General features: G+C 43.2%; 1 protein-coding gene, 1 long non-coding RNA gene and 2 other non-coding genes across 6 annotated transcripts; 2 read left to right on the forward strand and 2 right to left on the reverse strand.

Moving 5' to 3' along the window:
• Positions 1 to 19,090: 19,090 nt before the first annotated feature.
• LOC149457457 (uncharacterized) lies at positions 19,091 to 24,533 on the reverse strand. The gene is made up of 2 exons (XR_016313625.1): positions 24,359 to 24,533; positions 19,091 to 20,615 (listed from the first exon to the last, which is right to left on the reverse strand). It is a non-coding gene; the product is annotated as an uncharacterized LOC149457457 (long non-coding RNA).
• A 2,354-nt stretch (positions 24,534 to 26,887) lies between these two features.
• Positions 26,888 to 104,303, reverse strand: PATL1 (PAT1 homolog 1, processing body mRNA decay factor). 3 transcript variants are annotated; one of them, XM_089683673.1, is made up of 19 exons: positions 104,147 to 104,302; positions 84,990 to 85,080; positions 83,683 to 83,876; positions 78,102 to 78,173; positions 77,563 to 77,760; positions 73,187 to 73,246; positions 68,295 to 68,378; positions 56,457 to 56,650; positions 56,261 to 56,368; positions 52,421 to 52,601; positions 49,820 to 49,943; positions 48,465 to 48,562; positions 48,323 to 48,382; positions 46,868 to 47,016; positions 44,742 to 44,901; positions 44,519 to 44,659; positions 37,192 to 37,280; positions 31,629 to 31,778; positions 26,888 to 27,277 (listed from the first exon to the last, which is right to left on the reverse strand). In XM_089683673.1, exons 1-19 carry the CDS (start codon positions 104,159 to 104,161, stop codon positions 27,259 to 27,261), a joined length of 2,187 nt encoding a protein of 728 aa, XP_089539799.1. In that variant the 5' UTR covers positions 104,162 to 104,302; the 3' UTR covers positions 26,888 to 27,258. The 3 variants fall into 3 exon arrangements, with proteins under 3 accessions (XP_089539799.1, XP_089539800.1, XP_089539802.1); XM_089683674.1 differs by lacking the exon at positions 104,147 to 104,302 and adding an exon at positions 97,881 to 97,904; XM_089683676.1 differs by lacking the exon at positions 37,192 to 37,280 and having other exon boundaries at positions 104,147 to 104,303.
• Positions 104,304 to 109,442: 5,139 nt separating this feature from the next.
• On the forward strand, positions 109,443 to 109,515 carry TRNAT-UGU (transfer RNA threonine (anticodon UGU)). Its single transcript has one exon. It is a non-coding gene; the product is annotated as a tRNA-Thr (tRNA).
• Positions 109,516 to 109,809: 294 nt separating this feature from the next.
• TRNAG-CCC (transfer RNA glycine (anticodon CCC)) lies at positions 109,810 to 109,880 on the forward strand. Its single transcript has one exon. It is a non-coding gene; the product is annotated as a tRNA-Gly (tRNA).
• The last annotated feature ends 13,667 nt before the right edge of the window (positions 109,881 to 123,547 follow it).

Raw genomic sequence — 123,547 nt, forward strand, 5'->3', positions numbered from 1 at the left:
CATACCTACCAAAATGAAGGGGAGAAACTCTCCAGTTACATGGGACGTCTAGACAAGATAATATACCAAATTCTGCTAAAAAGGGGAATAGGCCCTGAAAGAGTAGATGAGGTTCGGGCGCAACAAGTCCTACGGGGAGCCAGGCCCCTAGACCCCATTGCCATTCTATTACGAACTCGGCGAGATGGTGGCCTCCTGAACTATCCAGACTTGATCCGGACTGTGAGAGAGGAGGAAGCCATGTTGGATGACAAAGAGAGACAGTCAGACTCTGTTGTAGGGGTCCGGGTAGTCAATGTGGGAGGTGACACCCCTGAAGTTGAACTCCTTAAGACTCAGGTGTCCCAACTAATGGAGATGGTGACCTTACTAATGGCGGGACCGTCGGGTTTAGCGAGAGAGACGAGAGCAGTTTCTGAAAACCTGTCAGGAGTTGCCCCAACGCAAGCAACTAGTCCCACCATTCAAATGACCTGCTTTAATTGTGGAGGGACCGGACATGTCAGGAGAGTCTGTCCAAGCCCCAGGAAGCCTGAAGCTAAGTGCCAAAAAACTGGTGGAAAACTTCAGAGGGCCCTGGTGAAGGAGCAACCTAGGGACCCCACCACTGCAGCTAGCTCTACTCAAACAAGTAAAAGGGGAGTGAGGAGAAAATCTGGCCCTATCCAGAAGGACCCCACCATCCCTTACAAACAGCTTAGGGAAAATGCCACTTCACCTCAGGGAGTCAGTGCACACCTCAAACCTGGGAGTCAACCACGGCTTAGGCCGAGCCAAAACTCCCCCAGGAGGAGAGTAAGGATAAGAACTGCAGAACAGAAGAAGACGACTACCTGTTCACCACTCCCTGAGAATTTAGTGGGACTGTCCCCTGTCGTCCCGATTCAGGTAGAAGGGATTTATACCAGGGCTCTTCTGGACACCGGAGCCCAAGTAACCCTTCTGTACCGAGACTTCTATGACAAGCATCTGAAGCATTTGCCCTTGCAGAAGCTGGAAGATCTGGAAATATGGGGCATAGGAACCCAGAAGTTTCCCTATGATGGTTACCTATCGGTCAGACTAACTTTTGATCCTTCCATGACAGGGAAGGCTGAGACTTTCGAAGCCTTAGCCGTCATCTGTCCCCGGCCGCCTGGGGCCAATAGGAGTCCCCTAATCATAGGGACCAACACCAATCTTGTCAGAAGGCTGTTGGAGCCATTGGTCGAAGAGCCCAATGATCAACCCACTTCTGTACATCCCATGCTGAGGCAAGCATATCAGCACCTGGTACAAGAGAGGAGAGCCGCAGGGGAAAGAATAGGGAAGATATGGCGCCTGGATCAACATGAGAAGGTGCTACAACCCGGAGAGGTGGCGTGTTTACAGGCATCAGTCAAATTGACCTGGAAGCAGCCAGGCCCCTTCATTATCCTTGAGGCTGGTGGCTGTGAAGAGAACACAGGAGTGGAGATCCTCCCGGAGGTAGTGTCAACAAAAGCGCTACAGAGGAGCCACGGAAAGGTTTCGGTCAGTGTTCATAATCCAACTGCTGCCCCAGTGAAAATCCCAGCTCGGTTGCTGTTAGGACATGTGGATCCTGCAACCCCAATCTTGCCCACTGAGCTAGGGGATGGAAGAGAGAAAGAAATCCCTGTCGATGCGTTTTACCCAAGGAACACCCCCCTTTCCCCGGAATGGAGAGAGAGAGCGAAGAATCAACTCCTAAGGTGGCGGGCTGCATTCTCCAGAAGTGAGTTCGATGTGGGGTGTGCAGAGAGTGCCCATCATCGGATCCAGCTTCGAGAAGATGCCCCGTTCAGGGAAAGGGTTCGACGAGTTCCATTGGGAGATTTGGAAGACCTGCGTGAGCAATTGGCAGAGTTGAAGAGGACAGGCATCATCAGAGAGTCCCGAAGCCCATACGCCTCTCCGATAGTGGTGGTCCGGAAGAAGAATGGATCTTTAAGATTGTGCATCGACTACCGGACGCTAAACCGAAGAACTGTTCCTGATCAGTATACCACCCCCAGGATAGAGGATGCTTTGCAAAGCCTATCAGGGGCAAAGTGGTTCAGTGTGCTGGACCTGAAGAATGGGTATTACCAGATCCCCATGCACCCGGAAGACCGAGAAAAGACCGCGTTCATAACCCCAATAGGGTTCTTTGAATTTGACCGGATGCCTCAAGGTTTGTGCAACTCTCCAGCCACCTTTCAAAGGCTGATGGAGAAGACGGTGGGTGACATGAATTTAATTGAAGTACTGGTATACTTGGACGACATCATTGTGTTTGGGAAGACCCTGGAGGAACATGAGGAGAGATTGGAGAAGGTGCTCAAGAGACTTCATGATGAGGGACTGAAGTTGTCTTTGGAGAAGTGCCAGTTTTACCAACCCTCGGTCAATTACCTGGGTCATATCGTATCTGCCAATGGAGTGGCCACTGACCCCAAGAAGCTGGAAGCTGTCACCTCATGGCCGAGGCCCACAAATGTCACAGAGCTCAGATCTTTCCTGGGGTTTTGCTCCTATTATCGCAGATTCGTCCAGGGCTTCGCTCGGATAGCCCGCCCACTCAATGAACTGCTCAGAAACGAAGAAGACAATGATGATGCAGATCTTTCTAGACCTGCGAAGCCAGCAGTGGGACCCAGGAGGCCTAGGGAATCTATTCAAGGACAATGGACAACCCAGTGTGAAGAGGCCTTTGAACGGCTGAAAAAGAGTCTAACCACCGCCCCAATCCTGGCCTATGCAGACCCAGCCAAGCCGTATGAATTGCATGTGGATGTAAGTAGAGATGGGTTAGGGGGAGTCCTCTATCAAGAACAGAATGGATGCTTGCGACCTGTCGCCTATGTGAGCCGGGGTTTGGCGTCCGCTGAGAAGAACTACCCCACCCACAAGCTTGAATTCTTGGCCTTGAAGTGGGCAGTAGTGGACAAACTTCGAGATTACCTATTTGGAGCAGAATTCGTAATAAAAACAGATAATAACCCCCTCACATACATTCTCACTACAGCTAAGCTGGATGCTACTGGCCACAGGTGGTTAGCTGCCTTATCGGAGTTCACTTTCAGCCTCAGTTATCGGCCAGGGATTGGGAATAGGGATGCAGATGCCTTATCCCGAAGACCTCACTGTTCCAAGGATTCCCCAGAAGAGTGGACTCAGGTGCCCTCTGAAGGGGTACGAGCCTTATGCCAAGGAGTGGAACACCGGACAAGAGGTGGGTCCAGGGCAGAAGACATTGGGATTTCGGCATCTGGCGTTCCCAGGTGTTATTGCAATGTCACCCAGGTTGGGGGTGAAGGCCTGCCCAAGCTTTCCAGGAAGGATCTGCGAAGAGATCAGTTGGAAGACCCGCTCTGTGGCCTAGTATTGAAGGCTTTAGAAAGCAAAAGCCCTGATTTGCTTCTTACATCGTCAAGGGAGGCCCGGCGGCTACATCCTGAATGGGATCGGCTACAGTTACGCCACGGAGTGGTCTACCGAAGGGGCCCCTCTGATGATCCTGAAGAGAAACGGCAGCTATTTTTGCCCGCAAAACACAGAGAAACGGTGCTGGCCGCTCTCCATGATGACCATGGCCATCTGGGACCAGAAAGAACCTTTTGTTTGGTAAGAGACCGCTTCTACTGGCCCTGTATGCGGACAGAAGTTGAAAGTTACTGTCACTCCTGCATCCGATGTATTCAGAGGAAGACTCTGCCTCAACGAGCTGCCCCAATGGGCCACCTTCAAAGTTAGGGACCCATGGAGTTGGTGTGCATTGACTTCCTGTGCCTGGAGTCGGATCAGAGTGGACAGGGAAATATCCTGGTAGTGACTGACCATTTTACCAGGTATGTCCAGGCTTTTCCTGCTAGAGATCAGTTAGCATCAACTGTGGCAAAGATTTTAGTAGAAAGGTTCTTTGTGCATTATGGACTACCACAACGTATCCACTCAGACCAAGGGAGAGATTTCGAGAGCAATCTCATCAAGAGACTCTTGAGTCTACTAGGCATCCAAAAGTCGAGGACTACTCCATACCATCCTCAGGGAGATCCTCAGCCAGAGAGATTCAATCGTACCCTCCTGAATATGCTCGGGACTTTGACTTCAGTGCAAAAGCAACACTGGAGTAAGCATGTAGCAGCCATCGTACATGCCTACAATAGCACTGCCACCGACGCTACAAGATACTCTCCTTACCGGCTGATGTTCGGCCGGGAAGCCCGACTGCCAGTAGACTTGGCTTTTGGAACCTCTGTAGACCATACCTCTGCAGCTTCCCATAGAGGATATGTGGACCGCCTAAGGAAAAGCCTGAAGATTGCTTATGAGAAGGCTCAAGCCACCTCAGACGCCAGGGGACAGAGAAACAAAGAGAACTTTGATCTCAGAGTGCGAGTACAGGACTTACAATCTGGAGACAGAGTCTTACTGAGAAATCTGGGTATCCCTGGAAAACACAAGTTGGCGGATAGGTGGCGATCAGAGCCCTATGTCATCTGCAAACAATTGCCTGGATTGCCAGTTTACCAGATTCGACCGGAAAAGCCGGCCCACTCAAAACCTGGCACCGCAACCACCTTTTGCCTTTGTCAGATGCAGTCCGTCTACCATCACAATCTGATCCACAGTCTACCCCCTCAACTTCTCAGAGGACTAGGACCAGGTCTCAACCCACACCACCTCCTGCAGATGAAGAGGACAGTGAGAGTGAGGAGGTAGGGACAGATTTGCTGTGGCCATCTGACAATTCCGAACCCACCATTCCTTCTTCCACTGGAGTGACTGACGTAGTTCCTCTTAGGCCAGAGGCTCCTGAATTTGTGCCTCAGGCCCAACCTGCAGAAGACTTGCAAGAACCTGAAGACTGGTGGTCCATTGTTGATGTGGAGGAAGCTGAACTGGGAGAGACAGAGAGCGTTGAGCAAGAAGCGAGGGTTGATGAGTCAGTAGTGTCAGAACCAACATCGGAAGCAACGCCAGAACCATTGCTAGAGCCCAGAGAATAGAGAGAGCGTACAGTTATTCAAAGAGACTGACATATGATGTGTTGGGTGAAAACTCTGAGGAAGTAGTACATGCTTCTCAAAGGAATCTCGTGACGCCTGGTTCTCCTACAGCAGTTTCGGTAGAGAACAGCCCCAACTCACCCCCTGGCACATCTGGTTGGGCCATTCCCATTAGTGTGGCCTATGGGCAGGACAACCCTCACTCTGCTACATGGTGGGAGGTTCCTCTGCCAGATTCTTATGCAAGTGTGAATAATTTAATTTCCTGTGTGCACTAACTTTGCTTTTTCTCCGCGTGTATATAAAAAGCATGTAACAGGTTGCTTTTACTGCTGTCTTTGGAGGACCAAAGCGTCTCTGGTGGGGGGAGTGTGTAGCAGGCTCTTTGTACAAGAGGATTCAGAAGGAATCACATGTTCAGCAGTCAGTCCTTCCTCTCTCTCTCCTATTTGTAAAACCTGGGCATTCTGCCAAGTTCATGACTCATCCACTACACAGAAAAGAACGCTGGGAAGGGGAGGAAGCAGGAAGTGAAGGGGAGAACAGAGAGACACTAGGCTGGAGAAAAGACAGGGACATGTGGAGCCCGTCCAAGCAGAGGAGGAGGCACTACAGCACTCAGCGCGGATAGAGGGACCCTGCTGTGTGTTCAGAGTCTGGTGAGCTGTCCCCCTGGAGAGAGTAATCACACCATTTACACCTTGCATATAGACTGGGACATCCGCACCCCACTGCTGGGATCTCACCCATCCGGGGCCCTGTGCAAGCCACAGATCCCTCTGCCTGCTTTGCCCCTCACCACCAGTGTAATTGAGACTATCTGCCCCGGGGACTGACACATACTGGGAGATTGCATCCTGCAACTGCCCCTGGTCTTGGGGTGCTTTGTGTTGCGTTTAGACACAGGTTGGACCTTCTCAGCCCAGAAACCTAGTGAAATCGGATGTAACCCACACCAGCTGAAACTCCAAAGAAGCCTTCAGCTGCTATTTACTTCATTGTAAGGACTAAACGTGCACCAACTAGAGCTCCACCGTTACAAGAACTGAAGTGGGGGAATCTGGCTTAGTAGCTTTATTAGAGGTACCTCTTTATTGCATTCTGTTCTGACTCTGAGGTGATTTTTGGCTAACGCCCCTCAGAAGCAGAATCATACACCGGTGTGGGTGATACATTTCATTGATAGAGTATAAGTAAGTTTATTTGTTTGATATCAGTTGTATTCTGCTTAAAGTGCAACTCTGCCATCCGGAGACTCTTGGCTGTGAAGCCCTCTAGTAGCAGACCAAATTTACTGCATTGCATAAAAGAAGAAAAGTAGTTTTGAAGTTGAAAGGGGAACCCCACCCCTACACACTGCATTTCATTCTCCATAAAATTGTTCTTGTTTCATTTAACCCTGTGTCAGCAAATTTCTTGGCGGGGTATTTGCTATTCATTACCAGTTGTGCCAGAGGGATTGGGTTTGCTTAAGGTTGGATCTATTGAACGCAGGACCCATAATATATTCCAGCTTGTCCCAAGGGGCAGTGCTACAATCATAAAACTAAATTCATACAATTCAACGTTCTGAAAAGTGGCATTTGTTTTGTCTTCATAGATTTCTTAAGGGCGATAGTTGACACGTTATTACGGGCGGCACAGTGGCTTAGTGGTTAGCATGTCTGCCTTGCAGTAAATGGGTCATGGGTTCGATTCCTGACCATGGCGCTTCCTGCATGGAGTTTGCATGTTCTCCCTGTGCTTGCATGGGTTTCCTCCGGGTGCTCCGGTTTCCTCCCACACTCCAAAGACATGCTGGTAGGTTAATTGGATCCTGTCTAAATTGTCCCTAATATGTGTATGTATGAATATGAGCTAGGGACCTTAGATTTTATACCCCTTGAGGGTTAGGGACTGATGCGAATGTTCAATATATATGTGTAAAGCACTGCGTAAATTGACAGCGCTATATAAGTACCTGAAATAAATAAGTATTTGTGTTCTAAATAGAGCAGCTTCTACATCCCAGTCCACAAGAGGGCCACCATATTTCATCTGACCATTAACCTGTACAAGATTAATATTACATCTTTCCATTGACTCCAGAAGGGAAGAGTTATTGTCTTTATGCAGAGAATTAATCCAAGCCTCGCTCTCACATTGTTCATCATTTGAGAATGATCTGATCTCTCAGTGGGTAGAAGGCTAGCCCCTACTCCCCTCCAAAAGCCCCTGTCCCTGCTGGGTCTGGCACAGGGGTGTGGGGATTTTGAGGAGGAGAGGGAGGTGTTGTAGGGTCTGAGGAGGAGAGGGAGGGTGTGTCTGAGGAGAGGGAGGAGTGGAAGGGTCTGAGGAGAGGGGGTGGGGGCCTGAGGAGGAGAGGGGGATGGGGGTCTAGGGAGGAGTGGGAGGGTCTGAGGAGAAGAGGGGCTGGGTCTGAGGAGGAGAGGGGGGGTCTGAGGAGAAGAGGGGCGGGGTCTGAGGAGAAGAGGGGCGGGGTCTGAGGAGGAGAGGGGGGGGTCTGAGGAGGAGGGGGGGGTCTGAGGAGGAGAGGGGGGATCTACAAAGGAGAGGGGGTGGGGGTCTGAGGAGATCAGGTGTGGGGAGGTCTGAGGAGGAGATCGGGTGTGGGGGGGGTCTGAGGAGGAGAGGGGGGTGCGGGAGGGTCTAAGGAGAGCGGGTGGGGGGTCTGAAGAGGAGAGGGAGATGTGGGAGGGTTGGAAGAGGAGAGCGGGTGGGGGGGTATGAAGAGGAGAGGGGGGGTATGAAGAGGAGAGGGGGGGTCTGAGATGCAGAGGGGGGTTTGGGAGGGTCTGAGGAGAAGGGAGATGGGGAGGTCTGAGGAGGAGATTGGGTGTGGGGGAGTCTGAGGAGGAGAGGGGGCGTGGGAGGGTCTAAGGAGAGCGGGTGGGGGGTCTGAAGAGGAGAGGGAGATGTGGGAGGGTCGGAAGAGGAGAGCGGGTGGGGGAGTATGAGGAAGAGAGGGGGGTGGGGGGGTCTGAGAAAGAGAGGGGGGTTTGGGAGGGTCTGAGGAGAAGGGAGATGGGGGGGTCTGAGGAGGAGATGGAGTGGGGAGGTCTAAGAAGCAGAGTGAACGTGTGTCTGAGGAAGAGAGGGAGGGGTGGGGGTCTGGGGAGGAGTGGGAGGGTCTGAGAGGGGCGGGGTGTGAAGAGGAGAGGGGTGATTTAAAAAGGAGAGGGGGGTGGGGGTCTGAGGAGGAAAGGAGGGGGTGGGGGTATGAGGAGAGGGGGGGTATGGAAGGGTCTGAGGAGGAGAAGGGAGATGGGGGGTCTGAGGGGAGAGTGGGGTGGGGGGGTCTGAGGAGGAGAGCAGGGTGTGGCACAGTATGAGGAGGAGAGGGGGGTGTGGCACAGTCTGAGGAGGAGAGGGGAGTGTGGGATGGTCTGAGGAGGAGAGGGGGTGGGGGATCAGAGGAGGAAGGGGGGGGGGGGTTGGTCTGAGGACTCAGTGGGTGTGGGAGGGTTAGTTAGTTTGGCTGAAAAAAGACAAAGTTAGAAAAATTGGATGGGAGCTGGAGAGACATTCGATCTTACCTGTCCTTGTGTAGTGGTTTTATAGCTGCCACACCCCCATTTAATCAGAAAAAGGCTAAGACCCTAACAGAGGAAAAACTAATGGGGCTTTACAAGGCATCTTGGTCACTGCTGACATCACGCCTATGCCAACGTTGCGGTTCAGCGCGCGTTCCAACCGCCATCTTTTAGGAGTACGTGCATGCCGGCCGGTTCCACATCTGTCTCCCTCCTGAACCACACTCCCTACCACTGAGATGCGGATGATTCAGGCACCAGTGACAGCCGTTCCACATGATGTTTCTACACCACAATACCCTATGTGCTTTTACTAATCTACTACCATGTGAGTGTTCCTTCATATTATATATATATATATATATATATATATATATTAAAGTGGTCTGCTGCACTTAGAGGCTATTCTGCTTCTCTCCTTACTACACAGAGTCTGCTACAGTACTGCATGGAGCTTGCCCTAAGTGCCACACGGACCCCCCTTATCCATGTCACCCAGACTATTTCTAAATGCTACTAGACTTTACGGACTTTGTTCCAGTATTTGTGCTGATTATCATTACTTCTATTGCAAACTTTTGTTCATGTAGCATATCAGCAGCATTCATGCTCCTATTTCCTGGAAACTTTCTCATTTATCTAATTTGTTCTTTATATTGGGGGAGTGGGGCGGGGGTGGGGAGGCCTGGGGGGTGCATTTTGAGGTCAGCTGAGATAGGTTTTTTTTTTGGTAGGGAGGAGTGGGGTGCAGGTGGTGAGGCCGGGGGTGCGGATGTTGAGGTCGGCTGAGATAGGTTTTTTTGGGGGGTGGGGGTGGTGAGGCCGGGGGTGTGGGTTTCGAGGTCGGCTGAATTAGGTTTTTTTGGGGGGTGGGGGGCGGTGAGGCCGGGGGTGCGGGTTTCGAGGGCAGCTGAGATAGGTGTTTTTTTTCGGGGGGTGGGGAGGCCAGGGGTGCGGGTTTCGAGGTCGGCTGAGATAGGTGTTTTTTTTAGGGGGTGGGGCGGGGGTGGTGAGGTTGAGGGGGTGGGTTTCGAGGTTTGCTGAGAGGTTTTTTTTTTGGGAGGGGGTTTCGAGGTTAGCTGAATTTTTTTTAGGTGTTTGGGGGGTGGGGGTCTGAGGAGGAGAGGTATGGAAGGGTCTGAGAGTGAGAGGGAGGTGTGGGAGGGTCTGAAGAGCAGAGTGGGGGGGGGGGTATGAAGAGGAGTGGGGAGGCTGTGGGAGGTCTGAGGAGGAGAGGAAGGAAGATGGGGGTTCTGAGTAGGAGAGGGGGTGTGAGGGGTGGGGGAGGTCTGAGGATGAGAGAGCGGGGTCTGAACATGAGAGGGGGTGGTCTGAGGAGGAGAGGGTGTGGGGGGGGGGGGTCTGAGAATGAGAGGGGGTGGGGGAGGAGCTGGGGAGGCTGTGGCAGGTCTGAGGAGGAGATGAAGGAAGATGGGGGTTCTGAGAAGGAGAGGGGGTGTGAGGGGAGGGGGTGTGAGGGGTGGGGGAGGTCTGAGGATGAGAGAGCGGGGTCTGAGCATGAGAAGGGGTGGTCTGAGGAGGAGAGGGTGTGTGGGGGAGGTCTGAGAATGAGAGGGGGTGGGGAGGAGCTAAGGAGGAGAGGGGTGGTGTGGGAGGGGCTGAGGAGAGGGTGTGGGAGGGGCTAAGAAAGAAGATGGGGGTCTGAGGAACAGAGGAGGTGAGGGTGTCTGTGGAGTGGAAGGTAGATGGGGGGGGGGTCTGAGGAGGAGAGAGGGGGTGGGAGGGTAAGAGGAGGAGAGAGGTTTCGGGGGGGGGGGGGGTCTGAGGAGAAGGGAGATTGGTGGTTTGAGGAGTAGAGGGAGGGTGGGGAGGTCTGCAGAGGAGAGGGGGGTGTGGGAGGGTCAGAGGAGGAGAGGGGGGTGTGGGAGGGTCTGAGGAGGAGAGGGGAGTGTGGGAGGGTCTGAGGAGGAGAAGGGAGTGTGGGAGGGTCTAAGGAAGGGAGGTGGGGTCTGAGGAGAGGGTATGAGGGGGGGGTCTGAGGAGGAGAGGGGGTGTGGGAGCATCTGAGAAGATGAGTGGTCTGAGAAAGAGAGGGGGGGGGGGGAGGTCAGCCTGAGGAGGAGAGGGAGGGGGGGTAGGCCTGAGATGGAGAGGGAGTGGGGGGTTGAGGAGAGGGGGGGTTGGCCTGAGGAGGAGAGGGAGTGGGGGGGATCTGAGGAGAAGGTAGATGTGGGGTCTGAGGAGGAGAGGGGGGTGGAGGGGGTCTGAGGGGGGTGGTCTAAGGAGAGGGGGGTGTGGGTGGGGGGGTCTGAGGAGGAGAAGCGAGGTGGGTGGTTTGAGGAGGAGAGGGGGTGTGGAAGGGTCTGAGGAGGAGAGGATCTGAAGAGAAGGTAGCTGGCGATCAGAGAAGGAAACAGGGTGGAGGGAGTCTGAGGAGAAGGGAGATGGGGGGGGTCTGAGAAGGAGAGGGGGTGGGGGAGGATCTGAGGGGGTGTGGATGAGTCTAAAGAGAAGGGAGATGGGGGACTGAGCAGGAGGAGGGAGATGGGGGGGTCTGAGGAAAAGGGAGATGGGAGGGTCTGAGGAGTAGAGTGCCGTTGGGGGGGGTCTTAGGAGGAAGGGGGGTCTGATGAGGAGAGAGGTGTGTGTGGGGGGGGTCTGAGGAGGAGAGAGGTGTGTGGGGGGGGTGGGGCTGAGGAGGAGAGGGGGTGGTCTGAGGAGGAGAAGGGAGATGGGGGGGTGCCTGAAGAGGAGAAGGGAGATGGGGGGGGCGCCTGAAGAGGAGAAGGGAGATGGGGGGGCGCCTGAAGAGGAGAAGGGAGATGGGGGGGCGCCTGAAGAGAAGGGATATGGGGGGGGGCGCCTGAAGAGGAGAAGGGAGATGGGGGGGCGCCTGAAGAGAAGGGAGATGGGGGGGGCGCCTGAAGAGGAGAAGGGAGATGGGGGGGGTCTGAGGAAGGGAGGGGGTGTGGAAGGGTATGAGGAGAGCGGGTGGGGGAGGTCTGTGGAGAGGAAGGGAGATAGGGGGGTCTGAGGAAGAGAACGTGGGATGGGAAAGTCTGAGGAGGAAGTAGGGGGGGCTGAGGAGGAATTGGGGGGGCTGAGGAGGATGCGGTGTCTGAGGTGGAGAGGGATGCGGTCTGAGGAGGAGGTGAAGTGGAGGGATCTGAGGAGAAAGGAGATGGGGGTTCTGAGGAGGAGAGGGGGTGGGGGGGCTGAGGGGAAGATAGATGGGGGTCGGAGGAGAAGAGGTGGAGGGAGTCTGAGGAGAAGGGAGATAGGGGGAGGTCTGAGGAGGAAGGGGGGTGTGGAGGCCTGAGGAGGAGAGGTGGGTGTGGGAGGATCTGAGGGGGTGTGGATGGGTCTGAGGAGAAGTGAGATAGGTGGTTTGAGGAGGAGAGGGGGTGTGGGAGGGTCTGAGGAGGAGAGGGGGTGGGGGATCTGAAGAGAAGGTAGATGGGGGGTCTGAGAAGGAGACAGGGTGGAGGGATTCTGAGAAGGAAGATGGGGGGGGTCTGAAGAGGATAGGGGGTGGGGGCTCTTAGGAGGAAGGGGGGGTTTGAGGAGAGAGGTGTGTGTGGGGGGGGTCTGAGGATCAGAGAGGGGTGTGGGGGGGTCTGAAGAGAAGGGAGATGGTGGGTCTGAGGAGAAGGGGGTGGGGGGCCTGAACAGGAAAAGGGAGATGGGGGGGTCCGAGGAAGGGTCTGAGAAGGAGAGCGGGTGGGGGAGGTCTGTGGACAGGAAGGGCGATGGGGGTCTGAGGAGGAAAAAGTGGGGTGGGAAAGTCTGAGGAGGAAGTAGGGGGGCTGAGAAGGAATTGGGGAGGTTGAGGAAAGGATGGTGAGGGGGGGAAGGGGGGGTCTGAGGTGGAGAGGGAGGGGTCTGATAGGGAGAGGGCAGCGTCTGTTGAGAGGGGGGTGGTCTGAGGAGGAGAGGGAGGTGTGGGAGGGTCTGAGGAGATGGGGTGGGGGGATCTGAGGAGAAAGGAGATAGGGGTTCTGAGGAGGAGAGGGGGTGGGGAGGTCTTAGGAGGAAGGGGGTTGTGGGGGCCTAAGGTGGAGAGGGGGATGTGGGAGGATCTGAGGGGGTGTGCATGAGGCTGAAGAGAAGAGGGGGTGGGGGTCTGAGGTGGGGGGGGCTGAGGAGAAGCAAGGTGGGTGGTTTGAGGAGAGGGGGTGTGGGAGGGTCTGAGGAGAAGGGGTGGGGGATCTGAAGAGAAGATAGATGGGGGTCTGAGGAGACGGGGTGGAGGGAGTCTGAGGAGGAAGGGGGGTGTGGGGGCCTGAGGAGGAGAGGTGGGTGTGGGAGGATCTGAGGGGGTGTGGATGGGTCTGAGGAGGAGAAGGGAGATGGGGGGGGGGGTCTGAGGAGGAGAGAGATGTGTTTGGGGGGGGTCTGAGGAGGTGGTGGGGCCTGAGGAGGAGAAGGGAGATGGAAGGGGTCTGAATTTCAAAATCAATGGTGGCACCATCAGGTTACAAAACACACATAATTTCTGATTTTCTAAAGAATATTCGTATGAAATTTAACTCATGTATGGCCTACATAAACTTGTTCAATGAAGCTTTGTAAATGAAACCTGGAAGCTGATTGGTTTCTATGCAGAAGTGTGCCTGATTTTACACACTTCAGCTTTACAATATATGAAAGTTATTCACTAGGAGATGGACCTCTGGTGGAATCGAGGATGAAAAAGGATTTGGGGATCGTAATAGATCACAGACTCAGCAATAGCATGCAATGCCAAGCTACACTCTTTTTTTCCCGTTAAGCGCTATAAAACATTTAGCCGCTGTGAGTATACAGTATATGCACTCACACTCCTATAGTTTATGGCAGGGGTAGGCAACCTTAAAGGATAAGTTCACCTTTAGACAAAAAATATTGAATGCATTTTTTGCAGGTAAAAAAAGTGCATTTATTATTTAGGTCTATAGGAGCCTGGAAAGCATTGCCCCAGTGATCAGTAGATTGTTGATGCCATGCAGGTCTCCTGCAGACCTGTCAGAATATCTGCTTGCCGTATGGGATGTACGAGGGAGCAGATACTACTGACAGGAATCTTCAATGAACTCCCACGGCGCTCCACAGCACTATGGTAATTCATTGAAAACTACAAGCTGAGAGCCGCTAAGGCTGCTGGAACTCTCAGTTCATTCACAGAATTCCATAAATGAATGACACGGCTACGCAGTTTTCAAATCTGACAGATAATACAGGGAGACGTTTCCCCATACTATCTGTCAAAGGGAGGGGGTGGCAGCTATGGGAACATGTCATATGTCCCCCCCCCTAAAAATGTGTGGAACAGGTAACATGTTCCTAAAGGTCACAACAGGAATTAAACCCTCTGTTGCTTTTGGTGGGTGCTACTGCCTGCCAATCGTGACCCACTCAAGTAAATGTGGCCAATCTGCAAGCGTCCCACAACTGCATGCGTCTGCGGGGTCCAAGGTGTTAAATCAGGTGATGAGAAAGCAACACACCGCTGCCTACTTTAACCCCTTGTTTGAATGTGTTCATCCATTACTGAAGCATAGTAAACTTTGTTTACTATGCTTCATTTTGTGAATGAACGGGAAGCCTCAGAGCACTTCCTAACTATTCATGTCAAGTGCAGCTGAAACAGCAGAGAAAAGGCCTGAATTATATATGTCCTCAGTCCCTTTTTGTCTCAAAAGTGTGACATCAGGGGACTGTTTACACACCCACCCAACAAGGCAGTTAAAAAAAAATGTATAATAAAAAAAAGTAACAACAAAAACAAAAATGAAGGATCACTCTTCAGAGAGCATTTGACGAGCAGCAAGGAGGCGCATCACATTGCATGCAGTTGCAAGGAACTTGCAGAGCTGTGCTATTTACTTGAATAGGTTGCATTTGACAGGGTATTTAATTCCTGCACTGGCTGAAAAGCAAAGTATCGTGGCCTCTGCATGTGTAACTCCCCGCCACTGCCTCTAACAAAAAGAGTAGCTGTTGGGGGGTGGTCAACCATGGGATTTTACTTCCCAGCCCCCCCACCGATCCCACATGTGAACAAGCACTAAGGGCTCATTCACTCAGGTTCGCTGGCCCATATAATGTGAAAGAGTGGTTTGTTAACCACTTGCCTACCAGGCACTTATACCCCCTTATTTACCAGGCCAGTTTTCAGCTTTCAGCGCTGCCGCACTTTGACAATTGCGTGGTCATGCAACATTGTACCCATTTGAAATTTTGATCATTTTTTTCTCACAAATAGAGCTTTCTTTTGGTGGTATTTAATCGCCACTGGGCGCTTTACTTTTTGCGCTATAAATAAAAAAAGTGCAAAAAATTTGAAAAAAAAAAGTTTCTTTGTTTCTATTATAAAATTTTTCAAACAGGTAATTTTTCTCCTTCACTGATGTGCGTTGATGAGGCAGCACTGATGGGCACTGATAGGCAGTACTAATGAGGTGGCACGGATAGGCGGCACTGATAGACAGCACTAATGAGGTGTCACGGATAGGCGGCACTAATATGCGGCACTGATAGGTGACACTGATGATGGGTACTGATAGACGGCACTGACTGGCATCACTGCTGGGCACTGACTGGCACAACCGCTGGGCACTGACTGGTGGCACTGACTGGCTGCACCGGTGGGCACAGGTAGGTGGCACTTCTGGGCACAGGTGGGTGCAACTTGCGGGTGGCACTGCTGGGCACTGATCATCAGGGCACTGATCATCAGTGCCGATCCCCGCTCTGACAACTGCCGGTTCTCGGCAGTACTTTCCTCACGATCTGACAGCGTGAGGAAAGTGCAGCCGAGAACCGGCACTTGCATTTCCCTCTGATCAGCGTGTCATTGGACACCGCTGATCACGTGGTAAAAGGCCGCTGTGATTGGCCTTTTACCACATCACGTGATCAGCTGTGTCCGTAGGACACAGCAATTACGGAGATCGCCGGGTGCGCGCCCCCTGGGGCGCGCAGGAGAGCGCGTTCTGGGAGGACGTCATATGACGTCCACTCAGAACTGGCCGGCCGCAGTGCAGCCGCCATTCGACTATCTACGGTCGGCAACTAGTTAATACTGCTGCTGTGTCCCCATAGTGTAACATAGGCTGCCTACACACAGCTACAAGTGGCTCCATCCACATAAACTGCTGATATACACGGTACAGGACACAGCGCTTATGTGAATAAGCCGCAAAACCTCATTCACACACAGAACTTTATTAATTCAAGACAGTTCTATTGTTTTAGATTTAGTTGTATGTATTTTTGCCCACTAACAAGCATCCCTGATACCATGACAGCTGGGTCCTTCCCAGTCCCATCTAACAAACTGTCCATCCAGTCAGCAATGTGACAAACCAGTAACAATATACTGTTTGCCAATCACGGTCTTTGTTATAGAGTCCCCTAGCACCAGCCCCTATCCTTACTGTAGTCATCCAGCTAGCAGATAGAGGAGGTAGGCTGTTCCAGCAATGCCACTCCTGAGTTTAAATCCCCTGCATCATGCAACTCGGCATATTTATTGGTCATACATACAGCGTCACATGGTTTACAATGCACTTCAGTGCTATCCGTGTCCCCTTGGTACTCCCAGTGCTTCTCAGTATTCAGAGTGACCCCCTTAGTAATTCTTGGCATTCCCAGTGCTCTCCAGTAATCTCAGTACTCATAGTGACCCCTTAATGCTCCTCGTTACTCTCAGTGCTCTTTAGTACTTTCAGCACTGACAGTGACCTCAACATCTGCAGCATCCTCAGTACTAACAACTTCCTTAGAACTAACTGAGCCTACAGTACGTAGTACTCAAGTGTCCTCAGCACTCACAGTTCCACTCAATGTCTAGCAGTTACAGTGGCTCCTCAAAGCTCCAGGCTGTTCCAGTATCTGCTCTGACAGTCTCCTGTGCCATTCCAGCAACACAGCCCCCAAGCGTCCTCACACCATCTGGCACTCATGATCCCAGCAGCTCTGTGGTTCACAGACACCACTCCAGCCACTTGGTGAGATGGCTGATTCACAATGTGACAGTGATTTCCTTGTGGTGGCTGTCTCCCATTCCCACTTTGCTTCATAGCAGATTCGGCTGCCTCCAGTCTGTGTGACAGCACCACAGGATGCTCAGTCTCAAAAGCATGGGTTATAGAGTTCCTAAAAAGAGAGTGTCCAGATGTGGGCAATTATGCCAGACCTGAGCTAGATCATCATCAAAAGGGAACCAAAATTTCAGGTTGTTGGGAGAAAAAAAAGGCCTCTTCTTCAGATCAGCCGATTCTTTGAGAACGGAATTGGACAACACTTTGGGGGAGATTTACTAAAACTGGTGCAGCTCTGCACAGTATCTAATCAGCTCCTAACTTCAGCTTGTTCAATTAAGCTTTGGCAATAAAACCTAAAGGCCAAGTGGTTACAAAGCATTGCTGCAACGGATTCTGTGTGCACCAGTTTTAGTAAATCTCCCCTTTAGGTGTACTGAAAACTGTTATTTTGTTTTTTTTTTTTTCCTCTTGTAGGCCCTGGTACATTTGGTCGTGCCTATACTACTAAACCCTCTCCTCGTGAATCTGTAATGTTGGGCAGGTCACTGACATCCCCCAGATATACAGGTGAAACTCGAAAAATTAGAATATCGTGCAAAAGTTCATTTATTTCAGTAATGCAACTTAAAAGGTGAAACTAATATATGAGATAGACTGATTTGTCATAATTGTGATGATTATGGCTTACAGCTCATGAAAACCCCAAATCCACAATCTCAGAAAATTAGAATATTACATGCAATCAATAAAACAAGGATTGTACATAGAACAATATCGGACCTCTGAAAAGTATAAGCATGCATATGTACTCAATACTTGGTTTGGGCCCCTTTTGCAGCAATTACTGCCTCAATGCGGCGTGGCATGGAAGCTATTATGGAAGACCAGGATGCTTCAATAGCGGCATTCAGCTCTTCTGCATTGTGTGGTCTCATGTCTCTCATCTTTCTCTTGGCAATGCCCCATAGATTCTCTATGGGGTTCTGGTCAGACGAGTTTGCTGGCCAATCAAGCACAGTAATCCCACGGTCATTAAACCAGTTTTTGGTGCTTTTGGCAGTGTGGGCAGGTGAAAAGTCCTGCTGGAAAAAGAAGTCAGCATCCCCATAAAGCTAGTCTGAGGAAGAAAGCACGAAGTGCTCCAAAATCTCCTGGTAGATGGCTGCGTTGACCCGGGACTTAATGAAGCACAGTGGACCAACACCAGCAGATGACATGGCTCCCCAAATCAACACAGACTGTGGAAACTTCACACTGGACTTCAAGCATCTTGCAGTGTGTGCCTCTCCATTCTTCCTCCATACTCTGGGTCCTTGGTTTCCAAATGAGATGCAAAAGTTGCTCTCATCAGAAAAGAGGACTTTGGACCACTGAGCAACAGACCAGGTCAGTTTTTCTTTAGCCCAGGTAAGACGCTTCTGACGTTGTTTGTTGTTCAGGAGCGGCTTCACAAGAGGAATACGACATTTGAAGCCCATGTCCGTCTGTGTGTGGCGGTTCTGAATGCACAGACTCCAGCCTCAGTCCACTCCTTGTGAAAGTCCCCAATGCTTTTGAATGGCCTTTTCCCGACAATCCTCTCCAGGCTGCGGTCATCCCTGCTGCTTGTGCATCTTTTTCTTCCACACTTTTCCCTTCCACATAACTTTCTATTAATGTGCTTTGATACAGCACTTTGGGAACATCCAACTCACCTTTTGAGGCTTTCCCTCCTTATGGAGGGCGTCAATGATGGTTTTCTGCACAACTGTCAGGTAGCAGTCTTTCCCATGATTGTGATTCCTACTGAACCAGACTGAGAGACCATTTAAAGGCTCAGGAACTCTTACTCTTTGCAGGTCTTATGGCTTAATTAGCTGATTAGAGTGGGACACTTCGAAAATTATAATATTGTGAAAAGGTGCAATATTTTAGGCTCAGAGATTGTGGATTTGGGGTTTTCATGAGCTGTAAGCCATAATCATCACAATGACAAATCACGGCTTGAACTTTCTTGCTTTGCATGTAATGAGTCTCTCTCATATATTAGTTTCACCTTCTAAGTTGCATTACTAAAATAAATGAACTTTTGCACAATGTTCTAATTTTTTGAGTTTCACCTGTAGCTTAAACCCAGAACCTCCAGAACTGCCATTTTCATGCCCGTCCTTATCACTCGAAGGAGGAGTGGGGTTATTAACATCCTCCATATCATTTACATTACACAAAACTAGGGGTCTTACATACAAAGGATGGTAGAGCAGGGTCTCTCATATGCACCAGAGGGACCTGAAAGACTGAAATGTGGATACTAACTACTCTTTTAACAGATGAGAGGAGTTTACTGCAGATTGCTAATACAGGATTGGCACCCAGTTTAGCCCAGGTGCTTCCCAATTTTGTCCCCAACTCCCCACCAGATACACCAAGAAGGCAAACCCAAGAGTGTCCTGCCACCATAAGCCCAACATGTACAGGCCCCAGGTGACAGATCAGGCTAGTTGCAAAAATAATCTAGGAAAATGTAAAATATCGTATTGTCTCGATATTTTATTAACTTGTATTGATGAGAAATGTTCAAAATAGAAAGTCCTTCCACTTCTTGTAAAAACTCAAAAAGATGATTTAATAATAACGTTGCATAAAATTAGAAATAAAATATTGGCATACAGAATGTTTAAATAATGTCCAAAAAATATAGTTAAGTTCTTGATAATAAGATTGTATATATGTGTGTGTATGTGTGTGTGTATGTCTGTCGCATCAAGGCTGCTATATAGTGAGTGCAACTCAAACCTTTGTTCTACTCTTAAAAGAGCAATCCAGCCCCCAATCTCCTAAAAGTGGGTTGGTATTCTCTTGTAGTTCTACTAAGATAATTGCTTCTCTCAAAGTCTGAGTGTAACTTTATCTCTTACATAGATGGGGGAGGATGGAGGAAGGTATAGCTAATTACTCTCATATGTGGCTTGAATGTAAAGGAAAAACCCAAGATATATGTTCACAGACTCTGAAGTCTAATTCCTTACTTTTCCCAATCTAGAACAAATATAAATATAATAACTCAATTATTCTATTAAGATCCAACTCATTCATACTTATGTTAGTACTGTTAATAAGAAGGTATTAGGTTAAGGAAAGCTTCTAACATTTCCCTCTCAAAATGATCGATTTTATCGAATCTTAATCATTTTCCTTATCTTAATCCATTTATACACATTCTCGTCACTTTCGTATCCATTCATGCGTTTTTGGATCTTAAGATAATTGATCTGAACATCTTTAATTTGATTCTATAATGGGAAAACAAATTCTTTGATAAACCTTTTGTTATGTATCACATTAAAATATTTTTACCCTTATTATTTTCCTTTCACCAAATAATTCATTTCCTTAATAAATGTATAACTGTAACATTATAGTACAATACTTTAAAATATGTCACTTAAAAAATAGATGTTTCATATTTTCCCTCCAAAATGTGTGTAGCACACAGTTCTATAATCCATAAATTTTTCAAATTACCTTATCAACATTTAAACATAACATATGTTCTCTAACTTCAATCCATACATGTATATCGAATGATTTTTTTAAAAAAAAAAACATACATATAACAATGTAAAGCTTGCCTAAGTTTTTCTATATGTACCTTAGAAAAACTTATCCCTAGCTTAATTAACAACAGATGTTCTAAGAGTGACTCTGTTGTAACAAAAGTTTAACCCTTTCACTTCTGAAAATACATAGTGTGTGATTGCAAATGTTCATGTGAGAACTGATCTCATCTTGATATGGTAAACATATTATGTCAAAATAAAATGTACACACAAAAAAAACCAATATATCTGATGAATGAATTATTTCATCAGTAGTCAAAAGTCAATTGTTTTATAAGTTCTTCCTCTATGAGATGCCTTGAAATGTCTTGTCTTCTTCTAGCACTCTGTAAAGTTAAAATAACTTTATTGAACATAAAAAGAACAACAAAAACAATGATGAATGAAATTCTTGTTGCAAAGCTTCTTCCAGAATAAATTTCCTTCTTGGAAAATGTATTATCATCTGAAAGGTTTAGAAATATTTGAGTTTTCTTCCTTTAACAGTTACTCTTAGGTCATTTCCTGTAACAGAAATGCAGTATCATTATTTTGGCATTGATAATTTTACATGGATTAATCCTCTTACATTTATCTGTTAACATTACACATCACAATCACAAACAGTTCTAGTCATGACATGGAAGACATATTTTGATTATAACACTTCTTATTGACTTGTAGTGTTCTATTTTAGAATGCAGGCACTTCCGCCTAACAGTACTAGGGTTGCTGATGCAAATCCCAACCATGGCATCGCCTGCCTGGAGTTTGTATGTTTTCCCTGTGCTTGCGTGGGTTTCCTCCGGGTACTCCGGTTTCCTTCCACCCTCCAAAGTCATGTTGGTAGGAGAATTGCTCCTATCTAAATTGGCCCTAGTATGTGTATGTATGACTGTGAGTTAGGGACCTTAAATTGTACACCTCTTGAGGGTTAGGGACTTATGTGAATGTACTATATATGTAAAAAGCACTACATAAATTGACAACGCTATAGAAGTACCTGAAATAAACAAAAATAAATATAACAGGACGCTACATCTCCATTATTGGTCATGATTCAAAACCTTGGTTTCAAAACCAAAGAAAGGTTTTGTATCAACCCAGAGATGACAAAGGATCATGCCTTTGATCTTATCTCTATAAAATCGGAAATATGCGTAGCTGTTTTTTGTGTTGGCTCACTTCTTGTAGTGTAAGACTGATCTGCAGTAATACATACTGGTTTCAAACTTTTCTCAGTTCCTATGTTGAAAACATGAGGTACAAACTTCTCACCTACAGCTGTACAAACATGTGTTGGTATGTTTTCCTGAAAAGGTCTTTTTGTTACTTCTATTTGTATGTGTTTGGAAGACAGTGTTTTGTACCATATAGGATAATTTTCACGACAATTGTCTGTTGAACCATCTTCCTCTAGGAGTTTCAGTGATGAATCAGGTGTCTGTAATATGATCTTACTTGATCTCACAATGTATTCAGTTATTTTGACTGCAAAGAAAGCACTTAACAATTTGTTCATATGTGCATCAAAGTTTTTCTCCATATTTGTCAAAGTTCTTGAGAAGAAACCTATTATTTTCTGATTACCTTCTTTTAATTGTGACAAAGTTGCTGAGATTGCATTATTGGAAACATTGGTTTCTAAAACAAAAGGAATTTTACTACAAAACTCAACAGTATTTAATGTAGTAGCATTCTGCAAATCCCATTTCAATAGTTCAAAAGCTTCTTTCTCAGTTTGATCCCATTGTTCCAATACACCATCTTTTTGTCTCAAACGATCAAATAATGATCTAGACTTCTCTGCAAAATTGGGTATAAAATCTTTACAATGATTTACTTCGCTCAAAAACTGACGCAAAGCCTTGCGATTTGTTGGAATTGGATAAGCAGAAATAGTTCTAACTTTTTCTTCCAACAACTGTCTCTGTCCATGACTAATTTGCATATGAAGGAATTCCACCTGTCTTTTCATCAACTGAACTTTCTCTGTATTCAATTTCAATCCTGCTGTTTGTAACAACGTAAATATTTCAGACAAAAGAGTGATATGTTCAGTTATATTTTGTGTAGACAAGAGAAGCTTGTCTACATGCTGGACAATACATTCTGGCCTAGAGAATTTAGATAATATTTTTCCCAAATACTCATGAACAATGCCATCACTTAAATCTAAGCCTGGGGCTAATCTTGTGAATGTATATGTTTCTTTGTTGAAGCTTAAAGCAAGTTTATATTGACAACTCTTAGCTAAGGGTACTGACAAATGGCTATTGGCAATTTCAAGTACAGTGAATATTTTGGCCTTGGCATCCAGATGTGACATTATGTTACAATCAGGAACAATAGATTTGTTATTTGTGATGCATTTGTTCAATGTCCTGAAATCAACTGATAAAGAATATGAATTATCAGCTTTGATAGGCCAAATACAATTATTCACCACTGATTGTACTTTCTTTAAAATTCCTTGCTGTAAAAACTCATCTATAATGGAAGAAATTGGATTAATTGATTCTAATGGCAATTTGTATTGAGGTTGAGGCTTAGGGTCTCTACCTTCAATGTCAACTTCAAAATTTGTAAACAAACCTACATCATTTTTGCTTTGACTCCAAAGATCTGTATGTGATGTAACCAATTGTTCCAATTCAAGATTGGTTCCTGTATGTGGCCATTTATGATCTGAAGACATGTCAGCAGTTGCTGTACAAATACTTCCAACATTACAGTACATGGAAGAATCAATTAATGTTGATTTGGGCCTTCCACTTTCATCCAATAAATGTGGAGCAACATATTCCAACGGTAAAGAAGAAGAATCTCGATTTGATCCTGATTTAAATTTCGGCAAAGGCAGTAAACCATTCCTATTAATGACAACAGCACTGTTTACCATATTGTTTAAGCTGTTGTTGACTCTCAATGAACTGATCTTTTTAACTTCTGAGGCATAAGGCAACTCAGACAGACTATTGTTGGAACATGGAGGAGCAGATTGTTCAGAAATTATATTTTGATCTTCTAATTCCAAAGCTTTTCTTTGTAAATCTAATTTATAATGAATACAATCTCTTTTCAAATGACCAAATCGTTTACAATAGAAACAAATAGTATTTCCTGTCTGCTCTGAGACTCTCGTCCTGCCTGTGACGTATTCATCATCATAACTGGGTGTGGCTAAGCACATGGTCTCTCTCTCTTCTCCATTTTGAACAATTAAACTTTCCTTCTTCTGATTGTTTAATTTAAGCCTTCTAAATGTATCTATAACTTTGGCTGCGTGATCTAAATCATTTTTTCCAGTAGCAATAATAACAGATGCTGGATCAAGATACTTGAATTTTTTAACAAAAGCATTTACCATAGAAGGAGTCTCATTGTCTAAATTAAATATCATTTTGTATACTTTAGAAAATCTATTTTTAAATTCAAAAGGATCATCATTAATCGTAGCTCTTAAGGAGTCTAAGATTTCCAAAGAAGGAATTTCCTGTCCAGTAGTAAATTTCAATAATTGACGTAGTCGGTCTGATGCATTGCTATGCATTTCCTCATCATCCTCAATATATGGCGTTTTGATTAATCTACGTGCCATAACGCTGGGGAGCCATAAACAGAATAGAAAATTTCTTTGCTCCTGATTTAAACAAAAATTATTACAAAAATTTTCATAAACCTCCATGTTATAGAAAGCATCGGCGTCCATATCATAGGCTGGCATATCCTTCAAAATTTTTATGAGCTGATCAAGGATTTTAAGATTAAGTTTTGCAGCTTTATCCCTTAATTGTCTCTTACACATTTCTTCCTGATTGGTAGGATCTCCTTCTATAGACTGGATCTCTGGTACAAAAGATTTTTGTTTCTCTGCCTTAGTATTCACACAAATTCTTTTTACATCATTCTGCAGGTCAGATAACTGAATGTCTTTTGTTTGAATTGCACTTTGCAGATCATCTATTTGCTCAGTCAAAGTCTGGCAATTAGCACATACACTGTTCTGATCTTGCTTCATTACACAAGCAGCAGTCTTAGGAACATCAAAAATCATGGCGTTAAAAACATGAACTAACTTCATTACATTTCTAACTTGTTTGCTCAGTTTCTTAAAGGAAAACTTAGATTTTTCTATCTTACTATTAGCCTGTAAGCATTCATTATACATGTACCGCCAAAGTTCATTATCTTTAACAAATGTAGACAGATTCTTGAATTCTAACTTACTCTCTCTAGATAATTCATCAATAAAATCCATTACTTACCAATTAAGAAGGTCTTTCTTTACATAACGCGTCTTTTCTCTCTTGGCGGGAAATGACATCACCAAGGAACAGCGTTTCTTGCAATTGCGCAAAATTCTCACCAATTCTGCATTTAGGTTCTCGATTATGCCGACGATTCATCTGTTGCAGACTTTACTTCTCCTGAAAGCTTGATTTCATATTTTGCTGAATTTGCAAACAACTTCCCTCTCATCAAGATGAAAGAGAAAAAAGTCAAAAATAAGCGATCGTCGGAAACTAATCGAACTGGAGGCTCGCCACTGTAAAATATCGTATTGTCTCGATATTTTATTAACTTGTATTGATGAGAAATGTTCAAAATAGAAAGTCCTTCCACTTCTTGTAAAAACTCAAAAAGATGATTTAATAATAACGTTGCATAAAATTAGAAATAAAATATTGGCATACAGAATGTTGAAATAATGTCCAAAAAATATAGTTAAGTTCTTGATAATAAGATTGTATATATGTATATGTGTGTGTATGTGTGTGTGTATATGTCTGTCGCATCAAGGCTGCTATATAGTGAGTGCAACTCAAACCTTTGTTCTACTCTTAAAAGAGCAATCCAGCCCCCAATCTCCTAAAAGTGGGTTGGTATTCTCTTGTAGTTCTACTAAGATAATTGCTTCTCTCAAAGTCTGAGTGTAACTTTATCTCTTACATAGATGGGGGAGGATGGAGGAAGGTATAGCTAATTACTCTCATATGTGGCTTGAATGTAAAGGAAAAACCCAAGATATATGTTCACAGACTCTGAAGTCTAATTCCTTACTTTTCTCAATCTAGAACAAATATAAATATAATAACTCAATTATTCTATTAAGATCCAACTCATTCATACTTATGTTAGTACTGTTAATAAGAAGATATTAGGTATTAGGTTAAGGAAAGCTTCTAACAGAAAACATTGGTACAGCAAGCAGGTGCAAAACCTCTGGCTTACCTGCATAGTTTTGGTGATAGGAGTGCCTGAATCTGCCGAAGCTTGCATTGGCCTACCTCTACACAGTCAACCCCCTTCAGTCTATTATTAATACTACTCATTATCTTTACCAATCGTTCAATGTCTACCGACCTTCTCTGAAAATCCCAATGAATACAAATCTAAATACTAACATATAAAGCAATCCACAGTTTTGCCTTGAGCTACATAGCCAACCTAGTTTCAAAATGCTCCAAACTGCTCCAAGGATTTTCTGCTTTTCAGCTTCAACAACTCTTCATATACCTGCCTCAATGACTTCGATAGAGCCTCCCCCACCCTCTTGCTTTTCCTATCACAATCTCTTTGGCTATCTCCTACCCTCCCTGTCCACCTTTAGGTGATTACTGAAAAATCATCTCTTTAGGCAATTCTATGCTGCCTCTAATTAAAACTTATCTTTTACTTTCTCCATCAACTCATCCACTCACAGCTATTACCTTTTGTGTCACTTGCCCCTCAGATTTTAAGATTCTCAATCAGGGAACTACTAATCTTGAACTGTTGGGTAACTCTACTGTCTCCTTTTATTTTGTAAAGCAATGCATAAAAAACGGTTGGCACTATATACTGTACATATTGTGAAATAAAAGTGAGCTGCATCATCAAATGTTTATTCCTGAGTTCAGATAAACCAAGAGCTGACAACAAAAAATTACTTAAAGGATAAGTTCATCTTTAGGAACATGTTACATGCTCCACCTATTTTAGGGGTGGAACAAGTAACATGTTCCCACCACTGCAGCTGCTGCCCAATCCCCCCTCTCCCTGTGACAGCAGTACGGGGAAAAGTTCCCTGCACTAGCGGTCACTTTTGAAAACAGCTTCGCCCACACGGCCACGTCATTTATTCAGTGTTCTGTGAATTAATGAACTACAAGTACTGACATCTTCTGTGGATGTCGACTTGTAGTTCTCAAAGAACATTGAGTCTTCCAGTCAGTGTTAAACTGCCTGCTCGTATGAGGTAAGAGCACACAGATTGAAAACTGACAGACTGCAGGAGACCTGCATGGCAACAGCGATTTATCGCTGGTGCAATGCTTTACAGGCTCAAAAAAAATAATTTAAAAAAAAAAAAAAAAAAAAAAAAAAAAAAAAAAGCACATTTTTTTACCTGCAAAAAAAATGTATTTATTATTTTTTTTTTTAAAGTGAACTTAACCTTTAACTGACTCATAGCAAGTCATAACAGTGGATAATGTGTTTAACAGCTAATAACCAAGTATGCACCTGTTGAGACCAATGATATATACACCTTATTGCTGTGACAAATACTTTATCAATACATGTAATGTGTGCTTTTTTTGTTGTATTTTGACAAACCTAAAAATATTGAAGGAAAAAACTTAACAGAATTTTTAACCCTTTCCTAATTCTTTTGCAAAACTAAACAAAAAAAGTTTAAACTGGAGTTGGGCTGTAAATGGCTTGCTGGAGCTTCCCTTTGAAACAAGATGTCCCATGTGTTTTACAGCAAGTTAGCGTAACACCACAGGTACAAATCCACAGTCATTGAAGAGTCTGATTTAATAATACTTTATATTTATTTACACGGAGCTATATATAAAAAGAGAAAAAAAATAAACACAATCCATCTGTGATCCTCATTGGTTGATGTATGCAGTGAGAAATCCCACAGAGTAATTGATTTAAAATTTCTACACAAGAAAATGACACGGGGTGTTCTGATTCACACAGAGCAGCTCTTGCAGCGGATGTGATGCCCCGCAGGTGGCAATGCAGAGTAAGCTGACCCCTCTTGGGCTTTGGACTCCCCATTAAGACTTCGATGCTTCAAACTCTGCAGATACTTCATAAAATTTCACATAAAATCTTTGAAGCAAAGAGGGGAAGGAAAGCTGATTGTGGCAGAGTCCAGCACTTCCGTGCATCAGGGACTGGGAGCAGACCTAAATATAAAGAGAAATATATGTTACATACTAAACAAGTGGAGGAATTAAAGTGCAATTCCGCTTTTGCAGCCAAATTGGGATAACACCTATGTTATATTTGTTACATTTGCCTAGAACAATTAAAAAAAAAAACAACTCTGCTTACATTTAATTAGTTTTCTGAAAACTCCAAAAGCTTTCCTCTAGTTTTCAGAGGGGGCTGGGGATTCATGTTTAATGTAATTAACCCTGTTTGTACTGTGCTGGCAGATTAATTATCACCCAATTTGAACACAATCTGTCCTAACAAAGAGTTAAAGATCTAGAAGATGGGCTGTATGGTAATGAGAGAAAACTCCATACGTCCCACTTTTGTCAGTGGGGACAGATTTGGATAGAATTTTGTTCAAAAGTTTGTACAGAAATCCAAAAAATAGTCACTGGTCAGAGCCTTAGAAAGTACCATTATGGACTCGACAAATTTCATATGTCAACCAGAAAATGTTTTTGTACAATTGCCATGCTAAGGTTCTATATTCGATTTCGGGATGCACATGTGGAATACAATAAAGCCACATTCAGTTAGAATTCATTTCCACCTTAATTCGATTTTCCTTGTCACGGAAAATGATTGCAAATTTGACCTCATTACCTACTGCAAAAATGAACGCACATGCTGAAATCATAATATGGACAGCTTAAGCTTCCTCATTTCAATTTGTTCAGTGAACCAATGTGCCTGACCAGGGCCTGCTCCAAAGAAACATCCAAAAGGTAGAAATATTTCATGAAAACCTCCAACAGAGGGGTAGGTGCTGCGTCTGTCAAATAACTCAGAGACAAGAATATTATAGTAAGTAACAGAAAAATTCAATTTCTCTTACATTCATTGACGGACACAGCTCTTCTGAATCTGGACCATAGGGATGTCCCAAAGCAGGGCCTCAACGAGGGGTGCACAAACCAGAAAAAAGAAAACTGGAGTAAAAAGGCAAACAGCCAAGAACCCAAAAAAAAACCCAAAAGGCGCAAACGAGAAACTCTAAACAGCAGCCGGCAAACTCGCGACCACAACAAACATCGGAAGACGCAAATACATCAAGTATGTAAAAATGTATACGTGTGCAGATGACCAGCAGCTCACAAACTGAGACACAGATGCCAGACAGCACAAGAGGAACTTAATGGGACATGCTGCAATGGGGAAGGCAGGAGTCCACACCATATAACAGTGTACACCCGGACACATACCTTGCTGGAAACAATGGGAAATCATTGTAGGAAAGGCCACCAAGCCTTTCCTGAGGCCATCAATGAGGCAGCAAAGGAGTACACAACCTCTGCAGGAGGCCAGAGTGGACTGGCACCATGAACCACCTAGTCCCCATCCAGGAAGTGCAACGCAACTACCTTAAGATGCAACGCCCACAGACAAAAGGAAGGCAGGACAACATCCTCATTCAGGCGAAAATCCAAGATCAAATTCATAGAAGGAAGGGGCACAGATGAAAAAATACCAAAGTCTTGTGTAGAACCTAATACAAGGTAAGACCGCCAGCTCAGATACTCATCTTAGGTGCATCGGTGACCAAAAAGGCAACCTTTTGAGAAAGACAATGCAAGGAAATATCACTTAATACTCGCCAAAGGGAGTCTTCTGGAGAAACGAAGAATCAATGCTAGTCCCACAGTAGCAATAGGAGCACTTGGAGGCCCATTGACAAACCTCTTAAGTAAAAAGGAGCCAGCAGGAAGTGCACAGCCAAGGGACACTGAAAAACCATGAAGGCAGAAACTCATTCCAAAAAAAAAAAAAAAAAAAAAAAAAAAAAAAAAAAAAAAAAAAAAAAGCACTCTATACAAGAAATTGTGCAAATCCATATGGAAAAAATAGGCCAACACCTGAGCCACCGAGAAAGGAGAAAGAGGCACTGCCAGGGAGCATCCGGGGTCAGCTGCCCACGATGCTTACCACAGACCAGTTGAACTACCAGAATGACAGGAAAGCCTTTGGCCTCTATCCTGCAATCCAGCTTAGCAGGTGAGGGAGCAGCTTGAGAGTAGTAAAGGTGTAAATGAGATGATACTGGTCCTGTGAGGTGACCAGCACAGCTGTTGCTTCCGCAAAGGAGTCCCGCACTCGTGCCACAACCTGGGTAATTTGCAGGTGAAGTAGAGAAACAGAAAATCCATGACGGGTTCCCCAGCATATCCGAGGACACACATCTGGATGAAGGGACCATTCCCCCTGATCCAGGCCTGTATGACTGAGGTAATCCGCCTACCAACAAGAATAGTGCATAACTAGTGAGCACTTCTCGTACCATCCTGGTGGCTGATAAAGGCCACTACAGCAGCGTAGTCTGAACAGATCCTGACTGGTAACCCCTGAAAAAGGTTCGTCCAGTGCTGCAGAGACCTCCCAAACGCTCGCAGTTCCAGAACATTGCAGGGCAAGCGAGACTCCTCTGAAGTCCAACAGCCCTTTGCCGATCTCAATCTTGAGACTTTAGCTGGAAAGGCTGGCGTTCATCATGATGACCATCCAGCAGAGAAGAAAGGTCTTCCTGGATTATAGGACAGGAGCCAGAACCACCATAAGGAGGCCCTCGTCAACTGTTTAAGACGAATCTGTCCGTCTAGGGAGGCCGTAAATTTGGCGCGTTTGAACAGGATTTTCTTCTGCAGAACTCCGAGTGGAACTACACAAATGGGACCACCTCGAAGATGGACACCATAGGAACCAGAGCCTACATGCAAGATGGTTCACAGATAACAGCAGTTGGACCACAGTCCAAACCTTCCAGTATGTGACCACCAGGATAACACTCTGCCCTGCTCAGTGTACAGAATTAGGCCCAAGTACTCCAGTCTTCTGGTCCGGACAGACTTCTTGAAGTTCAAGACCCATCCAAAGTCCTGCTGGGAGTGCACTATAATCTCCACGTTGACAGCTAGTGTGACCTGGAAGGCCGACTGCCAGAGCAGGTTGTCCTAATAACCCAGTACGGCAATCCCCCGTCATCTCAGTAACACTAAGACAGGAGCCAGAACCTTGGAGACCACCTGGGAAGGCAAGTCCATCCCGAAGCGGAGCCCCACAAAATTATAGTGTTCATCCCCCAACTGCAAGGCGTAGGAACCACCGATGTCCATGGCACAATGGAAAATGTGCAAATATACATCCTAGATATCCATGGATGCTAACAATTACCCCCAAGAAAGCGAGGCCACCACCAAATGGATGGATTACAGCTTGAACCTATGAACTGGCATACAGTGATTCAAGGGCTTCAGGTCCAGGATAAGAGAACTTCCTCCATTTTGGGACCAAGAACAGAGTGAAGTAAAACTCAGAGCTGTTCTGGCTTGGTAAAGGGACAAATACGCCCTGGTGAAGCAGGGCCTGCACCACACTGCATTGAGCCCAAAGGTGCAATGGCAGGTAAAGAAGAATGGAGGGAAAAAATTTCCCAGGTGGAGAAGAGAATAAAGAAATTCTATTTCGTGGCCAGGCACAATCAGTTTGCAGACCTACTTGACAGGCCCAGAATGCATGAAGGTAAAAAACCTTAAGACTTTAGAACCACTAAGTTCTGCATTTACTAGTAGTAAATATGCAAAGGCCTTGTGCTATTTTTCCTGCATTGTTGAAGGATAAGTTCACCTTTTGGACAAAAATAATAAACGCACTTTTTTTTGCAGGTAAAAAAACGTGCATTTATTATTTTTGTCAAAAGGAGCCTGGAAAGCATTGCACCAGTGATCAGTAGATCGCTGATGCCATGCAGGTCTCCTGCAGACCTGTCAGTATACCTGCTTGCCGTACGGAATGTACGATCAAGTAGATATTCTAACAAGACTCTTCAATGAACTACCACAACGCTCCGCAGCTACAAAAGAAAGGGCGAAGGCTGCCGGGACTTGTAGGCATTCATTCACAGAACTCTGTGAAAGAGTGACGTGGCTGTGTAGACAGCCCTGCACAGCCACGCTGATTTCAAATCTGATAAATGGTATAGGCAGAAGTTTCCCTGTACACAGAGAGGGAGCGGCAGCTATGGGAACAAGTTACATGTTCCACCCTAAAAACGGGTGGAACATGTAACATGTTCCAAAAGTGAACTTATCCTTTAAAGCTGGACCCCCCGCAAATCATAAAACATGCGACTGACATTTTTTCAGAGCGTTGAGGGTTGGAGAAACACCAATGTGTCTTCTGCTGCATTAGCCAAATCATTCACTTACAGAGATACAGTCCATCAAACACCGCTATTCAAGTTAAACGTAGATCGAATCCTGTCTAGGTTTCTAATTATCTAAGTGACTTCAGCTGTCAGATCTCCATGCTGGTTTATCTGCCTCTCACCTAAGCTTAGACTGTAGTTGTCCGAAAGTCTGATCGTCGAGGTACCGTGAGAAGTGAAGCAGAGCAGTGACTGGAGAGCAGAGAGGCTGGGCCAGGGAGGTGGCTTGGATCTGCAGCAGGAAGTGAGCGACTTGTGCAACCAAAGGTGTCCTGAAAGATAAAGAACAGCAGGTATGAAAACTGTGCAAAGAGAACAATGCTTAGGCTGGAAATTCGTTAACAGGATTAGAGAATGTGAAAGCCTAAAATCAATTTACAAATACCCAGTGAAGTGAATGGCCTCAAGTGATACCCAGAGATGAAACAAAACCTCCCACGTACGTTGTATCTGTCTATCTGCAGTCTTCGCCTCTCTACATCCGTTCATAGTGCTGAATTTATAAAGCTTGTCTGAGAGTTAAAAAAAAATTACACTCCGCAGAGCTCAGTGAGAAGAGCTCTGAGAGCTGATTGGAAGGAAGAAATACACCCCTTTCACACAAGAACAGAGCTGAGGCTGTCAATCTGCTGGAGCTCCCTCCCCTGTCACCAGTTTTCTCGGTGTCAAAAAAACATGTCAGAAGTGAATCATGCTGATAGCAGAGTAACAGGTCAGCAGACAGAAATCACACTTAGTGCTTTTAATTGACACAAGTACACTACAGAGGGATATATTTTGTCCATATTTTGTGTCTGAGGTTTACAACCATTTTAAAAGCATGTACTGCTTATTGATGAAATGCTGTAAGGTTAGAACACAAATACTACCGTATTTTTCGCTCCATAAGACGCACTTTTTCCCCCCAAAAAAAGTGGGGAAAATGTCAGTGCGTCTTATGGAGCGAATATGGAGCGGCCGGTCCGGTATTTCCACCGCCGCCGTGTCAGAATACCGGGCTGGCCGCTCAGCTCTGCAGCGGGACCTTATGGAGATGACTGCTGACCTTTGGGAGGTGGGGAGCGGGTACCTGAATTTGACAGGTACCCGCTCTTACTTCCGCGGAGTTGTTCATTGACCTTACCTGTTCCTCTATCCAGCGGCGCGCTGTCTTCCCGGCTTCTGTAGTGTCTAGGTGCTGGGCTTGACAGCCGGGTGCCAAGTGTGCATGCGCAAGAAGCGGTGCTTTTTGTGAATGGTAAGGCGGTACCTGGGACACATGACAGATCCCAGAAGCCGCCGGATCACAAAGTGCAAGCGCTTCTCGCTCATGCGCACTGGGCACCCGGCTGTCATGCCGAGCGCCGACACTACAGAAGCCGGGAAGACAGCGCGCGGCTTGATAGAGGAACAGGTAAGATCAAAGAACAACTCCGCGGAAGTAAGAGCGGGTACCTGTCAAATTCAGGTACCCGCTCCCCCCCCTCCCCAAAGGTCAGCAGTCATCTCCTGTGCTGTCCACAGTCTCTGGTCATCCCTGTGCTGTCCACAGTCTCTGGTCATCCCTGTGCTGTCCACAGTCTCTGGTCATCCCTGTGCTGTCCACAGTCTCTGGTCATCCCTGTGCTGTCCACAGTCTCTGGTCATCCCTGTGCTGTCCACAGTCTCTGGTCATCCCTGTGCTGTCCACAGTCTCTGGTCATCCCTGTGCTGTCCACAGTCTCTGGTCATCCCTGTGCTGTCCACAGTCTCTGGTCATCCCTGTGCTGTCCACAGTCTCTGGTCATCCCTGTGCTGTCCACAGTCTCTGGTCATCCCTGTGCTGTCCACAGTCTCTGGTCATCCCTGTGCTGTCCACAGTCTCTGGTCATCCCTGTGCTGTCCACAGTCTCTGGTCATCCCTGTGCTGTCCACAGTCTCTGGTCATCCCTGTGCTGTCCACAGTCTCTGGTCATCCCTGTGCTGTCCACAGTCTCTGGTCATCCCTGTGCTGTCCACAGTCTCTGGTCATCCCTGTGCTGTCCACAGTCTCTGGTCATCTCCTGCACTATGTCTGCAGTCCATTAGTTCAGAATTCTTTTTTCCTGTTTTCTGCCTCTAAAACCTAGGTGCGTCTTATGGTCAGGTGCGTCTTATGGAGCCAAAAATACGGTATATCTTTAAAGGATAAGTTCACCTTTTAGAAAAAAATAATAAATGCACATTTTTTGCAGTTAAAAAAAATGTGCATTTATTATTTTTGACTACAGGAGCCTGGAAAGAATTGCACCAGCGATCAGTACCATGTAGGTCTCCTGCAGACCTGTCAGTACATCTGCTTGCCCGTACGAAATGTATGAGCAAGGAGATATACTGACAGGAAGAATGAATGAACTACCATGGCGCTCCACAGCTCCATGGTAGTTCGTTAAGGACTACAAGCCGCTAAGGCTGTCGGGACTTTGTAGTCTCTCATTCACCAAAAACTGAATGAGTGATGTGGCCGTGTGGGTCCCACACGGCCACTTTTTTAAAAATTTGACAGCTAGAGAGGGGGGAGAAGATCCCCCGCTAGCTGTCAAAGCGGGGATTGGGGGCCAGTCTGATCGTAACATGTTACAACATGAATATGGGTGTAATATGTACCATGTTATGAAAGGTGAACTTATCTTTTAATCCAATGTGGCATAGAACAGCGTTTTTCAACCACTGTGCCGCGGCACACTAGTGTGCCGTGAGATATTGTCTGGTGTGCCGTGGGAAAAATTCCAATTTCATCTGTAACATGTGGCTTCGGCTCACAAATAGACCAATCATTAGAATCTAATGATTCAGTGGTCGGCAAGCCGCGGCTCGCGAGCCACATGCGGCTCTTTACCCAGTCTAATGCGGCTCTTCTGTGTGCCGGGCGCCTGCTCCCCTCCCTCCTCTCGGTCGGCCGCTCCCCTGCCTCCTCTCGGTTGGCAGCCCCAAAAGTCCGCGCGGACCTTTTAATCCGGCTTGCGGATGTGGCTGTCAGGATGTGTGTAGGCGGGGCAGCGTGCCGAACGTGAGGGGAGGGGAGCTAGGCTCCTCTCACAGTCCGCCCTGAAGACCCGAACGGCGCGGGAAGACAGCGAGAGGAACGCAAAAGGTAAGTGAATTGACACGGGGGACTTGGCTTACTAGAAGGGGGGGGGGGGGAATAGTACTGTGGGGGATGAAATACTATATGAGGGATGAATTACTTTATGAGGGATGAAATACTATATGGGGGGATGAAATACTATATGGGGGATGAATTACTATATCAGGGATGAATTACTATATGAGGGATGAAATACTATATGGGGGGATGAAATACTATATGGGGGGATGAAATACTATATGGGGGGATGAATTACTATATGAGGGATGAAATACTATATGGGGGGATGAAATACTATATGAGGGATGAAATACTATATGGGGGATGAATTACTATATGAGGGATGAATTACTGTATGAGGGATGAAATACTATATGGGGGGATGAAATACTATATGAGGGATGAAATACTATATGAGGGGATGAAATACTATATGGGGGGATGAAATACTATATGAGGGATGAAATACTATATGAGGGATGAAATACTATATGAGGGATGAATTACTATATGAGGGATGAAATACTATATGGGGGGATGAAATACTATATGGGGGGATGAAATACTATATGGGGGGATGAAATACTATATGAGGGATGAATTACTATGGGGGATGAATTACTATATGGAGGATGAATTACTATATGGGGGATTAATTACTATGCTTACTATGGGGGAATATTACTATACTTACTATGGATGACACATACACATCATTCATCTACTCTTGGTCCGGCCCCCGGGTCCAATTATAAAATACTTTATTATTTCATAATAAAGTAATTATAAAATAATTTCTTTGTGTTTGATTCCTATTCAAGAGAATTACTTTATATATAGTCAATATAGGCACAGAGGTAAATTTTTTTAACATTTTCTAATGGTGGTGTGCCTCGTGATTTTTTTCATGAAAAAAGTGTGCCTTTGCACAAAAAAGGTTGAAAAACACTGGCATAGAACACCAGGTGGGACACTGTCAAGTCTTCCACAATCTTCATGTGGTTGCTTGACACCGTGCACACTTCAGTAAAGCAGAGGAATGGCTGCACATCACTGTAACATTGCTTAAATGGTTTATTCCATCAAATATCATGAAAGACAGCACACCAAGGTAAAGGATACACAGTAGCTGTTCTGTCTTGAAATTTGATGGAATAAAATGATTAACTAGTTTCTTGGTGGTGTGCAGACATTCCTCTACTTTGCTACTATGTCTTTAATCAGAGTTTTATTTGGTCTATTCGAGTCAGTTTCGTAAGGCTTTCCACAAGGCCTCTGGACAGAATCAAAGCTTTTAAACAATCTAATGCAGTGCAATCTTCATCAGATACAATGGGGGGGTGCGGGGGTACTAGGCGGTGTGCCCCCTGCCCCGCTTCACACCACCCTCACACACACGGTGTAGTGATCTCTACTCTGCCCCATAACAGTGTCCTCTGCTTCCCCATCCCCCAAAGCAGTGTCCTCTTCCCATCAGAATCTCCCCCCCCCCCCCTCCACTGTAATTTCCTGTGTACCCCCCTGTGTGTGTCACGCAGAGTGTCTCCTCTGCGTGACACAGACACACACTAGCTGCCAGCATGTGTAGAGCAGAGAACAGATCAGAAGGCAGCACTGTGCAGGATGGAAGGCTGGAGCGGGAGCTGTCGGAGTTCATAATATCAGGCTGGCGATTGGTTGCTAGAACCGCCTAGCAACCAATCAATGAGCAGCTCCCGCCCCCACCCTCCATCCTGCACTATGCTGCCTCCTGCTCTCCGCTGCATGTAACATGAGAACGGCCGAGGCTGGGGGGAGGCTGAGACGCAGTCACAATCGATAGCTTGCCAACCCCCGCTCTAGGGGATAGAGGAAGAAGCTGTATTACTTAACTTACCCCCCACTCTTACAAGCTCTGGTACTTTCCTCCATTCCATACATGGGGTGGTCCCCTGGCTTCATCATGTACAACGCAAGACTATTAGTCCTGTATTGTGTCTGAAGGGGGTAAGCATGCAACACAGAGCAACTTAAAGATGAAGCTGCAAGGAATGGGTCGGAGAGATTGAGGGAGCAAGGAATAGGATATTACAGCTTAATCATCTACCCCTAGCAAAGACAAGCATTTACCCCTTGCAGTGTAGGGGGCCATTGCAAAGGTATTTCTTTTCTTGTGCCCAGAGTTGTGCTTTAAAATTACAGTGACATCTACTGACACAGGGGCGGACTGACCATTTGGAAACTCGGGCACTGCCTGAGGGCCGGCGGTCAGCAGGGGGCCCCATGCTCCTGGTACCGTTTTCATAGGCTTTTTTGAGCAAGGACACAGGGGGCAAGGACACAGGGGGCCCATGATCCCCTATTGCCTGGGGGCCCCATGAGTTGTCAGTCCACCCCTGATGGACACCATCATAAAATGTATTAGCTCCAAGCAAAAAAGGTGGCCTTTTTTTCCTTTTAGTAGCAGACTTCAGGCTGCCAAGCAATTTAACAGCAGGATGGGAATCTCACCTTTTTACCTAGAGGCTATTGAAGGTGGGGAACCCCCTTTTTTACACAAAGAAAAGTCTCAGATAGTCCCACCCCAAATCCAGTGCTCACACCACTGCTTTAAAACATACCAGAGTGACTGATTCAGTGTTGTGGAATTTTCAGAACTCAACAGCTCTTCAGCTCTCCCCAGAATCTGGCACACTAATGTCAGTCCAAACTACAGCATGAGGAAAGGAAGCAATCGGTTATATGTAAAATTAAGAATTCTATCAATTTTCACTTGGATATTCAAATAAGCTGCACAAAGTCATTACACTTTTACATTTTTTTAACAAAAGACATTTTGTTTAACAAAGCAGCTAGACTGATACAGTCCACTAAAAAGATAATTAATATGTTGTATCCCAAAAGGGTACCTCCACAAAAGCAATGACGTTTGTTTTTTTTTTGTATTTATGTAGTGTTGTCACAACAGAGTACACAGAGACTTTCACCCTAATCTCAGCTTCAGACAAGTCTGCAAACTGATGTCCCTTCCTCAATCATATAGATGTGCACAGGTCATTTTAGTCAGAGGAATGGACAATAGCAAAGCTCTGAGGACATGTTCCCTGGGCGTCCCAGCTTTCACTCTACCCAACTCTTGGAAGTCCACAGTTTTGTAGCAAGCAATGCAAAATAAAAAAAAACAGAAGGGAGGAGAAGGAAGATAACATTTACAGATAAGTCAAAATTCCTTTTATCTTAATCATACAGTATAGGACATAGGCTTAATATTCATAGACCCTGGGATGCCCCCAGACAGATCACACCAAGCAGGGTGATCTGTCCTAATATTGTGTAGACATGTATAGGTGGGGTGGGGGTTGTGGATGGTTTGGTGTTGTGGGGCTGCATCCCATTGTTCTGTTGTTTGTCAGGCTTGGGAGCAAACTATTATGGGATGTATGTGTTTATGTGTATTGGCTTGGTGGGTGGGTGTCTCCAGTAGTCTACTGCTGTATCTCTTGTTACTAAATGTAGATTGCCCCACCCTGTATCATTATGCAGGGAGGGGGGATTGTCCCCTGAGTGTATATATCTTGTATCTGTGTTCAAATAAACTAGTCTACCTTCTGGCTTACTTCAAATCTGGTGTTGTCTAGATCTTGGGGTAGCAATAGCCAGATTCACTGGTCTCGTGTTCCAGAGCCTGAGAAGCAGCTTCTTGACAGAGATAGCCAGTCGTGGGTTTCTGGGGTTTGTTACATTTATATTGAGGTAGAAAGCTGACACCACCTTAGGAAGACAGGAGGATCATGGGCACATGACTTTGTGGGAAGACTGAGAAATGACTCTTTACGAGAGAGCTATTAACTCAGAGACATGTCTGACAGACGTCATGGCCACCAAGGCAGCTACCTTGCAGGAGAGATCATTTAAGGGGAGTTCCCTGATGGTTTCTGCAGGGCATAGAGAACCAAATGAGGGTCCCAGAGAAGCACAGGATGCTGCAAGTGCTGTCTGCTCTGAGAAACACTTTGAATAAAAGGTCTTTACAAGAGAAAGCAAAGCTAGAGTTTTTTGGAAAATAATGGCAAGGCCAAAACCTGTCCCTTAAGTGTACCTATGGCCAAGTTCCAGCAAAGTCTTGATTGTAGGAATGCCAGAAAGTTAGGCACAGAATAATCTCTGGGATTAAAGTTCTTTGCACCAGGCAAAGAAGGATTTCCAAGTACGATAGTAAATCTTTCTGGAAGTGGATTTCCTTGGTTATAGCAATGTGGGGATGACGTAGGCTTCAACAGCCATGCCATTAAAGCCAGTGACTATAAAAGAATGGAGCAGCGATAGGAGGACTGACTAGTTTGAAAGCAGCCAGTGGTTATCTCTTAGAAGGCAGCATAAGTTGTGTACCAGGTTCTTCTGGAACAGCTTGGCGTACTAAGAATCACCGGTTTCTTCTCTTGCTATATTTTGCAGAGCAGTCGAGGCAGAACTTCCATTGCAGTATAGGCATAGATTAGTCTGAAGGAATAAAAAAAAAAAAAAAAACACTAGCCTAGTGCAACACCTTCTAACACTATTAGATTAGTTCTGAGGAATATTCCGCACCTACAGTTGTGGCCAAAATTATTCAACCCCCACTGAAATTGAGTGTTTTGGCCAGTTTGACATTGCTTTTGATCATTCAGTCATCTTGCTTACATTTACATTAAAGAGGCACTTGTAGGTCAGACAAATATAACATAACAGTTATAATGAAATAACCACAAATGTCTTTTCTGTGCTCACAGCATTATCAGTTTTATTCAACCCCCAAGTGACATTCAATCTTAGTACTTAGTACAGCATCCTTTTACAGTTATAACAGCTTTTAAACGTGAAGCATAGCTTGACACAAGTGTCTTGCAGCGATCTACGGGTATCTTCGCCCATTCTTCATGGGCAAAGGCCTCCAGTTCAGTCACATTCTTAGGCTTGCGCACTGCAACTGCTTTCTTTAAGTCCCACCAGAGGTTCTCAATCGGATTTAAGTCTGGTGACTGCGATGGCCACTCCAAAATGTTCCAGCCTTTCCTCTGCAACCATGCTCTAGTGGACTTGGAGGTATGCTTGGGATCATTGTCCTGTTGAAAGGTCCAACGTCTCCCAAGCCTCAGGTGTGTGACGGACTGCATCACGTTTCCATCCAATATCTCCTGGTACTGAAGAGAATTCATGGTACCTTGCACACGCTGAAGCTTCCCTGTACCTGCAGAAGCAAAACAGCCCCAAAGCATGATTGACCCTCCACCATGCTTCACAGTAGGCAAGGTGTTCTTTTCATCATAGGCCTTGTTCTTCCTCCTCCAAACATAGCGTTGATCCATGGGCCCAAACAGTTCTAATTTTGTTTCATCAGTCCACAGAACACTATCCCACAACTTTTGTGGTTTGTCCACATGGCTTTTGGCATACTGCAGTCGACTCTTCTTATTCTTTGGAGACAGCAAGGGGGTACGCCTGGGAGTTCTGGCACGGAGGCCTTCATTACGCAGTGTGCGTCTTATTGTCTGGGCTGAAACTTCTGTACCCACATCTGACAAATCTTTTCTCAGTTCCTCAGCAGTCACACGGGGACTTCTCTCCACTCTACGCTTCAGGTAGCGCACAGCAGTCGAAGTCAGCATCTTCTTTCTGCCACGACCAGGTAGCGTTTCAACAGTGCCCTTTGCCTTGAATTTGCGAATGATGCTTCCTAAGGTGTCTCTTGGTATGTTTAACATCTTTGCAATCTTCTTATAGCCATTGCCCTTCCTGTGAAGAGAAATCACCTCTTCTCTTGTCTTCCTGGACCATTCTCTTGCCTTCACCATGTTTGTAACCACACCAGTAAATGTCTAGAAGGAGCTGAGTATCACAGTCATTTTAAAGCTGCCTAATTGGTGCTTATTATGCTTGATTGCTGCTCGGTGACATCCACAGGTGTTTTCAATACCTGATGGAAAGCACCTGTATGAACCTCTGTTCTTCAGAGTGGTAGTCTTTAAGGGGTTGAATAATTGTGGCAATGAAGAAACCACATAAGAACCATTTACTACTGTATTACATAAACAATTGATGTCATTTTAGTTGCATTTGGGTAGTTACAACGTCCTTGTAGGATTTGATTCTGAATACAATTCCAAATGTACACTATAGTCCCTAAACCCCTTTACAGCATTGGGGGTTGAATAATTTTGGCCACAACTGTACATCTGCTGTATGTGTTGAAGAGGTAATTTTAATGTGCATTCAGTCTTTGTGGTTGTGAAAAGACTCTATACCTAAGATTTGAGAATATACCTGTGATTGTAAATATTTGGTGAGCATTTTAAACACACTTTTTATTCTTAATGTATGGTGCTAGAAGGTGTTGCACCTTCTGCTGTATGTGTTGAAGAGGTCATTTTAATGTGCACTCAGTCTTTGTGGTTGTGAAAAGACTCTATACCTAAGATTTGAGAATATACCTGTGATTGTAACTATTTGGTGAGCATTTTAAACACACTTTTTATTCTTAATGTATGGTGCTAGAAGGTGTTGCACTGGGCCAGTGCACTCTTTTTGCTCTTTCTTCCTTCAGCATTGAAGACAACCTTCAGTACTGAAGACAACCCCGGTAAGAAGAGAGCTGCAAGGCCTTGCATGATTACTATACACCATAAATATTGGACAGTATTAAAAAGGAGGAAAAGCTCTTCACTCTGGTGTCTCATATCGGTTTTCCCAAATACTTGAGCACTGACATTGTCTATATTTCATAGACTAGCCTAAACTGGGTGCAGGCAATAATCAGTGCTGGAAGATTCCTGGTCACAAACGGATAACTTGTTGAACATGAAAGCCAGGATATCCACTTCCGGGGCCCCCCCATCTCCTGCAAATTAGGCTGAAGATGTCAGGGTGAATGGCCCTTGCCCTTCATCCAGGCAGTGATGAAGACAATCCATCTCCCAACTGTTCACTCCTGTACGTGGACATCAGAAATCGCAGGACAGTGCTTCTCTATGAGATGATCAGGCTCCAGTGGTGCAGAGCCATTTCTATTGCTGTGAGCTCCAAGATGTTGATGGGGACCTTCCTCAGATGACAATGTTGCGGTCATAGGAATATCAGCAGTCACAGTTTTTCTTCCCCAGAAGAAGCCCCAAATGGGAAAACATGTTGGGAATATACATCTTTACACTGCTGTGATATTAAGAACACATGAGATCATGCTATGAGTGTATATGATTTTAACATTGAATACTTTTTAACTATGATTGCATAAACTGTGAACTTTACCATTTGCAATTCTATAAAATGTATAAATGTGCATACTGAGCACTTTAAAGTCCCAACAAACTGTTCTCAAGCCTTCATTTCAAGAGATGTGGTGCTATAAGGGTACAGTCACTCACCCACATTATTGATCAACTTTTACATGACAACAAAATGTTGAATTGGGGAGGCCCTGGACATAAGTGAGCAAATGGAACAGCCCCAAAAAGAATCTGACGGGGATGTTTCAATGATCTTAAAGCGGTTGTAAAGACCGAAGGTTAATTACCTTCATTCATTCTTCATGCAAGAGGTAAGTAAGGCAAGTATAGACATGTTTATCATTTAAAAAAAAAAGTGAAGCTTTAGATTCGCTTTACGGTCTGAGCGTAATAACTTGAGAGAGACTAGTTTGTTTTCTGGAAGAAAGATTTTTTGCTTGGGCTGCGGCCAAAGGGAAGATTGGAGAATGGATTTTAGGAAGTTGATGACTCAATCCAAAGCCTGAAGTATCCGAATCGTCCCGAGGATGTGTGCAGATAGCTGAAAGGGAGAGGAATCCTTCAGAAAGAGGTCATCTAGATACTCTTCATGCCCTGAGTTTCTAGGAGGACAAATAGGGGTGCAAGTTTACTGAGTGTAAATACTCTTGAGAGCAGAAGATAGGCTAAAGGGCAGTGCGAAAAACTGGAAATGTTTGTCTCCTACTGCGAAGTTCAGAATGTGCTGATAAGGTGGCTAAATGAGAATATGCAGATAGGCAACTAGGATTTCTACGAACGGTATGTATTCCCTTTGTCTGAGAGGGGCAATAACTGATTTAGCAAATTCCATGTGAAATGTGTGAAAGCAAAGATACTTCTATAGGGATTTTAGGTCCAGTATAACCCTATTGGGCTTTGGTACAGTGCACAAGTTTGAATGGAATCCTTTTGTACCTGTCCTCCAGAGGCACTGGGACAAAAGATGGTTAAGGGCATTCTGCAGACCTGACTGTCCTTGAGCAGATCTTAGCTGGTTTAAGAGAAGAATATGGTGAGCAGGCAGAGTTTGGAACTCAATGTAATAATTTGAAACCACTGAATGAACCCACAGGTCTGTAATGTCTGACACAGAGAACAGCAAATTATAACAGATGACCACCTGTTCTTAGAAGTGAATACATCCCTTTGAGGGCTTTGGGGAAGATTGGTGAATTTTGTGTTCCAAGTCTTGCCCCAAAATGAGGGGCTAAATTTTGGTTTAGAAGTTGAAGCTTGGGTACAGCATTGAGGTGCTTTGTGTTTTAAGGAAGTAAAAGCTCCTGAGAAAGGAGATTTTGCAACATCCTGAGACAACTTTGATAAATTTGTCAAGTATCTCAACAAAGAGATGTCCTCCTTCAAAGGACAAACGTGTGAAGTGTCCATTACAGGCAGCTCCAGCTGACCAGGCTTTGAGTCACAAGATTTTGCGCATGTGAACAGAAATCAGAGCCATTCTTGAAATGTGTGTTATTACTTGTTCTACGGCATCCATACAAAATAGCAAATTAGAGGTTAATTGCTGTAATTGCTCAGTCAATGTAAAGTCCTGGAATACAGGATTGTGTTTGCAGATAATTGAACTAATTCAATGAACAGCAGTTTAACAAATATAAATTGCAGCAATAACTGGTTACAGAGGTGAGCCTGCAAGTGTAAAGAGGGCCTTTAAAAGCATCTCAAATTTTGTCAGACAAATTTTTGAAAAAGGAAACCTCTTTCTTGAACAGATCACATAGGTTCAGGGAAAAAAAAAAAAAAGCAAACCTAGTTCAACAAATAGAAAAAATAAATAGAAAACCAATAGAAATAAAAAATAGGTGCATTAGGATATAAAAAAAAAAAAAAGTGTACCAGCCACACTCCAAACTTAGTTTAGAAATCATGAACAGGTTCCTGTAATCGTTCTGGCACAGGAAACAATGATACCTTAATCTAGAAGACTACCTAGGGCTGCCTTGAGATCTGTGCTGTGACAGAGGGTTGGACGTGATGAACCAAGGACGGGGCGGGAAACAAAACTTTAGTATGTATCCTCTGAAAACCAACTCCTGCAAAGGCTACCAGGAAAATGGGGGCACCCCTTCATGCTAAAGATGATTTATGTAAGGAATTAGCGGACTTGGAGTTCAAGGCCTTATGAGTGGGCTAGGAGCCAGTCTTGGATATTGACTTAGCAGATGCAATAAAAAAGTGAAATGACTCCTCTTCACCTCCAGTGAGGGATGAGCTTTTCCAGTGCCACAACCTGTCAGTTTCCTCTCCTCCTCTCCCCTTGCCCATTTACAGAACACCTTGTATTCTGTGAACTGAAGAGAAGGCATTTGTGAATAAAAAAGGGGAGAAGGGTGGGAAAATATCAACTTCGATTCATTGTTGCAGCTGGAAGTTTGGTGCTGACAGTAATATTGGGCAAACTAATGAATGTATTATACAGTAAAAGGAGGACCTGTAAACTTTTTTTATACCATTACAAGAGGTACCTTTTTTTGTTTTAAGAATTTAGATAAATCTGTGGCTGAAGTTCTGGCTTTGAGACTTCCAGTGTCTCTCCAATAGATGAGAAAGAAAACAAAATTAGTGAACAGCTGGGAAGGGAGTGGGTGGCAGGGAAGTTTGTGTTTTGCTGAGATAGACCTCCACTGTCATCACAAACTCAGCCACTCACCTTGTTCTGTAAAACAGATAACAACTGCTGCTGGGGGGAAGCAATTCCAGAGCCACACACACTCTGTAAAAGGGAAGTGAGAGCAAGAGCAGACAGTTGGCTAATCACATGGGCACAGGAGCTGACCAGACAGGGAAGTATCTGCAGGGACAAAACAAAGTTTAACGAGTATACCCTACAGTGAGAGAAAATAGACAGCTGCAGGTTTTTCTATACTCATTACCTGATCTTGATAATCCTTCTTGATAAGGAAAGGCAAGCTGTGCGCAGTGGTGGACAGTAAAGCTACACTTAGCTGAAGAGGCAACAAGCGGATGATCCGAGACACCAGTCGCTTCCCCTTTCTAATACACATGATCTGGACAAACTGCTCCTCGGCTGCTCTGTGGGCAAAAAGAAACCAGCTGTCATTCGGCGTGAAGGGCTCAACAGTTTTTGAACCCCCCACAACAACTGCTCAAACATTACTTTTCACAGGGAAACTTTCTGGCCAAGAAAATAAATCCCCTTCAAAGCAACTATATACATTGGAAAGATTTGGCAAAATGTTTTTGCCCATCATTAGCTGCTTCTGCAATGTATCTTTCAATATGCTATTTGTTTTGGATAGAGTAGAGAGGAATTCGAACATCTGCCAGGTTTTTATTGCTATCTGCACCCAGATCAGAGAGATTCACCATTCCGATTTGTAATTTTTACAGTTTTCACTGAAAATGAAAAAAAAAAAAAAATCCCAAATTTTGGGTTGTCCACAGAACAGTAATAAGGGAAAAATCTCCCAATGGAGACACTAGTTCTGTTGCCCTAAGAGACAACCATGGATTTCCTCTCACTCCAGGTTTAAGATAAGGGACAAGAATTAAGGGAAATCTCCTTAATGGAACACATGGCAAAAAAAAAATAAAATAATTGGCCATGGGTATAACCATCCTTTGCTCTATCCAAAACGAAAAAAAAAAAAAAACTTTGCCTTTAGTTCCACCCTTAAGAGGTTAGAATAAAATTTTTGTAATGGTTCTCCAACAGGAACCAATAACACAGTGATCCAAAAGAATAGCTAGGGCTGCCTTGAGATCTGCTAATCTGTGTTGACACAGTAGAGTTGGACGAGATGGAGGGGATGTATTCCCTGGAAACCAACTCCTGGACCCAAGCATCAGGGACAAAAGCTGTGAAAGTGTCTGCAAAGGCTACCGGGAAAGTGGTGGCGCACCTTTATGCTGAAGAAAATTTATCTAAGGAATTAGTGGACTTTGAGCTCTCAGCCTTGGCTTTGGACTTGGCAGATGCAAGAAAGGAGTAAGTGATCTAGAGGGAAGGCGTTTTAGGGGATAAGAAAGGGTGGGTAAGCAATAGCTTTGCTTCAATATTGCAGGAGAAAGTTTGGCACTGACAGTAATATGTGACAAACTAATGAATAGCTTATAGAGTAAACAGAGGGACTTGTAAACCTTTTCTATCCCATTACAAGAGGTAACTCTCCACTTTAGGTGAAAAGTGGCAAAAAAGGTTTAAAAAAAAAATGTAAAAAGCACCTCAAGCACACACATACAATGCAAATGCATGTGTATGCAAACAATTGCCCAACACATACTAGACATTGCTGCACACGCCAGAGTAGGAGAAACAATCCTAGGTCCCTTATTTACAGTTTAGGGTTGACATGTATGGTATCTACTCGACATGACTTCATCTTAAATTTTGTACAAAGAAATGGTGATTACATCATGTTTGTGTGCACTAAAATGCATTTTAGTGCATTTTTCTAATGAAAATATAGATCTGAAGAGCAAATATAATGCAAACAAAAAATTACAGCTACCATTTTTTTTTCTACATGACCTATGTGTTCACAAAATATACCATGTTCAAGGGTTTTAAGCAGTTTTATCGCACAAAACGCAGATTCTAATAAGTAGGCAAATAATAAAGTTGCTCAAAAGGGGGGGGGGAGGGAAGTACTTAAGCTATAACGTGGGCAGCTGGAAGCTTACACAAACCAGATGAATGGAGGCGCAAGGAAAAAGGTGCAGAAGTGGTGTTGGGGGGAATTAAAGTGATTCTGTTGCTTTTTCTCTCTATGTGCAAAGCAAAGGTTTACATTAAACTGAAGGGAAGATATGGACTTTTGTCATCCTAGCAAACTCAACCTCTATTACTAGGAACCTTGTTTTAATTGAACAGGGTGGTTGTTTTCTACTTGTTTTACAATAGCACTGAGGTTAGCCTGTAATGGAGGAAACAGAACTGAAAAAAAGGGAGAAAAGTCCCAAGCACAAAAATTGCCATTGCAGATTTACCCAAGATATATGATTGTTTTGTTACTAATAAATTTCTGGCTGGTCTCACCGCTCAATTCCTTCCTTCCCCTGTAAGATGTCACAGAGCTGCTGCAGCTTGTGCCTGCGTTCCTCAGTCAGCACCTCTCTCTCCTCTTCTTCACAGCACAATGAAAAACGTCGCTCAAAGTCTTCCAACTCCAACAAGACAGAGAAAGCCTGCAACATACACAAAAGTCATCTAAACCATCACATCATGGATAGTCAAGACATTTGCAGCTCCATTGGCTGATGTATTCTAATCCTGTAGCTTCACTAAAAAAACCTAAGATTCTCTATAACCAGTTTATTTATGGGAAGGGACACCAGTCTGCCAAAGTAAAACCAGTATGTCTTCTGGTTTACAAAGGGACATGGCTTCAGTTTTGTTACTACAGAGTCAATACAAAGCATTTTCCAAGAAAATGCCTAAGTGCCGGTTCACATTTATGCAGACTGGATGACGTTTGAACAGTATCCAATCAGCATGACATGTGAAATAACATTGCTGACTAATTATATAGCTTACACTTTTTAGCCAAAAAAAAATTAGATCTTTAGACTTCAATATATTGGCGTGGCAATCCAATTGCTCATTTCCTTCTCAAGGTATGGATTGGCAAGTCAGTATGCATTCAAACTGCTGCTGGTCTCTTGGGAAATCAGTAACATAGGTATGGTCACACTCAAGCATAGACGTCTAACTACTAAATGTAGACCCACTTCCAAGAGAACAACTTAACTCTTTCTGCATGGATCTGAATATTCAGCTTTAGGTTGATCTAACTGTGCAGGCTTACTTATGAAAAATATGCTCCCTTACTTAACTTTATTTAAATGCATCTGATACTTTGGCTTGTGTCAGAGGTCACTCAGATTACTGATAGCAACTGCCTGACTGCACACGATAATACAGGTTTCGAATGTACAGTGTGTGGTCATACAGCTGGATACATTAAAATTTAAGGCAAATAGGTCAATATTAATAATAAACTGAAAAATTGCAGCGCTAATAAAAAAAATTATAGAGTCTCTTACTCAGTCTGAGTCCCCGTTATATGGTGCTTACTGACCGGTGTTATTGGGGATTTTTCTTAACGGAACCATTATCCTCATCTGGGATACTGTATCCATTGGGAATTATTCGCCACAACTATTCCTCATTACATTGCGCATACCGACCACTGTATACTGCCAAAGTGTCCGGTAAGGGGCCATTTTTTTCCAGGTGTATGGTGATGTATTAGATCAAGACCATTCTCCTTTATCTTGTCTTATTGCTTGAGGACTTATAAAGACTTTAATTTGGACTTTATAATTTTTTGATTAGCACTGCAATTTTTCAGTTTATTATTTGTGTTATTGCCTTCATTTGTCAGCTGCTTTTTGTTTATATTTATTTTTTGTTTTGTTGCTTTTCAATTCAAGCGCAGTTATTTCTTTTTTCTATTCTGATCAGTATGAACGATGAATTTATAAAATGTACCTTCTCAATTACTACTAAGGTCTGCCGTCTCTTGTCTCTCACTTGTTTCTCCCGGGTTTCCTGTCAAGTGAGCAGAATAGGCATCAGAAGCCAAGATGTAGACATATAAGCAACACCGTCTTAGCCAGGTTAGTGTGATTACCTCTTCATCAGAACGATGTGTAGCTACGGCATCAATCATCTTCCGAGGGTTGTTCACGCTAGAGACGGTCAGCTTCCCAAGAGAGCCTTCAAACTGTACTGTGAGTGAAAAGGCAAGTTAAAAGTGGGCATTCACAAACAGAAGCCTGTGGCAACTAATGGTATCCATGGATGGCTAGAAAGAAACAACTGTATCCTCCTCAAATCTAGAGTGTCATAGCTTACAGGAGCAGTAACTTTAAAGCCCAAATCCAAGTTTTAAAAAGTATAAAAAAAATAATTAGCTCAGAATGTTAAAAAAAAAAAAAAAAAAAAAAAAAAAAAAAAAAATACAACTTTACTGCAATACTCACCTTCTTGCTGCTATCACTCTCAGGCACTCCACTATGTTATGCAGCTCTAGACTACTTTATGGATGTACGATGCCCAGAATCATTAATCTCTTGCTACCGGCAGTACGCAAATATGCAGCCTCCCGGCAGGTGGGCCTTGCGCAGGGAGGAAACATTTGTGTACCAGATGTAAACAAGAACATGCCAAGAGCGTGTGCCCTGCACGCTCCCAGCACCTATCAGAAAGCTCCCGATCACTACTTGCGATTGGAAGCTTTACAGTCATGTGACTGATGTGACAGCCAATCACGGCAGGCACAAAATCATAAATCCCAACCCCACTTGCCTCCCGCAAAACCTCTTAAAGGGTCGGGAGGCCTGCGAGTCCAGGCCATCATGTACCTACTCCCTTGGGGGTGCCTCATCACAGTGGCCTGAGCTCTTACATCAATAAATCAGAAAAAGAACCACACACTTCCGACAAGAGGAAAGACCTGGGAAATCACCCGGCAGACAATTGGAATTAAGGTAGCCATACTTTTTTTTTTTTTTTGTATGTATGGAGTGTATGGCTTTCCACTAGAAAGCTGCCAGTCAGCTTGACACATGTAAGCAGATTCCCAGCTGCTACAGTGCAGACGTGTTTCGGGTTCACAAAATTTCCTACTAAAAATTTCTGAATCGAAAGCAATGAAGTACAAAGTACCTCATTATACTCTACAATCCAAAAATTGGTCTAAACTGGAGGTTTCCTTTCATTATCATAAGGAAGCAGATAAAAGTAAAAACCTGGTTTGTGTGACTTTTCAGATGCTGACATTACTGTTCAGCTAAAATAACAGCCCTCGGACAGAAAAAAAGGAACAGCCTAATGCAGAGATTAGAAAATAAATGCAGTATAGCATTTCTATAAATGTAATAAAATAACGCCATGTGTAGTGAAGACCCAAGCTGCAAGCTCCAGGACTTTAAAACACTGGGAGTATATTAGTTGCCATGGAAGGGGCAGAATTAGCTTTCTTACCTGGCTTGTAGGTGTGCTCCAGTTTGGCCACTTGTGGTGTGATCAGCTTCGTCCTCTCTTTTTTAGGGCCCTCACTCAGACTGTCTTGGCTGGCAGACAGCTTATCTAACTTCTCAAAGTAATTCTGGAGTTTGTGACAAAATTAACAACTGGTTAATATTATGGCAAAACACCAGGAAACCCCTCCTATGTCATATGTTACAGCTTAATCCAAATGGGTACATTTCCTTACACCACTTTTATATAAAGGACGGCTAATCACCAATATTGCCTGTAAACTCCTTGCAGGTGATCTTTTCACCATTACCGACTTACTATCCATTGCTCTACATGGTGAAAAGGCAGCCATCCTGGTAGAATTAGGGGTATGCTAACTCATATCACAACAGTCCCCCCCCGGCGATCTGGTGGGATAGTGATCAAGAAGCAGTAGACTAGGTGTGAGATTTACAGATCCCCCCTGCATGGATAAAGAAGAAGCTGGGAGATCCTTAAACTGCAGCTGCTCAGTCACAACTTCCTCTCCAGCAAACAGAACACTGGGTAGCACAGTGCTGACATCCCCAAACTTCACTCCAAGTCTAATGAGATTAGGAGTCCAAGCATGGTATCTTAGATGTCATCAAAATCCCAATATACAGCTAGGAAAGTCTCAAGGCACAGAATGCGTACTGCTGTTTTCCAGGAAGACCACAAAAAAGGTAAATGTTCAGGGTACCGCTTAAAGTTGAACTTTAGGCTAAGTAATTAAAATGGACAGGAAGAAGGGTCAGCCGCACACCGGAGGATAGATGAATATAGTGTGTATTTATTGATCCATAGGACACTGGTTATGATTAAGCACGAGATCGTGTGAAACGCGTTAACAGGTCCTGTATTCATGTCCTGGTGTTTTGTGTGTCCTATGGATCAATAAATACACACTATATTCATCTATCCTCCAGTGTGCGGCTGACCCTACTTCCTATCGCATGGTGTGTGGTGGCAAGCCAGAGCCTGAACCTGTTGTGGATTGATCTGGATTGTTTGCCTGAGTGGTAAACCTTTGTTCATTGAATTAAAATGGACAGGCAGGCTTTTTAATGCAGAAAAGACATGCTTTGTCTCTTCTGCATTTAAACTACTTACCTGTCTGTCTGCCCTTATACAGTGAGCCATGCATGCACAGCTCACTGAACAAATTCGGCAATGCCGAATCTGACTGAACTAACGTGTATGTGCAGCCAGCGATCGAGTCCCAGAAGCTGGCCACCCGAAGATATCTGAAGTGACCAGGCTGGGAGCTCGAAGACGCTGCATCGCTGGGGCTGAGGCAAGTATTGTTCTGCTTTAAGTAAAATTATCATTTTAGACGTTCCCTAAAAAGAGTGTACATTTTAACTTTTTGAGTTCAGGTCTACTTTAATACTTTGCAAGAAGGTTATACCAAACACCTCAATCCTAGCCTGTGTAGTCAACCTAAAATTGTGGCCACTGTCTCAGCTTTGGTTATTCTCTACCCCACACCAGACCCTGCCATCTTGCCTTAGGTTCCAGTTTGTGACTGGATAAACTGTAGCTAACAGTATTTGAGATCTGAGCAAAAAAAAAAAAATCTATGCAGTACAATGCAATAAAAATGCAAATTATCAATATTTTATACCCTAAAAATGCTTCACATAAGAAATGAATCTCTTCCACTGTGCTCAAAAACTATCTACACACACACACACACACACACACACACACACACACACACACCATTCATAAAGTATTCAGACCCTTTCTCATTAAAGTAGAACTATAGGCAAACCTTTTTTTCCATTTTGGATAGAGAAAGGGAGTTTAAAGCCCCCATCAATTTTTTTTTCCTGCCATCTGTGTCCCATTGCGGAGGATTTCCCTTCACTTACTGTTCCATTGCCCAACAGGAAGCGAGAAGAAATCTCTGCAAATTAAAGGGAATTCCTTGGGGACCCCCAGGTCACCTGAACTAGTGTCCCATTGGAAGATTTCCCCTCTATTACTGTTCTGGAGACAACCCAAATTTTGGGATTTTCTTTTACTTTCAATGATAATCGTAAACGGGACAAATAGAGAGGGTGAATCTCCTGAATGGGGGCAAAGACAACAATTAAACCTGACAAGTATTCTAATACCCTTTGACTTTTGCTCTGATACAGTATGCATTATCAGATGTCCATTTATAAAGAGGTGTGTGCTTTTCCAAATCATGTCCAATCAATTTAATTAATCACAGGTGGACTCCAATCAAGGTGTAAAAAAATCTCAGCAATGGTCAAGAGAAATCAAGGATGGCGTCTGAGCTAAACTTCAAGTGTTGTGTCTGAATACTTATGCCAATTTGATATTTCAGTTATTACTTTCACATATTTGCAACCATTTCTAAAATTCTGATTTCACTTTGTCATTATGGCGTACGAAGTGTAAATTAATGAGAAAAAAATATGACTAGAAACAACTGTAGTATCAAGCTGCAACATACAAAATTGAAAAAAGAAGGAGGTCTGAATAGTTTATAAATGAATATAATATTGCGCAAAGTAAACCCTTAAAAAAAAGGTCAAAATAATCTTTGACCACCCCCTTGCCCTCTGACACCTGGTAGTAGAAGTCATCATGATAGGGGTCTGTACTCTGCAGTTGGAGAAGCTGGATACGACACACCCACTCCTTTTCTCGCTGAAGCATCAGACCAGCATAGGGGTCCCGCCGATGAGGTTCTGTAAGTTGGGGGCGGGAAGAACGGTCCCCTCCAGTGCCATTCATTCCTCGATGCTGACTGAAAAAAAAAAAAAAATTAGCAATATGAATCACACTACTAAAATATTAGTTGAACTTTTTGGAAGGTGTGCGTCCATCTGGCGTAAAACACAGCATTTCATAAAATGAACATCATACTAACAGTCGAACATGGTGGTGGTAGTGTGTTGGTTTGCGGTTGCTTTGCAGCTTCAGGACCTGGACGTCTTTCCATAATTGATGGAACCATGAATGTTTCGCTCTACCAGAAAATCCTAAAGGAGAATATCTGGCCATCAGTTCGTGACCTCAAGCTCAAGCGCACTTGGGTTATGCAGCAGGGGGTTTAGGGGGCAATTACTTTTTCACATAGGGCCAGGTCAAGTTTGGACAGCTTATTTCCCTTAATAAATGAAATCCTCATTTAAAAACTGCATTTTGTATTTACTCGGGTTACATTTGTGTAATATTAAAATTTGTTTGATGATCTGAATCATCTGAGTGTGACAAATATGGAAAAAAAAAAATCAGGAAAGGGGCACTGTATAATAGCATACAGCATAACGGCACACCACTCAAGCTTGTGTGCGTAATGCTATCACAACCAAGACACACCCCAATGTATTTCGTCACACAGGATGTCTTGAGGGGACTTTGGATACACCTTGCAGGAAGTAGACTTCCTAGCCTTAAAGAAATCACCAATTCAGGGATGCCCCTGTCTGGAAAAATTTGGGCTTCAACATCCTAGCCAATAAAGCCAACAGCCATTAAGCAGGATTGTAAATGAGTCATTGACACAAAGGATCCTCAATGGAAGGGTCAAGAGGCTGACATCTGGCATCCTTCCCCTATGACTGGTTCTGAAACACCTCTGGGTGTAGGTACCACTCCTTCAGGTCCAGACATTTCCAGTTAAGGAAGTCTGCCTGCCAATTGTCCAGTCCTGGAATGTACATGGCAGACAAAGCAGGAATGTAAAGCTTTAACCAACATGAGATTTAATCTACTTGCATTGATATAGTGAGGGCTTCCAGTTCTTTCCTTTTGATCAATGTATGCCACCGTCATTGCGTTATCCTACTGAACCGGGATTTGATGACCTTCTAGCATAATGGTCCAGTGCTAATGAAATAGCCAGATCACCTGACGTTCCAGAATACTGACCGGAAATTACACCCTTCCTACAATCACGTCTCCTACACAATGAATTTGCCCAAGACTCTTTGCCAGCTCAACAGCTTGGCATCTGTCATGAGGAAGGACTTCCCTGACTTAAAAGGCAGATTCCTGAGACACAAAACCAGGGACAACCTGGTCTTCAGTGCTAAATGAAACAGTCTGTTCAGGGAATGAACAGAACTGCACTATGATGAAAGCATTTTGGGTTAAGGAGGTCAGGACTGAAACTATGCAAATTAAGTTGCCTTGAAGGAGGCTACCAGCAGACACCAGACTACAGGTTCAAGTGCAAAAGTGGAAAGACTTGGTGGTTCTAAAAGGCAGGACATTTTTTACCTGCATGCATTTTCTGCATGCAGGTAAAAAATGTCCTAGTATTTGTATCACCTGTCACCTCCATAAATAAGTCCTATCTCGATTCAGCGCTGTAGAGTAGCAGCACTAATCTCTCGCCTCAAAGGACTCAGCAGGAGCCATTGGCTCCTGCTGCTGTCAATCAAATCCTTAGGAGAGAGGGCTGAGCCACGCTATGTGTGCTAATAGATGGATGCAGCCCCGCTCTGCAGCGAGCACGCAGGTACTCCCCCATAGGAAGCTGCTTCCTATAGTGGCACACCGAAAAGAGCCTAGAGCGCAGGCGGGGTCCCAAAGAGAGGTACAAGGCTGCTCTGTGCAATACAATTGCATAGAGCAGGTAAGTAGAACAGGTTTGTTAATTCTGAAGAAAAAAAAAAACATTTTTACAACCACTTTAACCACTTCCCCGCCGCCCTATAGCAGATAAACCGCTACAGGGTGGCAGGGGTGTGCAAAATCACATATATATATATATATATATATATGTAATTTTGCATTTCCAGGTAGGGGGCACGCATGAGCTGCATGCGTGCCCTACCCACACCGCTGTTCGCAGCCACCAATCACCAGGTCCCGGCTGGTAATTACCTGCCGGCGCCCAGTGATTACGGAGCATATCTGACAGGAAGGAAGACTGTTTTGCTTCCTGTCCCCCCCCCCCCCCTTAGTAAAACAATCCCTACACAGAGTTAACCCTTTGATCACCCCTCATATTAACACCTTCCTGTTTTTGTGCTTTTTCCTGTCAGTGCTTTTTTTTTTAGCTCTGATCACTGTATTGGTGTCACTGGAGATGACAGTGACACCAAGTCAGTTCCCCCCCAGTGTCAGAATGTCTGCCGCAATCCAGCTAAAAGTCTCTGATCGCTGCCATTACTAGTAGAAAATTTTATTTTATAAAAATCCCAGTATCTATACCGCCATTTGTAAATGCTAAAACTTTCACGTAAACCAATTAATTAGTACAATTATTTAGTAAAAACCGCAGATCTCTCCAGCAAGGACATGCTGCTTTGTATTTCTCTACACAGCAGAGAAATACAAAGCTAGTAAAACAGAACACAGAGTAAAACACACACAGCACACAGTTAATCCTTTGATTTTCCAAAAGTTAACCCCTTCCTGCCCAGTGTCATTACTACAACGTCAGTGCTTTTTATTAGCACTGATCACTGTATTAGTACCACTGGGGATATCAGTGGCAATTAGTTCCCACCCAGTGTCAGAATGCCCGCCACAGTCCCAGAATTCTGCTATAAGTCGCCATTACTAGTATAAGAAAAATAAATTTTAGTATATATACTGCCATTTGTACACACTATAAAACTTTCACGTAAACCAATTAATTTTTTTTTTCTTTTTAGCAAAGACATGTAGCAGAATACATTTTGGCCTAAATTTATGACGAAATCGGCGAGCTGCTGTGTGTGTCCATGGACGCATACAGCCTGACTCAGGCACATTTGTCCCCCAAAGCAAGCAATTTGCTACAGGGCAGACACAGAACAGGAGGAGCAGAGAACGCCAACGGAAGAGGCCAGAAGAGGAGATTTGGGGCCGCTCTGTGCAATACCATGACACAGAGCAGGTACGGATAAGATGTTTATTATTTTGATTTTCAAAAAATTGCCTTTGGAAAAGCTTTAAAATAGTTAATTTGGCCCAAGCTGGTCCAAACTATTTACTTCACTAATACATAGAGCAGCTGTTAGCTGTATGCATCCTCAGCTACATACAGTATACTGGCAGCAGAACAGGAGCCTCCTGTCTCGTTTTCGGAACAAAACTGTCAGACTTAGCGCTGTCAAGCCATTCACAGGGAGCTTTGTATTCAAAGAATACAAAGCTCCATGTAAATGGCGTTTTTATAGCCATGTCCTAATTGAAAAGTTTTTCCCTTACTTCCTGTCCTGGTGAGAGGATCAGCAAGACAGGAGGTGATGACATATTTCTCTTATTTCTTGAACTTTTGGCATCAAAGGGGTGTCACTGCAGCAAACAATGAGAATAAATAGTTCCAGTGGAAAAAAGGAATTAAAATGTTTCCAAAAGTAATCAATCATTCTTGCTCTATCCAAAAAAAAAGTACTGGCTATACATGCACTAATTCAAAAAAGAAAACATTCATGCAACTACATGACAACCAGGCCAAGGACTTACTTGCGGTTTTGCTGGCGCTGATAAAGCAGGCGCCTGTGCTGCGGATGAAGATGAGTCGTGTCTGGGAGGAATGGAAGTGGCTGCCGCTGCGGTTGTTGCTGTGAAGACCTGTAAAGGCAGAATGCTAACACTCAAAATTTTTCAGTGCATCTACAGCTGCTTCCACTTTCCTTCCACTTTCCCTAAAATTTCTCACCTTAGATTTTTGAGATGAGCTCCCGGTGCAGCTGCGGGAGATACACCAAAGAAAGGCCGAAACCCTCCAGCTCCTGGTGCCACCATTGGACCCACATGACCCTGTAGAAGCTTGGGGGTAACACCAGCCATAGCAGGTGCATGGAGGCCAGCAGTACGGGCAAACTGGCTGGGTGACATCCGGCCTGCGGCTGCCTAAAGCATGACAAAACACAGTAATGAGAAATCTCAAAATGCCAAGATATACAAAGCAGAAGAGAAAACCAGATCATGGATTTAAGAAAAGAAAAAAAAAAAAAAAAGGGTCAGGTACATTGTATTAAGGAGACATTTTGTTTTTGGTCAAATTATATATATATATATATATATATATATATATATATATATATATATATATATATATACATATACACACACACACACTGTATATAGACACACACACTACATATCCATATCTATCCATGCACACAATTTTTATTTATTATAGTGGAAAGTAAAACGGTAACCTTTTTTTATACTTCACTGCGACAGGGGTGGAAAGGGGTGAGGGGTGGGTAGCTTTATATTAAGATTAGATTGCTTTGAGTTGATGAGGTAACAAATTAGCATGACTATGATCATCTCACAATTACTAAAATTCGCAATGAAATTTAATTTGTTTACATCAACAACATCATTTGATCCAGATCATCTGCCATAACTGTTGGAAGCCAAGGATTATGCTGGGAAAAATATTGTCCGGTCATAACTCCTCCCAGCCCAGCTAAGCCTCAGCTCTGTAACTAGCAACGAGGAATAGACAAGAGGGAAGGAATATCCTGTATCCCGAAATGTACTCCAAGAAAAAGATTTTGCAGGTAAACCGAAATTTAATTGTACATTACAAGACCTAGAAGATTTTATATTCATGACTACTTGGGATGTCCCACAGCAATGACACAAGGGGTGGGCAACACAAAACTCAAACAGGAAACCCCATTTTACCTTTAAAGCTATCTGCGGGACCTTCTGCTGAAAATTGGCATCTGCACAGGTGAGAACGTCTACCTGGAAGAACTTTGTAAACCTGCCAACAGAAGACCAGGTAGCAGCCATACAAACTTGGACAGAAGCCCGATGCTGAATTGCCAGGAAGCACTAAACACTCCCGGTGGAAGGGGTCAGGAAAGGAGGAACCATGCCTCTGATACTACAGGCTTAAGAAATGAGCTGATGGATCCACCTAGAAAAAAGTACCCTTATCCTTGATAGAACCCTCTAGAACAAGCAGCGAATTCAACTGCCAAAACAAGGCTGCAGACTTAAGATACATTATATTGCCAAAAGTATTGGTAGGCCTGCCTTTACAAGCACGTGAACTTTAATGGCAACCAAGTCTTAGTTTGTAGAGTTCAATATTGAGTTAGCCCACCCTTTGCACCTATAACAGCTTCAACTCTTCTGGGAAGGCTGTCCACAAGGTTTAGTAGTGTGTCTATGGGAAGGTTTGACCATTCTTCCAGAAATGCATGGGTGATGTCAGGCACTGATATCGGACGAGAAGGCCTGGCTCGCAGTCTCCACTCTAACTCATCCCAAATGTGATCTATCGGGTTGAGGTCAGGACTCTATGCAGGCCAGTCAAGTTCCTCTACCCCAAACTCGCTCATCCATGTCTTTATGGACCTTGCTTTGTGCACTGGTGTGCAGTCATGTTGGAACAGGAAGGGGCCATCCCCAAACTCTTCCCACAAAGTTGGGTGCATGAAATTGTCCAAAATGTGTTGGAATGCTGACGCCTTAAGGAGTTCCCTTCACTGGAACTAAGGGCCAGCCCCAAACTTTACACTTGGCACAAAGCAGTCAGGCAAGTACCGTTCTTCTGGCAACTGCCAAACCCAGACACGTCCATCTGATTGCCAGACAGAGAAGCGTGATTTGTCACTCCAGAGAACACGTCTCCACTGCTCAAAAGTCCAGTGGTGGCATGCTTTACACCACTGCATCTGCCGTTTTGCATTGCACTTGGTGATGTAAGGCTTGGACCCGTTCCATGAAGCTCTCTACGCACTGTTGTGCTAATCTGAAGGCTACACGAACTTTGGAAGTCTTTAGCAATTGACTCTGCAGACAGTGGCGACTTCTGCACACTGTGCGCTTCAGCATGCGCTGACCCCGCTCTGTCATTTTACGTGGCCTACCACTTCCTGGCTGAGTTGCTGTTGTTCCCAGTTGCTTCCACTTTGTTATAATACCACTAACAATTGACCGCGGAATATTTAGTAGCAAGGAAATGTCACGGATGAACTTATTTCATAGGTGACAACCAATCACGGTACCACACTGGAATTCACTGAGCTACTGAAAGCGACCCATTCTTTCACAAATGTTTGTAGAAGCAGTCTGCATGCCTAGGTGCTTGATTTTGTACACCTGTGGCCATGAAGATGATTGGAATACCTGAATCCAATGATTTGGAGGGCTGGCCCAATATTTTTGGCAATATATTGTAAATCTGAACAGCTTTAAAAACATCCAAGCAGTGAAGTACCTTCTCCTGGATGCTTAGGATTGCTGTAGAACAATAAAGATGGCAAGACAATGTTCTAACTCAGCTGGAATGAAGAAACTAACTTGGGTAGGAAGGAGGACCAAGGCCTCAGCACAACCTTATCCTGGTTAACTGCTTCCCATCCACCATATAGCAGTAACACTGCTAAAGGGCATCCCGCGCCGCTATGTACGGCCTCGGCTGTCAATCACCGGGTCACGGCTGGTGATTACTCGCTGGCGCCCGGTGATCGAGGATTATTACAGATGGAGGGAGAGAACTGTAAGTAAACAAATGTCTCTCCCCAGTCAGCTCCTGCACACTGCTGCTATGCATGGCTTTGCATAATAGAGCCATGCAAAGCAGTGTACTTACAGTTAAGCACACACAGCAAAACAGAACACAGTTAACCCCCAGTGTCAGAATGCCCGCCGCCATCCAGCTATAAGTCGCTGATATTACTAGTAAAAAAAATTAACTCCCAGTATATAATACCACCATTTGTATAACTTTCAAGTAAACAAATTAATTTATATATTCAGATTTTTTTTAAGCAAAGACAAGTAGCAGAATACATGTTGGCCTGAATTCGAAATTAGATTTTTTAAAATTTTTTTACTGGACATGTTTAACAAAAAAGTCAAAAATATAGTTTTTTTCTCAAAATGGTCAGTTTTTTTTTCTTTTTTTAAATTGCAAAAAATAAAAAAAACTGCACAGGCGATCAAATACCACCAAAAGAAAGCTCTATTTGTGGGAAAAAAGGATGTAAATTTCATTTGGGTACAGCGCTGCATGAACGCGTAATTGCCAGTTAAAGTAACGCAGCACCGGAAAACAAAAAAATGGACTGGTCAGGAAGGGGGAGGTAAATCCTCTGGAGGGCAAGTGGTTAAAGAAAAGAAAAAGCTACATGCAGGAAAGCACAGCCAATTCTGAGTGTAATGACTTTTGGGGACTGTTTATTAAGAAAAATATTATCCCAAAATTGAGAATCCTGGCTGACTGTCATGGGTTAACATCCTCGGTTAATTTCAAGTGACCTTCCAAAAAAAAAAAAAAAAAGTTTTCCTAAACAATGAGTGGAAGAGACTTGTTTCAGAGACAATGAGAGTCAAACACCACTATTTGGACCTCTGCAGGTGAGCATATATGAGGTCTGGAAGTGACAATAGGGTAACCAAACCTGATTGTCTGAGAGCTCTCACAAAACCTTGGAAAGTGTGTAATGACAAACAGACTTCTTGAAATGTGACAATATGCTATTAAATACTGAGGTTTAATTCCAGTCCAGTTTGTTTACCCTAATTACCCAACAATGGATGAAATTTCCTATGTCACATCGCCTTGAACTGTGTATGCAGCAGGAGGGTGAAACCTGGGACATTTCAGATACAAAGAAAAATGTGGTTTATATCACTGGAAATCTTACAAAGTTGGGTATTGCATACCACTCAACTAAGTTTGAAGTGATGAAGAAGAAGATGATTTGTGAATTGGGGTAAATTTTATATTTCCAAAAGAAATCAGCTATTCCAAAACAGTTTAAATATCAGGAAAATGAAAAACCAAATGTATTTACATCTTTCTATGGTCCTTATCAAAGAGTTAGTAGTGAAATCAACTATACTTGAATAGGACATATATTTGATACATAAAGACATTTTGTTTCTATCAAAGGATGAGTCATCATTAAGACCACCAATTCAATTGTGATACCGGACTGTCCCCAGTGGACAGGTGAGGAACATATCTAGATACGCAACTTCTCAACAGTCCAATCATCAAGTCTGTTGGGAGGTCTTTTCGGAACAATGGAATTGGATGATATAAAAATGCCAAACACCTAAACTAAAAAAAAAAAAAGAAAAACTCACAAACTGATGAACTCACTTGCTCACCTGATCACTTCAAGACTTCTAATAATCACTTCACTTCTTCTGAAAGACTGCTACTACTTCTAGATCACTTCTGAACTTTACTTAACTACAGTTCTGAACTTAATCTTCCAACTATTTCTTCACTACTCCTACCACTATATACTGCACTATACTCACTTGCTACCTGCGGCCATTTTGCTGAGAACTTCCAGCTGCCATTTTGAAGGAAGAGATTTCCACCAGAGACGCTGATGCTCAGTTAAATTTTGGGAGTGGTGAGACTGTTAGAATATTGTAATTTTCTTTGATATTTCAAATTTTGTAAAGACTTATAACATTGTATTTTGTGGTTAGGAATATATTAAGGATATATATATATATATATATATATATATATATATATATATATATATATATATATATATATAAAGTTATTACTAAAAAATTGTTTGATTTTGGTATCAAGATTATATATTGCATATTAACGGATTTGTAGTTTTGTTGTAGTGCAATTTATCAGAGAATACATTCTGATATTCCTATGGCCACGGAATATGAGAAATAATTTCTGAAGCACTATAAGATTAATCCCTCAAAATGTGTTTTTTCTTATATTTACCATTATCTGAAATCATATTGTTTGATCATATAGAAATTAGAATATTATATTTTTGATTGCGTGTACGAGTATATATTCATCACCAGTATTTTGCGTTTGTATTAATATATATATAAATTTTGTACATAAATTTATCAAAAAGGCAACTCTTGTGTATATAGTACGAAATCATACTGGTTAAAAGAACTTAAGGTATATTAAGTGGTGATCAAATTATTAAGGTGTCCAAATTATTGGTTCATTAAATATTTGTCGTATTTTAACGGCTGGAGGCACTGCGTTATTTTGTTTAAGGGAGAGGACACAGCCCTACGTATTTAGAATAAAATTCTTACATAAACCACCACATGAGAATCTGCAAACTGAAGCGATGGCTACCAAAAACAATACCCTTGAACATAAGGGCAAACAAACTAATCTCTCTGAGCGCTTCAAAGGGAGAAAGAGAAGTCTGCAAAGAAGACCAGACCAAGTTAAGATCCCACGAAGACATAGGGACTGGTAGGCACAGGTGGGACAACCTCTGCGATAGCTTACACAAAAGCTTTTACCAAGGATTTAGATTTTATAGGTCTCTGAAATAGAATGGGCAAGGCCAAGATCTGTCTATCTCTAAGTCAAACTGTAGAAAGTCAATATGCCCCCAACATACTGTCTAGGAAGAAACACAAGGTGAAAGGATTTCTATGTACAGTGGTGACCCTTCTAGGAGGTTGACTCTAGTCTTGAGGAGGGAAGGTGTTCTGGAAACCACAGTGACTTGGGCTCCTGGTTCCAGAGTGGAGGAAGCTGTAGCTTGGCGGAGCTACCCAGTTGGGGTGTCAGGCAATCCGTCACAGTAGGAATAATAAAATCAGAACTACCCCTTTTCCTCAGGACTTGGGCTTCAACAGCCTTGCTGTCAAAGCCAGTGACCATGTAGCAGGATGGCAGATCGGCCCCCATTGTAGCAAATCTGGCCCATCTAGGAGAGCCCATGGCGTGCCCACCACGAGATCCACGATTTCAGCATACCATGTTCTTCTTGACTAAGTAGGTGTGATCAGAATCATCAGAATGCCCTTCAACTTTAACTTGCACAACAGGTGAGCAGGAAGCGGAATTGAAGGCATTGATTAGGAAACATTGACTCCAAGGAGGCATCAGGTAATCTACCTCAAACACCTGAAGATTCCTGTTCGACACACAAACCTTTATAGCTTGTTTTTGAAACTGGATGCCAAAAGTAACACAACCAGCGTACCAACGCTCAAAATAATCTCTGCGAACACCTCCAGATGAAAGACCCAGTGCAACTTCTTGTCCCTATCTTGAAGGCTGATGTATGCATTGTCCGACTGCATCCCCATCACTCTGATGGGGAGAGTACAGACCAGTGTAGTAGAGCCAGCTGAATCGGCAAAAGTTTCAGGATGTTGATTAGCAATGTTTGTTCCTCTGACATGCATGTTCCCTGAACCAAGAAGTTTACCAAAGTACCTTCCCAGCTCCGACTGACTGGCTTCCACTGTAAAGACCTACGATTTTCTGATATATCCAGCACCTGCATGGACATCCACTACTCTACAGTTGATCTGGTCTTGGGAGTCAGATACATTTGCAGATCCAAGGATTCCTGACATTTGTCCTATACTGACATAACACGGAGCTGAGGAGCCCTGGAGTGAAACTGGGCATGGGGACAGCAGTGAAAACAGCTGCCATCTTCCCCAGACCCAAATTAGGGACTTTTCAACGACATTAGAGACTCCAGCCTGAGCTGCATCGAGGATTAAGCCTAAATACTTCAGAAGCTGAATCAGAACCAAAACCGACTTACCAAGGCACAGCACCTAGTCAAACCTTTTCAGGACCTGTACTGTCTGCGCTAAAATTAATGTCAGCTTTTGAGCAGATTGCCCTCTGAGGAGCAGGTCACCAGATACCCCAAAATAGGGATAGCCTGGGTCTTTAACAATCTCAGGACTGGAACCAACACCTTAGTAAACACAAACAATAGAAGACTACTGCTCCAGGTTGGTCTACGCTAACGAAACCTGTGATGGAACACCTGTCACCCCGACTGGGTGATTCCATCAAACAACCGCTTACTCGCCACAAGACCAAGGTGTTATAGCTGGGCATTGCACCCAAAACTAGACGAGACTACCTTAGTTGCCAAACTGGAACTACTTTATTGAACAAAAATACTGTTTTTATACACTTCAGAAATAGAGGCATTGCCCCCACATGAACAATGAAACAAATATTACATCCCACACTGATTAGATAGCAAGGTGAAGCTGACATCAGTTTAATCTCACCATGTAGGAGCCTCCAAGAGGACTTGTCAACAGACCCCTAAGAGGTGACTCTATTAACAATGGGAATGCATACCTAGGAGGCACATAATCAGAGAAGATAGTGAATACAACACCTTAATAAACACAGAGCAAGAATCCTCCCATAAGGTCTTTTTGCTAATTATATCAACAAGGAGGGGGTTTATGCAGTTAATGCTAGTTTGGGCAGAGACCCCAAATCTGTATGGTGGTCCTCCAGTTCTCAGAGTCTGTGTGTTTTGGGGAGACATGGACTTGAATCCCAAGTAAACACATAGAATAGGGTTTCCTCACATGCCAGGCCCATGGTCAATAGGCATGAGGCTAACCTGCGGACCCCTCCAAAAGCCCCTGTCCCAGTTGGGTCTGTCACGAAAACTCAACACACCTCCCAACATGGTGCTCACCCAGCTCAAATGCTGCACAGTAAACAAAAGAAAATGTCCGGACGGCTGTACTCCTGAACAATCTACTTTACTGTAAATTGCCCATAAATTCCAAGACAGAACTACATACAGTGGGGGAGAGAGAAAAAAGATGATGCGTTTTGCGCGTTCAGCGCCTATTCATAACCTGTCAGACTGGATCATACTAATATTACATAGCTGTCAATCAGCTAAGGTCTGCTCTCTAAGGCATGTGATCCTGCACAAAAGGCCCAGCTCGGATAGCTTTCCACACACCTTAACAGTTAAAACATTGTTAACTCCAGATTCACTGCACCACATCTTGTATAAAGCGGGGGTGAGGGGTGGCTGTGGTTGGGCAAACACAATCTCAAAGCCCACAAATGTGAATCTAGAAGCATTGCTAAAACATCAATGAGAGACAAAACAAAAAAAAAAAATCAAAAAAGGGTTTTTGCAGATCCATATTCCTGATGAGCTGCACCATAAATGTTACCCTTGTTGTTTAGCGTGTAAAGGGAATTGTCAAAATAATATACATATAATGCTACAAAATTTACAGTTCCAAATGAAACTGAAACCAAAGTTAAACATTACCGATAATCTGCTAATTTACTTATTTTTTCGTGTATTATTTCTTCTTGTATATTTGTATTTGGCTTATGGACGCAGAGCTAGCTCCAGAACGAGCACACACCAGTGCCTCCATAGCAAGTAGCTTGTTATTGAGGGCACTGGTCAAGGGGGAGGAGCAAGGAGCGCTGGTGGGGGACCTGAGAAGAGGAGAATCAGAGCACTGCACAGAGCAGGCAATAATGATATGTTCACTATTTGTTTTTTTTTGTTTTTTTACACATGAAGCTTTAATATCACTTTACACTGCTGAGAAATATCTTCAAAAGAAATATTTTCAATACTATTGGAGTCAATAATATTATTCAGAATAAATTCTTCAAATAGGGATTTTAATGACTCCAGTACTGGAATTTGGCAAGTCTCCATGGAAGATGTTACCTTGATATATCTTCTCTAAAATAAAAACCACCAACTTTCCACAGAGATGTGTACGCCATTAGAGCAGCATCACTCAAAATTGTGGCGCCAGATCTCTGAGATACGTACATCAGAACAACATCATGACAAACTGCAATTGGAAGATTAGAGGGCCAGTTTCCCTTAGAAAGAGGGGTGCAGCAATCAGAGCAGTACTGTACCAAAGTGCAATAGGAAGGTTAAAGATTAAGAGCTGTGTGAGAACTTAATAACAACGTGCCAAATATGGTAGAGCACTTAATGCGTCAGTTCCCCTCAAAAGAGCCTGTGACATTTTGAAAGCAATGTACCAAATACAATAGCAAGCTTAATTTGCCAGTTCCCCTCAGAAGAGATGTGCGACAGTAAAAAAGCAATGCGCCACATACAATAGAAAGCTTAATGTGCTAGTTACCCTCAGAAAAGACATGCGACTATTTGAACTGCTTTCGCACCAAAGTGTGATAAGAGCAGAGCGCCAGTTTTATTAAGAAGTGTGAGACAAACAGAAAAGCATGCTGCCAAAATCAAGTACCCAGTCCAAACAGGTACATGAATTTGGCACATTCTGCACCACTTTCTCACTGCCTCTTAGACACTTTTGTTAATTCTGCTGTGCCAGTGTTTATGAATTCCAGGGAGTATTTACAGGAAAAGTGTTTAGGATGTCGCTGTGGAAAGTATGTACTGGAGAGGAGTGTGGAGGGTATGACCATGAGCACCATGTGCAGGGCAGAAGAGAGAAGGGTCTGATGATGGGCAATTTGTGCAGAAAAGGCATGCAGAGGGCTTAAGAGCATGCAGCATGCGCAACTAAGAATTGGGGAGGGATTACAGTGAGCTGTAGGTAAAGAAGAAGAGTATGTAGGGCATGGCGGTACATGGTATGTACAGGAGAGGAGTTTAAAGGATCTAGCATAGCTTAGTTTGTACAGAAGAAGAATGCAGAGGACATGCCAGTGGGAAATGTTCATAGGAGTAAAGAACAGAGGTTATTACAGTGGGAAGTATGTATAGGAGAGCCCAGTGTCTAACATGGAACGGCATATACAGGTGAGGAGTGGGTAAGTTCTGAGGATGGGCAATAAGTGTAGGAGGGAGATGCTGGAGCTATGACAGTGGTCAGTAGGAAACAAGATTGTAGGGCTTAAGGGTGTGCAATATTTAGGAGATGAGTGTGGGAGGTAAGCCATGGGGCCGTATATGTATAGGAGAGGAATACCAATTGCATTTTTTTTTTTTTTATATACGTACTCCTTACCTAGCTATCAAAGGACTATTAGTCTCATGATGCCTCCCTTATGACAATCTGATACAGACCAGAGAGAACCCTGCATCTATAGACGAGCTGAGGAACCATGTTCCTATGCAATGTTTTTAAAATATATGTACATACATACAGAAGGGCAGCCATGTTCACCCTTTTTTTTTTTTTTTTTTTTTTTTTTAAACAGAGGTTCTGCTGCCTAATTAGTAGTGCTGTATAAGAATGTAACTTTACTGCTAGACCAATGTACTGCTCTGCCAATGTACTGCTTTACTGCTCTGACCAGACTGAAAACACATTCTCTGTAAGGCTAAAACATCCATATACCTTTAGTTCTTTGTAACCAAGAAAAAAAAAACAGATTTCTCTGTCCACGCAAATGAGGTGGATGGAGTGATGGATAATATGACACTCCAAATGACAACTGTAGGATGGGAGTATCTCCCAGAAAGCCAGAAGGATCCTCCACCAAGCAACACCATGCAAGGCTTTCCAGAAATGTGGGACAACCTAGTTAAAAAGGTCAACATGCATCTGTTCAGTTGCGCAATGATGTCACAGCAAGCGCCTCCTGCGCACACCTGACGTACTCTGTGGCACGGATGGGCAAACTTGCAGTTTGCAAGAAGTCATTTTTTATTTTACCAGCTGATGTTTACAAGCACTTTTACTTCATTTAAATGTGAGTGGTTTACCTTTATAAATAAAGGGGTAAATCTGAATGGAACACACTTTGATATGTCAATATCGGCATGGACAAGTAATTGATGAACCTTCTCCAAGCACTTTCTGAGATGAATATGGTGTCTTCTACCCTCTGATGGTCACTACTAAGATCTGTGAATTATGCAAATGTTGACCTTTCTTTAACCAGAAGGTCACATGTTTCAGGTAAGCCTTGCATGGTGTTGCTTGGTAGAGGATTCTTTTTGCTTTCTGGGAGATACTCAAATCCTACAGTTGTCATTTGGAGTGGCATACTATCCATCACTATTTCAGCCTTTGTGACTTTCATATATTTTGTATTGCACTGATGGATTTGGACATTTAATATTTAAATGCACAGTCTGTTTATTTAGAGCACATTTATTTTTATGACTAAGTGCGACACTTGTTTTAAGCATTTTGTGACTATGATAATATCTTATAGTGTGTTTGCAGCTGTTCTAGGGTTTCCATATTTTCTTTTATTTACCTAAGCACAGTTGACATATTTTTCACAGCTTTATCATTTATGTCAGGACAAACAAAACACAAAAAAAACCAAAACACAAAATTCACTACATCTCAGCCAGAACACATTTCTCATATGTTATAAAGACAAGTGGTAGAGGTGCCCTGTAGTCCAGCAGTACAGAACTGGGATGGTCCGATACCAATGCTAGGGATTTCAATGCAGCACTTTTAGTTAACTACAGGAAGTAGAGAATTGTATGGTGCATACTTTTTTTTTTTTTTTTTTAAATGTTGTTTACACTTTAAAAAGTAAACCTGTCATAAAGAGAAGTATGTGGGCTGCCACGGCTGAATTCCTGAAAATTTTAGATGCCTAGTTGTCGTCTTACCCATATATTTTTTTGGGTCACCAACTGAAAACAAGCATGAAACCAGTGAAGTCAAAACCCTTGATAAACATTCTGGAGTCACTCAATCAGAAAGTCAAACAACAAGTGAGCAAAATTGCTAAGAACCTGAAGGAGGAGCATTTTCAAGAGTTCTGCAATAGTAGAACACATACTTCTCTAATGACACTTTTTAAACACTAGATCAAGATGAAGTTTACCTGTGCTCCTCCCAGGAGCTGTGCCCGCTGAAGTGGGGTGAGGGCAGAAGAGAACGGGTGTCTCAAAAGCGCTGCCGGGTTATTCTGCAGAGACAGAAAACTTAAACTAGTGTCTAACAAGCATCTAGGTGCCGGAAGCTACAATCTCAACAAAAACAATGCAAAACAGGAGGCATGTACAATTTTACAGTATGTAAAGCAAAAACATTTTAGTTTCATTTTTGATAGTGTAAGGAATGGTTAAAGGTCCTGTCAGGGTTATTATGCCATTAGTGTGTTTCCTTTCAATTTCTACCCTGTAGACAGCTGGAAATTGGAAGAAATCTCTGCAAAGTGAGGGAAATTGTAATGGTAAAAAAAAAAAAAAAGGGTGTGCATGCCCCTTTAAATGCTAATCTTATACAAATAAATCTCTGAATGCAGGTATACTTGTGCAATATAAACAAAAATCAATAAATCAACCATACTATACTTGTGTGGGACACGCTGGTGCACCAGTGCATGTTGACGTCATCAACCCAGCTCCACACAAGGCGTTTTTCTGATGCTTCTAGGAAAGGAGGACTGGTGCATCAGCATGTCCTGGCAGCTGTGCTTTGTGAATCTGTACACCGCTTGTCACTTCTCATACATAGTATGCGCAATGGTCAAATAAATAGCTTTTAATGATGCTGTACTATGAAGCTTTTCCTTTTTCCTTTCGTCTGGTTTTAAAGGATAAGTTCACCTTTGGGAACATGTTACATGTTCCACCCTAAAAAGGGGTGGAACATCTAATTTGTTCCCAATGCTGCAGCTCCCCCTCCCTCTGACAGATAATAAGGGGAGAAATTTCCTCATACTATCTGCCAGATTTGAAAACAGAAATGCCATGCAGGGCCCTGCCCACATGGCCACATTATTCATTCACAGACTTCCGTGAATTAACTGAAAGTCTCGGCAGCCTTAGCGGATGTGGGCTTGTAGTTTTCAATGAACTACCACAGTGCTGTGGAGCACCGTGGTGGTTCAATGAAGCTTCCTGTCAGAATATCTGCTTGGCCGTACATCCCGTATGGCAAGAAGACCTGCATGGCAACCGCAATCTACGGATTACTGGGGCAATGCTTTACAGGCTCCTTTGGACAAAAATTAATAAATGCACATTTTTTTACCTGTAAAAAAAATGTGCATTTATTATTTTTGTCCAAAAGGTGAACTTACCCTTTAAATGTTCCTTTGTCTGAACTGTGTGGCAGTTGGAGGGCTGCTGGAGTGATTTCTGTGTGGGGACTCTATTGCTGCAATACACTAACAGGGTCATGGACCCACCTGGAGTCTACATAGTGGAAACATTGGTGTTTGTAGATTGAAAAAAAAAAAAAGTGTGCATTGTGGGGCCATGTCCATCTGATAAGAGGCTTGGATGTGTGGAAGCACTTTGGCATATTGAAACACTTTAATAGTTTTCATTCATCACCGAGCACTTTAAGGCACCTGGAGGTTAAGTGGAGTCTGGATTATGCATGGACTTTGTTTTACTGATGACAAAATGTTCATTTGGTATGAATTTTGATCTCATGCCCATATTGCACAAGTATATTATGGTTGACTATTGATTTTTGTTTATATTGCATAAATAAATCTGCATTCAGAGACTTATTTGTATAAGCCTAGCATTAAATGCTCATCTCTTTTTTTTTTTCCTTTTTACACTTTTAATTTGGTTGAGAATTCAGGATTTGTTTGGTGCAGAAGCTTTTTGGTGTGATTAAACTAAGAGCGGGTATTATTTTCAGAGTAAAGTAAAACCCCTCTTAGTTGTCACCAGAACAAGTTGGATGATTCTGTTCCTCTATCCCTGTTCTGGTGTAGCCAAATTTTTGGATTTTTCCACACCTTCAGTCCCAGTGACAAATAAAGGATGAATTTCCCCAACAGGGACACAAAACACAATAAAAACCTTTCAGGGTTTCTAGCCTTACCACTCTATTCAAGTTTTGGCTTTAGGTGCAATTTAATCCAATAGAGACTGAAAACTTGAATAATGTCTATATTCAGTATTTCTAGGTCATTTTACAATAAAAAAAAACAAAAAAAAACTGCAAGACAGGAATTTAAATAATGTAAGTTATTCACTTTTTATTTTTCATAAAGCTTCAGCACATGCAGTTTTGTTAGTATTATGCCAAGGTGCTTATTTCTCACAAAATGCCGGTGATCAAGTTCCCAGCTCCATGATCACCTGACTACTTGATGTATACTGAGAAACACAGCAGATCTTTCACCTTCATGTTTTACTGCCACCTACATGAGGATTGGACACTAGCAAAACACAAACCAAAAAAACCATTCCCACCACCAGCATGCCTCAGTTTTGTAACAAAATAGCAAATCCAGAGAGGTGGGACCTTTGTCCCTCAAAGAAATTCAGAAAAAGGATTTTTACAGTAAGTACAAAGATCCTATTTTCTTTCCCGTCCACTGAAAGATACAGGAAGAAATGAGGACTATACAACACCACAAGTAAACACCAACAGGACCAAGAAGACAACAGAACAAGGAGCTGCCTGCAGCTCACAGAACTGCCTGATGGACCTTATGTGTGAAGCTGGCATCAGATTATGCTTAAATGTCCACCTGACAGAACTTAAGAGAACATGTGAACAGAAGACCAGGTGGCCAGCATTGCAAATCCGGTAAACAGTTGATCAATACAAAAAAGTCAGAGTGGCACTCACAGATTTAGTACAGAGTCTCTATAGGAAAAGAAGGAACCAGAATTTTGAGACTAAGTTTGGAGAAGTCTGCCAAGCCACCTAAAAAATTGTGGAATGAGAAGCCGAATTACCTTTAAAGGGTCTATATTAGGTTACAAAAAATCCATCTTTATAATAGTGGCTGGGAAATAGATCCAGAGCCCAAACCAAATACAGGCAATGAAGGAAATGTTTCTTTTTAACTGGAGCCAGATAGCCGGATGTAAGAACAAATGTCCTGACTTAGGTGTTCTTGGCTTGACACCACCTTGTCCCTATGCAAGGAAAGAAACTCACTGTGTGTGTTAAAATAGAGAGAAGATTGTTCCTAATGGGCTAAAATACGAGTTTTTGAATCCAAAGAGAACCAGATTTAAATCTCAGCGTTACATGGGAAGAACTAGGGGAGCACAGGAGACAAACTGTACAAAGGTCTTAATAGTGTGAGGCCAACTGTCTCAAACAATAGAAGGAGCAAAAACCTAGTCCTTGCTAGTGCTGAGAGCCAAGTGCTGGTCTAGGCTAAGCTGTAGAAAGCCAAAAAAAGACCAAGGACCTGGGATGTGTTCAGGATCAGTCCCAAGTATTCCACACAGCAAGTTCAGTCCAGCACAGACTTCTGAGGATTGAGGAGTCTGCACAGTCCATTGCATGCTGGCATTCAAAGCCTGGATGGAACAATCCTTCAAAGTGTTACTAAACCCACAACAGTAAAATCAGTCTGTACATGCTGTAAAGCATGCTTGTTATGCTCACTGTGGAACCCAAGGGGTTAATCCTCTGCATGGTGTAGGCTGTTTGATCCTGACTTCCCAGATCATCCCCTTCTTCCAGTGTTCCCCTCTGATCTTCGGATAAGATATATTGTGTGGAGTCCCTCTGAACATGCTCAGTTTTGTGTGTATGGCTAGAGAGGTTGTTTTTTTTTTTTTCTTCGGAGAGTGCATGTGATCAGCACAGGGCCAATCTGCGCTGCCCAGACAGAGGTCAGGGGTCCTGCATCCTCCTAGAGCAAAATGAAAACTCCTCCTACAGAGTTCTAACCAGTGCTCTGCTGGACACTGATAGAAGTCACAAGACTGCTATATACGGCTGATTAGAAAAGGTATTTAGCAGTTTATATTTACTAAAATAATTGCATTTCCATGCTTCTGTGTGGTGTGGGAGACCAGATATAATGAATGCAGGGTCCAGCGTTTAGTAACACTAACAGCAGGTCATGCAGGTGGTCCACAATGTGAACACCAAGAGCAAAGAGCCATGAACAGGGGCCAAGAATTTTGTAAAGGCCAGAGGAGCAATGGATAGGCAAAATGGGAGGGCCACAAACTTAAAATGACAGTCTTCCGCTGAAAAATTTTAAAAAAAAAATGTTGGTGTGGAGGAAGATAAAAAAAATTAAAAATTAGAATGTGCAAATAGGCATCCTTGATGTCTACAGACACCAGCAGATCCCTTGTTGCAGTGATGCAATGACTGACCTGGCTGATCCACACAACATTTTTGGATCTGAAGGAAAGTGCTGAGGCACTTCAAGCCCAGGATAGGACAAATGCCACCCTTTGAGAATAGAACGTGGGTCAAGGGAGATATATTTAGACAAGACCGCAAAAGTCTCACAGATCTTAATAGAGGCAAATACAGGCTGCATAGCAGGTCCCACTACAGTGAAAGAAGCCTTAAACAGTGATTCCCTCCCGTTGGCAAGCCTAAGGTACCGATCCAGAAGCTGAGAAAAACCCAGAAAGACTAGTAGATAGTGACGTTGGAGCAGAAAATAGGACGCTAGTAAAAACTGAGGATAACTGTCAGTGGGAGGGAATATGATGGTCCTTATTGTTCTGCTTGCCAGTGTCCACTCACCTAAAGGTAGCAACATACTGTATAACCCAGTTGTTTAGGACTATGCCTTTGTCCTGTACGACCAAGAAAGATTAACAACTAGCTGCTCTTTTAAATAAAAACAAAAGGTCAAATACACTGAAACCATGATACATTCCTTTTGATTTGCAACATTTCCATTTCTACATTTCCTTCTTTTTCAAGTAATTTCTGTTTAACATGCTTACTAGTGCACTACTCTACCTACTACCGTATACCCACACTACTAAACCTACTATAGCTACAAAGCACAGATAATTTACTGTAACATACCGGATGGCTGTTGAATGGGGATGAGGCAGCTCGAATGTGGATAGGATTTGGGCACAAAACCTGTTGGAAATTGAAAAAAAAATCTATTACCTTCCAATAAAGAAAAACTAATTTGGGTTTATTTTCCAAATTTTTGAAAACATTTAAAACGTATAGAATTATCAGAAATCGGAAAACAAATTTTTAGCGCTTTCAAAGTTACATAGTTAGTCTGGCTGAAAAAAAAGACAAAAGTCCATCCAGTTTAACCATAAAAACAGGACACAAAAAAAAGTTATTATCCTGTACCCACAGTTGATATAGAGGAAGGCACAAAAAAACCAGCAAAGCACTATCCAATTTGCTCCTGCAAGGAAAAAATTCCTTCCTGATCCCCCGAGAGGCAATCGGATATTCCCTGGATCAACTTCACCAATAAATGTTAGTATCCAGTTATATTCTGTGTATCTAAGAAAGAATCCAGGCCTTTTTTGAAGCAATCCAAAGAGCTGGCCAGAACCAACTCTTGAGGGAGTCTATTCCACATTTTCACAGCTCTCACTGTGAAGAAACCTTTCCGTATTTGGAGATTACATTTCTTTTCCTCCAGATGTAAGAGTGCCCCTTTGTCCTGTGTGATGACCTCAGAGTGAATAACTCTACTTCGAGTTCACTATATGAACCATTGATGTATTTATGCACGGAGATCATATCCCCCCTTTATGTATTATATATGGTGATCATATCCCCCCTTAATCTCCTCTTTTCAAGAGAGAATAAATTCCGTTCCTCTAATCTTTCCTCATAGCTGATCTCCTCCATGCCTCTTATCAGTTTGGTTGCCCTTCTCTGTACTTTCTCCAGTTCCCCAATGTTCTTTTTGTGAATTGGTGCCCAAAACTGAACTGCATATTCCAGATGAGGTCTTACTAATGATTTGTACCGGGGTAAAATGATAGCTCTCTTCTGGAGTCTATACCTCTTTTAATACAAAAAAGGAATTTGCTTGCTTTAGAAACTGCAGCTTGGCATGGCATGCCATTAAGCTTGTGATCTACCAGAACTCCCAGATCCTTCACCACTGATTTCCATTGAGTCTAGTCAAAAAAAAAAAAAAAAAACAAAACAAGACAAGTCCATCTAGCTCAACCATAAAAAGGAAAAAAAAAATCAATAAAAAAAAAATAAAATTATAAATTTAAGCTATATAGATGTGGTACTGCATATTTAACAAAGCCACTATCTACACGTTGACCAAAGAGAACTTATGTTTGAGCATGACAAAGGGTAACATAGGACAAACCCATGAAAGGACTATGTAAATTTTGACTCCTAGGCTAGGAAAGGTGGAGGGTGTTAGGGTGAGATAAGTTTTGTTGTATTCTGTGTACTTACCTGTAATTATGCTCTCCAGTCACATGATAAAGCCAAGGGAGTACTTCACCTCATTCTGAGTGAGGATTCATGGGTTGGGGGAGACTCTGTATAGAAGTGAATCTATATTTTGGGAGATCGCTACAAGGGGGGGGGGGGGAGGAGAGTGCAACATCTGGTGTATTATGCACTCCTGATTCCCTGCTGTATACACACTATGCTGTGTATTTCATACTCCTGACCACAGCACTCCATATTATATAACAGTTGCTGGTTGTTAAGTAGTCACTTTAGTTAATGAAGCTTTTCTTCAAGGTAGACATTATGCAGAAAATATGATATTCCCCTGCTCACCTGCCTCATGTGTGCCCTAGGGGCCATGCAACGGTGCAATCTGTGACCCTGCCATTCATAAAAACGACTGCTTATAGTGATCATCACTGTAATAAGCAAGCATAGCATTTAAAAAATCCTGAACATCTCTATGGTGACACTGCACTGTTCTAGTGACTGAATGTGAAAAAAAAAAAAAATTACGAAAATAAATTGTATTTATTTTCCCAAAAAATGACAAAAAACTCACTATGCCTCTTTACTAAATATCTTAGGGTGACTACTTTTCAAAAAAGATTATTCTGAGGTATTTGTACTGTCCTGCCTTTTTGGGGCCTCAAGATATTAGATCGGCCAACAGTACATCAGGATTGATCAATTTTAAAATAAATATACCATAGTTTGTAGGCTCTATAACCTTCATACAGACTAAGTAATACACACGGAGTTGGGCTCTTATTACTAAAGAAGCTTAGCAGAATTTAATTTGGTGTAAAATTATGAAGAAAGTTTATTTTCCAAATTTTAAAACAAAACGCAAAAACAAAGAAAAAGTTTGTTTTGTTTATATAGCATAAAAAAAAAAACACAACAGAAGAAACCTCAATAGGTCTCAAAAATGATAAAAAATGATAAACATTTCATATGGGTACAGTTTTGAATGACTGAGCAATTGTCATTCAAAGAATGACAGCAATGAAAGCTGAAAATTGGCCTGAGCAGAAAGGGGGTGAAAGTGCTCAGTATTGAACTGGTTAAAGTATATGTTTTGGGTACAGAAACAATGGTATATGTTACCATGCACAGTGTGAAGGCTCAAGTTTTATGCCCCTCCACCAATTTTACCATACCCCTATGGCAAATTTGTCGCAGCACTAAATTATTCTCCACTAGGTGCCCAAGGCTGAAAACCCCTGCTCAGGAAAAATAATATCTACTGCCCTGACAATCCCACATTTACAGTGGTATACATACTAAATACAGTATATGTAAACAATTTTACCTGCCAAAGGATTTTTAATTCTGTTTGGCCAATCTGGTGATCTGTATAAACCTGCCACAGTACACAGCCTAGAAGACCACATTACTATTTCCTGATGCTGCTTCCAGGATCACCTCCTCGGTCAAGGTGGGGCTACTTCAATTTCATGGACCAAACAGCAAGTTGTAGGTCACACTTAATGCATGTACTTTTCATGAGATCCTCCAGTTCTGAAGAACTCCCAGCACAAACACTGGAACACAACCAAAGGACACTTCGTATATGTGTTGCAATGTCATAAAAGGGTTAAAAAAAATGGCAAGAAGGAGTTCAAGGCTCCTTTTTCACATGCTTAAAGCCCCTTTCACACAAGTGTACCGATGATCGGGACCACCTGTCAAACGCTACACTGTCCTTTGTGGAACGGCGGATTTAAAAAAGGACGTGTCCATTTACACCCACGTCTGATCAAATCCATTAGAATACAGATGGGTGGAAATCCGACTGCCTTCCGTCTACCATATCAGATGGGATGACAGTCGGGTGTAAACGGACAGACAGTCCATTTACATCTGACAGCCCACAGAGGAAAGCAAGCTGTGGCCATGTGGCATAAATGGTGTGAACACATACCTGTCATTTGTCTGCTCAACAGGGATCAGCAAACAGATCCCCTGCTGAGCAAGCGGAACTGCCCCATGTGAAAGGGGCCTAAAATTAATGTTCATTACTTTTCCAAAAATAAATATAAATGTAAGTATGCATATCTCCTACCTGACCATACTCTACTTAAGCTGCAAATCACGAATGCTGAGGCTACTACAGTGTTGGCAGCAGTCCTTCAGGTCCAGCAACCAATGGCTCCAGAATAGTAACCTCAAAGAGTCATTGCATGGCAGTGTTGCCATTCAGAGAAAGCCTTGTATTTTTGCCATTCAGAGAAAGCCTTGTATTTTTGCCATTCAGAGAAAGCCTTGTATTTTTGCCATTCAGAGAAAGCCTTGTATTTTTGCCATTCAGAGAAAGCCTTGTATTTTTGCCATTCAGAGAAAGCCTTGTATTTTTGCCATTCAGAGAAAGCCTTGTATTTTTGCCATTCAGAGAAAGCCTTGTATTTTTGCCATTCAGAGAAAGCCTTGTATTTTTGCCATTCAGAGAAAGCCTTTTACTCTGATTGAATGAGGAGGAGAACGTGATGTCTCCTCCCCACTTCTCCACTCATACAATCAGACACCTCTGAGGGGGCTGAAAGGCTGAATAACCAAATGTTCCAATTTTTGTAATTCCCAGTCCTCATTAGGTAATATGGCTTAGAGCTGCCGGAGCTATCACCAAGGACACCTGTTGAGAATTACACCTGTCACCATGGGGCGGCACCCTCTCCTTTTTAAAGCCACAACATTGGTTGTCCCAAACAGAAGGCTTATGCAGGGAGTCCGGGTGTGTATCTATAAGCAGAAGGAGGGGGCTTCAGCCTCACGTCTCTATGAGAACCAGTACAGAGCCTGAAAAGGGCAAATTTGAAAATACCTTGAATGCATTAAAGATCTGTGTTCCTGACCACCAAATTATGAGCAACTACACCTCCACATGGGTGCAAAAAACAAAATCCTCCAGCATCATCTGTGTGAATACCAATGCATATTTTATCATTACTACTCAAACGTGCCTAATAAAATAAAATATGAGCTTTAAGCAATGCTGTTACCTGCTGAGTGAATATAGGGCCAACATGTTTTGGTGGAGTGCCAATGGGAACAGCTCGCACAGGGGGGCTTCCAATAACTGGAGAAGTAGAGCGACGGGGCAAAGCTCTTTCTGATGCATCTTGTTCTGAGTCATCGCGGCCAGGTGGAGGCATGGGACCTAAGCCATACTCATGTAGTAATGACAGCGGTCCCATATCCTTTAATGTAAACAAAAAATTCATTGTGATCATGTTGAAATCCACACACAGTGTATTTATTAAGAACAAATCAAGAATGGGTATTTGTAATAATGTAAATCACCCCTTGCCACAAGCTCTTCCCTTCATTGTATTGGGCAGGTTGGAATATGAAAAATGAGTGGATTTCGTGGGATGCACAAACAGCTCTTTTGGTGCTTTCATAGACATTTTGTGAATATCACATATCATACCTTGCTCTTGTTCCTCTAACCTTTTACAATATGGAGGAGCCTGATAAAACATTTATGGCTGCATAACGTATACTAGTTCTAAGCTAGAAATATTTTTATATCACTTACCTCTGTGAGCAAAGGCCCTCTGATCGGCCTCAAGTCGGGATCCCATATACTGGAGTTTATCCGAGAAGAAAGCTGGGCAGAAAAAAAAATAAGAAGAATCAAAAACTAAATACAAACCTGCAGACAAATTTTGTTTCTTAACCGCTTACCCGCTGCTGTATAGCAGATATACCGCTACACGGTGGCACGCGTGCACGTATTTTGCATTTCCAGGTAGGGGACTTGCGCGAGGTGTGCGTGCATGCCCTACCTGCGCCGCCATTCGCAGCCGCGGATGTCAATCACCGGGTCCCGGCCGGTGACTACCCACAATCACCAACGGGGAGGAAGACTGTGTTGCTTACGAACAGTCTTCCTCCCTGTCAGCTCGGGCACACTGCTCGGGATGGTGTGCTTACAGTGAAGAATACACCCCTTGCCCCCTAGTAAAAACACTCCCTACACAGTTAACCCTTTGATCGCCCCACATGTTAACCCCTTCCTGCCCAGTGCCCTTAGTACAGTGTCAGTGCTGTTTTTTAGCACTGATCACTGTATTGGTGTCACTGGGGATCTATACCGCAATTTGTAAATTCTATAAATTTCATGTAAACCAACTTACACGTATTGGGATTTTTTTTTTTAGCAAAGACAAGCAGAATAAATTTTGGCCTAAATTGACGATGAAATTAGATTTTTAAAATTTTTTTACTGGACATGTTTAATAGCAAAAAGTCCAAAATATTGCTTTTTTTCTCAAAATTGTCATTCTATTTTTGCCTATAGTGTAATCAAAACACCGCACAGGCGATCAAATACCACCGAATGAAAGCTCAATTCGTGGGGCAAAAAAAGCACATAAATTTCATATGGGTGCGGTGCTGCATGACCGTGCGCAATTGTCAGTTTTTTTTTTTTTTTTTTTTTAAAAAACCTCTGTCCCACATATAGAAAAAAAAAAGAAAGCAAAAAAAGAAGAAGAACAGTGTTTATTAATGTCTTGAGGTCGACATGTCTGGTTCATTCAGAGCTTGAGGGGTTAAAATGAGCTCATGGCTCTAATAGCAACCAAAAGATTGCTTCCTTTTTTTTAGCCATTTCCTGGATTTTATGTAAGGACTAATTTTCACTAACAGCAGCCTTTTCCACCCTTCTGAAATCAATTCTGGGATCAGAAGGGATGCAATATGTCGCCTTCTCACCACCTGTATAAATCATGAAAAGCCCACACCGCTGGACCATAACCATGCGGCTCTAGTCACTTGAAGACGGGGTATAATTTTTGCTAAGGGTAAAAGCATCATGGTACGAGTACAACTCCATCCGGCCTCTGCGTTGGGTAAGCAAGAAGGGGAACACAGTAAAACTGTGGCTGAATTGCCTATTTTTACTGCCCCTCTGGCCCCAAGTATGAACAAGACCTAAAAGCAACCTGGACCTGATCAATTTTATGGACCTTGTTAGATACTGCTCTTCCTGGAAGCCAAGAGCCAAGGACCACAAGAAACAGCTTTAGGATGGCAAGTGGGAGGAGATATGGAAAAATCTCTTCCCCAATCTCCTCTGCTGCGTGTAAAGCTGAACCTTCTCAGCTTTGTGGATTTCTGGGTTCACAGCAATCAAAATCCCAACCAAAAAGCCAGGCAAACAGCAGATCGAGGAAAGTCCTGTATTTTATCGGCTTGTACACAGGACAGGGGACACAACTGTGAATGGCTTTTTAATCTGTGTAACCCCCTTTGCCTGTTTACCTTACCACCTGCCCTGCCATCCCCTTTAAATGTTCTTAACGCTCAGGGGAGGCAGGAAGAATCAGTAACCATGTGTCCACTGTGACAGGCTCTTGATTTGAAGCCAGTCCCACTAGCTACCGATGTTTACTCAGGACCAAATCTTTGTGTCGGAAGTGTACAGCGAGCACACTCCCAGCAGATAAACACCGCCCGTCCCATGACGCATATGTGCAGCATGTGGACGTTAAAACACAGCTTTCTGCCTCCGCACATATGGATTTTGGTGAGTAAAGGGGATGATAACACATATACACACGCACGTGATTTTGCATTTCCATCTGCGGCTGTCAATCACTGGGTCCCGAACAGTAATTACTCGCTGGCACCCGGTGATTGCCGAGTATCTCCAACAAGGAGGAGAACTGTTTGTACACAAAACAATTCTCCTTCCTGTCAGCTTATGCACACTGCTTTGGATGCTTCCAGTGAAGCACAGGGACACAGCACCCTTTAATCACCCCTCGTGTTAACCCCTTCCTGCCCAGTGTCAGTGCTGCTTTTTTTTTTTTTAAGCACTGATCACTGTATTAATGTCACTGGGGATGTCAGTGACAACAAGTCAGTTTTCCCCCAGTGTCAGAATGCCCGCCCCAGTCCCGCTATAAGTCACTGATAGCAGCCATTACTAGTAAAAACAAAAAATACAAAAAAAAAAATCCCAGTATATATACACACCGTCATTTGTAAACGCTATAACTTTCACGTAAACCAATTAATTTACAGATATTGGGATTTTTTTTTTTTTTAGCAAAGACATGTAGCAGAATACATTTTGTCCTAAATTTATGACAATTTGATTTTTTACATTTTTTTACTGGACGTGTTTAATAGCAAAAAGTCCAAAATATAGTTTTTTTTCTCAAAATTGTCGTCTTTTTTTTTTTTTTTTAAATAGCGCAAAAAAACAAAACAAACAAACAAAAAACACACAGGCAATCAAATACCACTGAAAGAAAGCTCTATTCGTGGAGAAAAAAAAAAATGTAAATTTAATTTGGGTGCAGCGTTGTATGACCGCGCAATTGTCAGTTAAAGTAACGTAGTGCTGTAAACGCAAAAAAAATGGTATGGTCAGGAAGGGGGGTAAATCCTCAGGGGGGCAAGTGGTTAAAATAGGAAACATTTAAGAGAGAAAACACCACCACCCCTTTACAAAACACTAGTTCAGCCTCATCTTGAATATGAAGTTCAGTATTGGTCTCCAATCCTCAGAAAATATGTTGTTAAATTAAAAAGAGTTCAGCGAAGGGCAACAAAATTAATAAGTGGGGTGGGTTACCTCAGCTATGAGAACCAATTACATAGATTCCAGTTATTCAATGGAGAAGAGTGCTTAGAATGGGATAGCATTACTATGTACAAAAGTTAAAGGTGACTCGAGTAACTGTAGTAAACTGTTCATTGCTTTAAGGTTCCCGAAGCATGAAGCGGAGTATACACGGCTATGGGAATTGTTAAAAAATAAAAATCACATGCAGTTTGAACTGGATGGATCTGTGTCTTATTTTAACCTTATAAAACGCTGTAGGAGAATTTGCTAATATTCCTTGAGCAGGACCTGCACATTGTTCAATATTTGATTACATCTGTCAGTCTGGGTAGACAAAAGGGCTTAGCATGAAAGAAAACAGAGTATAATTTCAACAAATTAAAGTGTATTTTTAGTTAGTGCTTTTTTAAATTATTTCTGTAAATGTTCATCTTAAAAAGGTAATGTGCTATCAGGAATAAATATGAAGGTTGCTATTTCAGACCTGCTTTTGAAAATGCCCGACTGCAATGCTGATCTAAGGGCTCATGTACACTGCAGCTGATAAACTGACGTTCAGGAGCTTTTCTGTGTTATTTTCAGCAGCCCCTGAACTCTCCCTAATGTTTTCCTATGTCGCTTACAGTCGTTTTTTTTTAACGCAGCAAACTTGCATTCAGGAGTAGATTTTATCAGCGTTCAAATGCTTGTAAACACGGCTAACCGCGTTTATACGTGGTTGCGCTTAGAAGCGGTTTTTGACTGGTCCATATCCAGGACACAATTCACTAAGCGGTACCCTACCACATCCGAGTATGCGGTAGGATACTGCATAGAATTTTTTTTAAAAAACCCATTTGAATCCACTAAAAAGGGCTACTAAAATACTGCATGATTTTATCAAGTCGTGCGGAATTTTAGTAAAGAAGAGCATGCATCATGCTTCAGTTGTCAGCGGGGTTCCCTCCCATCCATACCAAGCACTTCGGGTCTGGTATGAATTTTGAGAAGCCCCACGCCAAAAAAAAAAAAAAAAGGCATGGGGTTTTCTCTCCCCCAAATTCCATACCAGACCCTGATCAGTGCATGCAGCACCCCGGGTCAGGAAGGGGGGGGGGGGGGCCCAGCGAGCGTATGGGGTACATGGTACCGCTACCCACTCACAAAAAAAAAAAAAAAAAAGAGCTGCAGTGTGTAAAAAAGACAGGAATCATTCTTTGACAAGTCCTTTAATAAAAGAACGTCCCCCGAAGTAGATCCAACGTCAATCACGATGTCCGCCGCCGAAGGTAAAAAAACCGCTCCGCTGCCATCGCTCCCCTGGTCGTCTGCTCAGAAGCTGGTTTGACAGTTCTTAAATATGTAAGGGGCAGGGCCCATCTTGAATGTGACCCCGCCCCATGTGACCTCAGTGACCAGCATGCCCGGTCGATGTCACACGGGGGCAGGATCACACGGGTGATGTCACTGGGTGGCCCCGCCCCTTACATATTTAGGAACTGTCAAACCAGTTTCTGAGCAGATGGCCGGGGGCCAGCGACAGTAGCGGAGCATTTTGTTTTCCTTTTTTTCTTCAGAGCGGCAGGGGTGGACATTGTGATTGACGTTGGATCTACTTCGGGGGACATTCTTTTATTAAAGGACTTGTCAAAGAATGACTCCTGTCTTTTTTTTTTGCTCTGCCCCTGCGTGGGCGTATCTTGAGCTTGTTGTATTCTTAAAAAAAAAAGCTTTCTTAATAAAAATATTGAAACAGAAAACGGCAACATCAAAAAGTTTATGTTTAGTTTAACTTTCATACTTTTTATTTGCTTGTTGCACCATAGTTTCATAAATATTACTGGTAGCTGTTGATACTCCTGAAGTGGCTTTCTGTATTCACTGTAGCTAACTTGTATGCTTGTGGGGAGCTTCCTGCTAAGGACTCCCTCCATTACCGACATTCCATCACGATGATGGACAGCCTCACTAGCCACTAGAGAATTGGAGAAAGGTACAAGGAACAAAAGTGATGAAGCTTTGCATCTCAGAAAAGTTTGGGATTTAGCCATGACTTCGTGTTTGGGAGGCAGCTGCAAGGCATCTCTACATACCTACACTTTATACCTGCAGTAATTTTTTCTAACAAGACGCCTTCAAGAAAAGCTAACTACATATTCCTCTGGGGGGGATTAGCAGGTACCTGGTTTTGACAGGTACCCCACTTCCAATTCCGGGTCAGTTTGCTGCACCAAACTGAGCCTGAAATTTGGACACGCCCCCCACCCCCTTCAACCTCAGCAGGTCCCAGAAGACTGCAGCCCATTTACAAAGCGCAGCAAGGCTTCACTTCCGGTTTCTCTTACTGAAGATGCCAGCTCCAGCACCCAAAGCCGACTGAAGAATCGGCTCAGAGTGAGGAGATCACTGGACCCCTGGAAAAGTTAAGTGCCCTTATATTAAAAGTCAGCAGCTACAGGATTTGTATCTGACTGTTAATTTTTTGGAGGGAGCCTGGAGCTTTGCTTTATGTATATAATAAGTAGGAGAATTTATACTTAGGCTCTTTTCATCCACTTACCTGGGTACGTGACCCTCTTGGCAGTGCTGGCTCTTCAATCTCTCTCACCAGCTGGCTCAGGCTGTGCTCCAGTTCCTCCTGCTGATCCCCCAGTGGATCTGTGATGCGGGGGGAGCTTCTGGCCAAAAGGTGAGAGTCTGCATGCTTCTCCTCCATCTCTGCCAGTCGATCATGCTCCTCCCGCCAATCATCATCTGCAGAGAAAAGAGGATATTTCTCCTTGTTATACCCCTACGCAGAAATGCAAATTTATGTATATATACGTGATTTTGCGCACCCATACCGCCCTGTAGCAGTGTTTCTGCTATAGGGTGGTCGAAAAGTGGTTAATGAATTTTAGCAAACACAATATAATACCCAGGCTTTTGGTAAAGTATAAAAAATGAGGTTATGCTGAGTAAATCGATAGCAAACATGTCACGCTTTAAACTTGCACACGACCGTGTGAATCCCACTACAAAGCTGCCTGAAAAACATTTCACCCAAAACTAGCAATTGCACTGGCATGAACAGTGGAAAACATGTGAAAAGACAACCAGGTAGCAGCCTTAAAAACTCAAACCAAAGCTTGATACTGAATAGCCCAAGAAACACAAACTCCTGGTGGAATGGGCCTTGACCAGAAAAGAAGGAACCGTGCTCCTAATACTACAAGCCTGTGAAAAGAGATGAATTCACCTAGAAATAGTGGCTCCAGACTCTTGTGAGGACCCAAGAAGAACAAAGAGTCAGACTGTCGAAACAAATGGAAACTTCAGATAAATCTGAATAACATCATCCAAAGAGTGAAACACTCTCTCCTTAGGATGTTTAGGATGGTAAAACAATGTCCTGGTTCAAGATGAACAAGGAAACCACTTTGGGCAAAAAGGAGGACTGAGGTCTCAACCCCACCTTATCCTGGTGAAGAATCAGGAAAGCTTCCCTGAAGGAAAGTGCAGCCAGCTCCAAAACCCCAAAGTAACAGCAAACAAAAAGAAAAACTGTTTGCATAAGAAATAACAAAAGAGATCTCTCACAAGGGCTAAAAAAAAGGTCTTTTTTTTTTAGGGGTATCAGAGTAAAGGGGGCTGAATGCAAATGGACGCCACAATTACGTGCCACTTTGTGTTGGTCGATCACAAAAAATCCCAATAAAATACATTTACGTTTCGGATGTAACATGACAAAATGTGGAAAATTTCAAGGGGTGTGAATTTTTTTGAAGACACTGTAGGTTTGGATGGACGGCTTATTAGTTATATGTATGAAATAAGTCTATCTGGGACCCTGTATACAGTCCTTCTACAGATTGTTTGGCCACTCACCAATCGCTCCTGCTCCAAACGTATCATCATTGAATTGGTCAATTTCCTCATCTTCCTCGAGGTCCGGGAAGCCATCACCATCCTCGAGAGACTGAAAAATATCAATCGAAGAAATCAGCAACCGCTGAGATTTACCATGACATTAAACCCAAAAACAAAAAATATATTGCAGCCCGTATATATCATATACTTTAAACAGTTTGTCTCAGTGTCTCAACCCCATTTTGCTGGACAGCTTGGTCTGTTTCAGGAAGTTGAAAACTAACAGACTAACTGGCTGGATCACTAAGTAAATAAAATTAAAAAAAAAAATTGGTAAGCTGTGAAATCTATTTTTTTTGGGCGGGGGGGGGGGGTTAATATCCACTTGAAGACCAGTGTAGCAAACTTGCTCATCAGAGATGGACAAAGATTCCCCCTTTTTATTAAAAGTATTCATTTATCCTTTATTCTCCTTCCCCCTCCCTTCCTGAGAGGACCAGTGACAGATGTGGGTGTGTTAAAAGTTGCTGGCAGGCTAGAGCAGCAGGGGGCCCAGAGCTACAAAGCCCCCCCCCCCCAGAGAGACAGAGCCTGGCTGCCCAAGAACCTGTGTAATCTCTCACCTGAAAGATTGTAACCTCATAAAACCTACCAGCTTAGGTGACAGAATTAAATGAACATTCCTCAAGTCAGTTTGTCCCCTATGTTTCATATCATGGATTATGAAGATGTTGGTTCTAATTCAGAGTCTGCCCGACTATCCCTCCCAAAACAGAGTATTGGTCAGTTACTCAGAGCCAGCCCCCTGCTGGGGGACTTTAAAACACGGGCTAGCAGGCCTAAAAAGTAAGTTGAAGACATCTCCCAATTGTAACATCAATATACCACCTGGGGAGACCCTTTGCTCTGAAACTTGGATCTGCTTAAGGCTAAGGCTTAATTGGCAACTTAACCCTTTAACTTCCTCTCTGATATCTCTTTGCTGTGCTATGGTTCTATATATATATATATATATATAATCTATATATATATATCTATATCTCTCTCTTAGTTACATCGTTTTCTGTAAATATTTTATTGCACCTTTTTGACTCTTTTAGTAATAAATCTTTCTTTCTGAAAGTGTTAAACTGTTTCTAAAGCGCTTTATTGGAATTTACGAACTCCTGCCTCTAAAGAGACGCTACTGTGTTTGTTTAATCCTCTGCCCAATCGGCCTGCGGTGACCGTATTGGACAGACGACTTTTCAACCATTACAGTGTATATTTGAGTTTCCCCTTTCTGTGTACAAAAAAGGGGTGGTAGCAGTGTGTAAGGGTCAGTTGCATAATTAACCTGACCCAGTAACAAGCGCATCCAGGCTGCAGGCACAGATTGAAATCCATTAGCTGGAAAATCGCTGTGTAGGGTGCAGTTGGGTGTGGCATTGTTACGCACGTCACATCGCGGTCTGGATCGGCCAGTCCTTCGGTCACGAGTTTGGTGAGAAGGTCTGGGGTCTGACGCCGTGATCGTGACATATTGGTGGTCGTGAGATTGTCGTATGTTGGTGGCGGTGATCTTGCGATCGTGACAACCAGGCCTATTCTGACACTTTTTGTTTACAAGTAAAAAGCAGCATTTTGTTTGCTAGAAAATTACCTAAACATTATATATTTTATTTTAGAGACCCTAGTGAATAAAATGGTGATAGCTGCAATTTTTTTTTATGTCACACGGTATTTGGGCAGTGGCTTTTCAAATGCAATTTTGTGGGAAAAAAATACATGTTAATGAATTTTATTGCAAAAAAAAACCACACACAACAATACATAACCCACATAGAAAGTTTTTTACCTTCATGAATAGACTGCATGAAGGTAAAAAACCTTGAGGCTTTAAAACCACTTTAAACATTTTTGCAGGTTACCAGTTTAGAGTTACACAGGAGATCTAGTGCTTTATTTCTCTTGCTAGAACGCCCAGGGCGATACTTCACGTGTGGTGTGAACACCTTTTACATATGCGCACACAACCTATGCATTCGTCTGTTTCTGCTCACAAGCACAGAGGGACAGGGGCGCTTTAATTTTTTTTTTTTGTAAAGTGTTTTGTTCACGTTTATTTACTTTAAAGCAGAACTAGTTACCTTTATTTATTTTCACCATGCAGTGGGGCTGTGTCCACACTGCATAGGTTAACTGGTCGTTTCGTCCAGGGGCTCAGACAGAAGCTACACTTTCTCCGTCCACTGATCCTCCGGAAATCCACGCTCCCCCCACGTCCAGCAGTGGACTGTTCCTGCCGTCCTCAAGTCCTGAGCCAGTCTATGGGCGATGGCAGGCGGCGAGGAACAGTCTTGCACTCGGAAGATCAGTGGATAAGGCAAGTATATCCCCTAGACAAAAATGAGCATTAAAAACGCATGCAGTGTGGGCCAACCTGCCTGGGAAAATAAAATTTTTATCCGGATGCAAACATCCCTTCTGATAAGAAATAAAGGATGACAGGACCTCTTTATGGAGACATCTAGGGTCTGTAAGACCCCAGATCTCTCATCTACCCTAGAAAGCATGAGGGGAAAAGAAACAAAAAAACAAAATTGATGCTTTACAAAAGAAAAAAAAAAAAGAAAAAAAAAAAAAAGGGAGTTCCATTTGCCCTAACCAGAAGTGACGACATTACCTCACTTCTTGTCTCCTTCTGGTAACCGGTCAGCTCCGTAATTATCTAGCAGCACCACTGGATTGGATACCAAGCTCCATGATCGCATGGGAGAGCCCAGAAAAATGGGGTATCCCCTCCCATCACCTGTAAAAGCAATCCAGCGGCTAATCAGCTGCTACGATTGCTTTTAGATGATAAAAGCATTGTCAGCTGACAAAAATAAATACCGGAGTTATGGCATACAGCTGCAACCCCAGTATGTGATTTGGCATCAAGTGGTTAACTAGGGAAACATTCCCTAGAGCACGCTCGTCCATTCACACTTCTTCCAACTTTCTAACTGAAATCCCGTATTGAGGCTTTGGGCAGAAAACTGGAGGGAGAGTATGCAAGAGCTTGACATTGCACACGCAATTTACTAATTTCTTTTCTTTCAAAATATGTGCTTTTTACTTCCTTAAATGGGAACCTATCCTGTAATGAGGATGGCTACATTCATTCTACATGGTCCATATGTGAATGTAGCCACCCTTTTCTGTGAACTGACATACAATAGCACAGTAAAACTTTTATTTATTAAATCCAGGTTACCTACATGAATGAACAACAATGTGAATGCATGTGCATTATAATCACCAGATGCATTGGTAGCTGGGAAACAGAGGGCAGAAAGGAGCACGTGACCACAACAGACTGTGCTACGGGCGCAAGGAGTAAACATTTAGCAAAATGGAATGGAATGTGGAAGAAATGTTAACATTTTAATGAACTGCAGCGGTATAGTACACTGTGCTGGATTTGGAGGTTAAACTAGTGACTAACTCAGGAGCATGCCGGGGAGGCTGTTTTGCCACCCAACCCACTAACCCTGACTCCACCACCTGGCAAAAATGGTATTCTTGAGTGACAGTACTGCTGTCTGTGTATGTACTCGCACTAATACCTCGTGTGTGAGAGGCACAGCAGCTGGGCAGGGAACACAGTGAGGCTAAGCCTGTGATTTTAGCAGACTCAGCCTTGCTGAAAGTGGACCTTCACCTAAATATACAACTTTTAGTATTCTTACTCTTCCATCTCCCAGAAAAGAGCAATACATGACATTACCAACCCCCCCCCCATCTCAGCCTCCCAGGACAGGGGTGGGCAACTGTGGCCTTCCAGCTGTTGTAGAACTACAAGTCCCATGAGGCATTACAAAACTGACAATTACAAGCATGACTCCCAAAGGCAGAGGCATGATGGGACTTGTAGTTCACCAACAGCTGGAGGGCCACAGTTGCCCACCCCTGTCCTAAGATACAGTCATGGCCGAAATTGTTGGCACCCTTGATATTTCTCCAGGAAATCATGTATTTCTCACGAAACGTATTGCATTAACACATGTTTTGCTATACACATGTTTATTCCCTTTGTGTGTATTGGGACAAAACAAAAAAAGGGAGGAAAGAAAGCAAATTCGACATAATGTCACACAAACCTCCAAAAATGGGCTGGACAAAAGTATTGGCACCCTTTCACAACTGCGGATAAATAAGAATGTTACAAGCATGTGATGCTCCTGTAAACTCACCTGGGGCAAGTAACAGGTGTGGGCAATATAGAAATCACACCTGAAAGCAGATAAAAAGGAGAGACGTTCACTTAACCTTTGCATTGTGTGTCTGTCTGTGCCACACTAAGCATGGACAACAGAAAGAGGAGACGAGAACTGTCTGAGGACCTGAGAACCAAAATTGTGGCAAAATATCAACAATCTCAAGGTTACAAGTCCATCTCCAGAGAACTAGATTTGCCTTTGTCCACAGTGCGCAACATTATCAAGAAGTTTGCAACCCATGGCACTGTAGCTAATCTCCCTGGTCGTGGACGGATGAGGAAAATTGATGAAAGATTGCAACGCAGAATAGTCCGGATGGTGGATAAGCAGCCCCAAACATGTTCCAAAGACATTCAAGCTGTCCTGCAGGCTCAGGGAGCATCAGTGTCAGCGCGAACTATCCGTCGACATTTAAATGAAATGAAACGCTATGGCAGGAGACCCAGGAGGACCCCACTGCTGACACAGAGACATAAAAAAGCAAGACTACAGTTTGCCAAAATGTACTTGAGTAAGCCAAAAGCCTTCTGGGAAAACGTCTTGTGGACAGATGAGACCAAGATAGAGCTTTTCGGTAAAGCACATCATTCTACTGTTTACCGAAAACGGAATGAGGCCTACAAAGAACAAAACACAGTACCTACGGTAAAATATGGTGGAGGTTCAATGATGTTTTGGGGTTGTTTTGCTGCCTCTGGCACTGGGTGCCTTGACTGTGTGCAAGGCATCATGAAATCTGAGGATTACCAAAGGATTTTGGGTCGCACTGTAGGGCCCAGTGTCAGAAAGCTGGGTTTGCGTCCAAGATCCTGGGTCTTCCAGCAGGACAATGACCTCAAACATACGTCAAAAAGCACTCAGAAATGGATGGCAAAGAAGCGCTGGAGAGTTCTGAAGTGGCCAGCAATGAGCCCAGATCTAAATCCCATTGAACACCTGTGGAGAGATCTTAAAATTGCTGTTGGGAAAAGGTGTCCTTCCAATAAGAGAGACCTGGAGCTGTTTGCAAAGGAAGAGTGGTCCAAAATTCCGGGTGAGAGGTGTCAGAAGCTTATTGATGGTTATAGGAAGCGACTGATTTCAGTTATGTTTTCCAAAGGGTGTGCAACCAAATATTAAGTTAAGGGTGCCAATACTTTTGTCCAGCCCATTTTTGGGGTTTTGTGTGACATTATGTCATATTTGCTTTTCTGCCTCTGTTTTATATTTGTTCCAATACATACAAAGGGAATAAACATGTGTATAGCAAAACATGTGTTAATGCAATACCTTTTTTGTGTGAAATACTTGATTTTCAGGAAAAATATCAAGGGTGCCAACAATTTCGGCCATGACTGTATTATCTTTCATCTTTGAAGGCTTCAGAAGTATAGCCCGGCTGCTAGGACCCAGAAGAGACAGCTGGTTCCAGATGACAAACAAAACAAGAAGAAACTATGGGACCCAGTGGGTAGCGGCTTTCAATCGCTTACAGCAAAAGAACACTGGATTTTCTGGTTGTGCGAGTAAACACATTGATGATAAACCTAGAAAAACAAGAGGGAAAACTGGAAACAAACTTTCGGAACGGATGAGTCTAAACTTCCTCTCAGGGCCCGGTTCACACTTCCCCGCAGTCCAAAACACTGCTGCCTACACGCCAGGGTGGATAAAAATCAATGATTTTTTTTTAAAAAATCTGATTTTTTTTATTTAAATCTGATTTTTTTTTAATAAAATGCTTTTTAAGGAACATATATTACCATCCAAAGGTTATTCCATCATGAAATAAACATTCGTTTTTTAATTATGTAGAATAAGGCTGTATATGTTTAATTTTTTTGGTAAATAAATTCCATTAATCCATTCACAATGTCATGCTCTTCCAGAGGTTTTTGTAAGATTATTGGGCAGTTTCTCTGCCTACAAGATATTATCACAGATGCTTGGTTTACTTTTGCAGTTTTCAAAACTGAATTTGACTCAGCGGAGATCACATGCCTCTTCTTCACAGCAAAAATGTTATAACATGAACAGAGTTAAGAAAAAGACCTTAATCCTAACTTCTACAAACCTATGAATACAGAATCAACCCCTTCAGTGCTAAGTTTCAAGAAGTTCAGTGAATAGAAAAAATATTTTTCTGATTGTTTGGAGTGGAATAGATCAGCACAAGAAGAAAGTGAAACTAAGTGTGAGGAGGAAGGAGCTGACAGTCTAAGTTTCTTAAAATATATATATTTTGTTTAGCCAAATTAGTTAAGAAACATGGATGTTTGTTTAAGCAAATAACATATGCTGGAATGTTATTGTTTCAGATGAATAAATCTATTTAAATTGTTATTAAGGTAATGATTATTTTTCTCCTTCCTAAGTACAACAGAAAAGTTGTCCAAATATGAATGATTAACCCATTAAACTGGGGATAAAAAAACGAATATGAAAAGTTATTCTAAAAATCTTCATCTACTTGCATATTAAAGCTATACCAGCAAGAATTAGTCTTTATGTAGAAAACTAGGATTTAAATCAAGCCTTACTGACTAGTGATTTAAATAGTGATTTAAATCAAATCCACCCTTCTACACGCTAAACTGGTTGGCCCGGAATCCGCAGCCCTGGTGGGCAGGGCATCCGCACACTGATATGGACTGGGTGGGCAGGCATCCACATTTTGAGCTGCAGAGCAGCATGATGCGCGTTTTAGCCCACCTCCCTTTGTTTTGTTGTTCTGTTACTGAACTTTATGTAAAAGTATGCAAAGTGACACCGCATTCACGTGACTGCACAGCAGTGCTGTGCAGAGCCATCCAGAGTGATGCGATATTATGCAGATATGTTACATAATATATCAGAGCTCTGGAACACAGAGAAACACTGTGTTCTGGTGTGAACCTGCACATTTCCATTCGAAAAATGCAGGTAACTGCACACAGTGTAAATGGGCCCTTAAACAGCGTTAATGGGCCCTTAAACAGCGTTGAGGCCAGAGTGTCCAGTGCCACCCCTTCCCACAGCCGGCTCAACTTGCCTCATGGAAGAAACACCCGTTTTAACTTGATATCATACTTGGGGGGGTTTAAATACTAAGGGCCAATAAGGTGGACTAGGTACACAGAAGCTGACAATAGACAGCAGAGTAAGATAAGGGTGAACTGTTGCTGTGCTTTCACTTTCCAATCAAAGGCTGGGGGCAGGGAGGTGACTGGCTTTATTACAGTAAATTCATGTCAACAAGCTGTGTTGTGTGACAGAGTTGTGTAAATCTCAGGACTGGATAAACAAACAAATCTCTTTGCAAGTAAACAGCTTCCATATACACTGCTCAAAATAAAAAAAAAAAAAAATGAAAAGGAACACTTAAAAACACATCAGATCTCATTGGGGAAAAATTATCATGTGGATATCTATACTGACATGGACTGGGTTATATGTTAGGAACATAAGGATGCCCCATCGTTTCATAGAAATGAAAGTGATCGCCCTACACAGCAGCACAGTGGCTAAATGGTTAGCACTTCCGCCTGGCAGTACTAGGGTTGTTGGTTCGAATCCCAGCCACGGCACCACCTGCCTGGAGTTTGCATGTTCTCCCTGTGCCTGCGTGGGTTTCCTCTCACACTCCAAAGACATGCTGGAAGGTTATTTGGATCCTGTCTAAACTGGCCCTAATATGTGTATGTATGAATGTAAGTTAGGGACCTTAGTTTGAACACCCCTTGAGGGTTAGGGACTGATGTGAATGACCAATATATATGTGTAAAGCGCTGCGTAAATTAACAGCACTATAGAAGTACCTGAAATAAATACAGAGGACTGAATATAAAGACCCCCCCGAAAATCAATGTGAAAAAATGCAGCAGGTTAGTCCATTTTGCTGAAATTTCATTGCAGGAAATCCGAATGGTCCTCATTAGTTTGTATGGCCCCCATGTGCTTGTATGCATGCCTGACAATGTCGGGGCATTCTCCTATTGAGACGCTTGTTGTCCTGGAGGATTTCCTTCCAGATCTGGACCAGGGCATCACTGAGCTCCTGGGCAGTCTGAGGTGCAACCTGGCACATCGGATGGATCGAAACATGACATCCCAGAGGTGTTCTATTGGATTTAGGTCAGGCTAGCATGGGAGCCATTTAGTGGTATCATTTCCTTCACCCTCCAGGAACTGCCTGCACACTTTCGCCACAAGCCCGGGCAATGTCCTGCACCAGGAAGAACCCAGGATCCACTACACCAGTTTAGGGTCTGACAATGAGTCCAAAGATTTCATCCTGATAACTAATGGCAGTCAGGGTGCCATTGTCTAGCCTGTAGAGGTCTGTGTGTCCCTCCATGGATATGCCTCCCCAGACCATCACTGACCCCCCACCAAAACAGTCATGCTGAACGATGTTACAGGCAGCATAACGTTCTCCACGTCTTCTCCAGACCCTTTCACATCTGTCACATGTGCTCAGGGTGAACCTGCTCTCATCTGTGAAAAGCACAGGGATGCCAGTGGTGGACCTGCCAATTCCGGTGTTCAATGGCAAATGCCAATTGAGCTTTATGGTGCCAGGCAGTGAGCACAGGGTCCACTAGAGGATGTCGGGCCCTCATGCCACCCTCATGAAGTCTGTTTCTGATTGTTTGGTCAGAGACATTCACACCAGTGGCCTGCTGGAGGTCATTTTGTAGGGCTCTGGCAGTGCTCATCCTGTTCCTCCTTGAACAAAGGAGCAGATATCGGTCCTACTGATGGGTTAAGGATCTTCTACGGCCCTGTCCAGCTCTCCTAGAGTAACTGTCTGTCTCCTGGAATCTCCTCCATGCTCTTGAGACTGTGCTAGGAGACACAGCAAACCTTCTGGAAATGGCACGTATTGATTCCTGTTTTTGGGGGGTCGTCTCATCAGTCCAGATCAATATCCCAGGAATTTCATTGACTTGATGGTATATTCTGATTAAAAAAAAAGTGTTCCTTTAATTTTTTGAGCAGTGTAAATTGTGTAGCTAGTGGTTTACCTGGAGATCAGCTTTAAAGAATATGTCCACCTTTTGTAACATGTTATGAAAGGACCAGCCCCCACTCCCCCAATTCCTATTGTGCTAGCTAGCTGGGGATCTTCTCCCCCCTGATAGCTGTCAGAATATTAAAAAAAAAACTCAGCCATGAAGTTTTCACATGCACGGCAGTGTCACTCACTTACAGTATTCTGTAAATGAGAAAACTACAAGTCACAGCAGCCTTTGCAGCTATTGGCTTGTAATTCTCAACAAACTACCACAGTGCTGTGAGCGCCGTGGTCGTTCATTGAGTCTTCCTGGCAGTAAGTATTGGCTTCCCCATATACAGAGCACACAGATACAGAGTCTACAGGAGACATGCATGGCATCTAGCGATCTGCTGATGGCTGGTGTATTGCTATACAGGCTGCCAAAATAAAAAATAAATGCAAATTTTTCTACCTGCAAAATATTTGCATTTATTATTTTTTGTTAAAAAAACTTATCCTTTAACCCTTTTGCTGCCAAGTCCGTACTTCGTACAGACTCCTGCCTGTTAAATGGAAGCAGTTGGGTGGCTACGCTGCTGTCCGATCACATCCACAGCACCAGGTAAGGCCCCCCCACCATGTATCCGGGCCCCACTTGCTCATCTGCAGGCCCGGGGAATGCCAAAGCAGGTACCGGTGGATGGAGGGGAGAGAAGAGAGCGGATGAACCTCCCCTTCTGACACCCAGAAGGCAATGTATTGCAATGTGGTCTGCATTGCAATACATCAAGTGCAGTCCAGAGGACACATGTATGGTGTTTTAGACCCTGCATGTCTCAAAGAGAACCTGTCACCTAAAAAAAATCATCACTTAGGGGGACTATGTGCCCCCTATGTGATGAAAAAAAAAAAGTTACACACTTGAGCACAGAACACTCCACCCCATAAAAATTGAGCCACCCCCCCACCCATATGCACGTACGAACGTAAACACACGTCAGGGCGCCTACACGTGAAAACATCAACTGTGATACACGTTACATATCGCCATGCACGCTGGAGTGAGAGAAATAATTCTAGCATAAGACCTCCTCCTCAATACTAAAATGGTGACCTGTAAGGAGCTTTCGAAACCTTCCCTATAAAAAATATACGGTACTGAAGTTTGTCGCCATTTCATAGACACACACAAACTTAACGTTTGGCATGTTGGGCATCTATTTACTTGGCGCAACCTCTACTTTTCTATATATAACCAAAAATTTGCGTAATTTTTTGCATTTGTTTGCCCTATAATTCACTTTATTGGGTTTTTTTATGGAAATGTTGCATTTTCTAGACTTTTACAGCAATATCGTGTGACATAAAAAATTGGAGCTACCACTATTTTATTCTCTAAGGTGTATTCTTTCAGAAAACATATGTTTTAGGAGTTTTGTGTAATCTTCAGGCCTAAAATTATTTTTATTTTTTAAACTTGTGCAAAAAAAAAAAATGCAGAAATGGCTTCGGCAGCAAACAGGTTAAAGGCATAGTTCACCTTTACGAAAAACCTGCCTATGCCGATAAGGGGCATCTGTAGATAAAAAACTGTGCTGCTTTAACCAAGATTGAATAATGCCCTTGCTAAAGGTGTAGGACTTTAGGCCATTTACATACGTTTTGAAGCCTGACTGGAAAACTCCCAGGATGTTGCTAAGACACTCTTAGCTATTACTGTTCACCACACAGGACTGAGCTCCTTCTCTGATTCGAACCCCCTGTGTTTTCTCTCCCCTGATGCAGTAACTGAACTCAGCTTTTGAGAGCTCGCTCCTGTGATGGTGAGCAGTAACTGCTGGGTGTCTTTTGGCAAAGTCCTGGGAGATTTTCAGTCAGGCATCATGAGGTACATAAATGGCCTACACCTACAGTGCTTTGAAAAAGTATTCATACCCCTTGAAATTTTCCACATTTTGTCATGTTACAACCAAAAGCATAAATGTATTTTATTGGGATTTGATGTGATAGACCAAACACAAAGTGGCACATAATTGTGAAGTGGAAGGAAAATGATAAATGGTTTTCAACATTTTTTACAAATAAATATGTGAAAAGTGTGGCGTGCATTTGTCAGATTGGATGGAAAGCATCTGTGAACAGCAATTTTCAAGTCTTGCCACAGATTCTCCATTGGATTTAGGTCTGGACTTTGACTGGGCCATTCTAACACATGAATATGCTTTGATCTAAACCATTCCATTGTAGCTCTGGCTGGGTGTTTCAGGTCGTTGTCCTGCAGGAAGGTGAACCTCCACCCTAGTCTCAAGTCTTTTGCAGATGCTAACAGGTTTTCTTCTAAGATTGCCCTGAATTTGGCTCCATCCATCTTTCCATCAACTCTGACCAGTCTCCCTGTTCCTGCTGAAGAAAAGCATCCCATCAACATAATGCTGCCACCACCATGTTTCACGGTGGAAATGGTGAGTTCAGGGTGAAGTGCAGTGTTAATTTTCCGCCACACATAGCGTTTTGCTTTTAGGCCAAGTTTAATTCTGGTCTCATCTTACCAGAGCACCTTTTTCTACATGTTTGCTGTGTCCCCCACATGGCTTCTCGCAAACTGCAAATGGGACGACTTATGGCCTTCCTTCAACAATGGCCTTCTTCTTGCCACTCTTCCATAAAGGCCAGATTTGTGGAGTGCACGACTAATAGCAGTCTTGTGGACAGATTCTCCCACCTGAGCTGTGGATCTCTGCAGCACCTCTAGAGTTACCATGGGCCTCTTGGCTACTTCTCTGATTAATGCTCTCCTTGCCCAGCCTGTCAGTTTAGGTGGACGGCCATGTCTTGGTAGGTTTGCAGTTGTGCCATACTCTCTCCATTTTTGGAGTGCTCCGTGAGATGTTCAAAGCTTGGGATATTTTTTTAAAACCTAACCCAACTTCTCCACAACTTTATCCCTGGCCTGTTCAGTGTGTTCCTTGGCCTTCATGATGCTGTTTGTTCACTAATGTTCTCTAACAAACCTCTGAGGGCTTCACAGAACAGCTGTATTTATACTGAGATTAAATTACACACAGGTGGATTCTATTTAGTAATTAGATGACTTCTGAAGGCAATTGGCACTAGATTTTAGCTAGGGGTATCAGAGTAAAGGGGGCTGAATACAAATGCATGCCACACTTTTCAGATATTTGTAAAAATATTTTGAAAACCATTTATCATTTTCCTTCCACTTCACAATTGTGTGCCACTTTGTGTTGGTCTAACATCAAATCCCAATAAAATACATTTATGTTTTTGGTTGTAACATGGCAATATGTGGAAAATTTCAAGGGGTACTTTTTCAAGGCACCATATAGCAGCATTTTTCAACCTTTTATCAGTGGCGGCACCCTTTAAAACTATGCAAAAACTCAAGGCACACCAGTCTAAAAAGTAAAAAAACAAAATGTTACTTAACAATGGGAAACCTGAGATTTGGATGATGCATACAACCAACTTCACATCAGAGTCCCCTCGTCACATCAGAGGTTCCACCATCACATCAGAATCCCCCCCCCCCCACCACTCCTTCAAATAAGAATCCACCCTTCACATTATAGGTCACCATACTGATCAGAGTTCCCCCATCATAACAAAGTGCCCCCCATCACAGAGTCAGAAGCCATTTTCACATCATTGTTCCTCCTATACAAGAAAGCCCCCATGACGCCAGAGTACCTCTATCATGACAGAGTCCCCATATCACATCAGAGTCGTCCCCCGGCTCACAGAGATCCTCTCATCCATCTTTGATCCACGATCAATTGGGTCTCCTGCTTGAGGCACCCCCGGGGGAATCCAAGGCACCCTGGTAGAGAAACACTGACCTATAGCAAGGACATTATTCAACTTTGGCCAAAGCTACACAGTGGGGTTGACTGGTGCACTCAGAATCTGGTGCAGCTCTGCATAGTAGCCAATCAGCTTCTAACTTCAGCTTGTTCAATTATGCTTTGACAATAACACCTGGAAGCTAATAGGTTTCTATGCAGAGCTGCACCAGGTTTTGCACCATGCAGTTTTAGTAATTAATCCCCAGTTTGTTTTCATCTACAGATGTCCCGTATTTGAACAGGCAGCCTTTTGGTAAAGGTAAACCAACCCTTTAAGAAAGTATGCAATATCACAGTTGTATTGGTCAATAAGGTGATCCAACCTTCCCAGAGTTCTTGTTTGGAAAAAAAAAAAAAATTTTTTCAATCAAAAATAAAGAGGTTTTACCTCCTTCATGACCAGGACATTTTTTTTCTTTTTAGCACTGCGCTACTTTAACTGGCAATTGCGCGGTCATGCAATGCTGTACCCAAATGAAATTTATCTCATTTTTTCACACAAATACGAGTTTTATTTTGGTGGTTTTTATTTATTATATTATATAAATGAAAACAATGTTTTGAAAAAAAACAATGTTTTGAAAAAAAACATTGTTTTTAAACTTTCTCCTACAAAACATACCCAATAAAAATTTTTTAAAAAAATCTAATTTTGCCATAAATTGTGTCTTTAGTAAAAATAAAAAACCCAATAAGCATATATTATTAAGTTTGCGTGAAATTTACTCTTTTGCTCTTTTTCCCGTCAGTCGCACTAGGCACCTATAAATTTAGTGGCCAAAATGTCCAACAAAAGGTACTCTAGTGGAGAGGCCTACAGAATTCTGAGCATGTCAGATGAGAGTGAAGGGGAAGACTCACTGGCAGAATCAGGCTCAAAATATGCACCTGTAGACAGCAGTGGCACCCTGACAAATGGCTCAGACGATGGAGAAGAGGTCCCTGCTAAGATCAGGCATACACGACCCCGTTCCCAGGTTGCTAAGATGTTACAAACGCATGATGACTCTCATATGCAGCAGAGTGCCAGTACGAGTGCTGCTGTACCATTTGGTGAACTGGCAAGCACCAGCAACCTGGTAAATCCTGATCCTTCACATACCAGCACTGCAGTATCACTTGGTGACGTGGCGAGTCCCATAAGTGCAGTGCAAGCTGGTGTGGTGGTGAGCACAAGTAGTGCTTTCTGACGTGCTTACATACCCCAACTAGCAGCCCACAAATTCTGAAGCACCTGTACTTCCCCCATTTACTGCCCAACCCAGAATTCATGTGGAAAGAGAAAATTTCAATACTCCCTTGATTTTTTGGAGCGGTTTTTCACGGAACATCTGTGTGCATTGATTATGGATATGGATTATGGATTATTGTGCATATGCACAACAATTGATTGCCGCCAGACCATTTGCATGCAAACCCATTACGGTTTCCGAATGTAAAGTTTTTTTGGGCCTAACCCTCAACATGGGCATTACTAGAAAAAGTTAATTGCGGTTGTATTGGTCCACAGACCCGATTCATCATATGCCCATGTCCTCTGCTGCCATGACCAGGCATATATATGAGAATATAATGCGTTTTATGCATTTCAAAGACAAGACACTCTGTCGTCCTCAGGCTGACCCTGAATTTGACCAGCTCCACAAAATTCAGCCGCTCGTAAATCACCTTAACCAAAAATTTGCAGATGTCTATGATCCCCAGAAAAACATCTGCGTTGATCAGTCCCTCATTAATTTTTCTGGCTGCCTTGCATTCAGTTTCTCAACAGCAAGCATGCCAGATATGGGGGTCAAGCTGTATAAGACCTGTGAGAGGGCAACAGGCTATACATACATAAGTTTTGGATTTACGAGGGAAAAGATAGCAACGTGGAGCCCCCCGGACGCCCAGCTGACATGGGGAGCAGCGGCAAGATAGTTTAGGACTTGGTGTCATCCTTTTTCCATATGGGGTACCACTTATACGTGGCTAATTCCTATTCAAGCGTGTCAATATTTAGACATTTGTACAATCTTGGAATTGGCGCATGTGGCACCGTGCGACCTAATCGCCGGGGCTTCCACCAACAGCTTGTAAATACCTGTCTTAGAAAGGGAGAAAAAAATCCTGCTTGAGAAATTGCTCGCAGTGAAGTGGAAGGACAAACGGGATGTTTTCGTCCTGTCTTCCATTCATGCATATATGACCATCCAAATTGCCATGGTAGCTGGTGTTGTTGAGAAGCCCCTCTGTGTCCAGGACTATAACCTTAACATGGGAGGGGTGGACTTCAACGAGCAGATGATGAAGCCATACTTGGTTTCCCGAAAAGCCAGACGCTGGTATAAAAAAAAGTGTCCGTTTATTCATTTTAATTGGCTATATATAATACTTTTGTGCTTTACAAAGCAACTGGATGAAGTGTATCCTTCCTAACATTCCAGGCCCAAACCCCCAACCCAAATGCAGTTAGCCGGCTGCATGAGAGGCATTTTCCCGATGCCATTCCTGGTACCCCAACCCAAAGGACACCCCAAAAAGATGTGTCTGTAGCAGACATGGAATTAGGCGTGACACCTGCTTTTTTTTTGTTCCTACTTTCCTGGCCAACCTGGTCTCTGCCTCAAGGACTGCTTCCGTCACTACCACACACTAGTGGAGTATTAGTATAGGGTACAGCATGGCACAGTTCAGGGTACATAATTACACGGGGTCTCGAAAGATGTTGTTAGGTAGTCAGGAAACTGGCTATCGCATTTGGAGAGACCCTACAATCTGTTTTAAAAGTTAAAGTTTAAAAAATAAATAAATAAAAAGTACAAATCCCCAAAAAAATAAAAAATTTTAAAAACCAAAAATAATTAGGTTTTTCTGTTGTTGTTTACTGTTTTATTGTTAGCCATTACTGTTTTCTTTGCAGGAGTGATTTCAGCTGCAGCACGGACCTGTTTATTCTGACAGCACTGTGGGCAGCGCTGTTGGATGAGATTTTTCATCCGCAGTTAAAAAAAAAAAAAAAAAGAGCATATAGGATGAAGCATGGGGGCCTGGGGTGGCCGGTGGATGGCCCTTATGCTTCAGCATATATATTTTATAATATCTGTTGGTACATTTCAAGTGTGCCCACCATTAGAAGTGAGTGGATGCAGGGAGGTAAAATCTAATGTTGGGCATACCACAAACTTTTCCTGACAGAGATATTTCCATAAAAAAGTTGTGTTATTGAGTTACTGTATAATTGTTAACCATTGCGGTTTTCTTTGCAGGAATGTCATTCAACTGCAGCACCGACTTGTTTATTCTGACAGCAACAGGGTCTTGCTCTCAGAATATACATAAGTAGGTGTGTGCAGTGCTGTTGGATGAGATTTTTCATCCGCAGTTAAAAAAAAAAAAGAGCATATAGGCCGAAGCATGGGGGCCTGGGGTGGCTACTGGGTGGATGGCCCTATGCTTTAGCATATATATTTTATAATATTTGTTGGCACATTTCATGTGTGTCCACCATTAGAAGTGGATGGATGCAGGGAGGTATATTCTAATGGTGGGCATGCCACACACTTTTTCTGGCAGAGATTTCTTCTCTTTTTTTCCATTCAGCCCACAGGCAACATAGTATATACACCCAACAAGGACCAGCGACGTACTGGTACATCACTTGACTTTGATTGGTTATACCAGGATGATGCCTGCAGCTGCAGAAGTATTGGGAAAGTATCTGATCACACCAATCTTGGCGAGATCAGATGATGTAAGGGCAGAGGAGAGATCTAGAGTCTTATAGACCCCAGATTTCTCAAAAAAGAATATATGACCCATTGAAGTTATAGGTGATATTTGCATTCCCTGTGATAGCATTAAAAGTGATCAAAAAAATGAAAAATGAAAGGGAGAGTATAAAAATAAAAAACTTCAAACTAAAAAAAAAATAAGTACCCTCACTCCCGCCGTATGTAAACAGCGGTTGCACCATGCATGCGAGTTATCGCCACGAACGTCAGATTAAAGGCAGTAATTCTAGCACTAGACATCCTCTGTAAATCTAAAATTGTAGCCTGTAAAGTTGCCTATGGATATTAAAAATGTATGCAGTTTGTCACCATTGCACGGGGCATGCGCACATTTAAAGCAGGTCATGTTTGGTATCTATTTACTCAGCATAGCATCATCTTTTATAAGTTACCAAATAATTGACCAATATATTGTGTTTTTGTACATTAAAATTTAAAAGAGTGTATTTTTTTTTAAAGTACTATGTGACATAAAAAATTGCAGCACCCACCATTTTATTCACTAGGGTGTATGCTTTAAAAAAATATATAATGTTTGGGGGTTCAAAGTAATTTCTTAGCAAAAATAGAGATTTTTTTTTCATGTGAACAAAAAGTGTCAGAAAAGGCTTGGTCTTCAGGTGGTTAGAAGAGTGAGTGATGTGTGGCATAAACTTCTAATGCTGGGCATAAAATGCCCCCACCCCCCAAAACAACCCTTTTTTGGAAAGTAGACACCCCAAACTATTTGCTGAGAGGCATGTTGAGTCAACAGAAGAATTTATTTTTTTATCACAAGTTTTTGGGAAATGTTTTTTTTTTTTTTTTACACAAAACTGTCACTTAAATTATTGCTCAACACATGCCATGGGTATATTTGGAATTACTCCCCAAAATACATTCTGCTACTTCTCACGAGAATGGGGGTACCACATGTGAGAGACTTTTTGGCAGTCTAGCCAAGTACAGGACCTCAAAATCCAATCACTTTCAGGCTTTTAAAGGGCTTTATTTCCTCATTACACTTCCTGACTACCTATCACAGTTTCGGAGGCCCTGAAAAGCTAGGATAGTACCCCCACCCCCAAATGACCCCTTTTTGGAAAGTAGACACCCCAAGGAATTTTATAAGAAGCATGGTGCGTATTTTGCAGATCTCGTTTGTTGCCACAAGTTTTTGGAATATGAAGAAAACAAACATTTTTTCTTTTCTGTTTATATTTCAAAACCTTGTGAGAAAAAATTAGATCTGCAAAATACTCACCATGCCTCCTTTTAAATTCCTTGGGGTGTCTACTTTCCAAAAAGGGGTCATTTGGGGGGGTTTGGTGCTATCCTGGCATGTCGGGGCCTCCGAAACTGTGATAGGTATTGAGGAAGTGAAATGAGGAAGTTACGCACCTTCAGGCTTTCAAAGTGGTCATTGGATTTCAGGCTCCTGTATGTGGCTAGGCTCCCAAAAAAATCTCACACATGTGGTATCCCCATACTCGATAGAAGTAGCAGAATGTATTTTGGGGATCTGCTGAGCCCATCAGCACATCCCGGCAATCAACCACTGGCCCGGGCCCACCGATTGGCTTGTGCTGTATTGAAGAGCAGCGCCCATGTGCCCCCTACCCAGAAGCGCATACCATGTACCAGATACGTGATCCAGCGTACAGCGGCCGCCCTGCCTGAGGCTGTCCATCAGCGGCTAAAGTAAAAAATGTTTAGGTAGCAATATCCCCCGCCTATACTTAGCACTTGGTTCAGCGCTGTGCACGGCTGTAGGTGCGCTCTCCTCGTCTCCCCACTCTCACAGGCTTTGCTGAGGCGGTGGGTGCCACTGGCTCCCACTACTATCAGTCATATCCCATGAAGAGGGAACAGGGGGTGGGGCCGAGCCAGGCTCTCTGTGTCTATGTACGCAGGCAGTGTGGCTGAGAATCGAGACTGCACGTAAGCCCCCATAGCAAGCTGGGGCACTCCAGAGGAGGGACTAGATGTGCCGGCGGGGGACCCCATTAGCGGAGGATCGGGGCCGCTCAGGGCAGCCAAGTACAAACCTTTTTATTATTTTGGTTAGGAAAAAAAAAAAATCAGACTTTACAATCAGTTTAATGTAAAAACTGTCAGCCTTTAGAAGCACTATGATTGTCCAATCTCTGTCCTGTGTCCAGTCATGTGACCTGTATTCAGACTCCAACAAGGAGTAGAGGTGAGCAGCTCTGCGTATCCATGGTAAACAAAGTAATGGTGTTACTCCCCTCACCCCACCAGGAGCCATGGCTAGTACCCCTCCACCACTAACCTGCTCACTGGGACCACACTGAAAGCCGGAGCCGGCCATAACAGCCCACCCTAAGCTCTGACTCACCTGACACCGCAGCATGTCTCCCTCTCCTTCCCTTGGCCTCTCCGCACCCCCTTACTCCGGTGCGCGCACACGCGCTCCCTCCTCTTGCCGTTCCTCCTTCCCGATTGGAGAAACCTCAGGCGCGTTCCAGCGCCCAAGCCACGCCATTGGCTAGCGGGGCTGGGCGTGTGCGTGCTCGCCTCCTTCAAAGCTCGTGATGAACGGGCACGCTCCGGATCGCTCAAATGACCATGCGCGGTGACGTCAGGGTAGAGGGACCGCGCCTTGGCTGTGGAGAAAAAAAAAAAATCAGTGTAAAACTTTATTGGTGACAGAATAAATTGACATCACAGAGAAGGATTTGATGGAGTGTAAATGTATAGTTCCAGCATTATTTATCCACTTGCCCTCCAGAGGATTCCCCCCCCCTTCCTGACCAGGCCATATTTTGCGATACAGCACTGCGTTACTTTAAATGACATTTGCGCGGTCATGCAACGCTGCACCCAAATGAAATTTACGTCCTTTTTTTTCCCAACAAATAGAGCTTTCTTTCTGTAGTATTTGATCGCCTGTGCGATTTGGGGTTTTTTTTTGGACTATAAGCAAAAAAAGACAATATTTTTTACTTTTTGCTATTAAACATGTCCAGTAAAACATTTTAAAAATAAAATTGTGTCATAAATTTAGGCCAAAATGTATTCTGCTGCATGTCTGCTAAAAAAATTCCAATACGTGTAAATTAATTGGTTTACGTGACAGTTATAGCATTTACAAATGAGGGTATATATACTGGAATTTTTTTTTTTCAATTTTACTAGTAGTGGCGGCGATCAGCAACTTATAGCAGGACTGTGGCGGGCATTCTGACACTGGGGGGAACTAACTTGGTGTCACTGACATCCCCAGTGACACCAATACAGTGATCAGTGCTAATAAAAAGCACTGACACTGTACTAATGGCACTGGGCAGGAAGGGGTTAACATCTGGGGCGATCAAAGGGTTAACTGTGTGCTCTGTGTGTGCTTTACACTGTAAGCACACTGCTTTGTACTGCTTTGCACAGCCATACAAAGCAGTGTGCAGGAGCTGACTGGAGAGATCTCTATTGTTTATACACAGTTCTCTCCCCCGTCAGTGATACTCAGCGATCACCGGGTGCCAGCGGAAAATCATTGGCCGGAACCTGGTGATTGACAGCTGAGGCAGCTGGTAGGGCTCACGCGCACCCCCTACCCGGAATTGCAAAATCACGTAAATATACATGATTTTGAGCACCCGTGCCGCCCTGTAGCTGTATTTCTCCTATAGGGCAGAGGGGAAGCGATTAAGGCGTGTCAAGTGGCTGTTCACTTGTAAACTTTAGAAAAAAAAGTAATAATAGTATAAAATGACCGCAAATAATAAAATCCCTTTGTAAGCTTCACCCATCATGTCTTCTATAGCAAATCAAGTGTTACTAAATGCATTCTGAGCATTAAAACGGTCAATTCGCCTTTACCACAAGAACTGAACAAAGCTGAGCGGCTTTGGCCAAAGATGAGTAATATCCTCACTGTAGTAGTAGGCCTGATGTACCTCATGAAGCCTGACTGGAAAACTCCCAGGACGTTGTAAAAGTGGAAAAAAAATGGGTGAAAGTGCTTTGTCTCTTCTGCATTAACCAATTCCCAACCACCCTATAGCAGATATACGGCTACAGGGCAGCATGGGTGCACAAAATCAAATATATATATATGTGATTTTGCATACCCAGGTAGGGGGTGCACGCGAGGCATGGGTGCGCCCTACCCGTGCCACCATGTGCGGCTGCCACTCATGGGGTCCCAGCCGGTGATTACTCGCTGGTGCCCAGTGATTACAGAGTATCTCCGACGGGGAAGGGGGGGAACTGTTTGTATACAATACAGTCTTCCCGATCTCCGAGTATTATCAACGGGGGAGAGACCTGTCTATAAACAACACAGATCTCTCCCCTGTCAGCTCCTGCACACTGTTTTGTATGGCTCTGCATAGCACAGCCATCCAAAGCAGTGTGATTACAGTGAAGCACCAACACACCGCCCCCTAGTAAAACACTCCCAGCACACAGTTAACCCTTTGATCACCCCAGATGTTAACCCCTTCATGCCTAGTTCCATTAGTACAGTGTCAGTGCTTTTTATTAGCACTGATCACTGTATTGGTGTCACTGGGGATGTTAGTGACACCAAGTAAGTTCCCCCAGTGTCAGAATGGCCGCCGCAGTCCCACTATAAGTCGCTGATCGCCGCCATTACTAGTAAAAAAAAAAAAAAAATCCCAGTATATATATACCGCCTTTTGTAAATGCTATAACTTTCAGTGTAAACCCACGCTTAAAAAAGTCGCTTACCTTTTCCAAAAACACAGCAGTTTAAAAAAGCATAGATGTGAACCTGTCCCATAGGAAAGCATGTTAAATGGACTGTAGTGCATGTGTATTTTAAGTTAACGACACCCCAAAATCAGTTTGCAAACCACAGTGCAATCTGTAGTATCGGATCACATGGGTGTGAACATCCATGCGATCCGATTCTGCTGCGCACAAAAAAAGGGTCTTGCACTTTTTTAGTGTGGATACGTTGCGATTTGAGCCATACAAAATGTGAAACAAATCGCTCAATTCCCTACGACAGTGAGAACAGTCATGGCACACAACACACTCATATGAGCTACTCAGGAAGGTAACTGTCCATTTAGAAGGATTTCCTGTGGGACAGGTTCACATCTCCACATTTTCACCTGATGCGTTTTTTGGAAATGATCAGGGACTTTTTTAAACGCAAAATGTTGCATTTTTGTTTCTATGGACTTAAATGGAAATGCTGCAGAAAAGCACATAGTGCGTTTTTGCTGCATATTTTTATGCGTTTTAAATCTGCTCAGCAACAAGGAAAAACCACAAAACACATCAAAAATGCAAAACGCAAAACAGAAACGTCTCAAACGCAACCTGCATAGGTGTGAACCTAGCCTAGGACTGGCCAAACATTATGAAATTTTCTTGTAAAGAAAATCGTTCAATTGCTTGCGACAGTGAGAACAGTCATGGCACAGAACAGCATGCTCGTATGAGCTACTCAGGAAGGTAAGATCCACCCATGGCTCCGAAGTGGGGGGATAGTCTGCACATGCTCCAAGAGCCTCTCATCCTTCCATCAGCTTAGAAGACACAAGTAATATTTGTCCAATAGGAAATTGTACAGTGACTCCATTGCTGCATTAGGGCTGGTTCACACTGGATGCAACTTGGTATGAGAATTCCATGCCCTGCGACTTGCAAATCGCATGCCAAGTTGCACCATATTGTCCGCTATCAGAGTGGTCATATTGGTGCGGTTTTGACTTGGTCGGAGCACCGATTTCAAAAGGAGTACATGTACTCCTTTTGCTGTGATTTGCATATCGCAAAGCGCAAGGAAATCGGCATCTCAGCCGATTTTGAAATTGTGCGACTTCACTGTCAGTGGCACGATTTCAAAATCGGATGTGAACGTGAGGCTTAATGCATGCCATAGACGGGTTGAAAACACGCCTTTTTAAAAAAAAATAAAAAAATTGGTCGTTCAATAGGCCGACGTTACCACCAACGGTAAAAAAAAATCGGCTGATTTTTGTCCTGTCTACAGCCAGCATTTAATTACTTCTGTCCCTGCAGAGAGCTCTGCTATTATATTTGACATGAAAAAGTATTGCGGTTGCAACAATGTATCTGTTTGTATCCATTTTGGATATAGATGTTTTTATTTGGATACAAATAGATACAATGTTGCAACCGCAATACTTTTTCATGTCAAATATAATAGCAGACTAGAATTCTTATTCTTTTCTTCCTTTCTTCTTTTTCTCTTCTTGCAGGTCACGGCTCATGCCCAGATTTTTTTATCGGTAAAAAGATCGGCAGATTTTCCCATCATTGCCAGGAAAATTGGCCGATCGGCAAATTGGCCGATTTTTTTCTAACTTCACCGATAAAAAAAAGTGACAAAATCCTTAAAAATGGCCGACCAATTAACCCACTAACGGTGCAAAAATCGGCCGATTTTTTTTCAGCCAAAAAATTGGCCGATTTTCAACCCGTCTGTGGCCTGCATAAGTCTCCTCCATCAGCCCAGAGCCCTTTCTGCAAGCCACAAAGCAATTTAGTCCTGATCACACTGATGCGGTGCGGAATTTGCAGCGTTTTCTGGGCGAATTCCGCACGGTTTCAGAATCGCACCCCGTTCATGCAAACCGCTGCGGGTGTGTATGTTAAAGCGGAGCTCCATCCAAAAGGGGAAGTTCCGCTTTAAGCCTTTGTCCCCTGCTCTCTATTAAGGATTGGCACCTTTGGGGAGCGGGTACCCGAATTTGACTTCCGCTGCGATCGCCTAGGCGGTTGGAAGCAGAAGTTGTCCTCCCCCCTCCCTCCCTGTGACAGGTCCCAGAAGACTAGCGGTGGTGAGGACACTGTTGGACAGGTAAGTGGCTGTACTTTAAAAGTCTGCAGCTACAGTTTTTGTAGTTGCTGACTTTTTTTTTTTAAGGTGGAACTCCGCTTTAAGTTAACAACACCCCGAAAGCGGTCTGCAAAACGCGGTGGGATGTGCAGAATCGGATCACATAGGTGTGAATACCCATGCGATCCAAAAAAGGGTCCTGCATGTTTTTGGTGCAGGTGCGGTGCGATTAGAATCATACAAAAAAGGTATGGCTCCAATCGCACCGCACGCAAATCGCATGTGATTTGCACAGGAACGCCGTGCGGTTCCTGTGCGAATCACATGCAATATACTGCACCACATATATGTGAACCTGGGCTTAGCCTGGGTTCACACTGATGCAGTCCGGAATTCACAGCGTTTTCTGTGAGAATTCCGCACCGCATCAGAATTGCACCACATGTATTTTAAACACACCCCGAAAGCGGTCCGCAAAGCACAGTGCGATGTGCAGAATCGGATCGTATAGGTGTGAATACCCATGCGATCCGATTCTAGTGCGGACAAAAAAAAGGGTCCTGTACCTTTTTGGTGCGAGCGCGGTTCGATAAGAGCCATACAAAAGGCACTGCACACAAATCACATGTGATTTGCAGAGGGATGCGGTGCAGTTTCTGTGCGTATCACTGCACGGCATTAGTGTGAACCCAGGCTCAATCAGCAATTCACAACAGGTGGAGTCCTGGACCTCTGTGCAGGAAAATGAAACCAGAAACCTGAGTGTGTCAGTCTAGTCTTTGTAACTAGAAACCCTCCCAAGCCTTGCAGTGCAGTGCTGTTGTATATCGAGCTGGAGCTCAGCTGCTCAGCGGACGGCTCCATAGCTCAGGGGTTAGAGCACTGGTCTTGTAAACCAGGGGTCGCGAGTTCAAATCTCGCTGGGGCCTGCAGAAACATTTTGCTGATATTCTTGCAGTTTTATCAATGTGATCCATCTATGCGGCGTTAAACGAATATTTTACTCTTTACACGTATATCAGCTCACATTACTGCTTGTTCTTCCATTACAGACCTGCTGAGCAACAACTGCAATGGGACTGAAAATTCTACAGCATAGAATTGCATAAGGGACAATGAAAAGTCAAATGCTTTTGTTAAAAGGAAAGGATCATACTATTACATAGTAACACATGCTCTAATATCTACTACAATAGTGAGCAGCTGGGGAGACAACACCATCAGCGCTAGTAGTGTAGGGGTATCATGCAAGATTCCCATTCTTGCGACCCGGGTTCGAGTCCCGGCTAGCGCAGGAGAACTTTTTATTTTTCTTCTTTTCTTTTTATTACCATAGAATAGTTGTGTTCTCTCATTGGAGTTGTCTATATCTTCACAAAAATTCCATAACATTCTAACTTTTACCTGTTTTATTATCTTTGCTAAATTGGAGAATCTAACTTCAGAAAATTGGAATCCTTTTGTTTCCTGAATTCCTTCTTTACCCCAGGTTCACCCCTAAGCATTTTCTCCTGCGTTTTGCAGAAACACACAGCCGTCCATTGAACATCACTTCCTATGGGACAGGTTCACATCTCCGTGTTTTCTCCACATTTTTTTTGGAAAGGTTCAGCCCGGGTTCACACTAATGCGAGGCAAAAATTGCAGCGGTTTCTGTGCGATTTCCCCACCGCATCATAATCGCACCCCATTTTTAAGTTAACGACACCCCGAAATCAGTTCGCAAAATGCGGGGCGATGTGTAGAATCGGATGCGATTTTTGGTGCGGATGCGGTGCGATTTGAGCCATACAAAATGTGGGGCTTAAATCGCACCGCACAGAATTCGCATGTGATTTGCATAGGAATGCAGTGTGGTTCCTGTGCGAATCACATGCGGTATGTTGCACTGCAAAAATGTGAACCCGGGCTTAGTGAGTTTTTTTAATGCAAAAAGTTGCGTTTTTGGTTCTATACACTTCAATGGAAATGCTGCAGAAAAGCATGTAGTGTGATTTTGCTGTTTTTTTATGCCTTGTTTGCTGCATTTTTGATGCGTATTGCATTTTAAATCTGCCTAGTAACAAGAAAAAATTTAAAAAATGAAAAAAAAGCATTAAAAATGCGGCAAAGGCGCAGGTACAAAAACAAAACACAATGCAGAAACAGGTTAAATGCAACCTGCGTAGGTGTGAACCTAGCCTAAGCTAGGCAGTTTGCGTTTGATGCGTTTCTGCAGTGCTTTTTGCGGCACGTTTTGCATATTTGCTCATGTGTTATTGACGCATTTTTGATAAGTTTTGTTTATTTTCCAACCTGTTGCTGGGCAGAATAAAATGCAAAACGTAAAACACATCATAAACACATCAAAAACATACAATGCTTTTCTGCAGTGTCTCCATTCTATAAAACCAAAAACGCAACTTTTTGCATTTCAGGCTAGGTTCACACCTATGCAGGTTGCAATTGAGCCGTTTCTGTGTTTTTGCACCTACATTTTTTACGTGTTTTGCCACGTTATTGATGCACTTTGTGGGGCTTTTTTTATTTTTTTTATTTTTCTTGTTGATAGGCAGGTTTAAAATGCAAAATACATAAAAAAATACATCAAAAACGCATCAAGAACGCACAACATGCTTTTCTGCAGCGTCTCTATTGAAGTCTATAGAACCAAAAACGCAACCTTTTGTGTTTAAAAAAGTCCCTGACCCTTTCCAAAAAATGCAGCGGGTGAAAACGCGGACATGTGAACCTGTCCCATAGAAAATCATGTTAAATGGACTGGTGTGCATTTCTGAAAAATGCAGTGGGAAAATGCATAAGTGTGAACCTAGACTTAGGTTTAGTTCGATGCAGTTTGCATTTGATCCATTTCTACAGTGCTTTTTGTAATGTGTTTTGCATTTTTGCACATGCGTTTTTGATATGTTTTTCCAACTTGTTGCTGGGCAGATTAAAATGCAAAATGCATCAAAAACGCACTAGATACATTTCTGCAACGTCTCCTTCGAAGTCTATAGAACAAAAAAAAAATATTTTGCATTTAAAAAAGTCCCTGACCATTTCCAAAAAAACGCACCGGGTGAAAACGCGGAGATGTGAACCTGTCCCATAGGAAATCATGTTAAATGGACTGCTGTGCGTTTCTGCAAAATGCAAAATGCTGAATAAAAACACTTAGGTGTGAACCTAGACTTAGGGTATAGCAATATTGAGGTGTAGGCCCATTTTTTTTGCATTTGTAGTGTGACAGCACAGAGCTGTGACACACTATACAGTCACACTTTTTGCAGTGTGTTTTGAGTTTTTGAACACGTTTTTGATGCATTTTGAGTTTTTATGTTTTTTTTTGGAGGGGGCAATTTGTTGCTAGGCAGACTAAAAATGCAAAACGCATCAAAAATGCATAAAAAACAAAAAATGCACCACAAACTTTACACATTTAACATTACCAGCGTTATGAAAATGCCCCGTGTGCATGGAGCCTGATCTCCTGATAAAACAGACTGAATCGTAGCCATTTTGCACTTGCTCAGTTTAGTGCATATTGCAAGAGAGGGTTTTTTTTTTTCTTGGGAAAGTGCATGTGATCAGCACAGGGCCAATCAGCACTGTCCAGGCAGAGTTCAGGGGTCCTGCATCCTCCTAGAGCAGAAAGAAAACTCCCCCCCTACAATCTTTAACCAGTGCTCTACTGGACACTGATAGAAGTCACAAGACTGCTATATGCTGCTGATGAAAAAAGGTATTTAGCAGTTTATATGCGCCGGCCATATGCATGCATTTCCATGTTTTGTGTACTGTGGGAGACCAGATATAGTGAATGCAGGGTCCGGGGAGACCATATATAGTGAATGCAGGGTCTTGGGAGACCAGATATAGTGAATGCGGGGTCCGGGGAGACCAGATATAGTGAATGCAGGGTCCTGGGAGACCAGATATAGTGAATGCAGGGTCCGGGAGACCAGATATAGTGAATGCTGGGTCCTGGGAGACCAGATATAGTGAATGCAGGGTTAGTGGAGACCAGATATAGTGATTGCAGGGTCCGGGAGACCAGGTATAGTGAATGCAGGGTCCGGGGAGACCAGATATAGTGAATGCAGGGTCCGGGAGAGCTGATATAGTAAATGCAGGTTCCAGGGAGACCAGATATAGTGAATGCAGGGTCTGGGGAGACCAGATATAGTAAATGCAGGGTGCGGGAGAGCAGATACAGTGAATGCAGGGTCCTGGGAGACCAGATATAGTGAATGCAGGGTCCAGGGAGACAAGATATAGTGAATGCAGGGTCCGGGGAGACAAGATATAGTGAATGCAGGGTCCGGGGAGACAAGATATAGTGAATGCAGGGTCCAGGGAGACCAGATATAGTGAATGCAGGGTCCAGGAGAGCTGATATAGTGAATGCAGGTTCCGGGGAGACCGGATATAGTGAATGCAGGGTCTGGGGAGACCAGATATAGTAAATGCAGGGTCCGGGAGAGCGGATACAGTGAATGCAGGGTCTGGGGAGACCGGATATAGTGAATGTAGGGCCTGGGGAGACCAGATATAGTGAATGCAGGGTCCGGGGAGACCAGATATAGTGAATGCGGGGTCAGGGGAGACCAGATATAGTGAATGCAGGGTCCTGGGAGACCAGATATAGTGAATGCAGGGTCCAGGGAGACTAGATATAGTGAATGCAGGGTCCGGGAGAGCTGATATATTGAATGCAGGTTCCAGGGAGACCAGATATAGTGAATGCAGGTTCCGGGGAGACCAAATATAGTGAATGCAGGGTCTGGGGAGAGCAGATATAGTGAATGCAGGGTCCAGGGAGACAAGATATAGTGAATGCAGGGTCCTGGGAGACCAGATATAGTGAATGCAGGGTCCTGGGAGACCAGATATAGTGAATGCAGGGTTAGGGGTTTAGTATTACTTTAAGGATCGGCACCTTTGGGGAGCAGGTACCTGATTTTGCAGGTACCCACTCCCACTTCTGCTCCAGCCATCTAGGTGATCGGAAGCAGAAGTTATACTCCCACCCCCCACCGCAGTCTTCTGGGACACGTGACAGGTGCCAGAAGACTGCAGGACCATTCACAAGGCACAGAGCTGCTCACGCATGCGCAGTGGGCACTTGGCTGTGAAACCGCAAGTTGTTGCAGCCGGGTGCCCACACTGAAGATGCCGAAGCCGGAGAGAGAGGAATGCTGGAGCAAACCAGCTGCAGGAAGGAAACTATTGGACTGAGGGACAGGTGAGTGACTGTTTTTTAACAGTCAGCAGCTACAGTTTTTGCATTTATTCACAGGAGACAGGAGCTTCGCTTTAGCGCCCTCATTGCATTTGTTTTATGTGGATGACGCCACATGCTGCGACAGTAATTCGGGCCCATGGGGAAATTCATTCAATTTTCAAATTCATTCAATAATTTAGACTCGAATATCAAATTGATCCAAATTTCCATTATTGAAAATTGAATCCTTCCAAAAGTTTCAATATATAAATAATAAATCCACCCAAAAATGGCAAGCTCATTCAAATCTACCCAGACCAACAAATATACGGAACAAATGCCGAAGATGCGAAACGGATTCCGAAAACAAATTGGTTCAACGCAACAAATAGGATGAAATGAAACTCATCAATTAATGAATGCATACAAAAGAAAGGAAAGGGCAACAGTGACACTGTACTACTTGTGGGGGGTGATGAAGATTTTTTTTTTTTCTAACACTGATTGCTTTTACACCCATAGAGGCTGTAAAAACAATCATTTCTCCTTCTCTCTGGCTGCATTCTTGCAGCCATTGAGAAATACTGTGAGAGCTGTGATTAGTCACAGCTTGTCACATGGTACAAGGCTGTTGTGAATAGCCTTGTACCATGTGACCTCTGTGATCATTCACAGATTTCACACGTAGTAAGCAATGATGTCAGGAAGTGACATCTTGCTTACTACTATTCATGTGATCACTGATTGGCTAATCAGTGATCACCTGATCGGGATCTCACACAGAGGTCCCGTACAGCGATCGGTGTTCGCAGGGAGCGTGCACAGGCTCCTGCACTGCTCCCATCCAGCCATTTATGCACATGGGCCGGACGGGAAGTGGTTAATAGTACTGCAAGCATAATGCAAATTTTGGTGCGATTTTCATGCATATCCAGGAAAGCACACTGAAACACACTATTTTCTGCACTAGTTCCCGGAAACAACTGAAAAACATGCCAAAATGTGCATTACGCTTATGGTGCCATTCATTTTTAATGGCACCCTAAACACAGGTTGCTGTCAGGGGCGTAGATACAGGAGTCGGAATTGCAAACTGGCCCTATGCTCTAGGGGGCCCATGCAGCCACTATATGTACCCCCTTATATCTCACCAAAGCCCCCCAACTGCTAAAACATTTTAAAAAATACATTTGCAAAAACATTTTGTTAAAATATAAAAATAAAAAAAATGTAAAAAAAGAAAATAACAAAAATAAAAAACTACTGACACCAGTGGCGGAATTACCAGGGTCGCAAAGGTCACACATGCAACTGGGTCTTGGTGTTCTGCCATCCAGGGTGGATGGGCTGCCCTATGCTATTGCTGGAGAAGCGTGCAAAGCAACCTTAGGATCACAGGGTATACTGTGCAACAATCTGAGTTTGCTCATGTTTGTATTTGACAGAATACATACAGGAACAATGGTTTGCAAACTGCTTATGTCATTTAATTTGACCAATCCTCATGGCGCTAAGATTGATCTAAAGAGGGTAATAATGAACTATCAAACATATAGAGAACAAAAACATTTTTGTTATTATTTAAATATATATATATATATATATATATATATAGTATAGGCATTCCTCAGTTTAGGAATTCAATTCGTTCTGCGGTACATTTCATATTACGAAAAATTTGTAAACCGAAATGCGGTTTCCTCTAGGAATGCATTGAAAGCCAATTAATCCGTTCCGGAGGTCAGAAAAAAGTTTTAAAAAAGTATTTCATCTGTTCAAAACTCTTTATAAAGTGCACTTTAAAGACATAAATACTGTACAGGGACATGATTAAAAAAAAATTTGTAAATGCATTGAAAAACAATGAATCCGTTCCGGAGGTCAGATAAAAGTAAAAAAAAGTCTTATCTGTTCAAAACTCTTTATAAAGTGCACTTTAAAGGCACGGGGCCGACGCTATAAACCTCCTAGGTGCAATGCATCCTGGGGAAACCTACTTCATATTACAAAAAAAATTCGTAAACCGAGGAATTATTTTCAATGTATTTTTATTTGTAAACCAAAAGTTACATTAACCGAGGCGTTCGTAAACCGAGATATGCCTGTATATATTTATACGACCTTATCCTTTAATTAGAGAAATAAATTCTACAGACACAGCAGTTTTTTTCCAAACCATTGACCATTAAGAGCACCAGTAGTGTAGGGGTATCATGCAAGATTTCCATTCTTGTGACCCAGGTTCAAGTCCTAGTTGGCGTATTAACATTTTCTGGCTGGTACTCTTTTATCATTTAAGTATTTATTCACTTATATTTTTTCCTTGTACTTTTAAAACTAAACTCAATTACTTCACCACTGATTGTGAATCCCTCTACCCAGAAAAATAATAAAGAAATTAAAAAAATAAAAAAAGAACTACTTAGGGCTCGTTCACAGTTGACTGTTTTACCAACGCTTGCCAAGCGCCCCTATAGCGTTTGGCAAGCGTTGGTTCGGCGCTTGCGGATCGTTTTTTAACTCTCCACAAACGCCGCATGCGCAGTTTAGTGGCGGTTTCTAGGCATTTGCTAAGTGTTAAAAACGCTCCACAAATGCCTATAATGAAGTTTAAATGGTGTTACCGCTCCGCAAACGCCCCGTAACCGCGTCACAACGCGACACCATAGACTAGAATAGGAGGCTTCAACACCTCCTGACTCGACCAGAGGCGTCCGTTTTGCCGCGACGCTAATGCTCCCATTAGAACAGCACCATATGCTGCAATGTGCAGAATTGTCAGAGGCATTTTGGAAGCTGTAAAAACGCTTCCCAAACGCCTCTCTGCCACCTGCACACAACGCTAGCGTGAACGTAGCCTTACACCAGTGGCGATCACACATGTAACTGGGTTCTGGCATTCTGCCACCGTGGGGGGCCCTAAGATGACAAGAAGGGGGCGCACTACAGAACATGTGAAAGGGTTCCTCTGTGGGACCGTAATAAAGGGCCTCGTGATGGAAGTAAAAGGTCCTGGGGACTAGTGGGAAGGGTCCCGGCCTGGAGCCCTTTAGCTCATGTATCTTTTTTTGGCAAGGCTCACTGCCAAAAAAAGATACATGACCTATAGGCAGCTATTCAGGTGAATGGACCACCCTATACTATTACTGGAGAAGCGTGCAAACAAAAAAGTGTCGCGTCATGCAGGTGTGAATGCAGCCTTAGGATCATGGTATACTGTACAACAATCTGAGTTTGCTCACATTTGTATTTGGCAGGATACATGCAGGAAGAAAGGATTGCAAGACATCATTTTGTTGTCCCATCCTCATGGCGTTATGATTGATCTAAGGAGGGTAATAATGCACTATCAAACATATAGAGAACAAAAATATCTAAACAACAAAGCATTACTCAGTGGAAAATATAATCACGCATTATGGAGAAAATTCTGCTGACACAACAGTTTTTTTTCCACACTAAGGGCCAGTTCACAATACATGCATTTCAGTTGTTTGTTTTCTGCATCAAAAATGCACAGAAAGCAGGTGATATGGTTGTAAGTGTCATAGTTCACATCAGTGCTTGCAGTTCCAGTGTGTTCCGGTTGCAGACAAAAATGAAGTAGAACACGCTGCATATTTTTTGCACAGAACTGTACTTCAACAAGGTAAAATGCATCAAAAACGCACTGGAACACACCAAAATAGCACTGGAACTTGCAAATAAAAAATATATAAAAAAAAGAAAATAAAAATAAAAAAACTACTGACACCAGTGGTGGAATAAACAGGGTCGCAAAGGTCGCACATGCAACCAGGTCCTGGTGTTCCGCCATCCGGGAAAGCAACCTTCGGATCATAGGGTATACTGTGCAACAATCTGAGTTTGCTCATGTTTGTATCTGACACAATGCATCCATGAACAATGGAGTGCAAGCTGCTGACATCATTTTATTTGTCCCATCCTCATGGCGCAAAGATTGATCCAAAGAGGGTAATAATGCAGTATCAAACATATAGAAAACAAAAAAATAAAAACAATAATAAATAAAAACATTACTAAGCAGAAAAAAAATCAAGCATTAACCACTTGCACTCCTGAGGATTTACCCCCCTCAATGACCAGGCCTCTTTTTGCTACTCGGCGCTGCACTAATCAACTGATAATTGCGCGGACATGCAATGCTGCACCCAAACGAAATTTACGTCCTTTTTTCACACAAATAGAGTTTTCTTTCATTGGTATTTGATCACCTGTACGCTTTTTATTTTTCACGCTCTAAACAAAAAAAGACCAAAAATTTGGAACAAAAACAATATTTTTTACTTTCAGCTATAAAAAATATATAGTAAACTCAAAGTTAGTTATAAATTTAGGCCAAAATGTATTCTGCTATATGGTTTTGGTAAAAAAATCCCAATAAGTGTATATTGATTGCTTTGTGTGAAAGTTATAGCGGCTACAAACTATGGTATAGATACTGCAATTTACACCATTTTTTTGCTATACAGCGCTGAGCTAGTTTAACGGACAATTGCGCAGTCATGCAATATGGTACAAAAATGAAATTTATGTCCTTTTTTTCACACAAATAGAGCTTTCTTTTGGTGGTATTTGATCACCTGTGCACTTTTTATTTTACAATTTTGAAGAAAAAAATTTTTTTTGAAAAATCATATTTTCTTATTTCGGTCATAAAAAATATCCATAAAAACTAAAATTTCGTCATAAATTTAGGACAAAATGTATTCTGCTACATGTTTTTGGTTAAAAAAATCCCAGTAAGTGTATAGCGATTGCTTTGTGTGAAAGTTATAGCGTCTACAAACTATGGTATAGATAATGGAATTTACTTCCTGACTGCCCATCACATTTCTTGAGGTGCTAAAATACTAGGGTAGTACAAACACCCTCAAATGACCCTTTTTTGGAAAGTAGACACCCTAAGCTATCTGCTGAGAGGCATATTGAGTCCATGGAAGATTTATTTTTTTCCCGCAAGTTTCTGGAAAATGACAAAAACATTTTTTTTTTGTTTACACAAAGTTGTCATTTATATGATTTATTTCTCCCACAAGCTACGGGTATATGTGGAATTACACCCCAAAATACATTCTGCTACTTCTACCGTGTATGGGGATACCACATATGTGAGACTTTTTGGGAGCCTAGCCACATACAGGAGCCTGAAATCCAATGACCACTTTGAAAGCCTGAAGGTGCGTAACTTCCTCATTTCACTTCCTCAATACCTATCACAGTTTTGAAGGCCCAGACATGCCAGGATAGCAGCAAACTCCCCCAAATGACCCCTTTCTGGAAAGTAGACACCCCAAGAAATTTAAAAAGAGGCATGGTGAGTATTTTGGAGATCTCATTTTTTCTCACAAGGTTTTGAAATATAAAAAAAGAATAGAAAAAATATGTTTTTGTTTTTTTTCTTCATTTTCCAAAAACTTGTGGCAACAAATGAGATCTGCAAAATACTTACCATGCTTCTTATCAAATTCCTTGGGGTGCCTACTTTCCAAAAAGGGTCATTTGTGGGGTTTTGGTGCTATCCTGGCATTTCAGGGTCTCCGAAACTGTGATAGGTAGTCAGGAAGTGTAATGAGGAAATAAAGCCCTTTAAAAGCCTGAAGGTGCTTATTGGATTTTGGGGTCCTGTACTTGGCTAGACTGCCAAAACATCTCTCACATGTGGTACCCCCATACTCGGGAGAAGTAGCAGAAGGTATTTTGGGGAGTAATTCCACATATACCCATGGCATGTGTGAGCAATAAATCATTTAAATGACAATTTTGTGTAAAAAAACAAACTTTTTTTGTCATTTTCCAAAAACTTGTGGTAAAAAAATAAATTCTTCTATTGATTCAACATGCCTCTCAACAAATAGTTTGGGGTGTCTACTTTCCAAAAAGGGGTCGTTTTGGGGGGTGGGGGCGTTTTATGCCCAGCATTAGAAGTTTATGCCACACATCACTCACTCTTCTAACCACCTGAAGATCAAGCCTTTTCTGACACTTTTTGTTCACATGAAAAAAATCTGTATTTTTTGCTAGGAAATTAATTTAAACCCCCAAACATTATATATTTTTTTAAAGCAGACACCCTAGTGAATAAAATGGTGGGTACTACAATTTTTTATGGCACATAGTACTCGCGCAGAGATTTTTCAAAAGCAAAAATACACTTATTTTACTTTTAATGCACAAAAACACAATATATTGTCCAATTATTTGGTAAAATATAAAAGATGATTGTATGCCGAATAAATAGATACCAAACATGACAAGCTTTAAAACTGTGCATGCCCCATGCAATGGCGACAAACTGCATACATTTTTAATATCCATTAGCAACGCTTTAAAAGCCTTTAAAAGCTACCATTTTAGATTTACAGAACGGGATGCCCCAGGGCGCGGAGTCTCAGCCCCAGTCTGCTTATTCACCAGAGCCCCTGATGGTGGGGATGGACTTGGAGCAGAACTGAGACCAGGTCGCGGCCCCTGGGTACGCCCAACTGTGGTAGAGAGGACCGCCGGAGGTATGTAGAGGAAGAGAGCCTGATGTGAAGAGACTGGCAGGCCCTGGACAGTAGCAACTGGATCCAAGCGGGATGGATGGATGGGTGGATGACAGTATGGAGTATAGCGGGGTCAGACAAGCAGAGGCAGAATGGTACGGGGCAGCAGGCAGAGAGTAACTGGGTCACGAGCAAAGGTTCGGCAACAGGAGGTCAAATAATTCAGGAGTAGGCAGAAGAGTAGTCAGGGACGAGCCAGGGATCAGAGCATGAGACGCTCAATGGATCAGGGTCAGGCAGGGTCGGCAACTAGCAATCTCTCAGGAACACAGGATAACAGGAAAAGCAGGAAAGACCATATGGCAATTTGAGTATTGCCAGAGTCTGTTTAAATAGTGTGCCCTGTGCACTCATTGGTGCCAGGCATGCGTCCGTGAGCGCGAGTGCACATGCGCGTCCGCCGTTGCCGCTGTGGGCGCTCAGGTCCTAGCGCCCACATGCTAGTGCACCTAGACAGACCGCGCATGCGCAGACTCGCGCGCCGTGGTAACTCCCAGAGTCCCTGACACTATCACAGGGAATGCAAATATCCCCTAAAACTTCAATGGGCATTGTCATCTATTCTTTTTTCAGAAATCTGGGGTCTATCAGACTCTAGATATCTCCTCTTCCCTTACATTATCTAATCAAACCAAAATCGGTGTGATCAAATGCTTTCCCAATTTACAAATGGCACTGTTAATATCCTGCAAAACTGAAGTGATGAAATGCTCGTAGCTTCTGATTTCTTAGGCTATAGAGATGATTGGCACCACTCTGGTCTCCAATCAGCTCTATGGTCAGCTGGTAGAAACATAAGCTGCATTCTCAGGTTCCCCTGATGGCACGGGACTGCCCGAGAAGGCCGTGGAAGGCAGCGGGGGAGGGGGGCATCATCTCCTGCTATTTGTAAAAGCAATACTGCAGCTAATTAGCCACCAGGATTGATTTTATATGAAAGCCGATCACTGGCTGAAAAAAATGATACCAGGATAATGCCTGCAGTTGTAGGCATCACCCTGGTATAACCATTCAAAGTCCAGTGATGTACCCATATGTCGCTGGTCCTTGTTGGTTATATATGCTATGTTCTTTTTTTTTTGTATGCAGCCTGTGGGCTGAATAAGAAAAGAGACGAAATCTCTGCCAGAAAAAGTGTGTGGTATGCCCACCATTAGAATATACCGCCCTGCATCTACCCACTTCTAATGGTGGGGACACATTAGGTCACACTTTGCCACATGCGCCAGTTCCAAGATTGTACAAATGTCTAAATAGTGGCATGCTTGAATAAAAATTGTCCACGTATATGTGGTACCCCATATGGAAAAAGGATGACACCAAGTCACAAACTATCATGCCACTGCTCCCCATGTAGTCTGGGCATCTGGGGGGCTCCACGTGACTATCTTTTTCCTCGTAAATCCGAAACTTATAATTATAGCCTGTTGCCCTCTCTCAGGTCTTCTACATCTTGACCCCATATCTGGCACGCTTGCAGGGGAGAAATTGTTTGAATGCAAGGAGGCCAGAAAAATTAATCAGGGACTCATCAACGCAGATTTTTTGCTGGGGAGTATAAACATCTGCAAATTTTTGGTCAAGGTGATTTGCAAGGGGCTGAATCTTGTGGAGTCGGTCAAATTCAGGGTTACCCCGAGGATGACAGAGTGCATTGTCGTTGAAATGCATAAAACACATTATACTCTCATATCTATGTCTGGCCATGGCAGCAGAGAACACGGCATATGATAAATCGGGTCTGTGGACCAATACAACCTCAATTCATTTCTTTTAGTAATGCCCATGTTGAGGGTTAGGCCCAAAAAAATTTAAATTCAGAAACTGTAATGCGTTTCCATGCGACTGGTCTGGCAAGGTTTGAATTTGGATTGGTGGCGATAAATTGTTGTGCATATAAATTGCTTTGATCCACAATCAACGTATACAGATATTCCATGAAAAACAGCTCCAAAAATCAAGGGGTCTAGTTAAATTTACTATTTCCACCTAAATTCTGGGTTGGGCAGTGAACGGGGGAAGTACAGGTGCTGCAGAATTTGTGGGCTGTCAATCGGGATTTGCAAGCACATCCGGAAGGATACTAGGAGCTCTATGGGCCTGTGTGCGAATTCTTGGTGGCTGCGGGACAATACCTGTGCTCGCCACTGCACCGGCTTGTAATGGACTTATGGGACTCGCCATGTCACCAAGTCATACTGCAGTGCTGGTATTATTATTATTATACAGGATTTATATAGCGCCAACAGTTTTCTCAATGCTTTACAGTATAACGGGAGACAATACAGCAACAATACAGTTCAATACAAGAGGATTAGGAGGGCCCTGACCCTGGGAGCTTACAATCTAAGAGATATGTGAAAGACCAAGATGTACTAGACCGCTGGTGCTCGCCAGTTCACCAAAAGGTAGCGCGGCACTAGTACTGGCACTCTGCTGCATATGAGAGTCCTCAAAATTTACCGACAAGTGCTAACAGAGATCAGGCCTGATTCTGCGAACACTGGGGTTTTGTGTGCAATGTATCAAGTGACAGTGACCTACTGACACTGCACTTGCTGGGAAGAAGGGGGGAATAAGCGTAGGGGCTAAACGCAGGTGCCGGGGCTGATCCCGCTAATGCTGCATTTTTGGGGACGCTATACTAATGTGAATGCTGGTATAGTGCTGATCTGATCAAAGATATTGACCTGTTCAGACACTATACTACCAATGGAGGTTTATTGTGCATGAGCGTGTTCCTGGCAGTGAAGGGGTTAAATGTGATGACTGGCGTACTGATGGGCAATCCGGCGCCATCTGGGAGGGGCATGAAAACCACGGGAGCGTGAATCATGTATATATATATATATATATATATATGTGATTTTGCGCACCCATGCCGCCCTGTAGCAGTATTTCTGCTATAGGGCGGTCAGAAAGTGGTTACAGAAGCGGTTTGTCTTACGGCGCCCAAATTAAATTTACATCCTTTTTTTCCCACAAATTGAGCTTTCTTTCAGCGGTATTTGATCGCCTGTGCGTTTTTTATTTTTTGCACTATAAAAAAAAAGTCTGACAATTTGAGAAAAAAAACAATATCTTGGACTTTTTGCTATAAAACATGTCCAGTAAAAAAATTTAAAAATCTAATTTTGTCATAGATTTCGGCCAAAATGTATTCTGCGACATGCCTTTGCTAAAAAA

This window comes from Staurois parvus, unplaced genomic scaffold (genome assembly GCF_062004578.1).
Source record: "Staurois parvus isolate SC_StPar_1 unplaced genomic scaffold, SC_StPar_1.0 ptg000320l, whole genome shotgun sequence".
NCBI lineage: Eukaryota > Metazoa > Chordata > Amphibia > Anura > Ranidae > Staurois > Staurois parvus.

Coding starts and splice junctions, on each gene's coding strand:
- PATL1 (XM_089683673.1), bottom strand. Junction 77,761..78,101: donor GAGGGCCTTTGCTCACAGAG/GTAAGTGATATA, acceptor TTTACATTAAAG/GATATGGGACCGCTGTCATT. Junction 44,902..46,867: donor GGGAAGGAAGGAATTGAGCG/GTGAGACCAGCC, acceptor TTTTGCCCACAG/AGCAGCCGAGGAGCAGTTTG.